This window comes from Symphalangus syndactylus, chromosome 5 (assembly GCF_028878055.3).
Source record: "Symphalangus syndactylus isolate Jambi chromosome 5, NHGRI_mSymSyn1-v2.1_pri, whole genome shotgun sequence".
Lineage (NCBI taxonomy): Eukaryota > Metazoa > Chordata > Mammalia > Primates > Hylobatidae > Symphalangus > Symphalangus syndactylus.
Window position 1 is genome coordinate 26912233 of NC_072427.2, and position 142318 is coordinate 27054550.

A 142318-nucleotide genomic window follows, 5' to 3' on the forward strand; every position below is an offset into this window, starting at 1 on the left:
TGTGTGGAGGAAAGAGGGGCCAAGGAACACAGAGGTACGAGATACATCAGTGAAGAAGCCATCTTGGAAGCAGATCCTCCAGTTTCAGCCACGGCAGCTGACACCAAATGGATCAAAGATGAACTGCCCAACCAAGCCTATCCTGAATTCATGATCCAGAAAGGTATGAGCAAAACAAGGTTGTTTTAAGCTATGAAGTTCTGGGACAGTTTGTTAGCGCAGCAAAAGACAGCCAGAAATCAAACCTCATATAAAGCTTTTCAAAAAAATCAAAACAATATAACCACAATTGTGTTTTAAAATAAAATGGTAATCCCATCACTTTGGGAGGCCAAGTCAGGCAGATCACTTGAGGTCAGGTGTTCAAGACTAGCCTGGCCAACATGGTGAAACCCCGTCTCTACTAAAAATACAAAAAAATCAGCTGGGTTATGGTGGCACACACCTGTAATCCCAGCTACTCGGGAGGCTGAGGCAAGAGAATTGCTTGAACCTGAGAGGTGGAGGTTGTGGTGAGCCAAGACTGCACTGCACTCCAGCCTGGGCAAAAAAGCGAGACACTGTCTCAAAAAAAAATTTTTTTTTAATTAAAACAAATAAATAAAATGGTGCTTCTGCCTGGTCCTTTGGAAAAGCCTGCCCCAGTAAAACAAGGTTTGGCCATTTGCCTTTTTGTAATCCTTCCTCTATCTGGAAGAAATATAGAAACGTGATAACTGTAACAAGGAGATATTGCTACCTCTCAGCTTGGGCAATTCCCAAACCCCCAAGAGGTGATTTATATGTGTTACAAGGAGCAAAGGAAGAGAATGAAGGCAAAACTGTTCTGGGTGCTGAAACCTCTGAGGCCACTTCTGAGCATCCCCCCTCTACCCTCAAAGTAGAGACTGGACCCAACAGCTGCTGTCAGGCAGCTAACAGAACAGCAAGCCACCAGGAAGGAGGAAGATCCTTCCCTCCCACCGCCCCCCACACCCCCGGCCCCCAACCCTTGCCTTCCAGTTTCCCTCTAATGCCCTCTACTGGCAGAACTTAACAAGAAACCAGCTGACAAATAATTTAGAGTCCCAGCCACAGGATCACAGAGCAGGATTTAGAGCTGAGACCCAGTAACTTCATAACCAACTCAGTCCTCCCCTTAGGATGCTAGGCATCCATATACACCCTTCCACACATATTTTAATCACCATATACCACCACCACTTCATGCTGTAGCCTAGTAAGATACAATACCCTTTACACAAAGGTAGACACTCTCATCCTCTTCACCAGTGTCAAGTCTGTATTCCTCACTGTGCAATGTTAATTATTCTTCTAATTCAAATGTAATCCCATCTGAATATTCTATAACATGAAAAAAGGCACAAAGCTGTTATAGTCCTTGTCTTCGTCTTGTCTCCATAATTGGTCGTAAGACCCTATGTAGTTGTTATTTCTTCTTCTGCCTGCCTGTTCCACATTTCCTTTGCTCTCAGCCAGCACCTCAGCTGTTTTTGGTTTTGGTCTTGTTTTGTCACCAGATAGGGTGACTTCAAAACTCATTCCTAAAAGAATCTGAAACTTCAGTGGTCTTGTGTTTTTTAATTTATGTACTTTTCTATTAAACTTACCTAGGAACACAGAAGTACTAAGACATATCCCAGAGAATCCTCTGGGTTCCAGACACGGTCCTTTCTCCCCTCATTGTAGAGCAGCACCCAAATTTCTTCTTGGTAATCAGAGCCGATCATCTCAGCCAGTACAGTACTTCTCTTCTTTGCCTGTTGGCTCGGTGGTATGAGACAACCAAAATAGCTATCTAACTTCCAATCCAATTGACCCATCATGTTGCCTGGATGACAGAATTTCTCCTTGGGAACCAAAACCTCTATACCAACTGAACCCAAAGTTACAGGAATGGGAAGCACACATTCTGTAATTGGTTTGTGATAGTGAGAAGCCACTCCTATTAATTTCCAAACCTGTGCATTCCATGAGAGATCACTATATATGGGCCATATTCATAGCATATACTGCATCCTTTAATTAAGAACCTCAACTTTTCAGGTCTCCCAACTGGCACCAAAACTGACTCAATAGCTCATTCCACCATTTTCTCAGGCTGATAGGGTATGCCAGAAGCAATGTTACATGGAATACCATGAATAAAGGTTTCTGGGTCCACAGATGATGGTGTTAGCAAAAGCATTAGACAGGGAAAGTATTAATATTATATTAATAAATCCAGATATCCAGAATGCATGTCTATTCCAGGGAGGAAAAACTGGCATCCCTTTGATGACGGAAGGGGTCCAACGTAATTAACCTGTCACCAGGTGGCTGGCTTGTAACCTCAGGAAATGTACCATATCAGGGGATGGCAGATTTGGCAATCGCAATGGCAAGTAGCCAAGTGTTCAGGTCACCCACTACTACATAACAAACCACTCCAAAACTTAGTAGCTTGGAACATTATTTATCTGACTCACAAGTCTGCCATTTGGGTAGGAGCTGGAGGGGACAGCTCATCTCTGTCCCATTCTGCATCAGCTGGGAGAGCTCAAGGACTGGGAGCTATAATCATCAGAAGGCTCACTCACGTCTGGCAACGATGAGACCCTAGCTGGGGACGTAGTTAAAACACCTATAATTCTTCTTATACAAGATGACACACGGAAGCCTTGTCTATCATGAATGCCCTCTGGTGAACTTTCATACAAGACACTAGTATCTTCACTCTGGATCTAAAGAGGTCCATCTACATAAACTCCTCCTCAGAAATCCTTGCGTCAATCTTCCATATTGTATAAGACAGGTCAATATTTGAAAAATTTGCATAACTCAGTAAGTATTTTCCAAATGACCAATGCAAAATCTTACAAAACCATGTATGAGCAAAATATCCATGCAAACACTAAATGATTCTAATGTAACAATTCTAATGTAACAATTTTTTTTAATTGTGGTTTGCTTTCACAGTCCACCTTGCAATGAACATTTAAGAAACTGTAATCCCAGCACTTTGGGAGGCCGAGGCGGGCGGATCACGAGGTCAGGAGATCGAGACCATCCTGGCTAACTAAAAATTAAAAACACAAAAAAATTAACTGGGCGTGATGGCACGTGCCTGTAGTCTCTGCTACTTGGGAGGCTGAGGCAGGAGCATTGCTTAAACCCGGCAGGTGGAGGTTGCAGTGAACCGAGATTGCACCACTGTATTCCAGATTGGGTGACAGCGAGACTCCATCTCAAACAACAAAAAAACAAAGTAACTTTTTCTCCAGTTTGGGTTTGCTGGTAAGTTTTCTAACACATTTTTTGAGTTTTGTCTGAAAATGTTTTCTTGAAGGGTTTTTACTGAGTTTAGAATTTTAAATTGCAGTTTTGTTTCAGTTTTCTAAACATACTCCATTGCCTCCTGGCTTCCATTATTTGCACTGTCAAGTCTTTTTAATTGGGATGCCTTTAAAATTGTCTTTAGGTTTTAATTATATACGCTTTTTTTTTTTTTTTTTTTTTTTTTTAAGACGTCTTGGCTCTGTTACCCAGGCTGAAGTGCAGCCTTGAACTCCTGGGCTCAAGCAGTCCTCCCACCTCTGCCTCCCAAAGTGCTAGGATTACACTAATTAAGCTGCAGTGCCTAGTCTTAATATCTTTAACTGGTTTTTATTTTTGTCATGCTTAAAGTTAACACTTTATTAACAGTTCTGCAAAGTCATCAATCTCGATTATTGCCCCATTCGCTCCTGCAATAATTATATTTTCAGTTAGGTTTACCACTGCGTTGTCTATCCTTAATGTCTCTATCCCTCAATATGCGTATTTGTTTCCTGACCTATATTCCCACTGTTAAACCTATTGAGTTCCTATTTTAGCTACTGTGTTTTGCACGTGGAATTCTGATATGCTTTTTAAAGTTTGCTGTTTAAGTTTTTATCTCATCTCTCTAAATATAGTAAGCATAGTTTTTTAAATGTCTTACAATGTCAATATCTGACTTTCCTTACTTAAGGAATGACGTAGGGCACTTTGTTTTTGAGACAGGGTCTTACTCTGTTGCCCAGGTTGGAGTGCAGTGGTGCAATATCAGCTCACGGCAACCTCGACCTCCTGAGCTCAAGTGATTCTCCCACCTCAGCCTCCAGAGTAGCTGGGGCCACAGGTGTGCGTCACCATGCCCAGTTCATTTTTGTGTTTTTTTGTAAATGAGGTTTTGCCATGTTGCCCAGGCTGATCATCAACTCCTAGGCTCAAGTGATCTTCCTGCCTCAGCCTCCCAAAGTGCTAAGATCATAGGCGTGAGACATTATACCCCACCAGCACTTATTTCTGAAAGTAAATTGGATCTATAACAGCCTATATCCTGTCTGTTTCTCAAATGAGTTTCTTGATGTTTTCTCCAAGTACTTCTATTTCTTTTTTGAGACAAGGTCTCTCCGTTGCTCGGGCTGGAGTGCAGTGAGGCAATCAGCTCACTGCAGCCTTCCTGGGCTCAAGCAATCCCCCCACATCAGCCTCCCACGTAGTTGGGACTACAGGCACACACCACCACACCTGACTTCATGTAGTTTTGTCTCACGCAAAACTAGCTATTCGCTGCATATATTTGTAAAATTGTTTGAAGAAATAATTAAATTTGGTTCATCTTTATTCCTGGGGTATATCCTTTTGGGGTCCTAATTTCTTGGCAGATATCAGACTCCAAATCATGTCCTTTAGCCCAAGTGAGACTATCAAAAGAACCAGACCATAAGCCTCTCTGACCTTTGCAAACAACTGCAAAATAAAAGCCACACTGAATATGGACTTACAGCCCTGAAACTCAATTCTCTACCAAATGCTGGCCCATTAAGTCTTCGCCATCTTCTTAGGTCTCCAATGCCCTCAAGCAGATGTTTTATATCTCTGCTTATTTTCTAGTCTTCAGTGGAAGATTGCTCTGAATTATTTACAAAGTATGCCATTACTTTATGCTGGTCTTGGTTAAGTCTATCTTGTTCCCTTTCCTCACATTTTCAATTCTTTTTATATATTTTAAAGATACTTTGTATGCAGTATCTCTGTATTACCTAGATTGAAGGCAGGCAAAATTTTGGGGTTTTCAGTTTTAGTCTCTTCCCTTTTTTTGCTCATTTATGCATTTAAAAGGAAATTGTATTTGGCCAGGTGCAGTGGCTCACACCTGTAATCTCAGCACTTTGCGAGGCCGAGGTGGGCGGATTATCTGATGTCAGGAGTTTGAGACCAGCCTGCCCAACATGACAAAACCCCACCTCTACTAAAAAACACAAAAAATTAGCCAGGCGTGGTAGTGGGTGCCTGTAATACCAGCTACTCGGGAGGCTGAGGCAGGAGAATCGCTTGAACCTGGGAGACGGAGGTTGCAGTGAGCCGAGATTGCGCCACTGCACTCCAGCCTGGGACACAAGAACGAAGCTCCGTCTCAGAAAAAAAAAATAATAAAGAAATTACCCAGGTGTGGTGGCACACGCCTGAGAGGCTGAGGCACGAGAATCACTTCATCTCGGGAGGTGAAGGCTGCAGTGAACCAAGATAACCGAGATTGTGGCACTGCACTCCAGCCCGGGTGACAGAGTGTGACTTCATCTCAAAAAAAAAAGTTATATTTTATCTTATATTTCCAGGTATTCTGTAGTCTAGCTCCCCAGAACAAATCTCCAGACCTTAAAAAAACAAACCCAGCTGGGCGCGGTGGCTCACCCCTGTAATCCCAGCACTTTGGGAAGCCGAGGCAGGCAGATTACAAGGTCAGAAGTTGGAGACCAGCTTAGCCAAATATGGTGAAACCTCATCTCTACGAAAAATACAAAAATTAGCCAGGCATGGTGGCGGGTGCCTGTAGTCCCAGCTACTCAGGAGGCTGAGGCAGGAGAATCCCTTCAACCCAGGAGGTGGAGGTTGCAGTGAGCCGAGATCGTGCCACTGCACAGCCTGGGCGACAGAGACACACCCCGTCTCAAAAAAAAAAAAAAAACCAACCCACGTATGTATACACCCTAGGAAATATGGTATTTTTTCATATACTGTATTATTGTTCTCCAACTTGCTTTTTCCATTCAACAGCATGTGAAAGCAAGCTTAGAAGCAAAAAGCAAAGGAGAACTGACTGAAACACAGCATGGTGATGTGAAGACTGGGGAAGCTTGTGGGCAAAGGATTACTCAGGTGCCGAGGCAAGAGACTGAAGGCACAAACTGTTTCAGTATAATAAAGAAAATAGTTAGAATAAGAATAGTTAAAATACAAATTCGATATAGAGATTATCATGGACATTATCAGTCCTTAGTATAAACATTATTAATCACTGGCTTTTAATATTACTCTTTATTGTACTACTAATATAACCAAGGAATAACCAGCAGGTATTGGGTCAGGTGCTGAAGGGACATTGTGAGAAGCGACAAAGGCGGCAAGGGGTGAGCCTTCTGTCACACCTGCATAAAGGCCAGTTGAGGGCTCCTTGGTCAAGCGGTAACGCCAGTGCCTGGAAGGCACCCATTACTTAGCAGACCGTGAAAGGGAGTCTCCCTTTCCTTGGAGGAGTCAGGGAACACTCTGCTCCACCAGCTTCCTGTGGGAAGCTGGATATTATCCAGGCCTGTCCAGTCATCCGGAGGCCTAAACCTCTCCCTGTGGTGCTGTGCTTCAATGGTCACACTCCTTGTCCACTTTCATGTTCCTCCCGTAATCCTGGTTCGTCTTGGAAGTTCTTAGAAGACAGCGGTAGAATAGTGGAAGTCTTACTCTTTAATCTTTCTGATAAGTGCATAGAAGAAAATGCTGACATATGCTGCCTTCCCTCTCTGCTTCGGCTACCTAAAAGGGAAGAGCCCCCTGTCTCGTGATCACATGACTTGCTTGACTTTATCAATCACTTGGAGGACTCACCTTCCTTATCCTGCCTCCTTGTCTTGCATGCAATTAATATCAGCACGCCCAGTGGTCCCCCGGGCCCACTTGTTTTCTCTTTATCTCTTTGTCTTGTGTCTTTATTTCTTACAATCTCTCGTCTCTGCACACGGGGAGAACACCCGCTAAGCCCCATAGGGCTGGACCCTACAGAAGCTGTGTTTAGCTTCGGAGTTTGTACCTTAACCTAACTTGGCCTTTACTCCCATGATTCAAAACACTATCATATAGGAAACCATTTGTTTTAAAGGAGAAAGGAGTATGATTATTTTAATCCAGAAAACTATTACAATACATTCTCCACTGTAGACATTTAAGAGGCAGATGGGACAGACAAAAGTATTTGGTAATTCGTAAGACTCAGGAATTTAATGGATATGTGTGTGGCTGGGAAACAGGGTGGTGTTTAACTCAGCTCTGTCACTTCTTAGCTACATGACCAGACCATAGGCAAGGTTACTAAACCTCTGTAACTAACTTTGTTTGAAATATGCACTGCAAAAATGACAGCAGATATTACTACGACAAATACCCATAAGACATGGCAGTTATAAGGATGCCCAAGAAAGGAGAATCAAGGGCCAGTTACCTCGATTTTGAGGAAATAATTTCAAAACTTAGAAAATACCACAACTGATTAATGGGAGAAACTATAAATCAGAAAGAAGTACCTGGCTTGTGCTCATTGGAAATTAACAAATTTTTTAAAAAAGAAATAAAAAATCGGGGTTTGTGACCAGCCTGGCCAACATGGTGAAATCCCGTCTCTACTAAAAATACAAAAATTAACCAGTGGGGTAGCACGCACCTGTAATCCCAGCTACTCAGGAGGCTGAGGCAGGAGAATCGCTTGAACCTGGGAAGAGGAGGTTGCAGCGAGCAGAAATCACACCATTGCACTTCCAGCCTGGGCAACAGAGCAAGACTCCATCTCAAAAAAGAAAAAAAAGAAAGAGTAAACTTTAAAAAACTATGTATTGAGGCCGGGTATCGTGGCTCACGCCTATAATCACAGCACTTTGGGAGGCCGAGGCAGGCAGATCACCTGAGGTCGGGAGTTCGAGACCAGCCTGACCAACATGGAGAAACCCTGTTTCCACTAAAAATACAAAATTGGACAGGCATGGTGGCGCATGCCTGTAATGCCAGCTACTCGGGAGGCTGAGGCAGGAGAATAACTTAAACCTAGGAGGCGGAGGTTGCAGTGAGCCAAGATTGCGCCATTGCACTCAGGCCTGGGCAAAAAGAGCAAAACTCCTTCTCAAAAAAACAAAAACTACGTATCGGCCGGGCGCAGTGGCTCACGCCTATAATCCCGGCACTTTGGGAGGCCAAGGCGGCAGATCACTTGAGGTCAGGAGTTCAAGACCAGCCTGGCCAACATGGTGAAAACCCCGTCTCTACTAAAAATACAAAAATATTAGCAGGGCGTGGCAACGGGTGCCTGTAATCCCAGCTAATCAGGAGGCTGAGGCAGGAGAATCACTTGAACCAGGGAGGTGGAGGTTACAGTGACCTGAGATCAAGCCACTACACTCTAGAGCAAGACTCGGTCTCAAAAAAAAAAAAAAAAAAGAAAAAAAAAACACAAAACCTATGTATTACTTAGATATAGACCAGAACCTTTAATTAGAAGCAGTAACAGGAAAAGGAGAGGATGGCAAAGAGCCAGAAGAATACTTGTCAAAATGCACCCTTCATCATAAGCCATGCTTCTTCCTACCCTTCCAGTAACTCTTCCTTCAATCTACTTGAATGATTAGTTCAAGAAATAAATTGAACACTAAAAATTCTAGATTGTACTACAAGGCAGCTAATCCAGGAAAATCTCTAACATGGCTGAGACTCAACCTGCCTGGGTTAAGTTTAATAAACACTAGAGAGTAAAAATACCTGGAAACATGCCGGGCATGGTGGTTCACGCTTGTAATCCCAGCACTTTGGGAGGCTGAGATGAGTGGATCAGTTGAGGTCAGGAGTTCGAGGCCAGCCTGGCGACCACGGAGAAACCCCATCTCTACTAAAAATACAAAAATTAGCTGGGCGCGGTGGCTCATACCTGTAGCCCCAGCTACTTGGGAGGCTGAGGCAGGAGAATCGCTTGAACCCAGGAGGCGGAGGCTGCAGTGAGCCGGAATCACACCACTGCACTCCAGCCTGGGCAACACACACACACATGCGCGCGCACGCACGCACACCTGGCCAACACAGTGAAACCCCGTCTCTACTAAAAACACAAAAATTAGCTGGGCATGGTGGCATATGCCTGTAATCTCAGCTACCTGGAAGGCTGAGGCAGGAGAATTGTTTCAACTTGGGAGGCAGAGGTTGCAGTGAGCTGAGATCGCACCACTGTACTCCAGAGCTTGGGCAACAGTGCAAGACTCTGTCTCAAAAAATAAAAAATAAAGAAAAAACCGTATTAAAACCTAATGGTACTAATATTAATATTCATCTAATTTCATGTTTTGGTAAGTAATTATTAATCAGTATGATTTTTATTACATAATTCCAGCTACTTACTACTACTATGTAAGATATTCTGGAGCGACATTAAAATTACTAGTAAATGAAAACATATTCAAAATACTCTGTAGATTTAATATCCAAAGATTACTGCCTCTTTTACTGTCATCAGGTAAACCTATCAATGCTCTTTTCTAATGCTATATTTAAATGGAGGGAGGAGGCTTAATGAATAATGAAGAAAATCCTGACTTTCAGGTTTTGTGAAGGAGCGTTTAAATTTCTGAATACAGAACCCTAAGACTGTTATAATCCTCAGGACACAAATATCTATAGCAGCAGTTCTCAACGAGAGGTCCAGATATCTCTGCAGTACCTGAGATATTTTCATGCAGCCTATGAGGTTAAAGCTATTTTAAATCATTGCCTTTTTCTTAAGTGTACGTGAAATTTTCCTGAGGTTACATGATGTGACGGTATCATTCTGATGACTAATGAACACACGTATTTTTATATTTTAAGTTTTAAAGTTTTAATTTCTAGCATAGTAAATATTGATAATATAAACGAAAAGATCGAGTCCTCAACTTTTTTTTAGGAGACAGGGTCTCGCTCTGTCACCCAGGCTGGAACACAATGGTACAACCACAGCTCACTGCAACCTTGGTATCTTGGGGTCAGGTGATTCTCCTGCCTCAGCCTCTCAGGTAGCTGAGACCATGGGCACACGCCACCATGCCAGGCTACTTTTAAAATTATTTGTAGAGGCCGGGTGCAGTGGCTCACGCCTGTAATCCCAGCACTTTGGGAGGCCAAAGCAGGCAGATCACGAGGTCAGGAGATCGAGACCATTCTGGCTAACATGGCGAAACCCCATCTCTACTAAAAATACAAAAAATTAGCCAGGCGTGGTGGCGGGTGCCTGTAGTCCCAGCTACTAGGGAGGCTAAGTCTGGAGAATGGCGTGAGCCGAGACCGCACCACTGCACTCCAGCCTGGGCAACAGAGAGAGACTCTGCCTCAAAAAAAAAAAAAAAAAAAAAAAAATTTGTAGAGACAAGGTCTCCTCCCTATGTTGCCCATGCTACTTTCAAACTCCTGGGCTCAAGTAATCCTCCCACTTCAGCCTCCCAAAGTGCTGAGATTACAGGTGTGAGCCACCACACTCGGTAAGCAAATCTTTAAATACCTAACCAGTAACACTAATGTTCAAGGGACCATGAGTACACATTAAAAAAAAAAAAAAAAAAACACATCTAGGGCTCATTTTGTTAGCAAAAATATTAAAAATTCAAACAATCAAGATTAGCATGGCCCCTGTGCCAAGAATGACACGTAAATTCTTGAAGTGTTTCATTTTTTTAAGTCACATCTAGATAAACAAGAACATTCAACAGCTGAAAAGACCCCAGGCAACAACAATCCCTATTTGTTAGAAGTCCAACTAAATCAGTATAGTTGTGACAAAAAGGAAAGGGTAAAGAAAAAGAAAACAAGTAAGCCGAATGAAGGAGGCGGCAGGAAGACAACTATGGGTAGAAGCAGTTCCCTTCAAACAACTCAAGCAAATTCTGCTTCTTTGGAACTTACTCCTATTTCCCTCCTGCACTCATTATCCCTCTTGAACTGCTGCTGTAACTCTTGCCATCTGAACTTATCTGCTGCTTTGCATTTTAATTCTGTTTTTTGAGGTTTTTTTTTTTTTTTTTTGAGACAGTTTCACTCTTGTTGCCCAGGCTGGAGTGCAATGGCGCAATCTCGGCTCACTGCAACCTCCGCCTCCTGAGTTCAAGCAATTCTCCTGCCTCAGCCTCCTGAGTCGCTGGGATTACAGGCACGCGCCACAACGCCCGGCTAATATTTGTATTTTTAGTAGAGATGGGGTTTCTCCATGTTCGTCAGGCTGGTGTCAAACTCCTGACCTCAGGTGATCCGCCCACCTCAGCCTCCCAAAGTGCTGGGATTACAAGCGTGAGCCACTGCACCCAGCCGCATTTTAATTCTTAACGTCTGCCATCCTCCACCCAAGTACAGAACACTTTAGTGTCTCTATCAAAGGGGAGAAACGTTGCCCTTTACAACTTTTGTGTTATTTTAATACTGTGTTGTCTATTGACATTTTTGGCTGTTTCTAGAGTAAACCCACAAAAATAAACAATTATAGACAGAAAAAAGCTGACCATAATTTTACACAGGTGAAAATGCCCTTAATTAATGCTCAGAGTAAGTAACAATTTGGGGAAAGTAAAAAAAACAGTCATGTAAACTTCTAACTTTTTAGCTAAGACTCAAGACAGCAAACTGCCAAAGCTGCTATGGATTAGCGCTACGTACCAAAGCTAAAGTGTCTCATTCCATAAAGGCCATACCAGAAACAAAGCACGCACCTGAAAAACCACTGTCTAAATACAAGAAGGAATACACAAATATACAATGGTTTTTGTAAGGCATCAACACAAGCACATTGTTCTTTGAAATTTAAAGAAAAAATTTATTGAAGATCTGAAAAACAATTCCTAAAAGATTGACTTTTCCAGAAAACTAGCTACACAATGCATTGCGTCTATCATGTTAAAACGTGCATTAGACACAAATACAAAAACCATGAAATAAGCCACCATTCTTCAACAATTTGAGCCAAGATAAAATGCCTAAGTAACAACATGGATGACTTGCAAAGGATGGGCTCTTTACTTTAAGCACCATAAAAAAAAAAAAAAAAGGAGCACAAATGGATGAGTGTGTTCAGTTATATACACTGAATTGAACCTTTGGCACTAGGAATCAGAGCATTTTGTCATATAGCATTAACACGTATTATAAAAGTGCGTAGTGTCAAAGGAATAGAACCACCAGCATTCAAAAGCAGCTTTGTCAACTAGGCAATAAAACACTCTACAGCATATCCCTCTGTTGTCCATCATTGAAAACACTGGCAGCAACTTTGAAATGAAAAAAAAAAAAAAAAAGAAAGAAAACAAAAAAGGAGCTATTACCCCTTTTATTTTCTCTGTTTAAAATCAAACAGAAAACAAACATCAACTGTTATACACTAACATCTTCAAAGCACATCGTTTGTACAAGAGATAGACTAAGAACAAAAATGTGTTTACGGAGATCCAAACATAAGTGAGTGAGAGTGCCTCTCACACAGCTTTCCGATGGTACTCAGGAGGAGCCACTTCATAATCGCTGGCACTAAACAAAGTTGCAGAATTCTTTGCCAGGTACCTAAAAATAAAATATTCATTACAAAAATTTTTAAAGGTCATTATCTTGATCCAAATCTCTTCCTATATATTATATACCTAAGCCACAGAAAACACTTTCCTAAAATACGTTAACCAAGACATTCTCTCACAGTAAAACCATACATAATGACAATTCACGTAAATAAGTAAGGTTATACAATGAACAACACTATGCATATACAAAGGAATGAACTCTGGAGTTACTCCCCTATTTATAAACAGCAAAGAACAGTTATGTCTTCAGAATACCAACTTGGGAGCTTGAACTATCTTTAAGAGACAGTTATTATCCTATTACATGACAGCATTACCCTAAAAGAACATCTAGACATTTTCTTTAGAAAAAAATCATATCAGACGGGAGTGGTGGCTCACGCCTGTAATCCCAGCACTTTGGGACGCCAAGGCAGGCCGATCACCTGAGGTTGGGGTTCAAGACCAGCCTGACCAATGTGGAGAAACCCGTCTCTACTAAAGACACAAAATTAGCTGGACGTGGTAGCGCATGCCCGTAATCCCAGATACTCGGGAGGCTGAGGCAGGAGAATTGCTTGAACCTGGAGGCAGAGGTTGTGGTGAGCTGAGATCACACCACTGTACTCCAGCATGGACAAGCACGAAACTCCATCTCAAAAAAAAAAAAAGAAAGAAAGAAAGAAAAGAAAAAAAAATCCTATCAGGCCTAGCACTGTAATCACAGCACTTTGGGGGGCAGCAGCAGAAAAATTTGAGGCCAGGAGTTCAAGACCAGCCTGGCCAACATGGCAAAACCCCATCTCTACTAAAAATACAAACATCAGTCAGGCATGGTGGTGTACACCTGTAATCCCAGCTACTTGGGAGGCTGAGGCACAAGAATCGCTTGAAACCAGGAGGAGGAGGTTGTAGTGAGCCGTGATCGCATCACTGCACTCCAGCCTGGGCAACAGAGCAAGACTCCATGTCTAAATGAATAAACTTTTTTTTTTTTTTAAATCATTATATAAAAGGGAACATGAAATGTCAAGTAGTAGAGCACATTCCATAAAGAAACTGTGGTCCAAAGAAGGTATTTATCATTAGTAAAGCAAAGAAGATAAATTTTGCCTAGATTCTCAAGTCCACGTTGCAGTTTTAAGTTTACTGTAAAATGATTGTAATGAGAAAATTCATATACAGAAATATACAAAGTAGAAACTGAAAACTCCCACCCTTCCCCCCAACACCACGCCCAAGAAATAACCCAGTATTAACTAAGATCCACATTGGAAAGCCAGATCTTATGCAAAGATTAAAATAATGCTTCCCTACAAGTAACAATTACACCATACTCCTCTACTACAACTTGGCTGTTTTTCAATTGAAAACATGGACATCTTTATCAGTATGTTTAGAGTGACCTCATCCTTTTAATAAGTGCTTGTTTCAAATTCTTCACTATTATAAAAATGCCCTCCAAAAACTTGTAGAAACCAGGATTGCCCTTTTCTCCATTTCTTCAAACATTTAAACCTTAGCCAATCTGACAAGTGCTACTTTACTGACAGTTTATACTTTTATCATTATTTTTGACATATTTTTAATGGTCCTTTGTGCTGACATTGCTGTAAATTTCCTGTCCTACTTTTCACTGGTTTGTTCATTTCTTACTGAAGAACTCTGTATTAAAGGTACCAGCCATTTATCATAAATGGAACACTACAGAACTATGAAAATATTACATTGGTCCTTTCGTTATCTTAACAATTTAATTTTAAACCAGACTCATCTAGAATTTTGGTACATGACAAGTGTGGCTTTGTTTTCTTCCAAACTGTCAGCTGTCTTATCACCAATCTACCAGACTCCACTGCTTTCCCCTACTGCACCAATATACCATCTATATACCATCTATCATTTCTGAGACTCTCATGTATTTGCACTTATTTGTATTGCTCCATTACCATCTATCTATGCCTGTACCAATACAATGTTTAATGTTTTAGCATCTATACTGCCAATCATTACACACTGAATTTTCAAATTCATGTTTCTAATTTCAAGCACAGACTTACTTTAGGAAATCGTGAAGATAATTGAGTAATAAAGCAAGGCTCTTCTCATCCAGAGGTGTATAGGCCAACATTGCTCCAATTCGTACTGTTTAAACAAGAGAATTTATCCAAAGTTACATCGAAAGCAGGGGCACTACAACCATGTATTTTAATTATGCGAGCAAACACCACCAATTTCTTTAAAATACATGATTTTAGGCCGGGCGTGGTGGCTCACGCCTGTAATCCCAGCACTTTGGGAGGCCAAGGTAGGCGATCACTTGAGGTCAGGAATTCAAGACCACGCTGGCCAAAGTGGTGAAACCCCATCTCTACTGAAAATACAAAAATTGCCACAGGTATGGTGGCACACACCTGTAATCCCAGCTACTTGGGAGGCTGAGGCAGAACTGCTTGAACCCAGAAAGCGGAGGTTGCAGTGAGCCAAGATCGCACCACTGCACTACAGCCTGGGCAACACAGTGAGACTCTGTCTCAAAAAAAAATTATAAAATAAAATACACGATTTTTAAAACTCTTGCTCCTAAAGAGATTTTGCTATTTATTAACATTCTAGATAAAAGTTCAAATTAAAATGGAGTCATGTTTTGGAAAGTTAATTACTTTACTTCATTTAGAGAAGACCTCCCAAAAAGTAAAATCCATTATTTTCTACATGACATATTACCAAATAATCTCAGGAGATGTGGCGCTCCATACACTTGGGACATGGGTGCATCGGGATGATCTGCAAGAATTTCGGCATACTGTGGTCTCTCAAATTTGTAGAGTAGCTGGGTGCCCAACATTACGTTGAAGTATTCTTTTATCCCTGCCACAACTTCATTAACCGCATACTCCCTGATAAATGAACAAAAACATTCCAAAACTGGTCAATGAAAATAACTGAGATAGAGAATAATTCAACCAATTTAAAGAATTAAAAGCTGAGCTAGTAATAATGAACCATAGCTGAGATTTTTTTAAAGGGCATATGAAAGCAGAGTTTGACAAACTAAAGCAATTAAGATGATTCTTACATTTTCAGATGGTTAAATTTTAAATGGTTATGCAAATACCTACATGATAGCTTAAATTTTACCTAAAATATTTACTATCTGGCCCTTTAAGAAAAAGTCAGCCAGCCAACTCCTGTGCCAAAGCAGTGAAATTCTATTTTGCTAGTTTCTGGTGGTATTAATGTTTCGGAGTCAGTACAAGTTTCAGATGACTTATTCAGAAACTTTTTTAAATGTCTTTGAGTCTATCTGAAAAATGTATATTCTTACTTATTATCTGTGTTTCCACGAGATTTCTTGTAATTTGCATAATCCTCAAGAATGGAATCCACATTCTTCTTGGCAGGAAGATAAAAGAGCTATGAAGACAAAAACATGCTTAAATACAAGCACTCTCTTTTTTAAAGAAAAATCATACCAGGCAAGTTTTTATACAAAGATCAGGTAACAGTATTTCAAATTAGGAAAGATACTATTCAGCACTTAAAACATGGATAATGTGGCTGAGAAACTAAAAATGTAGTTAGACAGTTCCCAACTTACAATGGTTTAACTTAATTTTCCAACTCTGCTGGGTGTTATGGAGCATCTATACATTTAAACAGCCAAATGAGACTCTACTAGACAGAACAGCACAGCTTTTAAAAATGTCAATCTGCTAGACACACATAACAGACATGAATGTGCCTTTGTGGTACTACCAAGTCATCATTTACTGTTATGCATGTTATTTGCTAGATCTAGTCTAAAGCATTAAAATAATTATCTTTTCATCCTCTCATCAGCATTGTCAAACACAAACTATTATTCCATTAAATGCAGAAACGGAAGCACAAAAAGGCTATGAAACTTGTCCAAACTCACAAATAGTAAGTGATACAGCCATGCTTGAATCTTCGCAGTTTAGCTGTAATTGCATAATCCTCCAAAGGATTCAAATCAGAATTCAAACTATATCCACATACTGTATATGACTGATAGGTCTCTTAAGTCTCATATTCCTCAAACAGTCCCTAATCATCTCCCCCAACTATCCCTAACCCTACTTATGCCATTTGTTTAAATAGCTTCATTTGTCCTATAAAATTCTCCATTATAGAGTTCAATGATTGACAAACATGTCACTCCATTAAACATCCTATTTCCTGCAAACTAATGATAGATCCAGGCGCTTAGTAAGATTCAGGTTCTTTTCAGGGTCATGAATACCTTGCAGGTGGTGGTGTGTGCTTTCTATGGCCTACCATTAGCAATGACAATAAGACACATGCTTCTTCGCCTTTATGAATTTTCAGAACGAGTTCCTGCCCTAGCAATCTCCAAAAATGAGTTATTTCCACCTTTATCATTACAACCTCATAAAATTTATATGTCAACTTTTATTCTTCTAAGTTACTCTTTCTGGTAGTAGTTCTAAAGTGTTCAGCCTCTAAATTAAAATATTTTATCAGTCATACCTTAATAATTCAAGTCAATATACCACTTTCCTTTAAAAACTTTTTTTGCTAGCAAGAATGTATCATATAGCTTAACAATCTGGGTAGCTTTTCAAGTTACCTGTTTTTGCCTGGTAATTAAGTCCCAGTCATCAACAAGCCATGGTTTTAGCTCTTCAGGAATCTTTACTTTAACTTCAACTCTGTTCATGAATGTTTCCTCCTAAATAGAAACAGGAAGAGTATTAAAAACCTAACCTTTCTTGCTAAATACCAAACATGGAGGGGAGCTGACCTTTAGAGGCACTAGGGATAAATCTTAAAGTAGCCAAGCATACAGCTGTACTGTCACTTTTTAAAATCATTAATGAAAAAGACCATACGAAGTAGCTGTTGGGAGGAAAGAATCTGACCTAACCTATAGTCTATTTAGTGCATTTTCTTGTAAAGGTAAAAATTCTTCAGTAAGGTTCCTCTTGTTCAGGAAATGAAACACCCTGACTTGATACATTTTAACTTAATATTTTCTTATTTACCACTGATATCAAAACTATTTCAAACACAACCATCTTAAAGGTACATCTTTAACTCATAAAAATAAATATCTAACACCAAAGAAATAGTCTTGTAGGTGAACATGAAGCTTAAACAACAAATGATCAATTGGGTAGGTAAATCTGGAGCTACAGGTGAAATAAAGATGTACAGAAATTTATCCTTTACCCCTAAAAGAGAAAATTTTTAATTTCAGGAATTAACCATGTAAGCAAATCTTGTAGAGAATCAAAGCTCCCATGGTTATGTCATGTAACCGAGACTAAAAATCCTAACATGCTATTCATAAACTCAAGAAAAACTCACATTTTCAACAGTAGGATCTACCCGGGCCCTTTTCTTCCGAGGAGGCTGAGGGGTCTCACTGGTACTGCCACCATCTCCATTTCCAGGTGCTGTAAATGTTGGCGGGGAGGGGTCTCATTTAGCTAATTTAACAAACTCTATAAGGAAAACAGTCTCGACACATTATCCCTTTTCATTATTTCTCCATTACACAGCTGTTACCTCAATCTAAGTTAAAGAATCATATTGCTACCAAAAATACAACTTTCCCTGAAGAGCTCTACCAAACATTTAGTATAAACATTTAGTATCACCATCTTCCACTTATTTATAAATGTTATCTTCTCAGTGGGAGACATTAAGACTAAAGCAGATGAAAATAAATGCTCACAAGTTTCTCCTTGGTAAAAAGAGGTCTCTACCACCATGTACCTATCTTATAACACTGCTGTGAGACTCCTATTTGAGATAATCAATAAACATAAGCTTACTCCAAAATTTCATAGCTTTCAAAATAAAAATGTCAGTGTCATAGACGTAACATAAATTAACGTTAGGAAAGTTAGTATTCTTACTTTTCTGTTTGTTCTTTTTTGTTTTCCTAAAAGGAGAAAAAAAAAGAAAAATAATTATTTCCAGTAAAACTGCCTTTGTTTCAACTCCCTTTATCAGGGTTAAGTTCACAGGGAAATACTAACTTGGATAAAAGATCAGGTGGTAAATATGTGTCCTACTCAGACACAAGGATTTTTATTGATAGTTGGTTAAATTCCCATCTCTCTCCACATAATAGAAAAAAATAAACCAAGCCAGGCGCAGTGGCATATGCCTGTAATCCCAGCATTTTGGGAGGTAAAGGGGGGTGGGATCTCTAGAGCTCAAAATTCGAGACCAGCCTGGGCAACATGGCAAATCCTGTTCTCTATAAAAAATACAAAAATTAACTGGGCATACTGACAAACGCCTATAGTCCTAGCTACTTGGGAGAAGCTGAGGTGAGAGGATTGCTTGAGCCCAGGAGGCCAAGGCTGCAGTGAGCCTCGATTGCACCACTGCACTCCAGTCTTGGTGACAGAGTGAGACCCTGTCTCAAAGACAAAAAAAAAAACAGAAAAGCAAACCAAGAACACAGTAGTAAACAACTTCGTTCTTCCAGGGTTATATTAATATATGTTATAGTATATACCACATTATTAGGCCCACCAAAAAAAAAAAGTGTCAAAGGTTAAAATTTTTTTTCCAATTATTTTTGTTCCCCAAAATATTTTTAGATTTGTGTATTTTTTGTTGTTGTTTTAAGTCTCCTCATCTTGATTGTCATCTCTAACAGCAACTTACCTCATGTCTACTTATATACTGCCAAATGGTAAATTGCTAATTTTGCTTTATTTATTTATTTATTTATTTATTTATTTTGAGACGGAGTCTTGCTCTGTCTGTTGGGTGATCTCGGCTCACTGCAACCTCCTCCTCCCGGGTTCAAGCAATTCTCCTGCCTCAGCCTTCCAAGTAGCTGGGACTACAGGCACCCACCACCACTCCCAGCTAATTTTTGTATTTTAATAGAGACGGGATTTCACCATGTTGGCCAGACTGGTCTCGAACTCCTCACCTCAAGTGATTCACATACCTCGGCCTTCCAAAATGCTGCTATTACAGGCGTGTGCCACCATGCCTGGCCTAATTTTGCTTTTTTACATTATTATTTCTAGACCACAAGGGAAACAGTTTATAAAGCCCATGATTATGGATTACTTTCGACGGAAAGATACTATAACACCTGGATTTTTTACTTTTCTGTAGCTTTAAATAATCCTTATAAATGTTATTAATTAAATATATTCATTTAATTTAGGTCTTAAGGTTTGACGATTCAAATTAACTTATGTTTGGATATAAACACAAAAATCTGGCCAATCTGAAGTATAGGTTTTCTCTTGTCTGTTAGTTTTGTAAAAATCTGTTGGACTGTATTTCTTGGTCAAAGTCAACCATGAACTTTACTTGCACGTGTCAATATGTGGAGACCAAGAGAAACCAAGAGTCCTCACAGTCAATCCTTTACCCACTCAACTCTGTAATATAAAACTAAAATACTGACAGGTGATCTCAACTCTAAAGTAAAAGATCTATAAAATATAGATGGGTTCAGCATCCCAAAGCCAAAATGCTCCAAAAATCCCAATTTTTTGAGCCAACATGACATTCAAACGAAATGCTCATTAAAAGAATTTTGGATTTGGGATTTGGGATGTTCAACAGGTAAGTATAACGCAAACATTTCAAAATCCAAAAAATGTCTGGAATCTGAAACGCTTCTGGTCCCAAACACTTCAGATAAGGGATATTCAACCCATACACTTTAGTAAGTCCCAGTAGTAAGAGCCTGACATTCATGCTTCAAACGTCTAGACTCAGGATCCTTCAAAAGACTCAGAAGCCAGTTTGAAGAGGCTTCTACTGTCCAAGAATGGGAAATTTAAATTTTAAAGCTTTACTTCATATATTTACTCAGCCATTATTTTTGTAGTTGAGACTGCACAATGCTGTATTCAAATACAAATAACTTATGGGCATACTACCACTTGGATTTCTATATAATAACTTAGCAGTGACACAGAATTAGTTATAAACTATTACTTTTGATAAAAATCTCTTTTCTATATAAAGAGAAAATTACTGCCTTTTAAGATGTAATTACTATTAAATCCTAATGAAATACTACACTACAGTTTTCCAAAGAACCAGATCATGAAAACATGTTACCACTTATTAAAACTATGAACAATCCTCAAATAGTAACACACTTAATCCTTGCCAAACCATTTATCTCCTCACCAAAAAGAGTTTAAAAAAAAAAAGCTTCAAACATCTCCAATGCATTAAATACTAAATACCTTCATTAGTAACACCTTACTTTTTTTAAGAGGCTAGAGTGCAGTGGTGTAATCACAGATCACTGCAGCCTAGAACTCCTGGCCTCAAGCAATCTCTCCCGCCTCAGCCTCCCAAAGCACTGGGTATAACACCTTACTTTTAAGTAGAAAAGTCAGATCAGTAAGTCTGGTGGGAAATAAAATGACCTCTTAATAAAAGTTATAATCTTTGTTTTTATTATTACAAATACTTAAGAATACTTATTAAGTTACCACTCTTGTCATCCACTTGCAGGTACATCAACTTTTTTTTTTTTTTTCTTTTTAAAAGACAGGATCTCAGTCGCCAAGACTAAAGTGCAGCCTTGACCTCCTGGGCTCAAGTGATCCTCCCACATCGGCCTCCTGAATAGGTGGGACTACAATCATGTGCCACCACCCCCCGAGCTAATTTTTTTATTTTTCTGTAGAACCAGAGGCTCCCGATGTTGCCCAAGTTGGTCTCAAACTCCTGGGCTCAAACCATCCTCCTGCCTCAGCCTCCCAAAGTAGGGGGATTACAGGTTGAGCCACCGCACCATCCTACATCCTACATAAACTTTAAACATACAAAATGTATGCATGCACATGACTTTCTCACTCTAGGTTTCTTATCAGATGTTCTAACATCTAGAGTTAACAAGAAGTAATGGTTTTGTGCCGGGAGCAGTGGCTCACGCCTGTAATCCCAGCACTCTGGGAGGCCAAGGCAGGTGGATCACCTGAGGTCAAGAGGTCAGCCTGACCAACATGGTGAAACCCTATCTCTACTAAAAATACAAAAATCACCCAGGTGTGGTGGCGTATGCCTGTAATCCCAGCTACTTGGGAGGCTGAGGCAGGAGAATCACTTGAACCCGGGAGGCAGAGGTTGCAGTGAGCACAGATCACACCACTGCACTCCAGTCTGGGCAACAAGAGGGAAACTCTGTCTCAAAAAAAAGCAATAGTTTTCTTGGGGGTGGGGACGGGGAGGGCAGTTATTTGAAACCTTAACTTCTGACATATTCTTACCATGAGTTTCACCAAAGTGGGGGTTAATTCGTATGTATTTTTAGCACTTGCTTTTTAGGTTTGAAAAGGCTTGCCAAAAGTTATCTCAAAACTTATAACCACTAATACTATCTTTGTGAGATAAAACATCACACACACATATATTTATACACACAAGTTAAAGGGAGGGGGAACGTGCTGAGGAAAATTAAGGAATATGTATTTTAAACTACTTTAACGACCTGATACCTGAGGAATGGGATTCTTACTGGTTCCAACAATGTTCCAAAGTTTCCATTTCAACACAGTCTAACACACAATGAATATAAAATATTATCTTCACATATAGTATGCAAAATCAAAACAAAGAGCTTCTTACACTTCAACGTTTTTCTGTTGCAGACCAGATGTCTTCTTTCCTGGGGCAGCCCCTCTCATCTTCCCCTCTGCATACTGCTCCCTTCAAAAATAATTTCAGTAATGTCAACATAAAATGAGCATTTATGTGAAAAAAAAAAATTATGTCATCCTGATTCCATTAGGAATTTATATTCAAATTCTGGCACCAAGTTTTTAACAAGTTGGACCGAGATATTTCCAAAAAAAAAAAAAAAAAAAAAAAACACTCAAGAAACAGCAAAAGGCTCAATAAAAATCAATGTAATAAAAAGTGACTGTAATAGACTGTTCTCATAGCATTGAAAATTCCATTTGTTTTGGAATTCACTAATCCCAGTGTTTTATTTGTTCCCATTACCATTTTAATTTTTTTTTTTTTTTTTTTTTTGAGACAGAGTTTCTCTGTGTTGCCCAGGCTACAGTGCAGTGGCGCGATCTCCGCTCACTGCAAGCTCTGCCTCCAGGGTTCACGCCATTCTCCTGTCTCAGCCTCCGGATTAGCTGGGACTACAGGCACCCGCCACCACACCCGGCTAATTTTTTGAATTTTTAGTAGAGACAGGGTTTCACCGTGTTAGCCAAGATGGTCTCGATCTCCTGACCTCGTGATCCACCCGCCTTGGCCTCCCAAAATGCTGGGATTACAGGCGTGAGCCACTGCGCCCAGCCATCATTTTAATTTTTTTAAATATACATTCAACTTTGAAATTACCCTATAGATCATATAGTCTTTCAGGGTCCCTTTTCCTGTGCTTTCAGAGATGAAAAACAGAACAGGAAATGCCTCGTTTGCTTTCTTGTCTCCCCCACCAAATTTGTCTTCCAGAGCCCCAAAAATAAGGAAGATTTTTATCAGTGAGTTCATACCTATAGCAATTTCCAACAACATTCTGCTGTTTTCTACCTGGGTCTAAGATAAGCTCAAGTAATGGCGGGTATGCTACTTCCTTTACCTAGATATGGCTTGATCACTTGAAGTCAAAGCTGTAACAGCAGCTGAGAGAGGTACCAGGAATCATTTTATACGCAGGGCAGCCAACATGATCTCCATTGTTCATTCCATGTCCAAAATTAATCTACAGGCATTTCTCCTTAATATTCAGTTCACAAAACAAACTTACTGATTGGCTTTTTGAAGTTCTCGCTGTTTCTGCAAATTGGTGTCCACATATTTGAGTACTCTGCTCTCCGGAACCCACTCATCCCAACTGAAAAAGAGGAAAGTTAAAATTTAACTCAAAAATACTCTGTTCTCCAGCTAATTTTCTGAGATCCAAGAGGCAAGACTGGATTTCTCTTAAGTAAAATTTGATGAACTGGCCCTACAAACATATTCTCAACTAAAATGAAAATCTAATGGAAGTCTGTTCTGTAAAAAGGAAAACTTTTTATTTTCAAAAAGCAGCATTCCAAATCTAAGCTGCCAGAGTCCAAAAGCAGATAATTCAAATCATTTTTAGAAATGGCTTAAGAGTTTAGCACTTAATGTAAGATTCACTAAGTGATTAGTCTTACATTATCTTAAAGTCTTTTATTGTCAAAAATAAAGCATAGGAGTCAAAAACTGTTATTTTTAAAAATTAAAACCAGCTGTGTGTAATGACAAAGTTCCATATGGCTCTTTGTGTTTTCATTTCATTATCTATGAAATGAGGACAACAACAGTACTTATCTCAAATAACTGTTATGAGAATACACGTAAAACACCTGAGAATCCCTGACACAAAACAACACTAAAGGTGTGTCAGAAACATATAAGGAAGTCTACAATACTCAAACACCAACTAGATTGACTTAGTTAAGTTTGTAAAGTATTAAAATGATTTGACACCATTCTTCACCTTCATTCAGTCACAAATGAACACACACTAACTTTCAAGGCTGATCAGAAAGCTGGCTTTCTAAATATCAGAAGGCAGAACCAACTCTCTTAAAAATGTTAAGGCATTCTGGCACTTCAAAGAGCTTGTTCAAAACACAATTTCTGATTATGTGTTTTTTCCCCAAAAATGGCAAACAAAAACAATGTTATTTCTTAGGGAATGCTAACTTTTTTTGAGCAGCAAATCTTTTCTCCTGCTGATGGAGCTCCTTTAGTGACACAATTAGGTGTACTCTCAAGGCACCCAATTACAAAAAAAAATTAAGACTTTCTTTTGTTTAATGATTTCCCACCTCTGACCTCTTATATAATACAGCCAAAAGGAAATTAATAAAAAGCAATCCTGAACATGATTTCCTAGAGAAAATTTCAAAACATGCATTTACCTAGAGGTCAGGAGGGGGTGGTGTACTGAGGGAGCTCCTTCAGGAACAGGAAAAAGGGCTACAATATCCTCATGTGTCTTCAAAGATTTTTCAGAGCGCCTGGGCCTCACAGCACTTCTGATACAGACAGCATAGTACAAAGTAATCTCAGTGACCAGGTGCAGAATTTAGCTTCAGCTTTATTAAGATTCATTTACAAATGGAGTATTTAAGTGTCTGTGTCAACAAATTCCAATGAAGTTTGAAAATTTAGAAATCTCAATCATTTATTATGTTTTTGAAAAAAGATTAACTGAAGTTTAAGAAAATTCCAATTAGGGATTAAGGTTTTGTTGTGCGAATTTTAAAAAGTACCCTGCACAAGCCATTTTCAAAATGAGATTATTTTTGAGATATTTATGTGTGTGTGTGTGTGTAGATATATATAATTTTTTTTTGAGACAGAGTTGCGCTCTTGTTGCCCAGGCTGGAGTGCAATGGCGTGATCTTGGCTCACCACAACCTCTGCCTCCTGGGTTCTAGCGATTCTCCTGCCCCAGCCTCCTGAGTAACTGGGATTACAGGCATGCGCCACCACGCCCAGCTAATTTTGTATTTTTAGTACAGATGGGGTTTCTCCATGTTGGTCAGGCTTGTCTCGAACTCCTAGCCTCAGGTGATCCGCCCACCTCGGCTTCCCAAAGTGCTGGGACTACAGGTGCGTGCCACTACACCCAGCTAATTTTTAGTAGAGATGGAGTTTCACCACGTTGGCCAGGCTGGTTTTGAACTCCTGACCTTGTGATCCACCTGCCTAGGCCTCCCAAAGTGCTGGGATTACAGGCATGAGCCATCGCGCCTGGCAAGAATTTCAGGTTTTTTTTTTTTTTTTTTTTTTGAGACGGAGTCTTGCTCTGTCGCCCAGGCTGGAGTGCAGTGGCGCGATCTCAGCTTACTGCAACCTCTGCCACCCAGGTTCATGCGGTTCTCCTGCCTCAGCCTACCAAGTAGCTGGGATTACAGGCATGAGCCACCACACCTGGCTAATTTTTGTATTTTTACTAGAGACGGGATTTCATCATGTTGGCCCGGCTGGTCTAGAACTCCTGACCTTGTGATCCGCCCACCTCAGCCTCCCAAAGTGCTGGGATTACAGGTGTGAGCCACCGCGCCTGGCCCAGAATTTTGTAGTTTTCTAACGGTAATGTGACTAATTCCCAGAGTCACAACGATCCATGGGCATTACTTACATAGACTAAATACACAACACACTAGGTATCTGAGTAACTCCTCCCCCTTTCAAAATGAATTTAAAGGTTTCTTTAAAGACTTTCCAAAGCTAAGATCATTCTTTCAATATTGCATACATTTATCTACATGCCAAGTCAACCAAAGACATTTCTGATGTATTAATATTCCTCAATACATCTACGAAGATAGTAACAGATCTCTAATATTTGATGCTATTTTTTCTTAACTTTCCCCAGCAGTAATTAATATGTGTCAAATTAGTTGAGAACAAAAAAATCTACACAAACCTATCATTTCTTTGAGTTACTGGACTACAATACACCAAAGAGGAAAATGTCCATTATTTTTAGAAGCAATAAAATCAGAAAATACAAGCATTTGGTATTTTCACATTTGTGACAAGCTACAAATGCCACTTAAAATCCAGTTTTTGCACTGTACACATCTATGTGCGCAATTTTATACAGGGTTATCTATTGTATGTGAAAAAGAACTAAGCACAAAAGCTGTATTCACAGTTACTAAGGAGAAATTCTAAATTAATTTTTTAAGGTTTTTAAAAATATCTTCTTTATTCTATTCCCTTTTCGTAGTTTCCCTTAGTTTTTTATGTGTTCAATCACTTTTTTTTTTTTTTTCCCTGAGTCTCGCTCTGTCGCCTAGGCTAGAATACAGTGGTGCAATCTCAGCTCACTGCAACCTTCGCCTCCCGGGTTCAAGCGATTCTCCTGCCTCAGCCTCCCGAGCAGCTGGGACTACAGGCGTGTGCCACCACACCTGGCTAATTTTTTTATTTTTAGTAGACATGGGGTTTCCCCATGTTGGCCAGGCTGGACTCGAACTCCTGACCTCAAATGATCCAACCGTTTTGGCCTCCCAAAGTGCTGAGATTACAGGGGTGAGCCACCACACCCAGCCTCAAACACTTTTTTAAAATTTTTATTTGCTTAATTATAAGAGGGGTGTCTAGCTATGTTGCCTAGGCTGGCCTCAAACTCCTGGGCTCAACCTCAGCCTCCCAAGAAGCTAAAACTATAGGCACCACCATACTGGCTCTAAAACAATTCCTTTAAAATGCAGGAGGTGGAGAAGAGTAAGCCTAAACCATAAATTTGCTTTGTGTTTTTCTTTGATATCCTACATGGTCTTTCCCACTCATAGTATGCATAAAATTAAGATGCTATCTTTCCTGTAGAGAAATGAAATTCTCCTAACACTCTCAACTTTATCTGGATATTGTCAGAATATCAACACATAAGTCTAATAAAGATTGAAATGCAGTTTTAGCAAGGCATTGTTTAGTAATAAAAAGTTATGAGATACACTAGGAGTCACTATTTTCCTGTTTCCTAGATATTAGAATCCATTTAGTACTAAAAGCACAGTTTACTTTTACCAAGACAGTTTTCTCCATTATTTTCCCAATTTCTCAATATTTAAAATACAAGTCCATGAGGTTAGAGTTATCTATCATTATTAGAAATACATGTTGTTGTTTGTTTTTAAAGGAGTCCAGGTCTTGTTCTGTCACTCAGGCTAGAGTGCAGTGGCACATCATAGCTCACTGTAGCCCCAAACTCCTGGGCTCAAGTAATCCTCCTGCCTCAGCCTTCCAAGTAGCTGAGGCTACAGGTGCACACCACCACACCTCACTGATTAGAAATACTTTAATTATCATTAACTGGGGAAAAAAACCCGCAAGTTGTCAGGATGCTCTTCTATGCATTTCAGATTTCTACCTTTCCACATTTATATTAACGGAAGTGAAAAGTCTGATAAATTCTCAGCTGAAAACATCTGATATGTGAAAACAACTTCCTAACAAATAAATAAAATTAACTGGATTGGTCACCTGGATAGAGTACTAGATGAAACAAGACCAAAGTCACAGGGCCAGTGAACTTCATAGGAAAAATAAACTCCTTCCACAGTAACAGAATACTCATCAAATCAGATGGCACTGCTCCCATGGTAAACCAGGTAAAAGAGCCTGAGTCAGGTGACACAAAGCCTTAAGTTACTAGAGGACAATTCTGCAAGAACAATACTAAATAGCAATGGCAGTGCTATCTTTGAAAGACAAAGCACCATTAATAAAATGTAAAACCTCCCATAGTAAAAATTACAAATCTTTTAATTACAATCACCAAATAGGAGACTTGGGTAAATTTTTAGACAGGGTTATTTGTGAGGCCCAAGGAGAAAAGTCCCATCACTGAAAAACAGCTCCACTGGATGGACATTCTAGAATGTGTTCAATCTATACCCACTGTCCATTCCTGGAACAAGATCGATAACATCGGTGCTTTACATCCACACACACACACAAAAAGGCCGGACAGTGGCTCACACCTGTAATCCCAGCACTTTGGGAGGCTGAGGCGGGCGGATCACCTGAGGTCAAGAGTTCAAGACAGCCTGGGCAATGTGGTGAAACTCCGTCTCTACTAAAAATACAAAAAATTAGCTGGGCATGGTGGTGGGTGCCTGTAATCCCAGCTACTCAGGAGGCTGAGGCAGGAGAATCACTTGAACCCCCGAGGAGGAGGTTGCAGTGAGCCGAGCTCACACCATTGCACTCCAGCCTGGGCAACAAAAGCGAAACTCCATTTCTCAAAAGAAAAAAAAAAAAAAGTCTTAACTCTTAGGGGTGAGAAATTAAGACTTTAAGACTCTATAATTGAATTTGTTTTTGTGTTAAATCATACTAAAAAGTGAGTCACATGAAGTCATTTTCTGTCAACACTAAATAATGTTTCCAAAGTTCAGAAAATGGATTGGTAAATTCTGTCTTTATTTCCCAATCAAGCAACCTTTATCCTTTCCCCTTTTCTAGACAGAAAACCCAACTAGTTTTTAGCACAGCTGCTTGAAATAACATATACAGTCAACATGTTTGTGGTAAGGCCAAAAAATTCAGGCCATCCTAAAAATGTACCAAACCAGGGGAAAAAAAAAAAAAAACAGAAAAATGTGATTGCCACATTCAACCAGAATAATTGACTGACTATACGACCATTAGATATTACACTAGAACATAATAAATACTCCCAAGAACCAAGTATATTTAAATTAAAATGGCTCAGTACCCTAATTTCTAATAGTTTTGTCATACTACAAATAATTCACCTTTGCTTCAATATGTACTATATTACATTAAAACTGTAGAAGAATTGAAAAGCATGCTTGTTAAGCCAGTCAGTGACACAAGCTATCTTATTATAAATAAAATTGTAAGATCTAATACTCACTTTTTATTCCAACCACTGTAATGTATAAAGTATTTCACTTGTTTGTCCTTTATGGCAACCTTTACACACTGAAATTCAAAAAAAAATAATAATAATTCACTTAGAAATTTTCTAAAGAGACACTACCTTTTCAAATCATCCTTCAAAGGCACTCTACAAAAGCTTTATGGTGGCCTAAACAAAATGACTAAGAACACTAAGCTTGTAGAATACTCAAGTTACAAAACTGCAGATTAGTCACAAAAGGTCCAACAAAGCTGAGAACCACAAGCATAACAGGTCACCTTAAATCTTTAATCAATGGATTACAAAAGCTATCCAAGGACAGCTAATGAAAGCTATGCTTGTTTTCTCAGTCTAATTAGCCAGGAGCCATATTTATTTCAAAAGCAAATTCCTCTTTATAAAGCAAAGTCTTTATATTATAAAAGAACCTAATTAGCTTATGAAAGGCAGTAAACGGACCTGTTTCCGAAAAATTAGTTTAAACAACTTGTAAAGCAATGAATTAAAAATATTTCACTTTTCTTAAAAGCAGCCAGACAAAAGGAATTACTAGAGGCAAGTCATTAACTATGACAAGTGATGACTATCTGGTTTTGGATTTAAAAGTCTTTAAAAGAAAACCAAAATAACCACAACAGTTTAATTTGTTTCAATAGCTTCAATTCAAAAATTGTTCACCAGAGCGTCAGCTGCCAGGAGAAAAATCATCCAGTTTAGTAGAGTTTGCCAAAAGTTGATACAACAATAACAACATTCAGGGATAAAAATGATTAACAGGACATAATTTTTTTTTTTTTTTTTTGGTAGAGACAGTCTTGCTATCTTGCCCAGACTGATCTCAAACTCCTGACCTCAAGCGATCCTCCTGCCTTGGCTCCCCAAAGCCCTGGGATTACAGGCACCCGGCCATGAGTCGTAATTTAGCACTTATAAACATTATATCATTAAGATGTATGTACATATACATATACTTAGAAATTCCTGACCATCTCCATACATCCAAATTCAGCCATTTTCGGATTTCTTTTTTAAGAGACAGTCTCCCAAGGTGCGATGGCTCACACCTCTAAGCCCAACACTTTGGGAGGCAAAGGCAGGTGGATCACAAGGTCAGGAGTTCAAGACCAGCCTGGTCAACATGGTGAAACCTGTCTCTACTAAAACTACAAAAATTAGCTGGGCCTGGTGGCTGGCGCCTGTAATCCCAGCTACTTGGGAGGCTGAGGCAGGAGAATTGCTTCAACCCGGGAAGGGGAGGTCACAGTGAGCTGAGATTGCACCACTGCACTCCAGCCTGGGCGACAGAGCAATACTGTCTCGGGCGGCGGGATAAAAATAGAGAGACAGTCTCGCTTGGTGCTTGGTTGCCCAGACTGGCCTTGAACTCCTGGGCTCAAGCAATCCTCTAGCCTCAGCCTTCTGAGTAGCTGAAACTACATGCATGTGCCACCGCGTTTGGCTCTTTAGAACTTTAAAAATACACTTCTGTGTATTTAGAACACAGAAAAAAAAAGTAGTGAAAATGGCTAATATTTAGTCAGAATTGTCTGACACTTTAAGGCTTTTTTCAGACACATATAGCATAAAATTATTCCCCAAGAATTTATGCAGAAATTGCATAAATTAAACATACTGTTTTGTATTTTACGGGTTCATTTTTAGAGCTACAACTGTTTAAGGTATAGTCAAGTCTTAAATATTTGTACTAAAGAAGTTATCAGAAACAAAATACTAAAACTTTTTTTGACTTTGGAATGCATTCTCCTGCTTACCTTCAGCTAAACGTATAATCAGTTTTTATAACTTGAGCACACCCTGATACAAAGGGAGCTTCCCAGAATACAAACTTTGCCAAACAACCAAAAGTTAAATGTACTTATTTTTAATATTAGCTTTTACCTTTAACCTAATATAATTAGCTCAATGCTTACTCAGCACATATTTACTTTTAAAAGTAACTTTGGCAATGTCTTCTCACCAAGTCATTAACTACAAAATGCTCTTTGTTCCCACAACCCATCTTCCCCTTCTAAGATTCCCCTCAAATGCTACTTCCAGATCAGTAAGAAAAGCGGGAGTAGCAATGTTTTAATTCATTTGAGCCACTAAGCAAAACAGTAAGAATCTCAGAAAGATTAAGAAATTTATTAACTATGAACCTAAAAAAGGCAACTCTCTTACTGAGGCAACGACAAAATACTGTACTTGTATATTATATGGTCAGATCTAACCAGTAGTTTTGGCCAACTTCTCAAAAGAAAACAAGTTTCATACCTTTGCTTCATAAAGAAGAGGCCCATGAAAGCACAGCACTCGCTCACCTGTAAAGGGAGAAAAAGTACTGGATTAATTGTAATTTCTTCTCATACATAAGAGTCGTCACATCTTAGAGAGTCATCACGCTTTTATTAGGGTATTCCTAGCCAAATTAGGAAAAATTAGGACGGCTATACAGAGCACCACTTTGGCTCAAACTTCAACCATACCCTACAACAAAAACACGTTGGTATCCGATGGTAAAAACAAAAACAATTTATTAGCAGGTCAATCTACTTAAATAATCAAATCATCTATCACCTGTTAAGCACATAAGCGGACTCTCCTGCAAAGCTGTCAAGGTTGGTTGGTTGGTTTTAACTATATATCTGAAAATACAGTTTTTTAAATGCTTTCCTCATCTGTTTTTCTAAGTTGAGGACCTTTACTCTCCACTTGTATCTCTGCTTCCAACCCTTTTACTCACTGAAATATCCTACAAATTAAAATACCAACATGCATCAGAGATTGGCTGGATTAAGGGGTCTCACTATGTTCATTCCTCAAATGTGGAATGATGTTCTAGATGCTAAGCTGCTTCAATGAACAAAGAAATGAGACAATAAAGCCTAACCTTTGGAACTTAACAGTCTATGTTGAGCCTACTTCAAGACTAAACAAAATGTCAGGACCTGGAAGTCTTGGAAGCAATTCTAGGCAGTACCTCAGATTACATTTGACTGTAGCTTGAAAGATTTTGCACACATTATTTTCAGTCCACTTGATTTCAACAGACCCATGGACAACTGAAATATCCAAGAATGTCAGCTCTTTTTTAGCTCTAAAATTAAAAGAGCAGGAGGGGCGAGGTGGCTCACGCCTGTAATCCCACCACTTAGGGAGGCCGAGGTGGCTGGATCACCTGAGGTCAGGAGTTTGAGACCAGCCTGGCCAACAGGCGAAACCCTGTCTCTTCTAAAAATACAAAAATCAGCCAGGCATGGTGGTGTGTGCCTGTAATCCCAGCTATTTGGGAGGCTGAGGCACGAGAATCGCTTGAACCCGGGAGGTGGAGGTTGCACTGAACTAAGATCGCGCCACCGCACTCCAGCCTGGGTGAGGAGACGCCCTCTCAAAAAAAAAAAAAAAAAAAAAAAAAAATCAGCCGGGCATGGTGGTGCGCACCTGTAGTCCCAGCTACTCAGGAGGCTGAGACATGAGAATCGCTTGAACCCAGGAGCTGGAGGTCGCAGTGAGCAGCGATCACACCACTGCACTCCAGCCCGGATAGGAGAGCAACACTCCGCCTCAAAAAAAAAATTAAAATTTAAAACATTTTTTAAAACTATGTATTTTCAAGCCTCACCAGAGACCCATATTATGAGATTCTCCCAGAGCACGACCTATTAACTTTATTTTTAAATCAGTTCTATAATTCTTGTAAGTGGTTCACTCTATAAAGAATCACTGCTAGAGACTGCTGGACCTATGCATAGCATTTCTGAATTAAAGACGGAGATTGGAAAACAGGGAGATCAAAGACTTCTCCAAAGGCCCAGGAACAAGAACTAAAATGGGTAAACTATACTGCTAATAAACAGCGCCAAAGATCAGATCAGATCTGTGTTTCCTAATTTCACTCTCCTGGTACATTTTAAAGGCACTCTGAAAATGGTCTACCATTTTTTTCCCCTTGGCTGCTGCTGCCGGAAAAAAGTGCACTGAAACCGAGGCCCTGTGACCTCCATTCTAGCTACGAGGCCCTAGTATTCTGTTGAAAAAATATACAGCTAGCTGAGGAGTATGACCCAGGACAGCAAATGCTCCGCCTCAAAATCAAAACAAAACAAAAAAGAATTTCCAATGGAAAACCAAGTCCAGTGCAAAGCAATCACTATGCCTTAAGAATTGCTCATACAACATATATTGCACGCCATTATCAAATAAAAAAAAAACTTTTTTACAAGTTCACGAGTTTTTTTTTTAAACAAGTTTACAAGGATCATTAAAAACCCTATTTCTCGGCCGGGCGCGGTGGCTCGCACCTGTAATCCCAGAACTTTGCGACACCGAACTAGGCGGATCACGAGGTCAGCAGATCGAGACCATCCTGGCCAACATGGTGAAACCCCGTCTCTACTAAAAATACAAAAATCAGCTGGACGTGGTGGCGCCTGCCTATAATCCCAGCTACTCAGGAGGCTGAGGCACGAGAATCGCTTGAACCCAGGAGGCGGAGGCTGCAGTGACCCGAGATCGCACCACTGGACTCCAGCCTGGGAGACAGCGCAAGACTGTCTCAAAAAGAAAAAAACAAAACAAACAAAAAAAACACTATTTCTCGCCACTCTTTTTTCTACCATTACATAAACTCTGCAGTGTTTCAAGACGATTCTGTTAGCACTCATCAAATAGTCCTTTTCCCTTGCAAGATATTCTCCGATCATCTTATAATAAACTTTTTTTTTTTTTTTTTGAAATGGAGTCTCACTGTGTGGCCCAGGCTGGAGTGCGATGGCACGATCTCGGCCTACTGCAACTCCCGACTCCCGGGTTCAAGCGATTTCCTGTCTCAGCTGCCCCAGTAGCTGGGATTACAGGAGCCTAACACCACCCCCTGCTAATTTTTGTATTTTTAGTAGAGACTGGGTTTCACCAGGCTGGCCAGGCTGGTCTCGAACTCCTGACCTCAGGTGATCCACCGCCCCCACCCACCTCGGCCTCCCAAAGTGCTGGGATTAGAGGCGTGAGCCACCGCGCCCCGCCCACTAAAATCATTTTTAGAAGGTGGTTATACAATTCCATTTTAAACACAAATAGAAAACACACCTGGAAAGTAATGTTAAGTACAGACTGTCTCACACAGCTTTCAAAACCTTACCTGGGGATACCTTGGTTCCTACTCTTCTCCAATTACACCACTTAAAACAGCACAAGGAATTCTCCTCTGCTGCTATTCATCTCTTAACTAGCAACCCTCTAGAACTAAAGCGCTTCCTCCAGAACAGCCATCCTTAGGTTGTTCCCACAGCAGCGATTAACTTTTTGTGTCTGGACAGTCTGATAAAGCCTACGAGCCGAATTTCATAAATACATAAAACACGCACTAGTACGAAGGAAACCAACTGTACTGAAACAAAACACTTTAAATGTCACGTTCTATGACCTTACAGGACAAACAAGACTTGGCTGCTAATCCAATAACTACCCTAATTTTGAAGAAATGAGAATGATTGCGATAACTGAAAACATCTTCCATAACTCTAATGTTGAGATATGAAAATATACTGAAAATGCTAATGTGGTGGTTTTTTTCGGGGTTTAGGGGGAGCAATTACACTGTTAATTGAAATACTAAACTTGGGTAGATAGAAAAAAAAATCTTCCTCATTCAATTTCACGCACCCTCTGAATTAATGCACTGACTCTAGATTAAGAATATCTGCTCTAAAATGTCTAGTAAAATAATGAATCCATAGGAGGTAGAGTCAACATCTTCTCAAGGTGGGAGACGGGTATTAAAAGTCACACGGCCGAGAGCGACGCCTCACGCCCGTAACCCGCGCCCCCCCACTTTGAGAGGCCGAGGCGGGTGGATCGCTTAAGCCCAGGAGTTCGAGACCAGTCTGGGCAACATGAAACCCCGTCTCTACCAAAAATAAAAAAAGAAAAAAAAAAAACCCTAAAAAACAAAACAGAACAAAACAAAACTTAGCCGGGCATGATGGCGCGCGTCTGTGATCCCAGCTACTTGGGAGGCTCGCTTTAGCCCGGGGGGCAGAGGTGAGCCGAGATAGCGTCACTGCACTACAGCCTGGGTGACAGAGACATCGTCTCAAAAATAGAAACAAAAAAAGTCACTCATTAACAAAATACCCCTAAAACCTCCTTAAATATCCCATAAACTTAAAATACGCAGTACTACGGTTTGAGGTTTACGGCTCTAAAAGGAATTCTAATGCAAGTCTAAAATTCCCTAGAACAAAAATCGTACGCATGTAGACATCGTATTTACGGTAACTAGCCTAAATTTCCATAGCAATGAAAAGGAATGTTAAAGTGTTCCTCCTTTTCAACAGGATTTTACTTCTTTTTCAGCTATTAGACCTCCACCTTATTATACGTTAATTGAAGGGTTGTGAAAATTTAAAGAGCTGCCTTCCACTGGGAGTCAGTCTAACCTTACCCAAAACTCACGTCAATAGAAAACAATTAATAAAAATAAACTCAACTTTCAAGTCATTCTTAAACACTGCAACTAATCAAACAATTGCTGCATTTAAAAAATGACGTCGAGGCAATGGGACTTACCAACGCAAACGGCTTTAACACTACATTCAGATCATTTTTATTTACTTTTAACGAGCAACTGCAAAGCGAGAGCGCACTCACATTACCATAGGATCTTGGCACTGCGCCTAAGAATAGCAGAGTGATGCCTCCAGGCAACACAAAGCGGAGGAAAACGCTCATCCCACTGATCCTTTTTTTTTTTTTTTTCTGTCCCCACCCACCACTGAGGTAAGCGGAGGGCCCCGGCAACCTTGCGGTCGTCGTGGAAGGGGGCGCTGCATCTGCCCGTAAGCTGTGCCTGCATATGGGACCCAGACGCCGGCGGCCATGATGGCGCCGCCATCTTGCAACGGCCATTTTACAACGCACTTCTCCCGCCCCGTGGCGCCAAACCCACCCCCATCCGCAGCTCAGAGTTTCCACCGAACGCAACCTCCTCGGGGCTCCAGGAAGCACCGAACTGCCCGTCGTGGCTGCCCAAGCGGCCGGGCGCGCCACAGGACCGCCCGGAACAGCCGCCGCCCCTCCCCCCACCGCCGCCGCCACATCACTTCCCCTAACCGCCGCCATGGCGCTCCCGTCGCCTCCCTACAATAGGCTGCTCTCTCCGCGCCCTCTTCCTCAGAACAATAACAAACACTTGACGAGGGTGTGCCACGCGCCAAACGCTCTCTCTCCCACTCTAACGCCTGCGTGGCACTCTCGCTTCACAAAGCGCTTTCTCACAATGACGCATCGGAATTGCCATCCGCAATGCGCTTTCTCCCCACAAAGCACTGTCCGCCGCCTTCTCAGGGCGCAGCCCGCGCCGCCCCCGGCCCTCAAGCCTCAACCACCTCGAGCCCGCCTCCATCTCCTGCGCTGTTAGGTGCCTTTTTCCCAAAGGCGCACACTCACCCTCCTGGAATTTAGGCTTCGGGTCCTGCTTCGGCGCCATTTATAAGTGATTCGCCGCCTCCTCCTTCTCCCACCACCCCCGACTACCGCCCCCTACTCTCTACCCCACCCAACTCCGCGTCAGACGCGCCGTCAGGCACTGCCAGCTCTACATCCTGGGCCGGATTTGCCAGCGCCCGCAGACCTCACAGCACCGCGACCCGCGCAGCCGCTGCTCCAGCCAACGACAGCCCGCCGCGCACGCGCCCCTGCGCCCGCGCCGCCCCAGGGCACCCCGGGACTGGTAGTTCGGAGTCGGTGGAGGCGCCCCCGGGTGGGGGAGGGGCCGGCTACCCCACCCCACCCCACCCTACCCTACCCGGCTTCTCTCCCCATCCCCCCCAGCTGCTGCGGGTTGCTAAAGCGGGGATTTGATTTCGTGGGAGGTTAAGGCAGAGCTGGCGATGGAGGACAGTGGGGATGGTGAGCCACCAGTGATAATAGAATGGGAAAGGCCCAGTTGCGACCTCCCTTGGGCAAATAAGCCCCTGTTGATGTTGAAGTAGCCGGAGAGAATAGGGCTGACTCGGAAACCTACATTCAATAGCATTCCGCTAGTTTTTGCGTAGAAAGGCTTTAGGATCAGCAATCTGGCCACAAGAGGGTGGGAAGTGGGGTCCGCTTCTGGAAGCTTCGTTGTTTAGCAAGCCCACTGCGGAGCCTATTTGGTGGGATTGATAGCCATTTGTTTTCTCATAAGACACCCAGGTCTACCTCCTCTTCTCCAGCCCAGGCTTGCGGAAGTGAGGAAGATGACGTGGGAACACTAGTCAGGCTTTAGCTTTTTGAGATAACGGAGCTCTGCTTTCTGAAAAAGGCTAGTGTGAATATGTCAACGTCTGTATTCCGTACCTGCCCTGTTTGTGCTTTTTGTCACTCTAAACAAACGGATTTCAATATTATACCTTTTTTTTTTTTCTGAGATAAGAGTCTCGCTCCACTGCCCAGACTGGAGTGCAGTGGCGCGATCTCGGCTCACTGCAACCTTCGCCTCCCAGGTTCAAGCGATTCTCCTGCCTCAGCCTCCGGAGTAGCTGGGATTACAGGCACGTGCCACCCGCCCTGCTAATTTTTGTATTTTTAGTAGATACTGGGTTTCACCATGTTGGCCAGGCTGGTCTGGAACTCCTGACCTCGTGATCCGCCCGGCTTGGCCTCCCAAAGTTCTGGGATTACAGGCGTGAGCCACCGTGCCTGGCCTAAACAAATGATTTCTTTATGTCGTTCCCTATTCAAAAACAACTTCGTTGGCTAAGCTGCAAAATAGCACCATTTACGTCAGTTTATTGTGAGAATTACATATACGGGCTTAGCGCGGTGCCCAACAATGAATAAGTGCTCAATGAACTTTAGACGATAAATCTCAAAGTCCTTAGCCTGGTATTTAAATCCTTCCACAAACAGCCCTTAGCCTGCCTGCATCCCCTATGCAAACCTTTGTCCTCCTCTGCAAACCTTTGTCTCCATGGCTTTTCTATTTTTTTTTTTTCTTTCTGAGACGGAGTTTCCCTCTTATTAACCAGGCTGTAGTGCAATGGCGCGATCTCAGCTCACTGCAACCTCTGCCTCCCAGGTTCAAGCGATTCTCCTGCCTCAGCCTCCCGAGTAGCTGGGATTACAGGCATGTGACACCACACCGGGGTAATTTTTGTATTTTTGTAGAGATGGGGTTTCTCCATGTTGGTCAGACTGGTCTTGAACTCTCGACCTTAGGTGACCCGCCCGCCTCGGCCTGCCAGAGTGCTGAGATTACAGGCGTGAGCCACTGCACCCAGCCTGTCTCCATGGCTTTTCTAAGCCCTCCCCTGCCCGGGTTCCACACCCCACCAATTCCGGGCCCCTCTCCATTTATCTGACTTCCATTTCTCCTTCGGTCTTTTTAACACAACGCCTTCTCTGACAACAGAAACCCACAAAAACCTTCCTTATTTCAGTTGAATATACACCATCTTGTCACGACTACTTCTTGCAAGCTTGTCCAACCTGCCTTATTTTGTTGTTGTTTTGTTTTGTTTAGGCTTTTAGCACCCTGAAGCCATGGTTTTTAGTTTCAGTCTCTAGTGATAAGTGGAAAAGAGGGATGAGGAAGGGGCTTTACTGGCCCAACCAGAAACAGAAACTAAGAACGCACGACTGTATTCACTCCCTTGGACACCACTGCTAAATTGTAAAAAGGGACAAGGGCTTCTTTGGACCCCACCCCACCAAAACTGTCCTTTCCCCTTTAAATTTTTTATTGAATATAAAATGCATACTTTTTTAAAAATTTTTTTGAGACAGTCTCGCTCCGTAGCCAGGCTGGAGTGCAGTGGCACAATCTCAGCTCACTGCAACCTCTGCCTCCTGGGTTCAAGCGATTCCCCTGCCTCAGCCTCCTGAGTAGCTGGGACTACGGGCGCGCACCACCACGCCTGGCTAATTTTTTGTATCTTAGTGGAGATGGGGTTTCACCATGTTGGCCAGGATGGTCTCGATCTCCTGACCTTTTGATCCTCCTGCCTCGGCCTCCCAAAGTGCTGGGATTACAGGCGTGAGCCACTGCGCCCGGCCAATTTCTTGTTGTTGTTGTTGTTGTTGTTAGGAGACCAAGTCTCATTCTGTCGCCCAGGCTAGAGTGCATTGGTGCAGTCTCAGCTCACTGCAGCCTCACCTCCTAGATGGAAGCGATTCTTCTGCCTCAGCCTCCCAAGTAGCTGAGATTACAGGCGCATACCACTATGGCCAGCTAATTTTTGTATATTTAGTAGGGATGGGGTTTCACCATGTTGGTCAGGTTGTTCTCGAACTCCTGACCTCAGGTGATCCACCCGCCTCGGCCTCTCAAAGTTGTGGGATTACAGACGTGAGCCACTGCGCCCAGCCTGCACATACTTTTTTAATCCAAACGTTTAAAAATACAAAAATGAAAATAGTGGGCCGGGCGCGGTGGCTCACGCCTGTAATCCCAGTACTTTGGGCAGCCAAGGCGGGCAGATCACGAGGTCAGGAGATCGAGACCATCCTGGCTAACACGGTGAAACCCCGTCTCTACTAAAAATACAAAAAATTAGCTGGGCATGGTGGTGGGCGCCTGTAGTCCTAGTTACTCAGGAGGCTGAGGCAGGAGCATGGCGTGAACCCAAGAGGCGGAGCTTGCAGTGAGCCGAGATTGCGCCACTGCACTCCAGACTGGGCGACAGAGTGAGGCTCCATCTCAAAGAAAGAAAATAGTGAAAGTCTCTTTCCCACCTCCACCCCTCATCTGCCCAGTTCCCCCACTGTTATGAGTTGTTTGGGAATCCATGAGGAGTTTTTTTATCCTAGAACCCTCCGTGTTATTTCTGCTTTTGTATTGAAGTTAACTTATTTGCCTTTATGTGTTAATTACACAGGTAATATTCAAATATTTGGGCTCATGATGCAACAATTGAGAAATATAAAATACAGGGCAAAACTTAAGGAACATGTTTATTTCCCCCCCATTTACCTTCCCACCATTTGGCGTGTGCATTTTTCTCCATTTTTTTTTTTTTTTTTTTTTTTACCATAAATGGTCTGTACATATTGTTCAGTTGCATTGTTTTTTTTTGGGGGGGGACAGAGTCTCGCTCTGTCGCCAGGCTGGTGTGATCTCGGCTGACTGCAACCTCTGCCTCCCAGATTCCAGCGATTCTCCTGCCTCAGCCTCCTGAGTAGCTGGGATTACAGGCGCCTGCCACCACTCCCGGCTAATTTTTGTATTTTTAGTAGAGACGGGGGTTTCACCAAGTTGGCCAGGATGGTCTCGATCTATTGACCTTGTGATCCGCCCGCCTCGACCTCCCAAAGTGCTGGGATTACAGGCCTGAGCCACCACACCTGGCCCAGTTGTATTCTTTTTTAACATAATAATATATCCTGGAGATTGTTCAAATTACATACAGGTCTATCTCACCTTTTTTTTTTTTTTTTTTTGAAACAAGGTCTTGCTCTGTCTCCCAGGCTGGAGCACAGTGGCATGATCATGGCTCACTGCAGCTTGCAGCTCCTGGGTTCAAGTGATCCTCCTGCCTCAGCCTCCCCAGTAGCTGGGAGTACAGGTGGATGCCACCACACCCAACTAATACTTTTATTTTTGCAGAGGTGTGCTCTCGCTGTGTTGACCGGGCTGGTTTCCAACTCCTAGCCTCAAGTAATCCTTCCACCTCTGCCTCCCAAAGTGCTGGGATTACAAACATGAGTACCTCAGATTTTCAATAGCTTTTGACATACCATAGTATAAATATTTCAAGATTTATCTAATCTTTGTGCACATTGCTTTTTCTTTTCTTTTTTTTTTAAGAGACAGGGTCTCACTATGTTGTCCAGAATAGGGCGTCAACATAGCCAGGCTATGTTGTCCTGGCTAGAGTGTCCAGCCTGGAATCCTAGGCTCAAGCAGTCCTCACGCCTCAGCTTCCAGAGTAGCTGGGAATACAGATCATGCCACCATGCCTGCCTTCTGCACTTTGCTTTTATTTTTTTAGGACCCAAGAAGTAGAATTACTAGGTCAAAGAATGTGGGCATTTTAAATTGCCTTGTGAAAGGTTTCATCATTTTACATTTCAACTAGCAATTTAAGAAAAGGCTTGTTTTTCCACATTCTTGACAAACACGGCATCATGGAGTCTCTGAAAACTGGTGTTTCTTTTTTTTGAGATGGAGTCTCACTCTGTCGCCCAGGCTGGAGTGCAGTGGCACAATCTTGGCTCACCGCAGCCTCCGCCACCTGGGTTCAAGCGATTCTCCTGCCTCAGCCTCCCTAGTAGCTAGGATTACAGGCACCTGCTACCGCGCCCAGCTAGTATTTGTAGTTTTAGTAGAGACAGGGTTTCACCACCTTGGCCAGGCTGGTCTTGAACTCATGACCTCATGATCCACCGGCCTCGGCCTCCCAAAGTGCTGGGATTACAGGCGTGAGCCACTGCGCCCAGCCTGTTTTTGTTTTGACATGGAGCCTCACTGTGTCACCCAGGCTGGAGTGTAATGGCATGATCTCAGCTCACTGCAAACTCCACCTCCCGGGTTAAAGCGATTCTCCTATCTCAGCCTCCTGAGTAGCTAGGATTACAGGTGCATGCTGCCATGCCCAGCTAACATTTTGCATTTTAGTAGAGACGGGGTTTCACTGTGTTGCCAAGGCTGGTCTTGAACTCCGGAGCTCAGGCCATCCACCCACCTCGGCCTCCAAAAGTGCCAGGATTACAGGTGTAAGCCACTGCGCCCTGCATGAAAACTGGCTTTAATATAACAGGAACTCGTGTTGTACAAAAGAAACCAGACATGAAAGAGTATATACTTTATCAATAGTGTTAGAAATTAGGGGCACTAGGAAACTACAGAACAGTGACAGAAATGTTCTGTATCTTAATCTGGTGTGGTTAGATGGTGTTACATGTTTCACACATGTAAAAATTCATCAAGCTGTACACTTCCTAGTAATGCACCTTAACAAACCTACATTATACCTCAATAAAAATATTTTTAAAGTCACTTTTTAAAGATTTTATTATGAGAAGTTCAAACACACAGAAAAGTAGAAAGAATAATACATTTTAGCCAGGTGCAGTGGCTCACGCCTGTAATCCCAACACTTTGGGAGGCCGAGGCAGGTGGGTCACAAGGTCAAGAGTTTGAGACCAGCCTGGCCAACATGGTGAAATCCCGTCGCTACGCCGGGCGCGGTGGCTCACGCTTGTAATCCCAGCACTTTGGGAGGCCGAGGCGGGCGGATCACGAGGTCAGGAGATCGAGACCACGGTGAAACCCCGTCTCTACTAAAAATACAAAAAATTAGCCGGGCGTGGTGGCGGGCGCCTGTAGTCCCAGCTACTCGGAGAGGCTGAGGCAGGAGAATGGCGTGAACCCGGGAGGCGGAGCTTGCAGTGAGCCGAGATTGTGCCACTGCACTCCAGCCTGGGCGACAGAGCGAGACTCCGTCTCAAAAAAAAAAAAAAAGAAATCCCGTCGCTACTAAAAATATAAAAATTAGCCGGTCACTGTGGCACATGCCTGTAGTCCCAGCTACTCAGGAGGCTGAGGCAGGAGAATCGTTTGAACCCGGGAGGCAGAGGTTGCAGTGAGCCGAGATTGTGCCACTGCACTCCAGCCTGGGCGACAGAGCAAGATTCCATCTCAGAAAAAAAGAAAAAAAAGAAGAAGAAGAAGAAAAAGACGTTTTATATCACCTCCATTAAACAACTGTGAACATTTCCCCGTGTGTGCCTTATATTGACGTATATTTATGTGGGGTGTGTATGTGTGTAAACACATAATCATTCACACCTGGTTTCCTTAGTATGTACTTCCAAAATAAGCATTTTCTACATGCCACAATACCATATCACATCCAGCACAATAACATGCAGTCTGCTTTCAACTTGTTGCTATTAGAAACCTATGTCAATAGGGAATAACAGTAGTTTCCTAAAATTATGCGGTACTCACTCCAGATTTCCTCACTTGTTTGTGTCCTCCTTTTTTCAAAACAAGACCTATTAAATAACAATGTATTACATTTGATTGTTTAATCTTTTTTTTTTTTTTTTTTTTGAGACGGAGCTTCACTCTTGTTACTCAGGCTGGAGTGCAATGGCATGATCTCGGCTCACCGCAAACTTGGCCTCCCGGGTTCAAGCGATTCTCCTGCCTCAGCCTCCTGAGTAGCTGAGATTACAGGCATGCACCACTATGCCTGGCTAATTTTTGTATTTTTAGTAGAGATGGGATTTCTCCATGTTGGTCAGGCTGGTCTCGAACTCCCAACCTCAGATGATCTGCCCACCTCAGCCTCCCAAAGTGCTGGGGTCACGGGTGTGAGCCACCACTCCCGGATAAAATATCTTTTTTTTTTTTTTTTTAATTATGCCCCAGAACTGAGCAATCTCTTGTTTTTGTTTGTTTGTTTTGTTTTTTTTGAGACAGAGTCTCAAATCTCGGCTCACTGTAACCTCCGCCTCCTGGGTTCAAGCCATTCTCCTGCCTCAGAGTAGCTGGGATTACAGACACACACCACCATGCCCAGCTAATTTTTGTTTTAGCAGAGGCGAGATTTCCCCATGTTGGCCAGGCTGGTCTTAAACTCCTGACCTCAAGTGATCCACCTCCCCCAGCCTCCCAAAGTGCTGGAATTACAGGCATGAGCCACCGTGCCTGGCCAAATCTCTTGTCTTTTTAAACCTAGAGCAGAAGTTCTTAAGCTAGGAGTCTGTGGATACAATTCAAAGGGTCCATGAAGTTGGATGAGGCAAAAATTACATTTTTATTTTCACCAAATTCTAATTAAAATTTAGCACATCCTGGGCCGGGTGCAGTGGCTCACGCCTGTAATCCCAGCACTTTGGGAGGCCGAGGCGGGCGGATCACAAGGTCAGGAGATCGACACCATCACCATCATGGCGAACACAGTGAAACCCCATCTCTACTAAAAACACAAAAAATTAGCCAGGCGTGGTGGCGGGCGCCTGTAGTCCCAGCTAGTCTGGAGGCTGAGGCAGGAGAATGCTGTGAACCTGGGAGGCAGAGCTTCCAGTGAGCTGAGATTGTGCCACTGCACTCCAGCCTGGGCGACAGAGCAAGACTCCGTCTCAAAAAAAAAAAAATTTAGCATTTCCTTCCATTACAAATGAAGATAACAAACTACAATACTATGAGCTGTGGCTTTGTCATCAATATAAATTACAGATGTTTTCATATCACATTATGGCTATTGAAAATATCTCAGAAATATAATTTATATTCATCACTACTTTAAAACTATTATAGTTGGCTGGGCGCAGTGGCTCACGCTTGTAATCCCAGCACTTTGGGAAGCTGAGGCAGGCAGATCACGAGGTCAGGAGTTCAAGACCAGCCTGGCCAACATGGTGAAATCCTGTCTCTACCAAAAATACAAAAATTAGCTGGGTGTAGTGGTGCATGCCTGTAATCCCATCTACTCGGGATGCTGAGGCAGGAGAATAGCTTGAACTCAGGAGGTGGAGGTTGCAGTGAGCTGAGATTGCACCACTGCACTCCAGCCTGGGTGACAGAGCAAGACCCTGTTTCTAAATAAATAAATAAAATAAAACTATTGTAGTTAGATCTTGTTATTTAATGCATTAATAATGGAACATGTGTATTCCATATTGTACTTTAAAATATTTTGATAACTATATTTCTCTGGGCATGGTGGCTCATGCCTGTAATCCCAGCACTTTGGGAGGCCGAGGTGGGAGGATCACCTGAGGTCAGGAGTTCGAGACCAGCCTGACCAACATGGAGAAACCCCGTCTCCACTAAAAATACAAAATTAGCCAGGCATGGTGACACATGCCTGTAATCCCAGCTACTTGGGAGGCTGAGACAGGAGAATCGCTTGAACCTGGGAGGCGGAGGTTGCGGTGAGCCAAGATCGCACCATTGCACTGCAGCCTGGGCAACAACAGCAAAACTCCGTCTCAAAAAAAAAAAACAAAAAAAAACCCTATTTTTTAATAATCCTGTTTTTTATTTTATGCATTTAAGACATTTTGAGAAAAGAATTCATTGGCTTCACCAGACTGTCAATGGGGCTGGAGGGGAAGCCTTTGGCTCAAATACAGTCTGCCCCCACACACATAGCCTTTATTAGTAGTGGTATTAGTCTTTGTTTAGTATTAGTATTTGCTTTCTGAAGAGCCCAGGCGTTTGTTGAATGTCTGACATTCTGGATTCACCTGATTATTTACTCACGGTGTTACTTGTTACTTACATTTCCTATAAATGTAAAGTTAGGTCTAAAGACTTGATTAGATCTAAGTTGAGTGTTTTGACAAGATTATTTTAAAGGTGATGCTGTGCAGTTCTCATTGCATTACGTAAGCAGGCACATGATATCTGGTTGTCCCACTGTTAGTGATGCTAAGTGTGATCACTGAGCTACAGAGGTTAAGACACTTTTGTTTTTGCATAATCTAATGATGTTTAAATTTATGGAAAAATGTAAACATCTACAATAGCAGAGGTGATAGTGTAATGAACTGTGCTGTATGGGTCACTCAGCTTCTACAATTATTAACATGCGGCCAATCTTATTTCATTGATATGTCTTCATTCCTCTCCCCCAAAAAATGCATATACACAGATTCCAGAGATCATGTCTATTTTATTCATAAACAATTTAGTATGTATCTCTAAATGACGTTATTGCATTTAATTGCAAATAACTCTTTATCTTCAAGTACCCAGCCTGTGTTCAGATTCCCTGATTGTCTCATACATGTTTCTTTATGACTGGTTCAAATCAAGATGGAAACAAAGTCCACACATTTCATTCCATTAAGATACCTCTGTCTCTCTCTTTTTTTGCCATTTACTTGGTGAAGAAACTGGACTGCATTAAATTAGCACACTGTGTTAAAGTGTTCATTTATAGACTAATTGAACATAAAATCTTCAAATGTGAGTTCCATGGGAGAATAAAATGTATTCGACGTGGTATATCTTTGTATTTTTTAGTACAAATAGTAATAAGTCACTACTCAACATTATGAGTCATCAGCCAACAATAAGAAAAAATATCCATTAAGATTAAGCTTGTTCCTTTCGGCCGGAACTGCCATCTTCCAGTAATTCGCCAAAATGACGAACACAAAGGGAAAGAGGAGAGGCACCCAATATATTTTCTCTAGGCCTTTTAGAAAACATGGAGTTGTTGCTTTCGCCACATATATGCGAATCTATAAGAAAGGTGATATTGTAGACATCAAGGGAATGGGTACTGTTCAAAAAGGAATGCCCCACAAGTGTTAGCATGGCAAAACTGGAAGAGTCTATAATGTTCCCCAGCATGCTGTTGGCATTGTTGTAAACAAGTTAAGGGCAAGATTCTTGCCAAGATAATTAATGTGCATATTGAGCACATTAAGCACTCTAAGAGCCGAGATAGCTTCCTGAAACGCATGAAGGAAAATGATCAGAAAAAGAAAGAAGCCAAAGAGAAAGCTACCTGGGTTCAACGGAAGCGCCAGCCTGCTCCACCCAGAGAAGCATACTTTGTGAGAGCCAGTGGGAAGGAGCCTGAGCTGCTGGAACCTATTCCCTATGAATTCATGGCATAATAGGTGTTAAAAAATAAATAAATAAAAGAACTCTGGGCTGTTAAAAAAAAAAAAAAAGATTAAGCTTGTTAAAATGCTACTTCTGAAGGCTCGGTGATCCTAACTTCCCCCCTTGACCTTAGTTTAGGACTGCATCAAAAAAAACTATTGCTTCTCATAGACTTTTTGAGAATGAAGGTGATGACAATTACTTAATATAAGGTATAATAAAATAATAAATAATAAAATTTAAAATCAAAATTACCTCCCAACTGGAATACTGATTGTATTAGTTTCTCGGGACTGCCAAACATAAATTATTTTACAGTTCTAGAGGCTAGACATCCCATATAAAGGTGCTGGTAGGTTTGGTTCCTTCTGAGGACTGTGAGGAAGAATCTGTGCCATTCCTCTCCCCTAGCTTCTGGTGGTTTGCTGGCAATCTTTGGCGTTCCTTAGCTTGCGGGAGCATTTGGTGTTCCTTAGCTTGTAGAAGCATTACCCCAGTTTCTGCCTTCGTCTGCACATGGCTTTCTCCCAGGTTTCCAAATATATGTTGGTGTCTGGGTTTGTGTGTCTTTTTCCAAATTTCCCCTTTTTTAATAAAGATACCAGTTATAATGGATTAGGAGGCCACCTTACTCTGGTATTACCTCATCTTATCTTAACTAATTACATCTGCAGCAGAGCTTTTTCCAAATAAGATCTCATTCTGAGGCTCTGAGGGTTAGGACTTTAACATACGAATTTTTGGAGAACACAAGTAAGCTCGCTCTTCTATTTTAAATTAATGTATGACATTTTCATTGACCTTTCATCAATTTACCAATTTGCTTTTTTTCCCACCTGGTTTATTTCTCTGGAAAAAATCCGGGCCAGGCACAGTGGCTTATGCCTGTAATTCCAGCACTTTGGAAGGCCAAGGCAGGCAGATCACAAGGTCAGGAGTTCGAGGTCATCCTGGCCAACATGGTGAAACTCCATCTACACTAAAATACAAAAAGCTCGCCGGGTGTGGTGTTGCGGGCCTGTAGTCCCAGCTACTCAGGAGGCTGAGGCAGGGGAATCGCTTGAACCCGGGAGGCAGAGGTTGCAGTGAGCCAAGATCGCGCCACTGCACTCCAGCCTGGCAACAGAACGAGACTCTGTCTCAGAAAAATAAATAAATTAGTTAATTAATTAATTAATTCACCTCACCTCCCATCACCTAGAGATTAATTATGCATCTGTAATAATGAGGGTGTTTGGGTATCTTCATTTCTGATGCTGAAATTTTTTAATATCTTTCTAACAAGGTCTGAAATTGTATTTCGAATTGATGAGCTAACATAGTAATTGTGGAGAACATTTGAGAATTGCTGGGAATGACTAAAAATATTTAGGACGAGGAAAAAACTTGCAGCTGTCAACATATAATAGTTTTGCTCAAAGAAAGTGAGCTTCTGGCCGGGCGCAGTGGCTCACGCCTGTAATCCCAGCACTTTGAGAAGCCAAGACAGGTGGACCACAAGGTTAGGAGTTCGAGACCAGCCTGACAAACATGGTGAAACCCCATCTCTACTAAAATACAAAAATTAGCCAGGTGTGGTGGCGTGCACCTGTAGTCCCAGCTGCTCAGGAGGTTGAGGGAGGAGAATCGCTTGAACCCGGGAGGTGGAGGTTGCAGTGAGCCAAGATTGAGCCACTGCACTCCAACCTGGGTGACAAAGCGAGACTCCATCTCAAAAAAAGAAAAAAAAAAAAAGAAAAGAAGAAACGGTATCTACATAAAAGCACTCAGAAAAAAAAAAGGATAAAAAATGTTTTAAGGCTCTGTTCACAATAACCACCATATTCGTTCATCACTAGAACAATCTTAACAGTGGTTTAAAAATACACAGAATTGTTCTCCAAACTAATCTTCAATATCACATAATATTAAGTAAAAAATAAACATTTCAAACATTTTAACAGATTACTTGGGCAATATTATGAACTCTACAATTTCATGAGTTTTAATGTCTTCTTATCTCCTAACATTTGGCGTTTGGCTGCCCTTCAAACAGGCCACTCAGCAACAAATACTTTTTTAGGGCAGATAGCCTTTAAGTATGTAATTTACAAGATGAAATTTACTGGTTTCATTGTTCCTTTTTTTTTTTTTTGAGAGGGAGTCTTGCCCTGTCGCCCAGGCTGGAGTGCAATGGCCAGGTCTCAGCTCACTGCAACCTCCACCTCCTGGGTTCAAGCGATTCTCCTGCCACAGCCTCCGATTCTCCTGCCACAGCCTCCCGAGCAGCTGAGACTACAGGCACGCGCCACCACGCCCAACTAATTTTTGTATTTTTAGTAGAGACGGGGTCAGGGACAGGGGGTGGGGTGGTCTCACCATATTGGCCAGGCTGGTCTCGAACTCCCGACCTCGTGATTCACCCTCCTGGCCTCCCAAAGCGTTGGGATTACAGGTGTAAGCCGCCGCACCAGGCCCATTGCTCCTTTTTTAGTCTTAGTAGTTTTGTATGTATTGGATTATTTTAAAATAAGACCATCCAGGCTGAAGTCTGTTATTACTGTTGATGAGAGCTGAAACTGGTGAAATTAGTACTGTTGATGAGACCTGAAGTTGGTCAAATGAAAGCAAAACGAACATCGCCCAACGTGGGGCTCGAACCCACGACCCTGGGATTAAGAGTCCCATGCTCTACCGACTGAGCTAGCCGGGCAGTTGGAGAAAAGAGTTGTGTCTAGATCTTTTCAAAGGAATAAGATTGTTTTGATTTGCTCCAAGAATTATATTTTGTATTAAATGATCTTTCCATTATATATATATATATTTTTTTTTGGTAAAGTTTTTCATGACTTTTAAAACTTGTGTTTCATGTCTGATTCTGTGCGCACAAACTTCTGTTGTTTAACAAAAATGTATAAACAGCCCTCTAGTGGTCAGCACCTTTCCGTTTCCTTAAAGGTAAGGCGGGCCAAGGAGGGCGATGCCGACTCCAGCCCGGAGAATACGAGTGAGTATGGGGGTGCTTCCAGTTCATCCTAAAGATTCCCGCCGGCAGAACGCCCACCCCTTGAAGCGCGGGGACCACAGATGTTCTCAGCACCCGCGTGGCCCACTGCAAAAGACGGCTCAGGAGAAATGTCCTGCACACTCTCTAGAAACAATTGGAACTGAAAGCCCAGCTGCAGAGCTGGCTTGCCTCTCGGGATCGTGTGACTTAGAGATTTTCGGAATTCTTTTCTTTGGCACGACAGTGGTTCAACTAAGACATACCATGGTGTTTACACGAGAGATTAGAAAGCTAAAGCAGTCTCAGCGAGTAATTGAAAATACTGTAGAGAGTTTGCTCACACTCAAAACTAAAAAGTGAAAACATTTATTCCATAGACTGATAGAACCTCAGTGTGGGAAGGGACCATTATTCCAAGCCTCTCCCTACTAAAACAAAAACAAAAAAAAAAGATTTATTCTGTTTTCCAGAATAAACGATTTCACAGTAGCCAAACAGTCCCAGTTAATGAGGGAAACTACTTTGTAAGAAAAAAACAAAGGCTGGGCGCGGTGGCTCACGCCTGTAATCCCTGCACTTTGGGAGACAGAGACTGGCGGATCACGAGGTCAAGAGATCGAGACCATCCTGGCCAACATGGTGAAACCACGTCTCTACTAAAAATACAATCAGGTGTGGTGGCGCGCACCTGTAATCCCAGCTACTTGGGAGGCCTGAGGCAGGAGAATCGCTTGAACCCAGGAGGCGGAGGTTGCAGTGAGCAGAGATCATGCCGCTGCACTCCAGCCTGGTCACCGAGTAATACTCTGTCTCAAAAAAAAAAAAAAAAAAAAAGCAGGATTAGAAGAGCATACTTTGGCAAATTCATTTATTAGTATTATTATTGACACAGAGTCTTGCTCTGTTGCCCAGGCTGAAGTGCAATGGGGCGATCTCAGCTCACTGCAACCTCCATCTCCAGGTTCAAGTGATCACTCCTGTCTCAGCCTCCCGAGTAGCTGAGATTACAGGCGTGCACCACCACGCCTGGCTAATTGTTGTATTTTTAGTAGAGATGTAGTTTCACCATGTTGGCCAGACTGGCCTCAAATTCCTGACCTCAAGTGATCCACTCGCCTCGGCCTCCCAAAGTGCTGGGATTACAGGAGTGAGCCACCACACCCAGCAGTGGCAAATCCTTTTAAACAAGGGTTATCAATTGTGGTTAAACCATTATGTTAATTTTATATGTTAATAGTTGGTGGAGAACTGGATATTTACAGGGTCGAAGTAACACCACACAGGTTACTAGATGCAAGGAGGACAATCTCAATGAATGATGGTGGGTTCAGGTTGTTATTACCTTAATCCAGAAATTAATCTGAGTTTTGCTAGTGCTTTACTAATCTTCAACAAGATAGTGTATCTTTAGCAGTGATACAACACAAAATCAATGGTAACTATTTATTCTAGCCAAAAATTTTTTTGATTAATTAGTATCTAAAGGTCCATAGGCCTTTTGATATTAATTCCAGTTTACAAGGAATATAAAGGATAGAGGAACAAGATGAATGACACCATAAGGAGCCAATAACACAAAGTCAGACGGTGGGAAATTCTCCAGGACAACTAACCTTCAATAAGTATTATATATTTTTTAAGGACTTTTGCTTTTTTTTTGTTTTTGTTTTTGAGACCGAGTTTTGCTCTTGTGGCCCAGGCTAGAGTGCAGTGGTGCACTCTCGGCTCACTGCAATCTCTGCCTCCTGGGTTCAAGTGATTCTCTTGCCTCAGCCTCAGCCTCCCGAGTAGCTGGGATTACAGGTGCGTGCCACCACACCCAACTAATTTTTGTATTTTTAGTGGAGACAGGATTTCACCATGTTGGACAGGGTTTCACCATGTTGGCCATGGTCTCGAACTCCTGACCTCAGATGATCCACCCGCCTCGGCCTCCAAAAGTACTGGGATTACATGTGTGAGCCACCGCGCCTGGTCGACTTTTGCTAAATTAAAAGAGACAAAAGGGCCATAATAGTCAGATGCAATAGGTAATCCTAGATTGGATACTGTTCTGGAAAAACTAGTTATAAAGAGATTTTGGAGTCAACTGGAGAAACTTGCATATAATTTGAATATTGGATGAAATGAAAATTTGCTGTAATGGAAAGTGGAGATGCTTGGTTGAAAAAAGCAAGCTACAGAATAAATGTAATCATTCATTTTGGTAAAAAGAAGGCCATTTACTAAGATATTAATATTATTATTTGGGTAGTGGGAATCTGAACGTTTTACTTTTTTAATTTTTTGCTTGTCTTTATTTTCAAATTTTCTAAAATGCATATGTATACTTTTGTAATATTAAAAGGGTTATTTTTTAAAAGTACATGAGAAAGAAGAAAGAAAGGAAAGCAAAGATAAAACTTTAAAATGTGGCCAACAATTAGACTTACAGAAATGAGACCCAGGCCAGGCGAGGTGGCTCACCTGGGATCCTACTACTTTGGGAGGCCAAGGTAAGAGGATCACTTGAGCCCAGTAGTTCTAGACCAGCCCTAACAACATAGCAAAACCCCCAACACCCAGCATGGTGACACACACCTGTAGTCCCAGCTACTTGAGAGGCTGAGGTGGGAGGATAGCTTGAGCCTCCCATCTCAGCCTCTCTTGGGAGGTCAAGACTGCAGTGAGCCTTGGTCACGTCATTGTACTCCAGTGTACTTCAGTGGGTGACAGTAAGAAACCTTGTCTCAAAAAAAAAAAAAAAAAAAAGAGACTCAGAGGTTCTGGATACTTCTTTTGTATAAGTAGACTACAAATCTCATCGAAAGCTTTCTAGCAGTCATGGTGGAAAAGGAAAGCTGATCAGTTACACAATTCACAGGGTCCTCACAACGAAGCCATTTAAACCAAATCAACTCCTTGGTTACTTAGATCAAAAAGAGAGAGGAGTATATAGATCCTGTTATTCAGAAATAAATGCTGCTAAACCTAAGATATCTGGATCTTGTTCCTTTTGTATGTGTGTGTCTGCGTTTCTTTCTTTTTCTTTTTCTTTTTTTTCTTAGACAGAGTCTTACGCTGTCGCCCAGGCTGGAGAGCAGTGGTGTTACCTTGGCTCACTGCAGTCTCTGGCTCACTGCAATCTCTGCCTCTTGGGTTCAAGCAATTCTCCTGTCTCAGCCTCCCAAGTAGCTGGGAGTACAGGCACCCGCCACCATGCCCAGCTAATTTTTGTATGTTTTTAGTAGAGACAGGGTTTCACCATATTGGCCAGGCTGATCTCGAACTCCTGACCTTGTAATCCACCCGCCTTGGCCTCCCAAAGTGCTGGGATTACAGGCATGAGCCACCACGCCCAGCCTTTTTTTTTTTTTAATTGTGGCAAAATATACATAACATAAAATTTACCATCTTAACCATTTTTAAGTGCACAGTTCAATGGCATTAGGTACATTCACATTATTATGTGACTATCACCACCATCCATCACTAGAACTTTCATCACCCCAAACTGAAATTCCATGCTTAGCAAACTGTAACTTCACATTGCCCTCTCCCCACCTCAGCTCCTGCAACTGCCATTTTTTTATTGTTTCTTTCTTTCTTTTTTTTTTTTTTTGAGACGGAGTCTCACTCTGTGTCCAGGCTGGAGTGCAGTGGTGTGATCTCCGCTCACTGCAACCTCCGCCTCCTGGGTTCAAGTGATTCTCCTGCCTCAGCCTCCTAAGTAGCTGGGATTACAGGTGCGCCCTACCACACCTGGCTATTTTTTTTTTTTTTTTTTTTGAGATGGAGTCTCGCTCTGTCGCCCAGGCTGGAGTCCAGTAGCGTGATCTCGACTCACTGCAAACTCCGCCTCCCAAGTTCACGCCATTCTCCTCCCTCAGCCTCCCGAGTAGCTGGGACTACAGGCGCCTGCCACCACGCCCAGCTAATTTTTGTATTTTTAGTAGACACAGGGTTTCACTGTGTTAGCCAGGATGGTCTCGATCTCCTGACCTCATTATCCGCCCACCTCGGCCTCCCAAAGTGCTGGGATTACAGGCTTGAGCCAAGGCACCAGGCCGACACCCGGCTAATTTTTGCATGTAACCCCCATTCTACTGTCTCTATGAATCTGACTACTCTAGGTACTCATATAGGTGGACTCATACAATTTTTGTCTTTTTGTGTCAGGCTTATTTTATTTCACATAATGTCTTCAAGGTCCATCCATATGGTAGCATGTATCAGAATTTCATCTCTTTTGAATGCTGAATAACATTCCCTTATATGTATATATCAGGGAATTTTTGTTTACCCATTCATCGGTTGATGAACGTTTGGGTTGCTTCCACCTTTTGGCTATTGTGACTAATGTTGTTATGAACATTGGTATGGAAATATCCGTTTGAGCTCGTGCTTTCAATTCTTTTGGGTATATACTCAGAAGTGGAATTGTTGAATCATGTAATTCTATTTTTAATTTTTTGAGAGTTCCTCTGGAATTTTTTTTTTTTTTCTGAGATGGAGTCTTGCTCTGCCATCCAGGCTGGAGTACAGTGGTGCAATCTTGGCTCACTGCAACCTCCGCCTCCCGGGCTCAAGCAATTCTCCTGCCTCAGCCTCATGAGTAGCTGGGACTACAGACACGCACCACCATGCCCGTTTTCTTTTTCTTCTTTTTTTTTTTTTTTTTTTTTAGTAGAGTTGGGGTTTCACCATGTTGGCCGGGCTGGTCTCAAACTCCTGACCTCAAGTGATCCGCCCGCCTCAGCCTTCCAAAGTGCTGGGATTACAGGCGTGAGCCACCGCGCCCGGCCCCTTTGGAATTTTAACCTTTATGAAAGTCACTTCCATAATGCAGGCCTCTGTTTCTTCATCTACAAATAAAAAGGCAGAGTGAGAGGCAGAGGGAGGGCTAAGTCAAGGGAGGGCTTTAGCAGATCTCTAAAGAGCCTCCCAGCCTTACAGCTCATGAATTGATGATCACTCAGAACCCTGGACAAAAGTGCTGGTCCCCCTCTTTAGAGTCTCTGTGAGTAAGTACAAGAAGAAAGGCTCTTCTTCCCAAGAGGCACAACTTGATTTTTACTTGGTGCTGGTTCTGGAGGGGCCTGGGGCTGGAGAACGGAGGATGGGTGGCCAAGGTTACACAGGCTGGTGGCACCACAGGGCCCCTCCACTTCTCCCCATCTCATCCCAGTATTTCTTTCACCACCCCCTCACTTACTCAGTTCGACTCTGTGTGTCGGAGAGAAGGGGGTGAAGCCAAGGTCTAGACCAGCATGAAACAAAGCACTTGAAATTTCAGCAAGGAAATTTCATTAGAAGGAACTGTACCATCTTCCAGTGTCACCATGGAGACGGCTGAGATGAGACTCATGAAAACCCTTGGACTCCAGTCTCCTTCCCTTCTCCCCCTGTATATCAGCTGCAGCTAAACCAGACTCCTCAGTGATTTGTGGAGACCTCTGCAGCCAGCACAATCATTCTGATACTTCCCTAAAACTCTGAAAAATTATCCACTGCTTCAGGATGAAGTAGAAAGTCCAAACTCCTTAACAAGGCCTACCACATCTTGCATGGTCTAGCTTCAGCTAACCCATACGAGATGTTCCAGCCATGTGGAGCTGCTGGAAAGGGCAAAGCCAGGCACTTTCTTTTCTTTTCTTTCTTTTTTTTTTTTTTTTTAGACGGAGTCATGCTGTGTCGTCCAGCCTGGAGTGCAATGCCTCAATCTTGGCTCACTGCAACAACCTCTGCCTCCCAACTTCACACAATTCTCCTGTCTCAGCCTCCCAAGTAGCTGGGATTACCGGCCTGAGGCACCATGCCCGACTAATTTTTTTGTATTTTTAGTAGAGATGGGGTTTCACCATATTGACCAGGCTGGTCTGGAACTCCTGACTTTGTGATCCTCCCGCCTCGGCCTCCCAGAGTGCTGGGATTACAGGCATGAGCCACTGCGCCCGGCCAATTTATGCGGTGGCTCATGCCTGTAATCCCAGCACTCTGGGAGGCCGAGGCGGGCGGATCACAAGACCAAGAGATCAAGACCATCGTGGCCAACATGGTGAAACCTGGTCTCTACTAAAAATACAAAATTAGCTGGGCATGTTGGCGCATGTCTGTAGTCCCAGCTACTCAGGAGGCAGAGGCAGGAGAATTGCTTGAACCCAGGAGGCGGAGGTTGCAGTGAGCGGAGATCACACCACTGCACTCCAGCCTGGCCACAGAGCAAGACTCCATCTAAAAAAAAAAAAAAAAAATTTGGCCGGGCACGGTTGCTCACGTCTGTAATTCCAGCACTTTGGGAGGCCAACCAAGGCGGACGGATCACTTGAGGTCAGGAGTTTGAGACGAGCCTGGTCAAAATGGAGAAACCCTGTCTCTACTAAAAATACAAAAATTAGCCGTGCATGGTGGTGCACACCTGTAGTCCCAGCTACTTGGGAGGCGGAGGCACAAGAATTGCTTGAACCAGAGGTGGAGGCTGCAGTGAGCCAAGATTGCACCACTGCACTACAGCCTCAGTGAGAGAACAAGACTCTGTCTCCTCCCAACAACAACAAAAAAAATTATACAGATGGGGTCTTGCTATGCTGCCCAGGCTGATCTCAAACTCCTGGCCTCAAGCCATCCTCCCACCTCAGGCTCCCAAAGTGCTAGAATTACAGGCATGAGCCACTGTGCCTGGCCAAGTCACACACTTTAAGTTTCCAGGATGCCAAGCGCTCTCCTCCCTTACCTTGGAATACTTGCTCCCCACTCTGCTTTCTCAACTCTATCCTGGAAGACCTCTATCAGGAAGCACCTCCTCCAGGAAGGCCTTACAGCTTACCAGGAAGGCAAATGTGCTCTCTCGTGCACCCACACTTGACTATACTCGCTTTTGACTCAACACAGTCCCTCTGCCATGGCTAGTGCAGAGAGGAAGCACCCAGTGATACCACCTAGGTTCAAATCCTGACCAGGCCACTCATAAAACCACAGGACATTGAAAATTGCCGACCTACCTCATAGGAGCACTGTGAGGACTGGATGAACGAATATGTGTGGTACGTGGTGCCTGACATGTAGAGCACTAGGCTTCCTCCCATCAATCTGTGAACTCAGCCGGAGCTTGTGCTCTATCCTTAATGGGTGCCCTTTTTTTCTTTCTTTCATTCATTTATTTATTTTTATTTTAGTGTCAGGGTCTCACTCTATCACCCAGGTTGGAGTGCGGTAGCACGATAATAGCTCACTGAAGCCTTGCACTCCTGGGCTCAAGAGATCTTTCCTCATCAGCCTCCCTAGTAGCTGGAACTACAGAGTGACTAGGGCTACAGGCCCCCACCACTCTACCTGGCTAATTTTTATTTATTTGTTTATTTCAGTAGAGATGGGGTCTCCCTACGTTGTCCAGGCTGGTCTGGAACCCTTGGTCTCAAGGGATCCATCTGCCTTGGCCTCCCAAAGTGCTGGGATCACAGGCATGAGCCACCATGCCTGGGATGCCCATTAAATTAGGGACTTGGTGTCATGTGCTCTCCAGTTATCTCATTCACATTGAGGAGATGGTATTGTAGTTCACATAAGGTTGGATTGTAAGGGAGGGGGCAACCAAGGCGGATTCAGGGGCATTGTGGGGATGGGGACAAGGGAGCAGCCTGAAAGGCAAGGAGAGGCCACACTGCTGCCAAGCTGCTGGCATGAAAAAGACAGATCCTAAGGAGTGTTGGAGAGATTGGGAGAAATTGGAACCTTCATACATTGTTGGTAGGAATGTCAAATGGTGTAGTTGGAAAATTGTATGGCAGTTCTTTAAAAGGTTATGCATAGAGTTACCATATGACCCAGCACCTCCACTCCTAGGTAGAGACCCAAGAGAAATGAAAATGTGTCCACACTAAAACTTGTACACAAATGTTCATAGGAGCATTATTCAAAATTGCCAAAAAGTGAAAACAAACCATATGTCCATCAATTCGTGAATAGAGACATACAATCTTCTGTAATATTATATTCTATATAATGGAATATTATTCAACCACAGAGTAAATGAAGTACTAATACGTGCTACAGCATTCTACTCTGAAAACATTCTACTCTGTGAAGAAAAGCCAGTCACGAAAGACTACATATTGTATGATTCCATGTAGGAGTCAGATCCACAGAGACAGAAACTAGATTAATGGCCAGGCGCGGTGGTTCATGTCTGTAATCCCAGCACTTTGGGAGGTCGAGGTGGGTGGATCACCTGAGGTCAGGAGTTCAAGACCAGCCTGGCCACATGGTGAAACCCTATCTCTACTAAAAATACAAAAAATTAGCCGGGCATGGTGGTGGGTGCCTATAATGCCAGCTACTTGGGAGGCTAAGGCAGGAGGATCACTTGAACCCAGGAGGTGGAGGTTGCAGTGAGCCAGATCACACCATTGCACTCCAGCCTGGGCAACAGAGCAAGACTCTGTTTAAAAAAAAAAAAAAAAAGGAAAGTAGATTAATGGTTGCCAGGGTTTGGGAGGAAGGATGAAGAAAATGGTATAAAATTAGATAATGATGATGATTGCACATATATATACATTAAAAACCATTGAATTGTACAATTTAACAGGGCAAACTTTGTGGTATGTAAATTATATCTTAATAAGCTGTTATTTTAAAAGGAAGGGAAAACATGACAAAACAAGATTATCAGGGTTTAGATATTTTCTAAATATTTATTTAAGTTGCAAGATAAATGTCTGCTTTGCTGCATCTTGTCAGTGTGTTTAATGATAGAATAGACAACTCTGTAAGGAGAAAAGGTCAAATGTCTAGAGTCAAAATGTCTCAAATGTCCTTTGGGAATGTACGGCCTGGAGCAGCGGGGCTCCCTGCTGCCCCCCATGTGAGGCTCTGGTTCCAGCCCCAAGTGTGCTGCTGATTTGCCCTGTGGTGCCAGGCAAGTCTCCTTTCCACTAGAGTTCCAGGCTCTCCATTTACATAACAAGGAGACTGCTACACAGGATCCTGCAGGCTGTCCCTTCTCTGGCATCCTGCACAACTTTGACCTTCCCTGAAGTTGGCTGGTGGAATTCTGCATGGACCCCCACGCGTTCCTACCCAGGCCCCAAATGGCATCCCTTCAGGTTGAAAGGACAGAAAGGAAAATGTGAGCCCTGTGAGCTCACAATGGTGCCATTGTGCCCGGCAGAGCCTCTTTGTTCTTTTCAGCCCTCTTTCAGATCAATATCCATTCCCCAGCTCTGGAAGGGGTGGGCAGCAGGGCTAGTGAACGCTACAGAATTAAGCCAAGAGGATTTAGCAGGCACTTAATGAACATAGTAGCCATTTGTGGAGTCTCCCTTTGTGGAGGCCCTTCAAGTACTAAAAGGACCTCAGCAAGGCTAAATGACTTGTCCAATACCTCACAGCTATCTAGCGGCAGTGCTGGGCTTCACACACAGTCCTGGACACCTTCAAAGCCTCCAGGTACCAATGCCACAGTCATTTCCTTCTGTACCTCTTCTCATTTTGCATGTCCCAGAGACTTTCCTTAGACTTCATGTATGTTAACTCATGTAAGCCTCATAACAATCCTGGAAGGAGGGAGTGTTGTCATCATCACAAGGATAAAGAGACTGAGGCACAGAGTGGTTAGGTAACTTGCTCAAGGTCACACAGCTAATAAATGGCAGAGCTGGAACTTGGATAAAGCAGTCAGGCTCCAAAGTCCACGCTCTTACCATTATGTACCAGACAGCTGAAGAGTTCTTGAATGTGACCTTTCACTTTGAGAGACTTATGAAGAATTTCTTGATTGGCTGAATAGAGATTTACATACAGTTGTAAGAGCTCTGGTGCCCAGGTCTAGCATTGACTGGATGAGTGAAGGGCCAGAGGTGCCTGTGAGACTGGTTTTTTTAAATGTCTGATCTAAAGGGGCAGCCACTGCTGGATGTGCTGGCCCAAGATCACTGGTTCTGCTGACTTGATTTAGAAAGGAACCGGAAATCTGGATTTTAAGTTAAAACTTCTGATTTTTTGTGTTTTTTTTTTTGAGATGGAGTTTCACTCTTGTTCCCCAGGCTGGAGTGCAATGGCGCGATCTCTGCTCACTGCAACCTCCGCCTCCTGGGTTCAAGCAATTCTCCTGCCTCAGCCTCCCAAATAGCTGGGAATACTAGCATGCACCGCCACGCCCGGGGAATTTTGTATTTTTAGTAGAGACGGGGTTTCTCTATGTTGGTCAGGCTGGTCTTGAACTCCCGACCTTAGGTGATCTGCCCGCCTCGGCCTCCCAAAGTGCTGGGATTATAAGCATGAGCCACCACGCCCGGACAACTCCTGATTTTTAAATGTTGGCAACTAACATTTTTTTGGGTGGTTGGGGGACAGGGTCTCACTCTCTCACCCAGGCTGGAGTACAGTGGTGTGATCTCAGCTTACTGCAATCTCTGCCTCCCAGGTTCAAGCGATCCTCCCAATGTCACCTGCTGAGTAGTTGGAACTACAGGTGCACATCACCATACCCAGCTAATTTTTTGTATTTTTTGCAGAGACAGGGTTTCCCCATGTTGTCAAGGCTGATCTCGAACTCCTGGACTCAAGTGATCCACCTGCCGAGATCACACCACTGCACTCCAGCTTGGGTGACAAAGCAAGACCCTGTCTTAAAAAAAAAAAAAAAAAAGGCCAGGCACGGTGGCTTATGCCTGTAATTCCAGCACTTTGGGAGGCCGAGACAGTTTCAAGGATTAGATTGAATAAATTGTTTAATTAAATTGTACAATTCAATGGTTTTTAGTATATATGTGTGTGTGTGTATGTGTGTGTGTGTAATCATCACCACTATCTAATTTTTTTTTAATTAATTTTTGCATACAAAAACAATAAACATTTTCTAAAAATACATACAAACAAAAAGATGCATATCAAACATGTTAGGAAGGTTGCACATGGGAAGTCGGGGAATAGAAATGGGGGGTGGGAGTTAAAATAAATGAGAGAGGGACTTTATATGGATCAGTGATAATAACTCAATCCTCTATTTGACAAAGAAGAGGGAGAAGGAAGAGGAAGAAAAAGAAAGTGGGATAAAGGATCAGAAAGGGAAGAAAATAGAAAAAATTAGAGTATGACTCCAGGGTAGACCTGTTTTGTTGTCACTGAGTTGGTTGGTTGGTTTGTCTGTTGTATTCTTCATGTTTCGCCAAGTTGGCCAGACTGGTCTCGAACTCCTAGCCCGAAGTGATCAACCCGCCTCGCCCCCCAGAGTGCCGGGACCACAGGCGTGAGCCACCACGTCCAGCCCCCACATTGCTTCTGGCCTCCGTGGTAGACCTCCCAGACGGAGCGGCCAGGCAGAGGAGCTCCTCACTTCTACCCAGACACGGGGAGGCCGGGCAGAGGAGCTCCTCACTTCCCAGACGGGGCGGCCAGGCAGAGACGCTCCTCACTTCTTCCCAGACGATAGGTGGCCGGGCAGAGGCGCTCCTCACTTCCCAGAGGATGGGTGGCCGGGCAGAGGCGCTCCTCACTTCCCAGACGATGGGTGGCCGGGCAGAGGCGCTCCTCACCTCCCATACGATGGGTGGCCGGGCAGAGGCACTCCTCACTTCCCAGATGGGGCAGCCGGGCAGAGGCGCTCCTCACTTCCCAGACGATGGGTGGCCGGGCAGAGGCGCTCCTCACCTCCCAGACGATGGGTGGCCGGGCAGAGGCGCTCCTCACCTCCCAGACGATGGGTGGCCGGGCAGAGGCGCTCCTCACTTCTTCCCAGACGGGGCGGCCGGGCAGAGGCGCTCCTCACTTCTTCCCGGACGGGGCGGCCGGGCAGAGGCGCTCCTCACTTCTTCCCGGACGGGGCGGCCGGGCAGAGGCGCTCCTCACTTCTTCCCGGACGGGGCGGCCGGGCAGAGGCGCTCCTCACTTCTTCCCGGACGGGGCGGCCGGGCAGAGGCGCTCCTCACTTCTTTCCGGACGGGGTGCCCGGGCAGAGGCGCTCCTCACTTCTTCCAGGACGGGGCGGCCGGGCAGACGCTCCTCACTTCTTCCCAGACGGGGCGCCCGGGCAGAGGCGCTCCTCACTTCTTCCCGGACAGGGCGGCCGGGCAGGGGCGCTCCTCACTTCTTCCCAGACGGGGCGGCCAGGCAGAGGCGCTCCTCACCTCCCAGACGATGGGTGGCCGGGCAGAGGCGCTGCTCACTTCCCAGACGATGGGTGGCCGGGCAGAGGCGTTCCTCACCTCCCAGATGGGGCAGCTGGGCAGAGGCGCTCCTCATTTCTTCCCGGACGGGGCGGCCGGGCAGAGGCGCTCCTCACTTCCCAGATGGGGCAGCCGGGCAGAGGCGCTCCTCACTTCTTCCCGGACGGGGCGGCCAGGCAGAGGCGCTCCTCACTTCTTCCCGGACGGGGCGGCCGGGCAGAGGCGCTCCTCACCTCCCAGACGATGGGAGGCTGGGCAGAGGCGCTCCTCACCTCCCAGACGGGGCGGCCGGGCAGAGGCGCTCCTCACTTCCCAGACGGGGTGGCCGGGCAGAGGCGCTCCTCACTTCCCAGACGGTGGGTGGCCGGGCAGAGGCGCTCCTCATTTCCCAGACAGGGCGGCCGGGCAGAGGCGCTCCTCACTTCTTCCCGGATGAGGCGCCCGGGCAGAGGCGCTCCTCATTTCTTCCCGGACGGGGCGGCCGGGCAGAGGCGCTCCTCACTTCCCAGACGGGGCGGCCGGGCAGAGGCGCTCCTCACTTCTTCCCGGACGGGGCGGCCGGGCAGAGGCGCTCCTCACTTCTTCCCGGACGGGGCGGCCGGGCAGAGGCGCTCCTCACTTCTTCCCGGACGGGGCGGCCGGGCAGAGGCGCTCCTCACTTCCTCCCGGACGGGGCGGCCGGGCAGAGGCGCTCCTCACCTCCCAGACGATGGGAGGCCGGGCAGAGGCGCTCCTCACTTCCCAGACGATGGGTGGCCGGGCAGAGGCGCTCCTCACCTCCCAGACGGGGCGGCCGGGCAGAGGCGCTCCTCACCTCCCAGACGGGGCGGCCGGGCAGAGGCGCTCCTCACTTCCCAGACGGGGCGGCCGGGCAGAGGCGCTCCCCACCTCCCAGATGGGGCGGCGGCCGGGCAGGGGCTGCAATCCCAGCACCCTGGTAGGCCAAGGCAGGTGGCTGGGGGGCGGAGGCTGCCGCGAGGCCAGACCATGCCGCCGCACTCCAGCCTGGGCAACACCGAGCACTGGGTGAGCGAGACTCCGTCTGTAGTCCCAGTACCTTGGGAGGCTGAGGCGGGCAGAGCACTCGGCGTCAGGAGCTGGCGACCAGCGTGGCCAAGATGGCGAACGCGTGCCTGCAGCGAAAGGAGAAAAGGCAGGCAGCGGTGGCGCGCGCCGGCAGTCCCAGGCAGTCCGCCGGCGCGGGCAGCAGCAAGCCGAGTAGATTGCAGCCTGGGCCAGAGAGGGAAAAGAAAGGAAGGAAGGAAGGAAGGGAGGGAGGGAGGGAGGAAGGAAGGAAGGAAGGAAGGAAGGAAGGAAGGAAGGGAGGGAGGGAGGGAGGGAGGGAGCAAGCACCACTATCTAATTTTATACCATTTTCTTCATCCCTCCTCTCAGCCCCTGGCAACCAGGGCAAAAAAGTCTCCTGCTGAGAATTCATAACTATAGTGTGGCTTTGGTTTATGGTTTTAGGGCCTAAAGCATATACTTTATGTACTAAGAGGTGGTCCAAAACAATACAAGCTGTTCTGTTTTTGTTTTTGAGACCGAGTCTTGCTCTGTCACGCAGGCTGGAGTGCAATGGCATGATCTTGGCTCACTGCAACATCTGCCTCCCAGGTTCAAGCAATTCTCCTGCCTCAGCCTCCTGAGTAGCTGGGACTACAGGTGCACACCACCACGCCTGGCTAATTTTTGTGTTTTTAGTAGAGACAGGGTTTCATTCACCATGTTGGGCAGGCTGGTCTTGAACTCCTGACCTCAAGTGATCTGCCCACCTCTGCCTTCCAGAGTGCTAGGATTACAGGCATGAGTCACTGTGCCCTGCCCAAGCTGTATCTTAATTAAAAGTAGCAGAAGTAAATGAAAATCTCTCTGGTGAAGACTACCTTCAATCCAGATGGCAAAGAATTCCTAGATGTGAAGTGTGTATAAACATGACCTCACAATCAGAAGTGACATCAACAGACACGACTGACAACAGAATTATGCCCATAAAAACTTAAACTACTATGATTAGACTATAATAATATTTAGTTTAAAGAAATAAAAGATCTACTTGAAAACATGAATAAGAAACAAAAGACTAACAAAAATGGGAAGGAGCCAGGTGTTGTGGCTCACACGTGCAATCCCAGTGCTTTGGGAGGTCAAGGCAAGAGGGGCACTTGAGCCCAGAAGTTCAAGGCCAACATAAGCAACAAAGCAAGACCTCGTTTCTATAAAATAAAATAAATAGCTGGGCGCAGTGGCTCACGCCTGTAATCCCAGCACTTTGGGAGGCCGAGGCAGGCGGATCACGAGGTCAGGAGATCGGGACCATCCTGGCTAACACGGTGAAACCTTGTCTCTACTAAAAATACAAAAAAATTACCCGGGCGTGGTGGCAGGTGCCTGTAGTCCCAGCTACTCAGGAGGCTGAGGCAGGAGAATGGCGTGAACCTGGGAGGTGGAGGTTGCAGTGAGCAGAGATTGCTCCACTGCACTCCAGCCTGGATGACAGAGCAAGACTCTGTCTAAAAAAAATAAAATAAAATAAAATAAATTAGCCAGATGAGGTGGTGTGCACTCATAGTCCCAGCTCTTCGAGAAGCTGAATTGAAAGGATCACTTCAGCTCAGGAGTTCGAGGCTGCAGTGAGCTATGATCTATGACTGGGCCACTGTACTCCAGCTTGGATGACAGAGCAAGACCATGTCTCTTAAAAAACAAACAAACAAAAACTTAAAGCAGCGAGAGGGAAAAGACAGATTACCTAAAATAAATCAATTAAATCAGCTGGGCGCAGTGGCTCACACCTGTAATCCCAGCACTTTGGGAGGCCGAGGTGGGTGGATCGATCACCTGAGGTCAGGAGTTTAAGACCAGCCTGACCAACCTGGTGAAACCCTGTCTCTACTAAAACAAAAATTAGCCAGGCATGGTGGCACATGCCTGTAATCCCAGCTACCCGGGAGGCTGAGACAGGAGAATTGCTTGAACCCGGCAGGTGGAGAGTGCAATGAGTGGAGACCATACCATTGCACTCCAGCCTGAGCAACGAGAGTGAAACGCTGTCTCGAAACAAAACAAAACAAAAAAACAATTACATCGATAGCAGACTTCTCAAAAGCAAGGATGGAAAACCAGAAGACAGTAGAATAATGTCTTCAAAGAGCTGGAATAAAAAGAACAATCAAGTTACAATTAAACTAATGAAGCTATATTTCAAGAATGATAAGAAAATCAGATCATTTTCAGACAAAGAAAAATTAAGTTTATCAACAAACCTTCACTAAAGACATGTTTAAAGGAAATAGTTCAGAAAAAGAGAAAATAAGCCTCATAAGTTTGAGATACAAGAAGAAATGTTGAACATTATGGGATAGTTATTAAAAGACTAAAGGTAGAGTGCACTACTCTCAAACTACTAGAGGGAAAAAATGAAATGAGAAAAATAATTAAATCCAAATGAAAAGAGAGGAAATTAAAACATAGAAAAACAAAGATAACGATAAAGCATCAAATATTATAGAAACATATCTAGCCATTACAGTGAAAACCATAATAAATGTGAATGAACTAAATTAGGAAGGTAAAAGACAAAAATTGTCAAGCTGGATTAAAAGCAAAACAAAACCAAGTTTATAAGAGAAACACCTAAAATAGTAACAGATAAAAATATGCCTAACAACGTCTAACTAAAAGAAAGCTGGCTGGTTACCTTGGGCAACATAGTAAGACCCCATATCTACAAAAAAAAAAATTAAAATAAGAAAATTAAATACAAAATTAGCCAGGTGTGGTGGTGTACACCTGTAATCCCAGTTACTCAGGAGGCTGAGGCAGGAGAATCGCTTGAACCCGGGAGGTGAGTGGTTGCAGTGAGCCAAGATTGTGCCACTGCACTCCCACCAGGGCAACAGAGCAAGACTCCATCTCAAAAAAAAAAAAAAAACAAAAAAAACAGCAGGGCCAGGGGCAGTGGCTCACTCCTGTAATCCCAGGACTTTGGAAGGCCAAGGAGGGCGGATCACAAGGTCAGGAGTTCGAGAACAGCCTGAACAACGTGGTGAAACCCCGTCTGTACTAAAAATACGAAAATTAGCCAGGCGTGGTGGCAGGTGCCTGTAATCCCAGCTACTCGGGAGGCTGAGGCAGGAGAATCGCTTGAACCCAGGAGGCGGAGCTTGCAGTGAGTTGAGATCTCCCTACTGCACTCCAGCCTGGGTGACAGAGTGAGACTCCATCTCCAAAAAAAAAAAAGAAAGAAAAGAAAATTAGCTGGGCTTGGTGGCATGCACCTGTAGTCCCAGCTACTGGGGAGGCTGAGGTGGGAGGATTGTTTTGAGCCCAGGAGTTTGAGGCACCTATGATCAAACCACTGCAGCCTGAGCAACAGAGTGAGACCTGGTCTCAAAAAAAATAAAATAAGAAAAGGAAAGAAAAAGACAAAAAAGCTGGTGAGATTATATTAATACAAAACAAGGGAACAAAAGAGTTTGTAAGAAATGAAAAGATGACCAGATATTAGGGATGTAGTGATGAAGAAGACAAGGTATTGCCCCATAAGCATTGACTATAGTAGGGGAAACTTGGAATAGACACACACAAACAAAAAAAGAAATACCAACGCCAGTGAGTATTATTTTGGAAAAGCACAGAGAACTCAAAGGAAAACTGTGGTAGAGACACCTATTTTAGACTAGAGGTCAGGGAAGATCTTTCTGAAGAAGTGCCATTTCAGCTGAGACCCGAAGGCTGTCACCTGAGGCAAGAGATGAGGGGCAGAATGCCCTGGAGAGACAGAACCAACTTCAAGAGTGAAAGCCCCAAATGCGGGAAGAGCTGATCATAGAAGGAGAAACAGAAAGAAGACTGGCTGTGGCCAGTGAATGAGGATGGATAATCCCATTTCTTCCCAATGGAAACACTGACTGTCATCATCTAACTTTTGCTGTATGAATTGAGAACCTCACCTTTTGATTTGGAACAGTTGCAAAGAGTTTAAGTGCAGTGAGTTTATGTGAGAGCTCCCACAGGGAAGCCTGAGCTGGAAGGCGAGCCCACTCCATCTGTTCTAAGAACAGCAGAGCTTCTGAGCTGCTCTTTTGTCCAGGTGATTCTTGCCATCAGGGCCCTGAGCATCCTGGGCTAACCAGAGTCACTCTTGCGGCCCACCTCACTGCCAGCTGGACCATTGGTCCTGCTGGGTCCAAGTGACAGACTGGGCCTCAGATACCTCTGCCTTTTCACTCTTCTAGAACTCGTCTGGAAGGCTTTATAGCCAGAGAGATAAACCATGACCCACCATTGGGGTTTGCCTGAGGCTGTCTCAGTGTTAGCAATGAAAGTTCCAGGTGCCAGGAATTCCCTCAGTCCCAAGCAAGCTGGATGCTTGGTCACCCTGTCCTGGGTGGCCTGGCTTCCTCCTGGGACTCTGTCAGACTGAGAGAGGCAGGCTGTGACATCTCTTCCTGGTGTATCCTCGGACAACAGCCTCCCTCCCTGGACCTCAATTTCCCTATCTCTAAAATAGGGGCATTCAGGCCGGGCGTGGTGGCTCATGCCTGTAATCCCAGCACTGTGGGAGGCCGAGGCGGGCGGATTGCCTGAGGTCAGGAGTTCGAGATCAGCCTGGCCAACATGGTGAAACCCTGTCTCTACTAAAAATACAAAAATTAGCCAGGCATGGTGGCGCACACCTGTAGTTCCAGCTACTCAGGAGGTTGAGGCGGGAGAATCATTGAACTGGGAGGCAGAAGTTGCAGTGAGCCGAGATCACACCACTGCACTATAGCCTGGGCAACAGAGCAAGACTCCATCTCAACAACAACAACAAAAAAGAGTTGGCGGGAGGCATTCGAAAGCACCTCGGAGGATGCTTCTAGCTTACACATTCCACAGTTTCTGAACCAATGTTTTGTTGATTAATAGCATTTTTTGGTCCCTTGCCTATATTGCCAACTCCCTGGGGCAGTGCTGAAAAACCACAATGACCACTAGATCCCTGCAGGAGTGGCCTCCCCCACTCCCCGCACAGAGTCTTACTTTTTCCATTCTCAAAGGGTGTCATTTAGGAGATGATTATTCATGCCAGCCACAGCAGAAGGGCATTTAAAATGGAGCCCTGTTCCACTCCCCATGGAATTAAAAATGGGTTTACAGATCCCTGCTTACTTGACATTTTAATCAAGGAGTTAAGAGCAGAGAAACTTAAAGGGGAAAGCTCAAGAGCCAGGGCCACACACATTTCCATTTCAGCAAGGAATATTCCACCGCCCACTCCAGGCCAGAGGCTGTTGTGGGGGAGACACACACAGACAGCAGAAGCACGGTCCCAGCTTCCAGAAGCTCCTGCTCAGCCCAGGAAGTGGGGCCATGCCCACAAGGGATGGAACCAGAAGTACCCTGTGGCAGGTGCTCTTTAGGGCCCCCAGGAACCAGAGGAAGCCTGAACAAGTGCATGACTTAGTACAAACCTGCAGTATCTGGGGGTCTAAAACATTAACTCCATCAGGCCCAAATCACTGTCTGTGCAACCTGAGTGCTTTAAAAAAGGTGATAAAAAATGCTTTGAGAGGCAAGAAGGCCAAAAAAGGAAGCTGGTTCTGACTCAGGGCGCTGAGTCTAGGGATCAGCAGCCACGACAACGGAGCACCACAGTACCAGATACACAAGGGACTGTGGGAGCCTGAGAACACCTCCCACCCAGCAGGGCAGGGTAGGACTGGCACTCCAGGCAGAAGGAACAGCGGGAAGTGGATTTGCTCAGGGCACAGGCATGAGGGGCGTAGCCAGAGAAGACTGGAGAGGGAGCCTGGGCCACGCCAAGGCCATGGGGGAGACAAAGGATTCTGGGCTTTACCTTGCTTCTCAAAGTTCATGCTTCTCAGACTGGGGCTCTCCACAGTGCTACTCAGGATATAGTTGGAGTATCTTCCAAGAGCGCCAGTCACTTGAGGATGGGGGAAGGGGATCATTTTTTTGGCTGTAAAATAAACTTGTATACAGTAGGCAGCAGACAACCAACTAGACTACTTTTGAAGACAAAACTCAAGATTTTGGCCGGGCATGATGGCTCATGCCTATAATCCCAGCATGTTGGGAGGCCAAGGTGGGCGGATCACTTGAGGTCAGGAGTTCGAGACCAGTCTGGCCAACATGGTGAAATCCCATATCTACTAAAACTAAAAAAATTAGCTGGGCATGGTGGTGCTCACCCATAATCCCAGCTACTCGGGAGGCTGAGGCAAGAGAATCGCTTGAGACCGGGAGGCGGAGGTTGCAGTGAGCTGAGATTGTGCCACTGCACTCCAGTGTGGGCGACAGACCAAGACTCCGCCTCAAAATAAAAAGGAAAAAAAAAATTTTTTTAAAGGCATGCTTCACTCACAACCGAATGCACAGCCCAGAAGTGACTGTGCTCATGCTTTCTCCTCCGTGCCACACTACGTGTACTGCAACCAGAGCCACCTTCACTTTCACGCTGTCTGTCCTTCCCACTCGACTAGCCTCCTTGAGCCCAAAACCTCTGCTGTGGCTCCCTGTTAGACCATGTGGGGCCACTCCCATACTTCTAATCTTGGGCTGGACTTCAACATATTTTTTTGGAGGTGGGGGGGACACAATTCAATGCACAATAGCATCTTCTTTCAAATATGTTTGTGAATCTTGGGGTTCATGTTATCTACAATTACCTCCTCCAGCCCCCTTAATAACTCTAGGTGTCCTCATCCCCCGCAAGTGCTCACTCTTCCTTGGTCTCCTCTCTCTTCTGTTTTCAGCCTCTTCTGTTCTACTGGCTCCTTCCCACTAGTACCTAAAGAGCCACCTGCTTCTCTCACAAACCTACAGCAACTTCCCATTCTCTTTCTCCATCCCAGGTCATGTTGAAAGGGCTGTCTGCATTTGCAGTCTCAGCTCCTCGCCTCCCATGTGCTAACATCACAGACTCTTCTCCTCACCTCCCACCTATTCCTCCAGCTGCTGTGATCTGGTTTTCCCTGCCCTGCTTCTCTCCCATCCTGTCCTGGGAGGTGGGAATTTAGCCAGGAGTGGCCTTATATCAGTCAGTGGTCAAGACTCCGTTTCTCAGACAGTATCTCGAAGCCTCTGCTGCAAACCCAAGTCCACTCTCCTCAAGCAACCCCCACAAATCCAAAGCCTCTAGGACAGCCTCTATTAAGATAAAACAACTGTTGGCCAGACGTGGTGGCTCACACCTGTAATCTTAGCACTTTGGGAGGCCGAGGCGGGCGGATCTCCTGAAGTCAGGAGTTTAAGACCAGCCTGGCCAGCATGGTGAAACCCCACCTATACTAAAAATACAAAAATTAGCCAGGTGTGCCTGTAGTCTCAGCTACTTACGAGGCAGGAGAATTGCTTGAGCCCAGGAGGTGGAGGTTGCAGTGAGCCAAGATAGCACCACTGCTCTCCAGCCTGGGCAACAGAGTGAGACTCTGTCTCAAAAATAAATGAATATATAAATATATAAATAAATAAATAATAAAATAAAACAACTATAGAAAGTAGCAAGCCATCAGTCACCTCCACATTTACTCGGATCATTTCTGTCTTGAGTAACTCCTGTCTGACAACTCTTATTAAAGGCAGTGCGGAGTGGGGGACCTGGGATTGTCTCTCAGCTCTGTTGTTACAGCTCTGTGGCATACAGGAGCAGCTGTATGCCACTCCTCTGCTTGAAGCCTCAATTTGCTCCTCCAGGAGATGGGAACAATAATGAGGTCCATCTCCCACAGATGCTATGAGGATTAACTGAGATAATGACATAAGGGGGAATGTGGCAGGCTGAACAAATGTGAGTGCCAGAGAAGACTCAGGCCAGCTGGCCCATTCCTCAAGAGCTTGGATTTTAGAAGCAGCCTTCTGGAATCTGTGTGAGGTTTGGCAGACTCTGCTCAGGCTAAGGGAATGAGGAAAGAGACCGAAGACAGCATGATACACGGGCGAACTGGAGAGTGAGGATGTACCATGCAGAGTGCACTCATATATTGGTTATTCATTGAGAACCTACTGTATAAGCAATTCAAGCAAAAGTCAGACACAGACATTGACAGTTCGTAATTGAAGAGAAGACAGGAAAACATACTCAGCATTCAGGTTTCTATACTTCACAGGCAAAGCACTGTGCTGGGGGAGCCAGGTAGGCCAGAGGAAGTGCAGGGTGCCCGGGATTGGAGAGTGAGAGCCACAATACAGACAGAGAAAGGGCACAGGGCACATGGGAGTGGAGCAGAGGGCATGAAGTGGGAATACAAGGGCCCCCAAGAGAACAGGCTGGGGCTGAGGAAAAGACTAGAATAGTTTTTACTTTTCTTTTTTTTTTTTGAGACAGAGTTTCCCTCCATCGCCCAGGCTGGAGTGCAGATCTCAGCTCACTGCAGCCTCCGCCTCCTGGGTTCAAGTGATTCTCGTGTCTTAGCCTCTGGTGTAGCTGGGGTTACAGGCGCCTGCCACCACGCCCAGCTAATTTTTGTATTTTTAGTAGAGACGGGGTTTCACCATGTTGGCCAGCTGGTCTCGAATTCCTGACCTCAGGTGATCCACCCACCTTGGCCTCCCAAAGTGCTGGGATTACAGGCGTGAGCCACCGCGCCTGGCCAGGAATAGAACATTTCTGCCTGAGGTTCCAACACCTGGAAGATTCCATGGAGGGGGAGGAGTGAGGTGGAATAGAAGAGAAAGAAAGGCTCAGCCGCTGTCCTGTCTGAAGGGGAAAAGACAAAGGTGGCCAGAGTCAGGAGGGGCTCCACACCAGCGGGACTGTGTGACTTAGGGTGTGGAGCTCAGAGAAGCAGCCTGCCCTCTTCAGGAGAGAATTCAGCACGGAAAGCTTGACAGGGCCTCGCCTGCAGAAGCCAGGCTGCTGTGAGAGGCGGGGGACACCTCTGTGAGCTGAAGATGCTCTTTCAGCTACCCACCCACTTTGCCCTCTTGGAGGGAGTGCAAGAGTTGGAGGGCTGCCCCTCACACCCCTCCCCTATTTGCTGCTGAGGGGACTGGGATGTGCTGGGATGAATGGCAATATCAGACATGCTTATGATTTACTCAGGACATCACTTCTCACCCTCCTCCCCTCCTCTGCAGCATCTGACACCAACACCAACCCAGCCACTATTCATTGACTCACCCAGAGCACCTACCCTTTTCCCAGGTGCCTGGCTCCTTTGTTGCCTCTGTGCACAGGATATAAGTTCTTATTTGGCCTTTTAGAGCACTTTGCTCCCCTTCTTGGCACCTGGCAGATGAGCCATTAGTGATTATGAGTTTGAAGCCAGGCACAATGGCTCATACCTGCAATCTCAGCACTTTTTGAGGCCAAGGTGGGAGGGTTGCTTGAGCCCAGAAGTTCAAGACCAGTCTGGGAAACATAGTGAGACTCTGTCTCAGTACAAAATAAAATAAAATAAAATAAGGTAAAATAAGGCCAGTGCAGTGGCTCACCCCTGTAATCTCAGCACTTTGGGAGGCCGAGGCGGATGGATCGCCTGAGGTCAGGAATTCAAGACCAGCCTGACTAACTTGGTGAAACCTCGTCTCTACTGAAAATACAAAATTAGCCCAACGTTGTGGTGTATTCCTGTACTCCCAGCTACTAGGGAGGCTAAAGCAGGAGAATCACTTGAACCTGGGAGACGGAGGTTGCAGTGAGCCAATATCACGCTGTTGCACTCCAGCCTGGGCAACAAGAGCAAAATTCTGTCTCAAAAATAAATAAATAAATGAGATAAAAATAAATAAAATAAAAGCTGGGCATGGTGTCATATGCCTGTGGTCCCAGCTACTAGGGAAGCTGAGGTGGAAGGATCACTTGAGCCCAGAAGGTCTAGGTTGCAGTTAGCCATGATTGTACCACTGTACTCCAATCTGGGCAATAGATGCCCTGCCTCAAGGACAAAAACAAAAACAAAACAAAACAAAACAGATGAAAAACCCCAAGAGTTTGGACTTCAGAATCACGGAGCTGTGAACTGAAACACTTGCTATGCCACCTTATAAGCTGTGTGACCATGGGCAATTTCATAACCTCTCTGAGCCTCAGTTTCTTCCATACAGCATAAATAATATGATGCACTCAAAACATTTGTGAAGGTTAAACATATACAAAGTGCTGCACCTGCCTCATTGTCAAGTGCTCAATAAATGCCAGCTCATGGCTCTTTTACAAGGTCTGGGGTTTGTTCTTTCCTTCAGAAATCTCACATACTCTGCATTTCTCTGCATGCATTTCCTTTGTGCCTCTCTTCTCTGCATTCATTAACTACTCATTCTTCCAGCCACCCTATCCAGACCATCTTCTCCATGTAACCCCATGCCTTCCCTTGGAGGCACACCAGAGACCCATGTCCACACTGTAGCACAGTTCCCAGAGGACTCAAGAGCACAGCTCAGAGCTGGGCGCACAGTCAGTACTAGCAATATGTGTATTTATTTGATCTTCCCCTCTTAAGAGCCAGTCCTCTTCTGGGTGAGCAACTGATGCTTTTATAACAAAAGGCAATAAAATTTCACCCTGACCTTGATAAAAGAAAACATTCAGAAACTAAAAGTTCACTATTTTCTAGGCTCTCAACTTTGTGGCAAGAAATGACTCAAAAACAATTTGTGCATAAAGAGTAATTAGAAAAGAATACAGAGTGGGTGAAAATTAACCACTGATCTGAAAAATGCACAAGGAATTCTCAACTTTTCTCATTTTATAGATGAGGAAACTGGGGTCAGAGAGGTAAAGTTACTTGCTTAAGGTCACAGGGCAAGGTGGAGTAGGGGCTTCTGACCAGGCTGACTCCAAGTTGAATGCCTTTGCCTCCACACCCTGCTGTCCACTATATGGTGTTTATGGAGAAACTAGTGTAGCTTTCTGCAATGTTCTTTAAAGAGAATGGTTTTAGAAGTGACTGTTGGCCAGGATCAGTGGCTCACACCTGTAATCCTAGCACTTTGGGAGGCTAAGGTGGGCGGATTACTTGAGGTCAGGAGTTTGAGACCAGCCTGGGCAACATGGTGAAACCCCATCCTACTAAAAATACAAAAATTAGCTGGGCGTAGGCCAGGAGCAGTGGCTTACGCCTGTAATCCCAGGACTTTGGGAGGCCAAAGCGGGCAGATCATGAGGTCAGGAGATCGAGACCATCCTGGCTAACATGGTGAAACCTCGTTTCTACTAAAAATTAGCCAGTCGTGGTAGTAGGCGCCTGTAGTCCCAGCTACTTGGGAGGCTGAGGCAGGAGAATCACTTGAACCCGGGAGGTGGAGGTTGCAGTGAGCCAAGATTGCACCACTGCACTCCAACCTGGTGACAGAGCAAGACTCTGTCAAAAAAAAAAAAAAAAAAAAAAATTAGCTGGGTGTGGTGGGCACTTGCAATCCCAGCTACTTAGGAGGCTGAGGCAGGAGAATCGCTTGAACCCGGGAGGTGGAGGTTCCAGATCACGCCATTGCACTCCTGCTTGGGCAACAAGAGTGAAACTCCATCTCAAAAAAAAAAAAAAAAAGAAAAAGAAAAAGAAAAGAAAGTGACTGTTGCCCTGGGGTTCTATTTAATAAGGTATTCTTTCTTTCTTTTTTGGAGAGTGGGGGACAGGGTCTCACTTTGTCACCCAGGCTGGAATGCAGTGGCATGATCTTGGCTCACTGAAACCTCTACTCCCAGGTTCAAGTGATTCTCCTGCCTCAGCCTCCCTAGTAGCTGGCATTACAGGCAGGTGCCACCATGCCTGGCTAAGTTTTGTATATATGTATTTGTTTTTAGTAGAGACGGAGTTTCACCCTGTTGGCCAAGCTGGTCTTGAACTCCTGACCTCAGGTAATCTGCCGGCCTCAGCCTCCCAAAGGGCTGGAATTATAGGTGTGAGCCACCACGCCCAGCCATGACCCACTTTAAAAAGAACACCAAGAAAGGCTGGGTGCGGTGGCTCAGACACCTGGAATCCCAGCACTTTGGGAGGCCGAGGCAGGTGGATCACGAGATCAAGAGATCGAGACTATCCCAGCCAACATGGAGAAACCCCGTCCCTACTAAAAATACAAAAATTAGCTGGGCATGGTGGCACATGCCAGTAGTGTAGTCCCAGCTACTCGGGAGGCTGAGGCAGGAGAATTGCTTGAATCCAGGAGGTAGAGGTTGTAGTGAGCCGAGATCGCGCCACTGCACTCCAGCCTGGCAACCGAGTGAGACTCTGTCTCAAAAAAAAGAACACCAAGAAAAATAATCAAGGTTTAGAGCTACCTGTGAACCCCTGCATTCTCTTCTTTCTTTATTTTTTAAATGTTTCCTGACTCCTAGAACTGACACTGTGTTTTCTTCTTTCCAAAAATGTAACTTTCCTTTTAAGACAACCACTACAATAGGAGCTAAGATTCTTCCATCTGGAGTACTTTGAAGGAAAAACAGTATCACCCACACCAATCGGTTCAGGCACTCTTATTCCATCAGGCACTAGCTACAGGCATTGCCCCCAATTCGGGCTGCTCTGGGATGATACATCTGTAGACATTTGGGTTGACACAAGGTCTTGTGTAGGCTCCTTGCTTGGACAGCAGGCATTGTGGAGTGTGTTTTTCCCTCTATGTTCAAGCATCAAGTCTTTGTCCATTCAACACATCAGGCATGAAATTTATGAGCAGGTCTTTTTGCAAGTATGCAAATATAAATTCTGACCTGGCCATCTAATCTCAAGTGATGTGTATTGAGAATGCTGCTTTATGGTGGCTCTGCATCAATAAGAGACTTAAGTGCTGCCTACCAGAGAAAGGATTTAACTTGGCTGTCTTTAGATTAACCTTTAGGTGCTTTTGGGGAGCAGGGGAAGACAGGATGCTGACTGCTAAGGCTTACATCATGCAAACACTGAAGTTATACTCCTGCCTGGTCCTGTATCAGGTACAGGGTCTCCAGGCTAAAAGGAATTGCAGAAATCATCTAGTCACTCCACAGCCCCACTAGATGCACAAATTCTGTCTCCAACATTCTTGGTAAGTGATCAGCTAGTCTCTGCTGGAATACCTCCAAAGACAGGGAGCTCATGAGGCTCAGTTGCTCAAAAATGGAAAAAGTCTGTCATAATTAGGATTGAAATCTGCTTCCTATGACTTTTCTACCACTGGTCCCAGTTCTGCCCTCTGTGGCCACCTGGGCCACTGCTGCTTCACCCAGCCTGGAGGTGGGAGAGGGTGACTACCCTGTCCCCTTCTCCAAACTGCACAGCTCCAGCCCTCTGGCTGCTTCTTGCAGCCCCTTTTCATGCAACATCTAGCACTCTCAGAGTCAGCATACTGATGAATCAGTGCTGCTTGGGGTCAGCCAAGTCCCCAGGATCTTAAGAGGACATGTAACAGGAAGGTCTTAAAGATGAAAGCTCAGAAATCTTCAGCCATTGAGGGCTGTCTTTGAGCCTGATGTTCCTCCATTGTAGGTTTCCAAAAATGGCCCAGACCTCTCCCTGGGAGCTCCCTCCTAAAAATAAAAAGGAAACAAAACAGAAGCCAGGACAGTTAAGTCCCTTAAAATGCAATGAATGGAGCTCATACTGTTTGCCGAGGCTGTGCTAGGAGGATCAAAGTGCCAGACCTGGCAGAGTCCCCAGGTTTCATCTCATCCCCAAACTTTTCGAATGGGGAAACTGAAGCCAGGGAAGATGGGACTCACCTTAGGACACACAGGTTAATGGTGAACTCTCAATCTTAAGTAATCTCCACCAATGGACCAACCCTGACCTTCTGAGAGACCCCAGAATACCGGCCTTGACGTCAGACCCTGCTTCTTGACGTCATCGCCCCAACCCGAAATGAGCCAGTTTACCCCATGCGCTTGGTACTGACGCAGCGACAAGCGGCCCTCACTGGGAGAGTGCAGCCGCTGGGGCGCTGCCGTGGGAGTTTGCTCGGAGGGGCACCGGCCGCTGGGCTCAGCTACACAGCTCTCGAAGGCCCTGTCGGAAGTGGTGCCGCAGCAGGCAGTAAAGCAGAGAGTTGAGGCTGTTGTTGCAGTGCCCCAGGCAGATGGAGACCGGAAAGAGGTAGGCCTGAGCCAGGAAGTAAGCGCGGTCCGAGGGCATGGCTTTCAGTTTGATCGGCGCCCCTCAGAGTGTGAACGCTTGGTTGGGCAGCCAGCAGAGCACGAAGGCCAGTAGCACGCAGGCCAGCACACAGGTGACTCGGGAACGCAGTCGGCGCCTGACCCTCGACGGCCAGCTTGCGCATCACAGTCGCAGGAAGCTCAGCAGCAGCAGCAGCGAGCAGGTGCCCAGCGTGGCCAGCGGCAGCACGAAGGCCACCGCGATCTTCTGCAGGTGGTAGAGCACCTGCCAGTTGGGGCTTCCGGCAGGGAAGCGCAGCAGGCACGAGTGCTTCCCCCCACCCTAGCTGCCGTGGCGAACAGGGCGGTGGGCGCCGTAGCCAGGACGGCCATAGCCCAGAGCAGGCAGCACACACAGCTGGCCCGTGATGCGCCCCGATGGCTCGGAGGCAGCGCGCCCGTCATAATGCAATAGCGTGCCACGCTCATGGCACTGAGGAGGAAGATGCTGGCATACATGTTGAGCACGGTGAGCGTCAGCATCACCTTGCAGATGGCACCCCCGAAGGGCCAGCTAAAGTCGCGCACCGTGTCCACGGCCCAAAAGGGCAGCGTTAGCACAAACTGCAGGTCAGTGGCTGGCAGGTTGAGGAGGAAGCAATTGAGCAGCCAGTGGCGGCGCCGCTGCTGGGACCGCACCGGGACTAGCACCAGCACGTTGCCCACCAGGCCTACAGCGCACAGGGCCCAGTAGGCGCCCGCAATCAGCGCCCGCAGCGCCGGCGGCGTGTGGCCCCCGCCACCCCGTCCAGGCCATGCAGGCTGCGGGGACTCCGGGCCAGGCTAGTGTTCTCCGATCCGTTGCCCAGGGAGCTGTTAGGGAGCAGCCGCGACGACGCGTCTTCCAGCCAGCTGAAGGGAAGCACGGCCCAGACAGCTCGGGCGATTCGACCCTGCCTCTGGCGGACACCATCGCGGTAGATGGCGATGCAGGGATCCGCTCAGATCCACTCCAACACCGGCAGCCGCTGGGAGAAAACTAGGGGGTCTGCAGTGCCCCGCGGCAGCACCTTTAAAAAACTGGGGAACCGCCTGCTAGCCTGCGATTGGCCAGCTGCACCCGTGGCCCACCCCAAAGGCCTCCGAGCTGTATCTCCATTAGCTGCTTCTTCACCCTTGAATTAGCGTTGAACTGGGGACCCTTTGCGGGTGAACTGAGACGCGGGGTACGGAAGCCCGAACCGGAGGAAACAGCGTCTGCAATTCACCCAAAGTGTGGGTCCGCAGCTGCCGGTTCCCGCCCAAGGACGCAGCTCCAGCTTCCCAGTGCCTCCCAGAGGGACTGTGATACTCGGGGGGCGGAGAAGGGAGGTCACATAAATTCTTCCTGTGGAGGCAGTGCACCCCTCCACCTCCCGTGTGGGCCCCGAGATAGCCAACTGAAGACCAAGAAGGATTGCCCAAGTCCGACCAGTGGGGCCTGGCAGCTCCCTGCCCGCCAACCCTGCTTCCTTGAACCCCTGCTCCTGATAAGGCATTTCTACTCCCCTGCTTTAGCCATGGGTAGCCTTCATCCCCACCTTCACTGTGGTCTGCTCTGCAAGTATCCGTGACCTTCTTCCCAAGGTCAGCCGTGCTGCTTACAACTGGGCTGAAGACGGAGAAGCAACCAATCTAGGAGCAGTCAGAGGAAGAGACATGCAAACAGGTTTAAAAGACCAGTGCTGGGCCAGGCACAAAGGCTCACGCCTGTAATCCCAGCACTTTGGGTGGCCAAGGCGGCAGATCTCCTGAGGTCAGGAGTTTGAGACCAGCCTGGCCAACATGGTAAAACCCCGTCTCTACCTAAAATACAAAAATTAGCTGGGCATGGTGGCATGCGCCTGTAATCCCAGCTACTTGGGAGGCTGAGGCAGGACAATCGCTTGAATCTAGGAGGTGGAGTTTGCAGTGAGCCGAGATGGCAGGCCTTTGCACTCCAGCCTGGGCGACAGAGCAAGACTCCAACTCAAAAAAAAAAAAAAAAAAAAAAAAAAAATCCAGTGTTGGGAGACCAAAACTGGGTCAGCACTCATGCTCAGCGTGCACACAGGAGGGACCTAAAGCCTGGGGAATCCGGAAAGGCTTCTTGGAGGAGGTGATTTTTGAGCTGATCCCAATACTGCCTTGGCTTCCAATTCCAGTGACTTCCTCCTATAGTTAGAATAAAATCCAGATTTCCTGCTTTGGACTACAAGGCCTCATGACAGAGGCACTCAACTACAGCTTTTTTTTTTTTTTTTTTTTTGAGTCAGAGTCTCATTCTGTTGCCCAGGCTGGAGTGCAGTGGCATGATCTTGGCTCACTGCAACCTCCGCCTCCTGGGTTCAAGTGATCCTTCTGCCTCAGCCTCCCGAGTAGCTGGGACTACGGGCATTCGTCGCCACACCCAGCTAATTTTTATGTTTTTAGTAGAGATGGGGTTTCATTTTGTTGGCCAGACTGGTCTTAAATTCCTGACCTCAGGTGATCCACCCACTTCGGCCTTCCAAAGTGCTGGGTTTACAGGTGTGAGGCACCGTGCCCAGCCAGCCCTGGTATTTTTTTTTTAATTTTTAATTTTAGATTTTCAATACTTATGGGTACAAAACTGTATATTTTTAATGGGGTACATAAGATATTTTGATACAGGCATGCAATGTGAAATATGCATATCATGGTGAATGGGGTATCAGCCCTGGTATTTTTAAAAGTGCCTAGGCAATCCCACTGTATGCCAGGGTTGACAAGTCCTCTGTCTGTGGTCTCTCTGCCCACCTCCTAGACCTTGTCACCTACTACTCTGAGCCTTGCTCACTTCACTGCAGACACACAGGCCCTTCCCCAAACACACCACTCTGGCCTGCCTCAGGCCTTTGCCTTTGCTTTTCCCTTTGCCAAGAATGCCCTTCACGCAGATTACCGTGTGGCTGCTCCTTCTCAGCACTCAGGCCTCAGCCCAAATATCACTTCCTCAGAAAAGACTTTCCTCTGCCACCACTCTGTTTACTTCCAAAAACATTCATTGCATGCCCACTATGCACCAAGCACCTTGCTAAGCACCCAGGATGCAGCCTGGAGTGTGTCTTCTACTGGGGGATAAAGACAAACAAGTAAATGAGATGAACTTATGGGGGAAAGAGTGACAATGAAACAAAGCAGGGTAACAAGACAGAGACTGAGGGGCAGGGCAGGAGGCTCAAGGAAGGGGTATGATTTTAGGGATGTGAGGGCTCCCAGGGGAGGAGGAGACCATGGTCCCCTTTATGCCACTTGCCAGGTGTGTGTCTTGGGGATAACCAGTTTTTATTTTTCATTTTATTTTATTTTATTTTTGAGATGGAGTCTTGCTCTGTCACCCAGGATGGAGTGCAGTGGTGGAATCTTGGCTCATTGTAATCTCTGCCTCCCAGGTTCAAGCAATTCTCATGCCTCAGCCTCCCAAGTAGCTGGGATTACACGTGCCTGCTACCACACCTGGCTAATTTTTGTATTTTTTTAGTAGAGTCAGGGTTTCGCCATGTTGGCCAGGCTAGTCTTGAACTCCTGACCTCAGGTGATCCACCCATCTCGGCCTCCCAAAGTGCTGGGATTACAGGCGTGAGCCATCACCTCTGGCCGGGGGTTAACCAATTAATCTTGCCTATCTGTAAAGGAAGATGCTGATAACCCCTTGTCAGGGTCATAGGAGAATTAACCAACCTCATGAGAGAAAGGAAAGCCTTCAGCTCTGTGCCTGGTATGGAACTCTTCTTTTCGTGATTATTATTGAGAGGCTAGAGTGACCTCCCGTTTTGCTGAAGGCCCTCTCTGGACCTTCTCTGCCAGCTTTAGTCTGGAGCTCCCACTGTATGTCAACCCTGGCATACCGTGCACTTGCCTTTTCCTTCTTTCCTACCTCCATCAAGAACACAGGCACAGGCTGGGCGCACACCTGTAATCCCAGCACTTTGGGAGGCTGTGGCAGGTGGATCACGAGGTCAGGAGATCAAGACCATCCTGGCTAACACGGTGAAACCCCGTCTCTACTAAAAAATACAAAAAATTAGCTGGGCATGGTGGCGGGCGCCTGTAGTCCCAGCTACTCAGGAGGCTGAGGGAGGAGAATGGCGTGAACCCGGGAGGCGGAGCTTGCAGTAAGCCAAGATCACGCCGTTGCACTCCAGCCTGGGCAACAGAGCGAGACTCTGTCTCAAAAAAAAAAAAAAAAAAAAGAACACAGGCACAACATGCCACCAGGAGCTGGGAGGTGGTCCCTAGAGGGCAGATCTCCCTCATGTCTCCTGCCCTCAATCAATCACCACCACCAGAGCCTCCCCATCACTCCCAGGCCTCTGCCTTGCTTGCCCAGGAGACAGGGAATCTGCAGTCAGTGACATTCTCTCCCCAGCGGTTAGGAAAGGGGAGATTAACCTACTTCCCAAGACATAGACTAGGCCAGAGCCTGGATGAACTGGGAATCTGATCGAAAGTTTGCAAAATTAGATCATGCTTTCCCAGGGTTTCCTTTCAGCAGGGCCTGATGCCTGGGGCTTTTTCTTCCTTCAGTGGAAGTTGTCACTGAATGTCAAGTGGCCTGGGTTCTAGTCTCTGTGCCCTAACGCTCTGTGTAAAATGAAGTGACTGTCTCATTCGGGTCTGTTTTCTCATTTGTAAAATGAGACACCTACTAATTCTAAGAGTGTTTTTAGAGACAAGGTCTCGCTGTGTCACCCAGGCTGGAGTGCAATGGCCTGATCATAGCTCACTGCAGCTTCTTTGCATTGGCTGAGCATTTACTATGTGCCAGGCCCAGTGCCAGGCGTTTTACAAGGATCATCTCCTCTGGTCCCCATGACTGCTCTGTGAGACAGGGAATGTGATCCTGACTTACACAGGAGGAAGCAGGCTCAGAGAGGGGACTTGCCAAAGGCCCACCCAGCAGGTGAACAGAAGCCTCCCTCTGAAGAGCCTGTCCAGTTTTCCCTGAGGTGCTCTGCTGATAACACTCCTAAAATCTGCACACCAGGGGAGTCTCCCAAGAGAAACAGTTATTGGTGAGAGAGGGTCACAAGTTGGGGATATATGTCTTTTTCTTATTTATTTATTTATTTATTTATTTGATACGGAGTCTTGCTCAATTTCCCAGGCTGGAGTGTAGTGGCGCAATCTTGGCTCACTGCAAGCTCTGCCTCCCGGGTTCATGCCATTCTCCTGCCTTAGCCTCCTAAGTAGCTGGGACTACAGGCACCCACCACCTCGCTGGGCTAATTTTTTGTATTTTTAGTAGAGACGGGATTTCACCGTGGTCTCGATCTCCTGACCTCGTGATCCGCCTGCCTCGGCCTCCCAAAGTGCTGGTATTACAGGCTTGAGCCACCGTGCCCGGCCTCTTACTTATTTATTTATGAGACAGAGCCTTGCTCTGTTGCCCAGGCTGTAGTGCAGTGGCTCCAACTTGGCTCACTACAACCTCCACCTCCCAGGTTCAAGCGATTCTCCTGCCTCAGCCTCCCGATTAGCTGGGACTACAGGTGTGTGCCACCACACCTGGTTAATTTTTGTATTTTTAGTAGAGATAGGGTTTCACCATATTGGCCAGGCTGATCTCGAACTCCTGACCTCAAGTGATCTGCCCACCTCGGCCTCCCAAAGTGCTGGAATTACAGGTGTGAGCCACTGTGCCTGGCCGGATGCATTTATTTTTCTTTTAAAAAAGTATCTTTATGGTTGGGCACAGTGGCTTACAACTGTAATTTTAGCACCTTGGGAGGCTAAGGCAAGAGGAATACTTGAGCTCAGGAGTTCAAGACCAGCCTGGGCAACATAGTGAGACCCTTTCTCTACCACCAAAAAAAAAAAAAATTAGCTGGGTGTGGTGGTATGTGCCTGTGGTCCTAGCTACTCAAGAGGCTGAGGTAGGAGGATCGCTTGAGTCCAAGAGTTGGAGGCTGCAGTGAGCCATGCTTGTGCTACTGCACTCCAGCTGGGGCAACAGAGGGAGACCCTGTTTCAAAAAAAAGAATCCCTTTATGGCCAGGTGCAGTGGCTCACCCCTGTAATCCCAACACTTTGGGAGGCCGAGGTGGGAGGATCACTTGAGCAGAGGAGGTTGAGGATGCAGTGGGCCATGTTCATGCCACTGCATTCCAGCCTGGGTGACAGGGCAAGACCCTGTCTCGAAAAAAAAAAAAAAACCCTAAAACACAAAACTCTTTATATTATTACTGCAATGAAAATATAGCATTTCCACATGTAGTTTTGTACAAATTATGTGGCCAGTGTTGATTTTTCCCTTGAGAAAATTTCCTACCATGAGATTATCGGTGACTGTCAAGTTTTGGTGTCTTGCTGCATAACCCCTCTGATTCCCCATTCCCATCTCCACAATAGGCCACTAGGCCCCTTGCTTTGCTGCACTGGGAAGATCACAGAAACATCAGGGCAGTATTCCCGGAATCCCTGGAGAGCCCAGAGGAAATGGGGAGGTCCGGAAGCAACAGACAGTAGGTCAAGGCCATGGCAGGGAGACAGGCCAGGCTCAGGAGCCTTCCCCTCCTCCCACTGCATGAGTGTGTGTGTGTGTGTGAGTGTGTGTGTGTGTGTGTGTGTGTGTGTGTCTGTGTTTGATGGGCTAGGGCAGAGTGGGCTGGTTTTCATCTTGTATTTCTGTAATACGACTTGACTCTTTTAAACCATGATCATATATTACTTGGATGTAAAGCAAATTAAATAGCAGAAGCACAAAAACCTTTGCAAATTTGATAGGTGGTAAATGCTCCATGGTTCCTTGGATTTGCATTCCTTTAATTTCTGGCAAGGCTGTACATTTCTCAAATGTTTCTGCACCATCTGTATTTTCTCTACACTTTTGGCATTTCCCGCCAGGGAATAGAGTAATGGCTGTGGGGCCTGGCACCTGGAGGCAGACAGATCTACCTACAAGTCCTGGCTCTACCAGTTACTGGCAAGGGACTTAATCTCCATTTTTTCTTGTCTGTACTTTGGAGATAAAGGTTGGGTTTCCCTTATTCAAAATGCTTGGGATCAGAAGTGTTTTAGATTTTGGATTTTTTTGGATTTTGGAATATTTGCATATGTATAATGCAAATATTGGGGATGGAGTCTACGTGTAAACATGGAATGCATTTATGTTTCATATACGCCTTATACACATAGCATGAAGGTAATTTTATACATTGTTTTATTTTATTTATTTATTTTTTTTCTTTTGAGATGGAGTCTCCCTCTGTCACCCAGGCTGGAGTACAGTGGTATGATCTCGGCACATTGCAGCCTCCACCTCCTGGGTTCAAGCAATTCTCCTGCCTCAGCCTCCTGAGTAGCTGGGACTATAGATGGGCACCATGCCTGGCTAATTTTTGTATTTTTAGTAGAGACAGCATTTCACCATGTTGGGCAGGCTGGTCTCGAACTCCTGACCTCAGGTGATCCGCCCGCCTCGGCCTCCCAAAGTGCTGGGATTATAGGCGTGAGCCACCATGCCCGGCCTATACATTATTTTAAATAATTTTGTGCCTGCACACATCCATTCCTAGACCTCTTGAAATCTGTCCTGGGCTCCCTCATCCCACCTCCATCCAGAGTTGCCTAAGTTGCAGGTCCAGCAGAGGCAGGATTGCTTGGTGGTGAGAAGCTTAGGTCTGGCTCAGACCGAATAAGAAGAGATAAAATTTGCCTTAAAACTTGCCTGGCAATGGCTTTGCTGCACAGTCTGAAAACACCCGTTCCCACCCTCTCGACTGAAATTTCCTTGTGACACAGAGAAGGACAAAGGTCTGCGCCCAGAGTTGATGGAGGGAGTATTTCAGGGTTCAATTCTGAGACTCCTAAAACAACAAGGATGTTAGGAAGAGAGGCCCAGGGTGGGGACTGGGAATTTAAGGAGAGCTGGGAACAGATCCCTTAGGTTCAAGAAGCTTCTGTGCAAGCAGTGAGGATGGCTGGGGCTAGGGGGCTACTCCGCCTGCCACACTAGCTGTGATTTGAGCAAAGCCCTGGGCTCATGGTGCCCCAAAAGCCTGCGGCCTCAATCCTAGGCCTGCACGACACATTCAAAAGGATCGTTTTGTTTTGTTTTTAAAGAAAGATGAGATCGCCTTGGTTTTTCATGGGCACATTTTATATAGCTCTTTTTCTTTTCCTTGCTCATTTTGTTTTGGGGAAGAAATTTGTACTGTACTGAGATTGTGAAGAACATCTCTGCACTCAAACAGTTTACAGAAATAAATTTTAAAAAAATAATTTTGTGCATGAAACTAAGTCTAGGTACATTGAGCCATTAGAAAGCAAAGGTGTCGGGTATGGAATTTCCACCTGTGGCATGATGTCAGTGCTCAAAAGGAGCATTTCAGATTTTGGATTTTTGGATTAGTGATGCTCAACCTGTAGTAAGTTTACCTCATAGGGTTGCTCAACTTTTAACTAGAAAATTAACATAATGCAACATGGTGAAACCCTGTCTCTACCAAAAATTAACAATTTTAGCCAGTCTCATAACTTGGTATAAAAAAAATAAGTAAATAAAAATGAAAAATAAAACAATGTTTTTAAATGCTGTATTTTGTTTTATTTTATTTTGAGACAGGATCTTGCTTTGTCACCCAGGCTGGAGTGTAGTGGCCCGATCTTGGCTCACTGCAACCTCTGTCTCTCAGGCTCAAGCTATCTCCACTTGCCTCTCCCTGACACCCTGGCTCATTTTTGTATTTTTTGAAGTGATGGAATTTTGCCATGTTGCCAAGGTTGGTCTCAAACTCCTGAGCTCAAGCGATCTGCCCCCTTTGGCCTTCCAAAGTGCTGGGACTACAGGCGTGAGCTACCGCGCCTGGCCTGTATTCTATTAATTTTCCTTCTTCCCTTCAGAAGGACATAGTATATCTGTTGTTTGTTTGTTTGTATGTTTGTTTTTTGAGACACTATCACACTCTGTCACGTAGGCTGGAGTGCAGTGGCACAATCACAGCTCACTGTAACCTCCAGCTCCCAGGTTCAAGTGATCCTCCTGCCTCAGCCTCTCAAGTAGTTGGGACTACAGGCATGCACCACCACACCTGGCTAATTTTTGATTTTGTGTAGAGACAGGGTCTTGCTCTGTTGCCCAGGCTGGTCTTGAACTCCTGGTCTCAAGCAATCCTCTGGCCTCAGCCTCCCAAAGTGCTGAGATTACAGGAATGAGCCACCATACCCAGCCAGATGCTGTATATCTTTTCTTTTCTTTTCTTTTTCTTTCTTTTTTTTTTTTTTTTTTTTTGAGACGGAGGCTCACTTTGTCACCTAGGCTGGAGTGCAGTGGCATGATCTCAGCTCACTGCATCCTCTGCCTCCCGAGTTCAAGCAATTCTTCTGCCTCAGCCTCCCAAGTAGCTGGGACTACAGGTGTGTGCCACCACACCTGGCTAATTTTTGTATTTTTAGTAGAGATGGGGTTTCACCATATTGGCCAGGCTGGTCTCAAACTCCTGACCTCATGATCCGCCTGCCTCAGCCTCCCAAAGTGCCGGGATTACAGGTGTGAGCCACCGTGCCTGGCCCAGATGCTTTATTTCTAACAAACTCCTAGGTGATGCTCTGCTGTTGGTCCAAAGGGCCACATTTAATGTAGGGAAGGAAACTATATTCTACTAGTAGCAATGGGCTAGCATGGCTGGGCATTAGTCTCTATGTTTTACTGGGAGATTGGTGGTGTTGTGGTGAGCTAGGTTGGCAGAGGTTGCTAAGGAACTTCCACTGTGACTCACACTAGTTTACAAAGTACTTTCACATATATCATCTCATTTGGGGCATTATTTTAATGCCATAGGGTGTTACTGTAATCATTATTATATCATGGGTCGTTATTTTAATCCCCTGTCCTTTTTTTTTGAGTTGGAGTCTAGCTCTTATGCCCAGGCTGTAGTGAAGTGGTGTGATCATAGCTCACTGCAGCCTCGAACTCCTGGGCTCAAGTGATCCTCCTGCCTTGGCCTCTCAAAGTGCTGGGATTACAGGCATGAGCCACTGGACCCAGCCACCAGCTCTTTTTTTATACTAAGGATTTAAGACTCAGAAGGATTGGTCAGGTGCAGTGGCTCACACCTGTAATCCCAGCACTTTGGGAGGCTGAGGCGGGTGGATTACTTGAGGCCAGGAGTTTGAGACCAACCTGGCCAACATGGTGAAACCGTATCTCTACCAAAAATACAAAAATTAGCCGGGTATGGTGGTGCAAGCTTGTAATCCCAGCTACTAGGGGGTCTGAGGCAGGAGAATTGCTTGAACCTGGGAGGTGGAGGTTGCAGTGAGCCGAGATCACGCCACTGCACTCCAGCCTGGTCAACAGAGCAAGACCCTGTCTGAAAAACAAAAACAAAAAAAAGGCTGGGCACAGTGCTCATGCCTGTAATCCTAGCACCTTGGGAGGCCGAGGCAGGCGGATCACGAGGTCAGGAGATCGAGACCATCTTGGCCAACATGGTGAAACCCCATCTCTACTAAAAATACAAAAATTAGCTGGGCATTGTGGCAAGCGCCTGTAGTCCCAGCTACTCAGGAGGCTGAGGCAAGAGAATTGCTTGAATCCAGGAGGCGGAGGTTGCAGTGAGCTGAGATTGTGCCACTGCACTCCAGCCTGGTGACAGAGTGAGACTCCATCTCAAAAACAAACAAACAAAAAACACATAGCAGAGCTGGGACTTGAACCCAACTATATTTAACTCCAGAGCCTGCCATCCATTCCATCATTATGTGCAGCTCACCTTAAGAACATCCAGATCCTGAATCTAGCCTGGAGGGAGGCAGCTGAGCTGAGCCAGGCCTGTGGGTCTTATCTCTACCATGAGCTGTCACAATTGGTCTTTCAGATGGTTTGCAATTAAGCCTTTGTGGGTTCCTGTACATAGAGCCTGTAATCTCTATTTCTTTGGGTTTTGTTCCTTTCTTGTGAAGCCTCCTTCTGGGTCTCTGTCTTCCTGTTTCTGTCTGGACTGGTGTCTCTTCTGGCCTACTAACCATCTGTGATCCTGGAATCTACCTTTACTATTATTCTGGAGGCTCCCATCACCTTATGTTTGTGTTGGATCTGTTCCTTAGGGCCTCAGCCTTTCTCTTTCTTGGCTTACTTCTTCATTTTGGTGGAGCACAACCTCTAGTAACTTTTGGAAAAAGGGTGCATAGAAGGCAAATATTTTGAACCCGGTGCGGTGGCTCACGCCTATAATTCCAGCAGTTTGGGAGGCTGAGGCAGGCAGATCACCTGAGGTCAGGAGTTTGAGACCAGCCTGGCCAACATTGCAAAAACCTGCCTCTGCTAAAAATGCAAAAATTAGCCGGGCATGGTGGCGGGCACCTGTAATCCCAGCTACTTGGGAGGCTGAGGCAGGAGAATTGCTTGAACCTGGGAGGTGGAGGTTGCAGTGAACTGAGATCACACCACTGCACTCCAGCCTGGGTGACAGAGCAAGACTCTGACTCAAAAACAAAAACAAAACAAAACAAAAAAAGTTTGACCTTGTATGTCTTAAAATGTTCTTATTCCACTTTCTTACACTTGATCAAGTCTGGGAGTTGAATCCTATGTTGGAAACCATTCTCCCTAGAATTTTGAAGGCATTGCTCTGTTGACCTCTAATCCGTAGCATTGCTGGAGGAGAATTCTGTTGCCACTCCAATTACAGAGTCTTTGGGTCTATTTTTCTTCCTTCTCTGGAAAATCTGGAAACAATTTTCTCTAATATCCAAGAGTTATGGTACTCCAAGATGTCATGTCTTGGTGTGGGTCTTTTTGTGTGTGTGCTGGAAGCCAGTAAACCCATCTAGAAATTCATGTGCTTCAGTTCTGAGAAAATTCTGGTATTATTTATTTGATAGTCTTCCCTCTGTTTCCTCTGATCTTGCTAGGTTTCCTATTTTATGGATGTTGGATTTATGGAGTTTTAAGATATGGACAAGTTTTTACTTTTCATACAGGCATATCTATAAACTGTTTTCCTACAGATTTTGCTGTTGATTTCATCTTTAAAATATCCTTCCCAACCCCAAAATTATATAACCAACTTCACTTTTCATGTTGGCAATAGCAGTTTCAAAATAAGGTTCATGCTGTTTTTCTTGTCTAAGCTCTACTGCAGGCAGCAGATGTGAGTATTTGTTGGATAAAGGAGTGAAATGATTTATTGATTTAAAAAAAGAAAAAGAAAGATATTCCATGTAATTCATTTTATCTAGCATCTTATTGTCAGCAGGGATTCTGATTTTTATTTTGTATTAAAAAAATTTTTTTTATTATTTATTTTTGAGACGGAGTCTCACTTGTCACCCAGGCTGGAATGCAGTAGTGAGATCTCAACTCACTGCAAGCTCCACCTCCTGGGTTCAAGCGATTCTCCTGCCTCAGCCTCCTGAGTAGCTGGGATTACAGGCGCCTGCCACCACACCTGGCTAATTTTTGTATTTTTAGTAGAGACGGAATTTCACCATGTTGGCCAGGCTGGTCTCAAACTACTGACCTCTGGTGATCCACCTGCCTCGGCCTCCCAAAGTGCTGGGATTACAGGTGTAAGCCACCCTGCCCAGGTGGGATTCTAATTTTTTTTTTTTTTTTTTGAGACGGAGTCTCGCTCTGTCGCCCAGCCTGGAGTGCAGTGGCGCGATCTCGGCTCACTGCAAGCTCCACCTCCCAGGTTCACACCACTCTCCTGCCTCAGCTTCCTGAGTAGCTGGGACTACAGGGGCCAGCCACCATGCCCTGCTAAATTTTTTGTATTTTTAGTAGAGACGGGGTTTCACCATGTTAGCCAGGATGGTCTCGATCTCCTGACCTTGTGATCCACGTGCCTCAGCCTCCCAAAGTGCTGGGATTACAGGTGTGAGCCACCGCGCCTGACTCTAATTTTTAAATGTGAAAACAAATATTTTCTTTACAAAAGTTAGTAAAATGCATGAAAAAATAAAAGATAATGAGCAGAAAGAGCTCCTAAATATTCAGTAAACACAATAGAAAAACATTAAAGTTTTCAAATTATTTCCAGACACAAAAATATGGAACATCCATTGCTGAAACAATGGTGTGAAAAAAGAAGAAAAACACAATTTTAAAAAGAAGAAGAGGCTGGGCACAGTGGCTCACACCTGTAATCCTAGCACTTTGGGAGGCTGAGGTGGGTGGATCACTTGAGGTCAGGAGTTCGAGACCAACCTGGCCAACATGGTGAAACCCCATCTCTACTAAAAATACCAAAATTAACCGGGCATGGTGGCGGGCGCCTGTAATCCCAGCTACTCAAGAGGCTGAGGCAGGAGAATTGCTTGAACCTGGGAGGCAGAGTTGCAGTGAGCCGAGATCACGCCACTGCACTCCAGCCTGGGCGATAGAGCAAGAGACTCAGTCAAAAAAAAAAAAAAAAAAAAAAAAAGAAGAAGAAGAAGAAGAAAGAAGAAGAAGAAGAAGAAGAAGACAGCCAAGGCAATAAGTAAGATAGCATCAAGGCGGTAAAGAAACCCAAAGATGCTTGGGTTTGTGCCAGGACAAGGCTGGGTCAGGTAGGGTGCACTGGCTCACACTTCCAGTGCTGGTTAGACTTTCAGACAACAGTCTTCTAAGATCCAGATTTGACTGCAGGAAAGAACGTGATAGCTATCATTAAGGGTCCCTTTGGAAATCAGCATGGCTCTTGGCAATTAGCACTTAGTAAGTGTTCATCAATGAGTCTCTGGTGAAGGGGATGTGGCAGCCTCCCACATATCGAGCTGTCTGACAGACTTAGAAACAACTCTAAAAGGAGGAGTCCCGAAGAAACAGATCCTTTAATGACAGAAGCCGAAATTCGTAATTTGGAGAGGCAGTGATATGGAGTGATTAGAAATCCAGGCACTGGAATTAGGCCAGTCCTGGCCCCAACACTTCCAAATGTGGGACATTGGGCAAGTTACTTAACCTTTCCATGCCCCAGTTTCTTCATCCCTAAAATGTGCAAAATAATATCTGCTTCATGTTGGAAAGATTACATGAGACATTGTGTGTAAGGCACAGTGCCAGAAGATAGGATACAGCACTCCTTCACTATCTCAATTTGCCTCCATCAAATCATCATTCTCACTGCCCAAGTGGCAGCTCAAAGGCAGTAGAAGCCAATCATGAGCCTTTTTCCCATCAGCTAACTGATGGCTCCGAAATCTCAATGTGGATAATTTTCATGACTCTTCATGTGGCATTTCTCCCCCACGGTGTGGAGGCAGGACACACTCCGAAGCTGCAGAGGCAGCTGTGGTCATGGCGTTGGCAGGTGAAGGCCGCAGTGCTCTAGAGAATGGGGATAGATTGAAAACATCTATGTCTCCAGGGCTTCCAGAACAATGACTAATCAGGCCCACAGTGGCAGCTCAGCATCCCTTTCCAAGTCAATCATCCCATACATTTTCAAGGCCAGCTCATACTCCGCCCAGTTCTGTCTTATGAGGGAGCTTTTTCGAGCATCCTTGTTTAGAAATCTGCAACCTAAACAGGGATTTTCGATTATTTTGCAATCCTTGCAACTTACTGGGGTGGAAGGGACCCACCAAAAATAATGTCTTTAATTTGGCAATACCTGTCTATCAAAGTTACAAATGCACACGTTTCTGACAGCAATCTCAGTTCAAGGACTTTATCCTACAGATGTACTCACAGGGGTGCATCGTGGACATGGCCAGAAAGAGATTGGAAACAATCTAAACATCCTTCAGTAGGAGATGAGGATAATGGCATATGCACATAATGGAATATCAATCATGTAACATTTATTTAAATGTTGAAAATAGCTATTGAACACATACTATATGCCAGCCACTGTTCAAAGTACTTAGGACACATTAGAGAGCAAAATAAAGATTCCCTGTTCTCATAGATCTCATATTGTGGCTTATATGCCACAAGCTCCACAACCAAGGATGTGAAGCCATCTCCAAGTTTATATACCTACGTATGTATATATGTGTGTGTGTGTGTGTGTGTGTGTATTTTTTTTTTTTTTTTTTTTTTTGAGACGGAGTCTCGCTCTGTCACCCAGGCTGGAGTGCAGTGGCATGATCTCAGCTCACTGCAAGCTCTGCCTCCTGGGTTCACACCATTCTCCTGCCTCAGCCTCCCCAGTAGCTGGGACTGCGGGCACCCGCCACCATGCCCAGCTACTTTTTGTATTTTTAGTAGAGACGGGGTTTCACCATGTTAGTCAGGATGGTCTTGATCTCTTGACCTCGTAATCCGCCTGCCTCAGCCTCCTAAAGTGCTGGGATTACAGGCATGAGCCACCGCGCCTGGCCTATGTATATATATTTTTTAGACAGGGTCTTGCTCTATTGCCCAGGCTGGAGTACAGTGGCATGATTATAGCTCACCACAGCCTCTCTGGATAATTTTTTATTTTTTGTAGTCTTACTGTGTGGCCCAGGCTTGTCTTGAAGTCCTGGGCGTGAGCAATCCTCCCACCTTACCCTCTCAAAGTGCTGGGATTACAAGTATGAACCAGGGCACCCAGCCTCCAAGTTATAGTGTTACATTTTTTTTAAAAGCCAGGTAAACATAGAGAGGATATATGCTAGCATGTGTGTAAAATATATCTTTGTGTTTGCAATGCATTTTTCTGGAAGGATTCATGAGAAACTGAAACAAGTAATGGCCCCTGGGAAGGAGCACTGAGGGACCAGGGGTCAGGTTTGGAAGGGAATAATTACTTTTCAATGTTTGTAAAGTTTACTTTTTTTTTTTTTTTTTTTTTTTTGAGACGGAGTCTTGCTCTGTCTCCTGGACTGGAGTGCAGTGGCGCGATCTCGGCTCACTGCAAGCTCCGCCTCCCAGGTTCACGCCATTCTCCTGCCTCAGCCTCCCGAGTAGCTGGGACTACAGGCGCCTGCCACCACGCCCGGCTAATTTTTTGTATTTTTTTTAGTAGAGACGGGGTTTCACCGTGGTCTCGATCTCCTGACCTCGTGATCCGCCCGCCTAGGCCTCCCAAAGTGCTGGGATTACAAGCGTGAGATACTGCGCCTGGCCAAAGTTTAAATTTTTAATTCTATGCTGTCTTACCACAAAATACAAAATAAAACATAAAGGCTTTTACTTTTGCCAAATGCCTCAAACTCTTTCTTTACTCCTCTAGAGAAGGGTTTCTCAACCTTGGTACTATTGACACTTGGGGCTGAAGAATTCTTTGTTGCAGGGGGTTGTCATTTAGCCACATCCCTGGCCTCTACCCATTAGACGCCAGTAGCACCCTCTCTCTGGTTGTGACAACCAAAAATGTCTCCAAACATTGCAAATTCCATGGAGGCAGAATCACCCCTGCTTGAGAACCACTGCTCTAGATAACACATGAAATAGGGGTGTAGGGTCACTGTCTCCACTAGATAGATAAGAAAGTTGAGGCCCAAAGAGGTTTTATTTTGTTTTTAAGAATTGTGTGCCTTGGCCAGGTGCCATGGCTTATGCCTGTAATCCTAGCACTTTGGGAAACTGAGGAGGGCAGATCGCTTAAGCCCAGGAGTTTGAGACCAGCCTGGACAACAGAACGAAACCTCATCTCTACAAAAAATACAAAAATTAGTTGGGCATGAGGCACACGCCTGTAGCCCCAGCTACTCGAGAGGCTGAGGTGGGAGGATCACCTGAGCCTGTGGAGTTCATGACTGCAGTCAGGCAGTCAGCCCTGAGCATGCCACTGCACTCCAGCCTTGGTGACAGAGCAAGACCCTGTCTCAAAAAGAAAAAAAAAATTGTGTGCCTCATTTTCTTTGTTATTTATTCATATATAATTTTAAATGGACAGTGTTTTGCTATACTTTCCTACTTTTTATTTATTATTATTTATTTATTATTTTGAGACAGGGTCTCACTCTGTTCCCCAGGCTGGAGTGCAGTGGCAAAATCACAGCTTACTACAGCCTCGACCTCCTGGGCTCAAGCATTCCTCTCACCTCAGCCTCCCGATTAGTTGGGACTACAGGTGTGTGCCACAACACCCAGCTAATTTTTTGTAGACAAGGTTTTGCCATGTTGCTCAGGCTGGTCTCCAACTCCTGAGCTCAAGCAATCCTCCTGCCTCAACCTCCCAAAAGCCACCACACACAGCCCTTTCCTACTTTTTAAGCAATCTATCAATATATAAATGGATATATGGAAGCAGAATAAATATAGTTTCTTTTAAAATTTTGATCAGTTTCTGGTAATGTTTTAGCTATGTTAAAGCTTACTGGAGATGGTGGGTCATATAGCATGATAATCATTTAAACAATAAATGAAATAATTTATATCAAGATATGGGGGTAAGCTCACTAACTGAATACTTGACACTCTGAACAATGACATAAAATATGTGTTGAAATATCAAATCTCTTGCTTTGTTCAAAATGTACACTTTGGGGTAGGCATGGTGGCTCATGCCTATAATCCCAGCATTTTGAGAGGCCAAGGTGGGCGGATCACTCAAGGTCAGGAGTTTGAGGCCAGCCTCGCCAATATGGTGAAACCCTGTCTCTACTAAAAATACAAAAATTAGCTGGGCGAGGTGGCGAATGCCTGTAGTCCCAACTACTCGGGAGACCGAGGCAGGAGAATTGCTTGAACCCAGCAGGCAGAGGCTGTAGTGAGCCAAGATGGTGCCACTACACTCCAGCCTGGGCAACAGAGCGAGACTATCTCAAACAACAACAACAACAACAACAACAAAACCCAAAAATCAAAAACAAAATGTACACTTTACTCCTCAAAATTTGGAGTTGGCTGTTCCTGTTTTTCCAGTTGAATTATTTTTGCATCATGAGGGCATGACTAAGGCTTATCATTTTTTGTATCCTTTTTTTGTATCCTATGGTTTCCGAGAAGCTTTAAAATGAAGGCACCCAGCAGGGTGTGGATGGAGTAAAGACCAGGACCTGGGACAGAGGAGGAAGCAGGCAGGGACTGTCATCAGCCGTGGGATTTGAAAACACAAACTCCAAGGCTGCATTTCAGAAAAGCCTCCAATCTACTGTTGGGCCTTGGCAGCATGGAGAAAGTTTGTGGCGTTGGCCAGGGAGGGCTGTGTGTCCCCCCCGCCCAGATCCTCCTGATCTCTAGGGTTTGCTGTGCTTGTGTCAGGGATCACAAAGACCAAGACATGACCTTAGCATCTCACGGTGTGTCGGGGTTGACAGACCCATAACCAGACAATAGCAGTCTAGTGAGCTGTCAACGGTGATGGCAAAGGGTGCTCCGGGGAACCTTAGAGGTCAGGGGGGACGTTCTGGAAGGGGTGATGTACAGCCTAGGTCTGAAAGGACAAGTCTCAGGGACATCAAGTTTATGCCCATCTTTTATTTATTTTTTATTTTTTGAGACTGAGTCTCGCTCTGTCACTGGCTGGAGTGCAGTGGCAGGATCTCAGCTCAGAGTAACCTCTGCTTTCCTGGTTCAAGCAATTCTCCTGCCTCAGCCTCCTGAGTAGCTGGGATTACAGGCATCTGTCCGCCACCACGCCCAGCTAATTTTTTTTGCATTTTTATTAGAGAAGGGGTTTCACCATGTTGGCCAGGTTGGTCTCGAACTCCTGACCTCAAGTGATCCGCCCTCCTTGGCCTCCCAAAGTGCTGGGATTACAGGTGTGAGCCACTGCACCTGGCCAGTATCCAGCTTTTTAAGATTTATTTTTATTTCTAGAGACAGGGTCTCTCATTCTCTCGCCTAGGCTGGAGTGCAGTGGTGCGATCAGAGCTCACTGCAGCCTCTATCTCCTGGGTTCAAGGGATCCTCCCTCCACATTCTCCTGAGCAGGTAGGACAACAGGCATGCATCCCATGCCTGGCTCACATCTTCTCCCTTTCACCTTCACATGACTGGCTCCTTTTTGTCATTCTGGTATCACAGCTTAAATGTCACCTTTTTAGGAAGGCCTTCCCTGACCACCCCATGGAAAGTAGACTTTCTAGTCACTTCCAGTTTTATTTTCTTCAAAGCACCTCTCTGTAGCTGGTCTTGTTTATATGGTGGTCTGAATTGTTTATCCATCTGTCTATTTGCTTGCTATCCATGGCCTCCTCCAGAGTGGGAGCTCCAGGGAACAGAGACCTTGTCCATCTGTTCACAGCTGTGTCCCCAGTGCCCTGGATCTGCAGTGCATACTTGATCTTATGGAGTGAAGAAGAGATGTGCCAAGTGATGAGGGCAGAGTGGAGGCATGTGAACGGGGAGGGTGTCTCTACAATGCACTGCGCAGGTCAAGGTGGAGAAGGAATTTGGCTTTGACACCAAGATGGGGATGGACAAGAGGCTTAGCCTGAGGTACAAATGGGAAAAGGGGGAATCTAGACAACCTTGAGGGAGAAGTTTGACTAAGACAGGGAGCACATATGTGGGGTGGGAACTAGAGGGGACACCCAGTCCATGGAGGGGTATTATCAGTACTTTTTTTTTGAGACAGGGCCTCACTTTGTTGCACAGGCTGGAATGCAGTGGTGTGATCTTGGCTACTGCTCACGGGTGGGGCCGGGCCTGGCCCAGCCTCAACCTCCTGGACTCAAGTGATCCTCCCACCTCAGACTCCCAAGTAGCTGGGATCACAGGCATACGCCACCATGCTGGGCTAATTTTTAATTTTTTTATAGAGACGGTGTTTCACTATGTTGCCTAGGCTGGTCCCAAACTCGGGGCTCAAGTGACCCTCCCACCTCGGCCTCCCAAAGTGTTGGGATTATAGGTGTGAGGCACCTTGCCTGTTTTTTGTTTGTTTGCTTGTTTTTCCCTGGAGACAGTGTCTCAGTATGTCTCCCAGACTGGCCTGGAACTTCTGGGTTCAAGTAATCCTCGCTCCTCAGCCTCCTGAGTATCACTGGGACTATAGGCCTGTGCCACTGTGCCCAGTGATTATCAGTATCTTTAATAGGAGGAAGACAAGAATGTTTTTAGACTCACAGTCACCAGCCCAAGGAGACCGAGGAAAGCGGGGGACATCTGGAGCAGGACCTTTGAAGAGACAGGAGGGGAGGGAGCCACAGAGCCCTGGTGGAAGCATTGTCTCTGACTGCTGGAGGGCACCTGTTTCACTGTGTCCAGATGGAGGGAGAAGTGAGTGGGTGCCAGCTACAAAGGCTCATTGTATGCAGTGTGCATGGTAGGATGTGGTGGTCTGAACTGTCCCTGTCACTGAGCAGCAAGATCAGCTGGTGTAAGCAGTGGGGAAGAAATGGAAGGTGGTTGGGTAGAGGCCAGGAGTCAAGCAGTGGATGTAGCTAGGGAGGGAAGTAGGTGAAGCCAGGAGGGGCTGGTAGGTGGGGCGAAGAGGAAGGTATCAACGCACTGGAGGAAGAGTAATACATAGTGGGATTGTGAAGGTGGAAAGGACTGCAGGGTCGGGTCTGAGAAGGGGGCACCTGAGCTTCGGATTTCCAAGACGGAGCAGTTCTGAGGGATGACACAGCCCAGGCTGTGGCCCTGAGACCTGATGGCTGAGGTGGAGTGAAGGTCATTGGAGATGAGGTAGAGGAAGTAAGTGACCCTGTGCTACACGAATTCCCTAGAGGACAGACGGGTTGAGGGTGGAGAGGAAGACAGACGTGAGCTTCCAGGAATTGAAGGAAAGGACCCAGGAGATTGGACAATGAGGAGGTGTGCAGGCCTCAGAGGGCAGGGGGCACACAAAGACTAACCAAGGGGAGGAAGCTGACCGCAAGCGCCCTGAGGACAAGACGGGCGTCCTCGGGACAGGGCCATGTTTAGTGACGGCAGAAGGGAGAGAGGAAGCTCCTGGGAGCACAGGGGGAAGGGGAGCCGGAAGCCAGAGCCAGGGCTGGGGCCACGAAGGACAGACAGCCGGTGTTAGGGGCGGAGGCTGGCCTAGGATGTGAGGCTGGGGTTGGCCGGCCTCCAGGCTCCTCGGGGGCCCCTGCTGAAAGTCTGTGGGCGCCGGCCTGGGCGAAGCCGCGGTCCCCCGCCTGTGGGCTCAACTCTGCGCTCTGTTTCAAGCAAACGCACTAGGAGAGGAGTCAGGAGAGAGGAACTGCGGGGCCCCACCTCGCGCGGGCAACCGCTGTCCGTCCAGGGAGGGCCCAGGCCTGTCTCCGCAGATAGCTTTGAAGCAGGGCCCCCGCTGCCCCTGTGTGACCCTGGACCCTCGCGAGGCCTCCCGTGTCTCCTTTTGAGGGGCTACCCTGCTTGGCCTGGGGAACACAGCGAAGGGCACCTCGTGGAGCCCAGTTTAGGGACAACACATTAATTCTGGAAATTCCAGATTCTTTGGAGGGGGCCTCAACCGGCAGGGGTCGGGAAGGCCTGGCCGGGCTCCGCCGGCAGGGGGCGCTCGGGACAGGGGGGCCAGGGGGGCGAGGGGGGCGGACATCCGTTGCGGGGCGCTGTCTGCGCGGGGCCCGGCCAGCCCTTGAGGAGAGCGCGGCCTGCGGGGCGGATGAGGCCGGGGCCGGCGGGGGCGGGGCGGGGCCGGGGGCGGGGGAAGGAGTCCGAGGGGGCGGGGCGGGGGCCGGCAGTCGCCCTCCCTCACCCTCCCTCCCTTTCTTTCTTTCTTTCTTTCTCTCCTTCTCGCTCTCTTGTCTTTTCTTTGCCTCTGCAGCCGGCCAAGGGGGCGGGCCCTGCAGCCTTTGTTGCCCGCGGACCGAGCGCAGCCGAACGGAGTCGGGGCCGGGTCGCCGGGAGCTGCACGCGGGCCGGGCATGTCCTGAGCCGGACCTGGGACCAGGCAGCGACCGGACGGGACGGACGAGAGCGTGCGCACGCGGTCACCCGGCGGCCGCCCGGTCCCTGCCATGCCCGGCGGCCCGAGTCCCCGCAGCCCCGCGCCGTTGCTGCGCGCCCTTCTCTTGCTCCTCTGCGCTCTGGCTCCCGGCGCCCCCGGACCCGCACCAGGTGGGTGTCCGCCCCTCCCCGGCCAGCCGGCCCTGCCACCCCTTCCCACTCCCCCAGTCTCGGTTTAGTCCCTCCTCACCTTTGTGGACCCCGCGCCGGCCCCGCTGTGCCTGGAGTTGGTCGCGTCTTCCGCTCCCCTGGTATTAGGGGACAGTGGTCGGGGTCGGGCCGGCCGGGGAGCGAAGCCGCGCCTCTGGGGAAACTTCCTCAGCCCCTGATTCAGTTACTGACACTGCCTGTCGCCTGGAATAAACCCCTTCTGCTCCTCGGGCTCCGGTTTCCCCACCTCGGGTGCAGCAACGTGCCTCGCTCCCGGGAGAGCTCTCGTCCGAGTGGGCTGGACGGAGCGCGGTTTACCCACTGAGGATTTGGTTTCTCACACTCCTTAGCGGGGCTCGCCCGGAAAGCGGGCTGGCCGGGACACCGCCGGCGAGGGCGCCAGGTCGCAGGTCTCCGCGGGACCCCGCCGCCCCCCCAGCTCCCGCCCACTGCATCTGGGCTGCTGGCGCGGCCCCTGGCGGCTCGGGGGGCCGGGTCTTGCGCGGTCCTTGCACTTCCTGCCTCTCCCTTCCCCAAGTGTGAAGACGCCGGGAGTGGAGCGGGGAGCAGGAGCTTCTTTTCCCGGCCATGGGTTAACTCTCCCCGCCCCGCCGGGCCGGCCTCCGACGAGCCTCTGGCCTGCGTCCAGACTCTTGTTTGGCGGCGACCTGCCGGGCGGCCGCGCTGCTGGCGCGTCCGACGCAGCCGGCCTGGGAACTCAGTAACCGAGGATGTAGGAGACCCCAGGCCCGGTGCTCAGGGAGCTCCCAGTCAGGGGAGCCAGTGGATAGTGGGGAGAGTCCTGCAATAGAGCCGATCGGCAGGCTTTGTAGGAGAGGAGGGGCATGAGGTTGGAGAGACTGGAAGGGTGGATGGATTCTGGATGGGCTGGAAGGGCGTGGAGGGAGTGGGGCCCTCCCCTGGGGAGCATCAGTCGGGGGACTGGATTAGGGTTGCTTGCTGGGATGGGGTCGACCTGCCTCCCCACTGGAGGGATTGTGACTAGAAAGTAGTCTGGGCGGGAAGGATGGGGACATTTACTTTTGATCTCAGAGGTTTGAGAAGCCGTTGAGGGGAGCAGCTGATGAAAGCAGTGTTTTGGGAAGATTTGGTCTAGCAGCCATGTGCAGAGGGCAGAGGGAGCGAACATTAAATGAGCACCTACTGTGTGCCAGCCTCGCGGGTTCTTATTTCTCATCATCTCCACAACAACCCTGCAAAGCAAGTGATGGAAAGTCCTTTTATGGACCAGCAAACAGGCTCAGAGTAGATCGACCTGTGGGGTTGGACTCCTGAGCTTCCTGAATGAGGCTTGTGTTTTCCACTGTCCAGAGCTGGGGGCTGAGGAGGATGAACCGGACGATGGGAATGAGAGAGCAGGAAAATGCTTCCCTCAGGACTTGGGTCCTGGCCCCCTGGCAGCTGTGGGAAGAGTTGGGTGCGGTCAACCTCGTGGGATTCTTTTGAGAATTAAATGAGATACTGAATATGTCAGTTGCTCAGACAGGACACAGTGACTACAATGTACTGGTCATTATTTTTATTAATCTGCCGGGCCGACCCAGGACTCCCCAGATGACCTGGACTTGCTGTTTGCGGGTGGAGGCAGGCCAGGCACTCTCCCCTACCTAACCTGGGCACAAATACTCCAAGGGTGGAGTCTGTCTCTAGTGTTCCCATAGATACAGAGCATGGGGTCCTCCCCATTCTGCACTCCCTCAGGATTGGTGACTCTGAGGCTGCTGGCCTGTTTGTCATTTTCTTTGGAGCCCAGGACCTAAGCCTGGGGCTCCTCCTACTGCTGAATGTTACCTTAAGACCAAAGGGCTCATCCTGGGCTCACTTTTAGGAAAATATATCCCTTTTCCCCACTTGTGACTAACCCAGGCACCTGCTAGGGTTTCTGAGGCTGGAGCCCAGTCATGTCTCCTCATGCTGTATGGCACATGTGAACCCTGTGTGCATGTGTTTCTGTGCATACCAGGACTCACAGAGGGGGGCATTCACATACCATCCCCCACCCTGCCGGTTATTTTTCCTCCTTGGCATGAGCTGTGGGTCATTTGAAGGGCTGGATTGTAACTCAGGTTCTTGATAGGGAGGTGAGGGTAAACACCATCTTGGCATTTCTTTGGTAGAAGCTCCAAAGTGACAGTTCTGTCACCCAGGGGAGATATTAAAAATATTTAACACCCAGTGTGGCAGGAGCTTGGTCCAATTAGAACATACCTCCTGACTTGGCAGAATAGATTTGGCCATGAATCTCTGGCAATCCTCCTGAATGGTGCCTGTTGCCATCCTACTGTCACTTGAGCTCTGCAGGCTCAGCTTTGATGCAAGCACATAACCGTTCGAGACTGGAACCTGCAATTACTCCTTGCTGGCACTGGGTGGTGCTAGTTTCAGCCACCAACATCTCTACTGGGGTCAACGAGGCTACAGTGAAAGTTACTTATTTTTAAACTTACCCCTGCACTCTTTAAAAATATTTTAATGGCAAAACAATACAAGTTCACTATAAAAAAAAAAAATAAATGCTGGCGGGGTGCAGTGGCTCATGCCTGTAATCCCAGCACTTTGGGAGGCTGAGGCTGGCAGATCACTTGAGGCCAGGAGTTCGAAACCAGCCTGGCCAACATGGTGAAACTCCGTCTCTATTAAAATACAAAAATTAGCTGGGCGTGGTGGTGCATGCCTGTAATCCCAGCTCCTCAGAAGGCTGAGGCATGATAATTTCTTGAACCCAGGAGGCAGAGGTTGTGGTGGGCCGAGATCGTACCACTGCATTCCAGCCTGGGTGACACAGGGAGACTCTTGTCTCAAAAAAAAAAAAAATCTGAACAAAACAAGAAAAAAATTATTGCAATAAAAGTGGCAACATCCTGTAAGTCTATTCTTTTCTTATTGATTGAAAAACATGTTTTAGACCGGACACAGTGATTCACACCTGTAATTCCAGCACTTTGGGAGGCCAAGGTAGGCAGATCGTTTGAGCCCAGGAATTCAAGACCAGCCTGGGCAGCATAATGAGACCCTATCTCTACAAAAAAATTAAAAAATTATCCAGGCCTGGTAGTCCACGCCTGTAGTCCCAGCTACTTGGGAGGCTGAGGTGGGAGGATCGCATGAGCCCAGGAGGTCAAGGCCGCAGTAAACCACGATTGCATCACTGCACTCCAGCCTGGGAGACAGGGCGAGATCCTGTCTCAAAAAAAAAAAAAAAAAGAAAAGAAATAAATAAAAACATGTTTTTTGTTTTGTTTTGTTTGTTTTTAAGCCATTAGGCAAACAGATAAAATAACAAGTGTTTAAAAGAAAATGCTAAGTATACTTTAGAAGTTCTCTTGCTAATTTTCAATCATAACTTAGCTCACATTTGCTATGTGCCAGCTATTGTTGTAAGCACTTACATACTAACTCATTTAATTCTTACACAACCAAAGAGAGCAGCTGTAATTATTATCATCCCCATTTTACAGATGGAGAAACTGAGATTCTGAGCAGTTGAGTAATTTACCCATGGTCTCACAGATATGGGTAGCAGAGCTGGGATTCAAACACAGCCTGTCTGGCTCTAGAGCTCACTAATCCGAATGCTTTTTACCTGCAGCATAGCTCTACTTAGCCCTGTCCACATTTTTGAACTTAATAGGATGCTTCTTTGTAACTCATCTGGAATTTCTGTCTTGCAATATTTGCCCAGGATCTACAGCAGATATTCTCAACAGGACTGTACATCCCCTGGGGCATGGATCCTTCCCCAGAGACACTTTATTTTTTTTAAGCTTTTGGGGCCTTTTCTCCCCAGTGGTTGATTCCTCAGTTACATACCTGCTTCCGTTTCCCAACCACATGCATTTGAGGACAAAACTTGCCTAAAAGAGTGTCATGTACTTCCTCTAGTTGAGAACTTTAGAGCTGGTTGGCATCAGTGCCCCCCGACCCTCAACTTATCTTTAGCTGCCTTGGCTGGGATTGTCCTTGCTCTGGGAACCAACGTTAATACTCACTTAAAACAAGTCTTGGAGGGTGGGCACGGTGGCTTATGCCTGAAATCCCAGTACTTTGGGAGGCCGAGGCGGGTGGATCACCTGAGGTCAGGAGTTTGAAACGAGCCTGGCCAACATGGCAAAACCCCATCTCTACTAAAAATACAAAAATTATCTGGGCGTGGTGGCTCGCACCTGTAATTACAGCTACTTGGGAGGCTGAGGCAGGAGAATTGCTTGAAACCAGCAGCCAGAGGTTGCAGTGAGCCAAGATCGTGCAATTGTACTCCAGCCTCGGGGACAAGAACGAAACTCTCTCTCAAAAAAACAAAAACAAAAACAAGCCTTGGAGTTGTAGCCTCCACGAACTGTGATCCTTGGGAAAGTTAGGAAATCCCCCACTGGGAGTGAACCTGGGAAGCAGTTCTTCCCTATCTCTGTCATTGTCGTCTCCTTGACCTGGGCTCCCCTCCTTGTGTTTTCTGGCCTGGATTCTCCAAGCAGATGAGGAAACAAACCCCGGGATATGCAGTGACTCAGATCATACAATTATTAAGTGTCCCACTTGGGCCTGCCCTGGGTCTTGTTACTTTCAAAGCCCATGCTCTATAGTGCATTATTTTGTCCCTCCATTGCCTCCCATTTTACAAAACACGTGCCTGGACCAGGATTAAACTTGTTGCCCATTCTTACTTCTGGCTTTTCCCCACTTCTCGGAGAGTTTACCACACAGTGCCCCTACCACCAAGAGGCCCTCCTTGTCTTCACTGTTGAATTAACATATATTAAGGGACATCTCAAATGCATCCTCCTTGATGAATCTTTTCTTCATTCTAATGCATCCATAAGGTGTCATCCTCTCCCCTTGCTTGGACTTTGTCAGCACTGTGCCAGAGTGGGGGTCTTGGGTCTACTACACCCATTTTTCTGTTTTGTTTTTTTGTTTTGTTTTTTGTTTTTTTGGGGGGGGAGTCATTCTTGCTCTGTCATCCAGGCTGGAGTACAGTGGTACAATTTCTGCTCACTGCAACCTCTGCCTCCCAAGCTCAAGTGATCCTCCCACCTCAGCCTCTGGAGTAGCTGAGACTAAAGGCATACACCACCACGCCTGGCTAATTTTTGTATTTTTTGTAGAGATGGGATTTCACCATGTTGCCTAGGCTGGTCTCGAACTCAACTCAAGCAATCTGCCCTCCTCAGTCTTCCAAAATGCTGCGATTACAGGTGTGAGCCACTGGGTCCGGCCATTTCTCCATTTGAAGGCAAGGATGGTGTCTTACCCACTTCCCTGGACTTTGGAGCACCTAGTGCCCCCTCACAGTTAGTAGCCAAGGGTCACATACTGAATGCCATGGAGTAGGCAGGTAACGTAAATGAGCAAACAAGGTGGGTAGGCAGACAGATTTTTCCTGAAACATGGGGCTTCTTGGCCCATCTCTTGTTTTCCCACTTTTGTTAGAGACTCAGTTCTTTACTGAGTGAAAGGAAACACAAGCATGATGGGAAAGGGAGCCTACTTGCAGCCACAGTACTGGGAATGAATAGGGAGTGGTGGGGACTGAGGACCGGGGAGCATAGGCCCTTCCTAAAGGGAACTCACTGCTCCACCCCAGCCACTTCTGCCAGGGAGCAATTTAAGCCTCACATGGATGGATGATAAGACTTTTCAAGAAAAGCTGAAAATTGAGATTTTTGTACAAGATCATGTGATTCTTAAACATTGGCAGTTGACTAAAACATTTTTCAATATTTGTGTCAGCCAAAACAAACCAAAAAATCAATAACTGATCGACACAAGCAAATCTACATGCTGTGGTTGAGGAGTTGTAGTCCCATATGCCCTTATTAGGATGTCAGAGCAAGAAGTCGCCTTAAATCATCCAGTCCGGTGGCTTCTGAATGCCAGCCTCTGAACTGGCTAGATCAGAATCCCTGGGAAGGTCTAGAAAAATACAGAAAATACACATTCTAGGGCCCCCAGAGCCCTGGATCTGTGGAACCAGAATCTCTGGGCTGGGTCCTGGGCATCTGCAGTTTTTCAGAGCTCTCCAGGTACTGCTGATGACCAGCCAGGTTCACTCCCAGTGGGGGATTATCCTAACTTTCCTGAGGATCACAGTTCCCGGAGGCTCTTGGTAAAAACATAGCTTCCTAGTCCCTAGTCCTAGTTTCCTGGAAATGCTGATTTAGTGAGTCTGGGATGGGGCCTGGGAATTTTTTTTAAGAAACTTCTCTGTGAGGTCTGGAAAATCCTTGCACTAGTGGCCCGCTGAAGCTCAATGACGGGGAAGATTAGCTCAGAGCCACACAGCACGTTGCCCCAGCCTACCCAGTCTCTTGACTCTCAGAGAAAGCTCTTTGAGGCCGGCATTGCTGGGGCGGTTGTGAGCAGAGGGAGATGCTCTCAGCAGGGGCACAGCACTGGCATGTGCAGGGCACTCTACGTGCAGTTTGGCAGAGGACAGACTGGAGGGCAAGTTTGGTTTCCGCAGCCTGCTGGGATGGAGCTTCGGGCTGGGCAGCAGCAGAAGGAACCCTGGTGGGATGTCAGCAGGGCACTCAGGCATTCATGCGAGCCTGAAGAGTCTATTGTTGTGAACAGCCAGGATCCTGGGAGCTGGGTATAAACTCAATCCAGAAACTCCAGATTGCCAAGTTCCCTAACTGTGCTCTTTAGAGCCTGGGAACTGTAAAGAGGGAAAAGGCGGGGGGAAGCATGGATGCCGAGGCTCCCCCAACCCCCGGCACATGAGATTTCTTTTGAGACTAGACCTGGTGGCCAAAGAGATTTGAGAAACGTGATCTAATTCAACTCTTTCACATTAATGATGGGGAAACTGAGGCCCAGCAAGGGATGGACTGTTGAGAATATAGAGCAATGTTACTGAAGAGACTGAAACCATTTGGGGGACTGGAGTCCCAGTCTCAGCACTGCCACTCTCACTGTCACTGTGTGGCTCTAGGCCAGTCTCTCCACCTCTCTGAGCCTCCCTTTGCTCTCTCACCTAGAAAGCAGTCTGGACATCCTACTGCAGGTGTCCTAACCTGGGGTCCACAGCCTAAGGGACTATGAACTGAGGGGATCCATGAACTTGAATGGGAAAATATTACATATTTACTTTTTGTAACCTCTCAACGAAATTTAGCATTTCCCTCAATTATGAATATTAGCAAATCCCAACAGCACCTGTGGTTTTGTTACCAATACAGCAAACCAAATATTTTTCTATCTCATTACAGTTGTTGCACGTATCTTGAAATAAGGTTTACATTCATCACTACTTCAAAATTTCCGTAGTTGCTGGGCACAGTGGCTCATACCTGTAGTCCCAGCACTTTTGGAGGCTGAGGTAAGTGGATCACTAGAGGCCAGGAGTTCAAGACCAGCCTTGCCAACATGGCAAAACCCAGTCTCTACTAAAAATACAAAAACTCGCTGAGTGTGGTGGCATGCACCTGTAGTCCCAGCTACTTGAAAGGCTAAGAGACAAGAATTGCTTGAACCTGGGAGGCAGAGGTTGCAGTGAGCCAAGATTGAGCTACTGCACTGCACCCTGGGTGACAGAGAGAGACTCTGTCTCAAAAAAAAAAAAAAAAAAAAAAAAGACCATAGTCGTTAAATTTGCCACAAAATCTTGTTTAAAGTATAATTCCACACCCTACTTTTTAAATTATTTTTTGTTTTGTTACATTTTGTTTTTGAGATAATGTCTCACTCTGTCACCCAGGCTGGAGTGCAATGGTGCCATCATGGCTCACTGCAGCCTCGACCTCCTGGGCTCAAGAGAGCCTCCCACCTCAGCATTCCAAGCAGCTGGGACTGCAGGTGTGCACCATCATGCCTGGCTAATTTTTTTTTTTTTGTAGCGACAAGTTCCCATTATGTTGCCCAGTTGGTCTTGAACTCCTAGGCTCAAGAGATCCTCCCACCTCATTCTTCCAAAGTTCTGGGACTACAGGTATGAACGACTATGCCTGGCTTTAAATTATTTTGATAACTGTATTTCAATCAGTTTCCTTGGTACTCCTGCATATTTTATTTTATTTATTTTTTTTTTTGTGGCAGGGTCTCACTCTGTCGCCCAGGCTGGAGTGCAGTGATGTGATCTCGGCTCACTACAACCTCCACCTCCCGGGTTCAAGCGATTCTCCTGCCTCAGTCTCCTGAGTAGCTGGGATTACAGGCATGCGCCACCAAGCCTGGCTAATTTTTGCATGTTTAGTAGAGGTGGGGTTTCACTATGTTGGCCAGGCTGGTCTCAAACTCCTGAGCTCAAGTGATTCGCTGCCTCGGCCTCCCAAAGTGCTAGTATTACAGGCGTGAGCCACTGTGCCCAACCACTCCTGTGTATTTTATTTTACGCATTTCAAAACATTGTTCTGAGGAGAAGGAGTTTGTGGCAAAAAAGAGTAAGAATCCAGGCCTTACTAGGAAATCCAGGAGGACAGAGCAACAGAGAGGGGTTTTTACACCGCAAGGGCCTGAGCAGAGGTCTGCCAATTTTTTCCATCCCTGGAACCTTTCTTTAAATGAATTCTTCCATGTGAAAGAAAGAAACCAGAGCTACCCTGTTGAAGTGGCGGTTAGGGGCCAGGGAGCCCCAATGGGGTGGTCTTTCTCTGTCTCCCCAATCCAGGAGGCCTGGAGACACTTGCAGAATGCTCACCACCTGAGAGCACATTTTTAAATCCATCAGGCTAATAATAGTCATAACAATCATAATTGCCATCATATTCAACCAGTGGCTCAGGCACTGCTAAAGGGAGTAGCTCACCAGGTTTAATCCTCACGACAGCATCGAGAGTGTAAGTTCTGTGGTTATCCGCATTCTACAGAGTCATTCAACAAATACCAAAAAAGGACTAAGTTCTGGACACTTCCTCTGACACTTAAATCTTCAACAAAGAATATAAAGGGCCAAGTGTGGTGGCTCACACCTGTAATCCCAACAATTTAGGAGGCTGAGGTGGGAGGATTGCTTGAGGCCAGGGGTTCGAGACCAGCCTGGGCAACATAGCAAAAACTCCCATCTCTACAAAAAAAAAAAAAAAAAAAAAATTATCCAGGGCCAGCCTCGGTGCCTCACACCTGTAATCCCAGCACTATGGGAGGCTGAGGTAGAAGGATCACTTGAGCCTAGGAGTTTGTTTGAGACCAGCCTGGGTAACATAGTGAGATCCCATCTCTATTAAAAAAATTAAAAATAAAAAAAAAATTAGCCAAGTGTGGTGGCACCCACCTGTAGTCCCAGCTACTTGGGAGGCTGAGATGGGAGGATGGCTCGAGCTCAGGAGTTGGAGGCTGCAGTGAGCTATGATTGCCCACCTGCACTCCTGTCTGCGTGACAGAGCAAGACCCCATTTCAAAAAAAAAGGGGGAGGGGCAAAAAATATAGACTCTTGCCTTCCTAGACTACACTGGGAGGGAAGGGAGAAAACAAATAAATAGAAAAAATAATGAAAATGCTAAGTGATATGGTATGTCAGAAGTGCTATGGGGAAAAATAAAGCAAGGAAGGGGGATAGAGAGAGCCAGGGAATTGCAATTTTAAAATAAAGTCATTAGAGGAGGCCTCATTGAGAAGGAGACATTTGAGCAAGAACCCAAAAGTGAATGGTTTAGCCACGTGGAAAACAGAGAGAAGAGTGTTCCAGGTGTAGGGAACAACAATGCAAAATCCTGAAGCAGGACATGTCTGGCCTGTGGAGGAACTGCAAGGAGGCCAGTGGGTGGAGTGGAGGGAACTAAGGCGGTGTAGCTGGAAATGAGATTGGAGAGGTTACCTTGCCTAGGGCCTCACGCAGGCCAGAACTTTATCTTTTGCTCTGAGATGGGCGCCATTGCAGGATTTTCAGCAGAGTAAGACGATGATCGCGCTGGTTTTGAATGAATCTTTCTGGCTGCTTTCCCTTCGTGAAAACACGAGGGGAGGGGCACCTGGGGTAGGCAATAGTGAAAACAGAGAGACCTGTTAAGAAGTTACCGCAGCAATCCAGGCCGGGCGCAGTGGCTGACGCCTGTAATTGCTACACTTTAGGAGGCTGAGGCGAGCATATCACCTGAGTTCAGGAGTTTGAGACCAGCCTGGCCAACATGGTGAAATCCTGTGTCTGCTAAAAATACAAAAAATAGCTGGGCGTGGTCGCGTGTGCGTGTAGTCCCAGCTACTCCTGAGGCAGGAGAATCGCTTGAACCCAGGAGGCGGAGGTTGCAGTGAGCTGAGATCGCGCCACGCACTCCAGCCCGGGCGACAGAGCGAGACTATCTCAAAACAAACAAACAAAAAACCCAAAACACAAACAACAACAACAACACAAAAGAAGTTACTGCAACGATCCAGATGGAGAAACTGAGGCACGGAAAGATGAAATAGCAGAGTTAGTAGATAGCCCAGCGAGGATTTGAATCCATATACTCTGACTCAAGCAGCCCCCTCTTGGCCGCTCCCTTCTGGTCCCCGGCCACCAGCAAAGATCCGGGTCTGCCCTGGGCCTAGGGGTTGTGGTTCTTTCCCTGCAGGACGTGCAACCGAGGGCCGGGCGGCACTGGACATCGTGCACCCGGTTCGCGTCGACGCAGGGGGCTCCTTCCTGTCCTATGAGCTGTGGCCCCGCGCACTGCGCAAGCGGGATGTGTCTGTGCGCCGAGACGCGCCCGCTTTCTACGAGCTACAATACCGCGGGCGCGAGCTGCGCTTCAACCTGACCGCCAATCAGCACCTGCTGGCGCCCGGCTTTGTGAGCGAGACGCGGCGGCACGGCGGCCTGGGTCGCGCGCACATCCGGGCCCACAGCCCGGCCTGCCACCTGCTTGGCGAGGTGCAGGACCCTGAGCTCGAGGGTGGCCTGGCGGCCATCAGCGCCTGCGACGGCCTGGTGAGTGCGCTGGGACATGTATACTTGGGGCAGTCTCGGGTGGTGGGATGTGGATATTGGCTCTAGCCTTGCCACGCACTTGTCTGGTGGCTTTGCCCAGTACACTTTTTCTCTGCCAGCCTCAGTATTCACGCCTGTAAACTGGGAGTGACAACGCAGGCCTCGTTGATCTCTAAGACAACGGTTCTCAAAGTTTAATGTGAAAGCCGGGTGGTGGTGCACCTGTAGTCCCAGCTATTTGGGAGGCTGAGGAGAAAGGATCACTTGAGCCCAGGAGTTCAAGGATGTAGGGTGTGATGATTGCGCTTAGCTGGAGACACAGCCAGATCCTAGGCACTCTCAAAAAAAGAAAAAAAAAAAAAAAAAGAAAAAGAAAAAAAAGTTTAATATGAGCGCAAATCACCTACAGGCCCTGTTTAAACAGAATTTTTGCAGGATAGGTCTGGGATAGCGCCCAAACACTTGGATTTCTGAAAACGTCTCAGGTAATATTGAAGATGCAGGTCCAGAGATCCCATTTTGAGAACCTCCGTTTGACTGGACTAAGTAACTGAAAAAGCAGTTGACTTCTCTTCCTTGGGGCATCAGTTATGACTGTTCCTTCATAGGTCCCTTTAGGCTGCTCTTCTCTAGGAAAGCCACCCCTCACCCTGTAGCCATTCTGCAGGGTGTGGTGAGGAACCCCTTTCAGCCCCTCTGCTCGGATCAGAACTCCGGGAAAAGCAGGCCTCAGCTTCCTGGCTTCCTCTGGCTGAAGGGTGGTGCTGGCTACTGCCTGCAGCCCTACTTGCTCCCTGATTGGGTGCTGATTAGAGCAGCTTCCACTCCAGGCAGAGTAGGGCCCCTTTCTTTTCGTGTTCAGGTGACTAGCCCCACTCTCCCAGCTCTGGAGGGTGGGGGTTTGAGAGGAGTAGGGGATGTGTGCACACTCTCAGCGTCCACTGTTCCCAGAACGCCCTCAGCTTAGATTGCTCAGGCAAAAACCATGGGCTGTGGCCGCACAGGGCCTAATGACAGGGCAGCCCACAACACAAGCTGCACAACGTCTGGACCTTTGAAGGCCCATCTGCCCTGCACAGTATTCTCATTTATGGAGCCTGTGCCTGTCCCTTGATGTACAATTGATCTTGTTGAGCCTGTGCAGCAGCTGTGCACATGGGGCATCATTCCCATTTCACAGATGAGGAAACAGGCTCAGAGGGGAACTTGCCCAGGGTCACCTAGTCATTTAGTGAGTGGTGGGCGGGAGGGGGGGACTCCGCATTCATACCCAGGTCTCCAGACCCAAGAGCTGATGCACTCTCCAGCCCTCCCTCCAGGCGCCCTGGTCCTGTGTGACCCAAGGGGCAGAATTGGTGCCTATGAGGGGAAGTCCGAGGGACATAAAACCTTCTTCCCTGTTGGAGCCCTGAGCTTCCTCAGGAGGTAGTGGGCATCAAAGATGCTTCCCAGGGCCCCTCCCCTCCCTGGACTCTAAATGCTGGCGGACATGTCCAAGACACTCCTGCCAGCTTCCCTTCTCTGGGCAGTCCTGGGCCCAGAGAACAGGGTGTCCTGGTGGCCGTGGGCATCTCCTCCGCTCGGGTGTGGGTGTGGATGCTTTGGGAGTGATTCATTGCCTTAGGGAGATAGAGGGAAGGTCAGAAGCACTGGCCAGCTGGGAGGGAGCACAGTGCTGGAAATGGCTGGCATGCAGAAGAGATGGAGAATAGCCTAGAGGGCTGGGCAGAAGCTGCCCCGCTCAGGATGGCTGCCTGGGACTAAGACACCGTTTTGTCAGATTTGGATGTAGACACATTTCCCTCTCCTAATGGGGTGGGTGTGTGGGGCAGCATCCCCAGGGATGGATGCTTCTGAGCTCTGCTTTGAAGGTTTGGCTTTGTGTGAAATGGCAGAGAAGGGCTTTCCAGATGGAGGCTACAGAGTGAGCAAAGGCCCAGCAGGAGGAAAGTGCAGTGTGTCCGTGGGCAGTCACAGGTGGTGTGGACAGTGGGGGCTCAGCTGAGCAGGATGGGCCTCTGGGACATCCAAGAAGAGCAGCTGAGGGCCAGCCCTCCCTGTGTGACCCTGGTGCTTCTTCCCCAGAAAGGTGTGTTCCAGCTCTCCAACGAGGACTACTTCATTGAGCCCCTGGATGGTGCCCCAGCCCGGCCTGGCCACGCCCAGCCCCATGTGGTGTACAAGCGTCAGGCCCCAGAGAGGCTGGCACAGCGGGGTGATTCCAGTGCTCCAAGCACCTGTGGAGTGCAAGGTATGCTCTTCTGCCACCAGTTCTTGGGTGGGTGCTGGGCCTGGGGACATGAAGGGGCCTTTCTAGAAGCCCTCCTTTAACATCCCCATGCCCAGTGCCCCTTAGACCAGAGGACACAGACAGACAGATGGATACATCACCATAGCCTGTGCCCTTAATTGTGCCACAAGACTGTGTCCTCTGCCTTTCGGGCCTGCCCCAGTCAATCCCCTAGACTGACCTCCCTCGCTCCATCTCACCTACTTCTCCCACGTTGGGGCTCAGCCTCCCTCTGCTCCCTCCCCCCCACAGCCTATGGTACCTGGCTCTGCCAGCCGTTCTTCCTCCAGTGCCCAGGCCGGGTGAGCTGTGCCCAGCTCCAACAGGGCCACTAGCCAGGAACTTCCCTCCCCCCACCACCCTGCTCCCACCCTAGAATAACTAACCTCTATTACTGGGACCTGGAGTGTGGCACCCAGTGCCTCCTCTGCAGAGCAGCAGTAGTGCCGGCCAGTCCAGGTGAGGAGCTGCCTGCTAAGGGTTGCTGGGGTTTGGGAAATGCTTGGCTGGCAAGCCAATCTCAGGCTGCCCACAGCTGTGTTACTCCATTTGCTGGAGCACATATCCACAGAGGCATGCTTCTTGGCCTCAGTTTCGCCAGCTTCATAGATGTGCTTTCTCTTCTGATCTGGAGCAGCCTGGGTCAGAGGAGCAGGCCCAGTAGGGCAAGCTGGGCTGGGTCTTGGCCAGCCTCCCCAGGCTGGGGTTTAGAGGGTGGGGTCAGCCTGTGTTGGGATGCACTAACCCCCCAGGGTGGGAGGAAGTGACACAGGGAGATAGGGGCCCAGTTGCCAGTTTTGTCAGGCCCAGGAGTTCCCCTCCCATGGACACAGTACTTTACCGTGTTTATATCCGCCATTTCATTTGCCCTTTGAGGTCCCCCTGTGAGGCAACTTATTCCTATTTCTAGTCAGGGAATCTCAAGATCAGAGAAGGAAAGCGACCAGGCAGAGCCACACAGCACAGATCTGGGGCAGAGCCAGGAGGGGAATTCAGGCCCCTCGCCTCTGATCCCTGTGTGGTTCCCAGTGCCCCAGAGAGCTCACTGAGGAGAGGCCCTGGAGACGTGTGCCCTGGGCCTGTCCACTGGCAGCTAACCCCACCCCATCTGGGCCTCCAGTGTACCTGGAGCTGGAGCCTCGACGGGAGCGTTGGGAGCAGCGGCAGCAGTGGCGGCGGCCACGGCTGAGGCGTCTACACCAGCGGTCGGTCAGCAAAGAGAAGTGGGTGGAGACCCTGGTGGTAGCGGATGCCAAAATGGTGGAGTACCATGGACAGCCGCAGGTTGAGAGCTATGTGCTGACCATCATGAACATGGTGAGTCTGTGTGGGCCAGGAGCGGGTGGCGGGGATGGTGTTGGGGGGTGGGGTGCAAAGAGTGGGTGCAGGGCAGGAAGGCTGTCAGGCTGGACCCCAGACACAGGTCCAGGCCCCGAGTAGGAAGAAGGGTATCCAAGCTCCTGAGGCCAGGAAGGGGTGAGGGTTTTGGCAGCTAGTCACTATGAGAGAGCCTGGGCAGAGGGCTGCTGTGGGGACACCATAGGGTGTCATGCCACTAGGTGGGGGAGCAGGAGTGGGAAACTGAGGCAGCCACAACCTTGTGCTTGCCTGGGGGGCTTGTAGACTAGTTGGTTTATTCATGCTTCCCTGCACAGATACTTCCCTCCTTTGTGTCAGACCTGTGCTAGATGCTGGAAACACAGAAATGCCTGATCAGACCACACTCTGCCTGAGACTCTGCCTGAGACATCAGCACACATTACAGTTAGAAGAATCTGTGCATTTCTGTGGTCACTAGCTGGCAGCCTTGGGCAAGTCACTTGCCCTATCTGAGTCTCAGCCTGCTCATCTGTGAACTGGGCATGACGACAGTATCTTGTGGAGTGGGCAAACTGCTCTTGACCCCACATGATGGATGAGATATCAGAGGCCTTGAGAGGGCGAGTGACTTGCCCAGGTCACACAACCAGGCAGGGCAGAGCCAGATGGGAGCTCAGGTGTCCTAAGTCCCACTGGGGGCACTGTGGCTGATTGCAGCTGGTGATTCCTGGAGCCGACTACAGCAGAGCTGCCACTCCCTGCTCCTGCCCTGTGGGTGCCGGTGGAGGCCTCAGGCTCCAAGCTGCTTCCTGCAGCCCCTGGGAGGAAAGATCTCTGCCCCTGGCATTCTTAGCAGCCACCTGGTGGGCAGGCCACCATATAACCCTGTTTTTCTCCTGGGCTGGGTGGTTGGGGGCAAGGTAAGTGTGTGTGCTGTGAACAGGATGATATCTAAAGGAGCCCTGGGGCCAGGATCCTATGCTGCTGCTTCCCCCTGCCAGCCCCTCACCTTCTGCAACCCTAAAGGAAGTACCCTCTGAGATCATCCAGTGTCTGGCCCCCTAGTTTATCGCTGTGAAACCTGAGGCTCAGAGAGAGGAAGGGGCTGCATCCAGGGCTGTTATCTCTACCTGCTGGCCACCACATCCCCACTACTTGAGTCCTCATCAGCGAGTGCAGCTCTGGGCCAATTCTTCCCTCACTGGGACACCCTCATTGGCTCCCTCTTCCATATGGAATAAAAGTCACAGCCTTCTGCCTGGCATTTGAGGCCTTGAAGGCCCAGATCAAGCCTCATCTGCCCAGGGAGGGGAGCCACTAACAGCCAGGGTTCAGCAGGGCTATTGGTGGACAGCAGGGCCCAGCCCCTGGGCTATAGGGGTGGAGCAAGGGGCAAGGCCAAGTTCTCAGGCCCTGAGGTTCCCTCCTTCTCATTCTCAGCACTTTGGGGGCTCAGCTTGAAAGACCCAGGAGGCTGGCTGGAGCCACCGATGGTTGACTGGGTTCATTTCACCCCCACTTTTCTGAGTGTCCCCTATGCTTCAGATTCTGGGCAGAGTAAGATGCACCCGACTGGGTGTTGTGGTTCGTGATTATAATCCCAGCACTTTGAGAGGCCGAGGTGGGCAGATCACTTGAGGTCAGGAGTTGGAGACCAGCCTGGCCAACATGGTGAAACCCCATTTCTACCAAAATACAAAAAATAGTTGGGTGTGGTTGTGCATACCTGTAGTCCTAGGACTTGGGAGGCTGAGGTGGGAGGACTGCTTGAGCCTGGGAGGCAAAGGTTGCAGTGAGCTGAGATCATGCCACTGCACTCCCGCCTGGGTGACAGAGCGAGACTCTGTCTCAAAAAAAACAAAAACAAAAACAAAAAAAGACCTGCCCAGCCCAACAGGTCCCCCATAACTTAACCTGGGTGACAGGATTCAGGTGTTTTTGCCCCAGGGCCTGGCCCCTTCCTGGCTGCCTTGCCCTGGCTCATAAGACCCACGCATTCACTTGGTGAGCCCCATCCTTGGGGAGAGGGTGGGACTGGTTCTCACACTCACCTGCTCTGACAATATCAAGCTTTTCTGAGCTGGTGAGCCCAGCATTGGTCAGGGCAGGATGGGGGCACCTGTGAGCCTGACAGTGCTGGACCTCCTAGGAGGCTGCAGGGATGGCAGGGACATGGGAACCCATATGGCCAGCCTCTGAGGAAGGCTGGACTGTGGAGCCGTGGCCTGAGGCCCTAGTGGGTTAGGGCTGGAGCCTTGTGAATATCTGTCTACCTTTTGTCCAGTGTTCAACACCCACCACCTCATCTAAGCCTCACCCCCATTTTATTATTTATTTACTTATTTAGAGATGGAGTTTCACTCTTGTCACCCAGGCTGGAGTGCAACGGCACGATCTCGGCTCACTGCCACCTCCGCCTCCTGGGTTTAAGTGATTCTCCTGCCTCAGTCTCCCGAGTAGTTGGGATTACAGGCGTGCCCCAGCATGCCTTGCTAGTTTTTGTATTTTTAGTAGAGAGGGGGTTTCACCACGTTGGCCAGGCTATTCTGCCCACCTCGTCCTCCCAAAGTGCTGGGATTACAGGCGGGAGCCACCACTCCCGGCCCTCATCCCCATTTTCAGGTTGAGGGAACAAAGATTCAGAGAGGTCAAGGGGCTCGCTCAAGGTCACGCAGCTAGTAAGTGGTACAGCTGGGACTGGAGCTCAGGTCTGTCTGTCTCCAAAGCCCCATTCTGCCCCCTGTGCCCCTTAACCTGCCCTGGAGAGGGGCAGCTGGGAAGCCATGGTGGCCAGGGTGGGCCAGAAGGATGGGGAACAAATGTTCCCTCGGGATCAGATGTTTATTTAAGACTGATTTGTTGAGAGCCATCACTCTACCTGGGATAAGGTGATGGATGTGGAAGAGCACGATCCTACACTTGGGGACTCTGTCTCATTGTAGCATTTCCCAAGGAATATTTCAGGGAGTGTGTTCCAAAGAATGCCAGTAGTGCACTGTGGAAAAAAGATGCTGCTGTTGAATAAGTTTGGCCACACAGGGTTAAAAAAAAGTAAAACGGGCCAGGCATGGTGGTGCACACCTGTAGTCCCAGCTACTTGAGGGGCTGAGGTGGGAGGATTGCGTGAGCCCAGGAGGTCGAGGCTGCAGCGGCTGTAGTGAGCCGAGATCATGCAACTGCACTCCATCTTGGGTGACAAAGTGAGACTCTGTCTCAAAAGAAAAAAAAAAACGGTAAAACAGACTTCGTTACTACAGGACTTCTCAGAACCTTCAAAGTAAATATGCATTGAGAATCCCCAACAGAATAGGCAGGCAGCATTCCCCAAATTTAGGAAATAAGCAGGGGCTTTGAAGCAGCAAAACCTGGGTTCCGAGCCCAGCTTTACCCTCTCTTTGAGCTTCAGTTACTGCATTTGTAAAACAAGGATAATTGTGCCTACCTTAGAAGTAAGAAGATTAAATGAGATAATGCCTGCTAAGCCCCCAGCACAGGGACTGTACATGTTCAGCTCGATCAAGGTTGGCTGTGGCTATTTTTTTGGCTGCTGCAGTATCTGACCCACAGCCACCTTCAGGACAGCCTCATCTTTCTTTACCAATGCTACCTACAGACCCCAATTTATCAGTGTTCTCCCCATGCTAGACTCAGACCTGAGTCCTAGAGCTTGGGTGGGTCTGTCCCAAGGATAGTAAGACAGGTCCCTTTTCACCCCATTTTCTTTCTTCTTTCTCTCTCTCTCTTTCTCTCTTTCTTTCTTTCTTTTGGAGATGGAGTCTTGCTCTGTCACCCAGGTCGGAGTGCAGTGGCACAATCTCAGCTCACTGCAGCCTCTGCCTCCCTGGGTTCCAGAGATTCTCCTGCCTCAGCCTCCCTGGGGCCTGGGATTACAGGCATGCGCCACTATGCCGAGCTAATTTTTGTATTTTTAGTAGAGACGGGTTTCACCATTTGGCCAGGCTGGTCTCGAACTCCTGACCTCAGGTGATCCACCCGCCTTGGCCTCCCAAAGTGTTGGGACTACAGGCGTGAGCCACCACACCCAGCCTCCACTGTTTATTTTTAATGAGATAATACATTGGAAATACTGAGCAAGTACCCAAGGCACATTCATTCATTCAACAAATACGTCTTGAGTGCCCATGATGTGCCAGGTACAAGATGTGTCACTGGGGCTGTAAGAGGAAGTTCACATAGACCTGGACCCTGTCCTCATGGAGCTTGTGGTCCTGTGAGGGAGACAGACATTAGTTAATGAAACCATTACCTTGTTGCCTATGAAGGAGCAATGGAGGGAGGTGCTAGGAAGGACAAGTTCATAGTGCTTTGGGAATGTTAGATCAAATAAAAGCTCCCCAAAGGACATGACGAGGGGTTGAGGGCAGGAGAGACGATAGGAGGTAACTTGGGGAATACAGGTGGGAAGATGTTCCAGGCTGAGGCCACAGCATCTGCAAAGGCCCTGTGTTAGGAAGAATCATGGGATTCTAAGAGAAAGACAGAGTGGTTGGAGTCAGAGAGTGAGAGGGAGGCAAAGGGAGGTCAGAGAGGAAGGCAGGGACCAGATCCAAGAGGCCTGTTGGCTAGGCTGGGGACTTCTGTCCTTTTCCTGGACAGTGAAGAGCCACTTACTGCTTTAGGCAAGGGCATGTCATGATGGGGTTTGCATTTCAAAGATCAATGGTGGAGCCACTAGGCTGCAGGTGGTCTGGAGGGGCCACAGAATATGGGGACACTCGTAGGAGACCTCAACAACTGAGCAGACAAAATGATGATGGCAACCTGGACGAGGCAGTGGTGTTGGAGACGGAGAGAAGAGACAGAGTCAGGCAAAACTTGGGAGGCAAAATTGGTTGGTTGTATTGGAGAAAGGTGGTTCAGGGCTCCCGGGCTCCCAGCCTGTGTGTGGAGGTGATGGTGGCACATGATATTGCTGTTTATCTTCCCCATTTCTGACCTTGGGTTCTGAGAGTGTCATTCATCCCCATAATCAGGGGCTTTGGTGCCCTCTTAACAGTGTTTGTTTGGCCCCTTCCTATTTGAATATTCTTTTTCTTGATGCATTGCTAGAAGCCAACTCACAACTGGCCTGTTCTGCCATCCCTGCCCTCTGGGAACCTGCCAGCTGTCCCCAGTCATGGGCTGGCCTCTTTTTTGTTCTGAGGGAGTTTTAAAAGAGCAGATGGCTTTCCCCACCCATTTCCCCTCACCTTGGCTTATCTTCCATCTTTGGGGATAGCCCTGTATCCTGGGGCTCAGTAGGGAGCCCCATGTAGCCATGGGGACTCTGATAGATGTGCACACCTGCCTCCTTGGCCCCATGGCTGTCAGCCCTGGGAGATGGAATAGCAGAGCAGTGGGGAGGCTCTATAGGCCCGTGCCTACCCTCACTCTACCCTCTGGGGCCTGCCCAGGTCTATGCCTGTTTGGAGGGTGCACTCCTGGATGCTGATCCTGGCATCCCCAGGTCAGGAGGGCATTGCTGTCATAGCCCGGTGGCAGCTGGAGGACTAGGGCCCTGAGACAGGCCAAGAAACCAGCATTTGGAGGTCTAAGCTGCCGTCGCTTGTGCTGGGTGGGCATGGAGTTGGTACTTGGAAGCAGATCCCAAACTGATGCTCAGGAGAGGCTGCAACTCTGGGAAGGGGCCTTGGAGGCCTGTTGTCCTCTCTAGGTTCTGCTGCTGCCGCATTGGGGCAGTGTGTGTGAGGTGTGGGGACACTCATGCATTGGTGTACATGCATCGCCTGTCCGCTGTGCAGCCTGTGTGCACCAGTGTGAGTGTCCCTGTGTGTGAGCATGGGTGTGCATTGCCCTGGGTGGGCGGGTGGGTTGGGGTGGGCATTGGCTGCTTGTATCCTTCATCCTGGTGACAGCCTGACCCCCCCATCTCTTGGGCAGGTGGCTGGCCTGTTTCATGACCCCAGCATTGGGAACCCCATCCACATCACCATTGTGCGCCTGGTCCTGCTGGAAGATGAGGAGGTGAGCGGTCATGTGGTCCCACGCTGCCCGGCAATGGCTTCGGCTGCCAGAGCCCTCCTGCCCCATGACCTGTGCTGCTCTGTATGGAAGGCCACAGTGAAGGCCTCCTTGGCCTGGACCGTGTCCCCTGCCACCCCCTGGTTCCTGACTGACCCTCTCTCAGGTCCCAGGTCCCCTGCAGGAGGTTCCTACAGGAGGGGTGGTCAGGCTGGAAGCTGGACTGGTGCCTGCGGGCCTCCCACTGCCCTGCTGGGCCTCTGTCTCCTGCCTTTGTATGAGGGAGAATTGGGCCTGACCTTCTTGGAACTCAGGGGAGGCATGAGCAGTCACTCTCTCTGCCCCCAGGAGGACCTAAAGATCACGCACCATGCAGACAACACCCTGAAGAGCTTCTGCAAGTGGCAGAAAAGCATCAACATGAAGGGAGACGCCCACCCCCTGCACCACGACACCGCCATCCTGCTCACCAGGTACCGCCAGCTGCAGGAGGGTGGGAGCCTGCATCTCAGGGAAGTGCTTCCCCGCCCTGCGGAAGAAGCCCTGGTGGAGGAGGGGGCCATGCTGTCAGGGAGCCCCATTGAGGAGAGTTTGCTCACCTTTGGCCCAAGGCTGGATTCTGTCCTCACTTGGGGAGGTCTTTTTATTTTGAAATAATTATAGATTTTCATGCTATTGTCAGAAATAACAGAGAGAGGGCCTGTATGGCTTTCATCCTTTTCCCCCAGTGGTAACATCTTGCATGACTGGAGCACAGTATCCCAACCAGGAAACTGACACTGATACCATCCACAGACTTACTCAGATCTCATCAGTTCCACACGTACTTCCCTTTGTGTGTGTGTGTGTGTGTGTGTGTGTGTGTGTGTGTATTCAGTTCTTTGCAGTTTCATCACTGTGGGTTCACCTACCCACCACCACAGTCTAGATACAGATCTGTCCCATCAGAAGAATGTCTCGTGCTACCCATTTATAGTCACAGCCACCTTCCTGCCTCCTCACCTAACCTCCGGCAACTGCTGATCTGTCCAGAGGCAGTTATTTTCCCTCTGCTGGACTCTGGCAGCGTCTGTCAGCACTCCTGCTGGATAGTAACCAAAATTATTCTGTGCAGGTCTGTGCTCCCCAGGGCCAAAGAGATGCCCAGCGGGTTGTGTGTGAATGAGAGCATCTGCTTCCCAAGCGGCCACTGTGCTGGCCTCATGTCATAGAATGGTGGGAGGGACATACTTTTCGCTTGGGATCAATTCGGGGGGTCCCTTCCCTGGCCTTAGCTCAGGTGGGCCTGGCACTGGGCCAGGTTAGCCTGAAGGCCGCTTCTTTGCCTGTGCAGGAAGGACCTGTGTGCAGCCATGAACCGGCCCTGTGAGACCCTGGGCCTGTCCCACGTGGCGGGCATGTGCCAGCCGCACCGCAGCTGCAGCATCAACGAGGACACGGGCCTGCCGCTGGCCTTCACTGTAGCCCACGAGCTCGGGCACAGGTACTGTGCCTGCCCCCATTGCTACACTGAGAGCTGAGCTTCACCCTCGCGGCCTGGGGGTACTGGGTATCCAGCCTGTGGGTCACAAAGTCCAGGGGAAAGGAAGCTCTCTGGAAAAGGAGCCCCGACTGTCTGGCCATGTGCTGCCCCTGCACTGTCCCCTCCCCACAACCAGGCTGCTTCCCTGTAAAGCAGGAGAGAGGCCTGCCTGGGCATCTCTAGGACTGGCCTGGAGGGAGTCTTATTTAAAGGGGAGTTGTGATGGGCCAGAAAGTCATTGTAGGTCTTTGGCTGTCCCTCCCCATTGCCCTCAGTGCTGTATTTTTTACTCTCGATCCCCGTCCCTGTTCCTGTTTGCTCTGTGGTCTGAGCCAGTGCCTGCCCTCTCTGGGCCTCTGTGTGCTTCCCATAGATTGAGGGGTTTGGATTCAGTGATGTCCAAGTCTCCCTCCATCTGACACTGCTGCCTGAGGCTCCTGTCTTCACAGGCCTCCAGCCACCTGTGCCTGGGCTGTTGAGCTGGCGAATATGGCAGCATCTTAGATTGTCCAGCAAGCCATCAAAGGCAGGCTCCCAGAGGGTTCTGTGGGTCAGAGCTATTGGGGTCATCCATTCAGACGTCCGGGTTTCGTGGGTGATGGCCGTGCCTGCAGGACCTTGAAGCTGCTTATGGCTGCAGAAAGAACAGCCTGCCACAGTACTGCAATTTCCTGGCTGTGTTACCCTGGCTAGTTCCTTAGACTCTCTGAGCCTCCCTGTGGGTAATAATGAGAACTGAGTGAGATCGTGTTTCTGAAAAGTGCTTAGCATGGCCCCTGGCACATAGTAGATGCTCAGGAAATAATTTTTCTCGTGTCCTTCCCAAGGATGGTCTCTGGAGACCTTTTCTGTGATACAGCAGCTCAGATCCCTTAACTCAAGTGCACAGCCTTGGGACAAGGACCTGTGAGTGGGAACCGCTGTCAAACTGTTCTTGAGGCCAGTGAGCTTGCAGGGGCCATCATGGGCCCACATCTGTGCCACCTGATTTGCCATTGCTGGCCGGCCCCCAGGCAGGGGCAGGGCTGCTCTGGTTCCCTGGCTCTCATTTCAGGCTGGAGCAGGAGCCCTTGGCATACTAGCTGTCATACCCTCATTTTACATTCAGGAAACTGAGGCTCAGAGAGGGGAATGTGACTTTCTGTGGCCATTGGGTGTGGCCATTGGGTGGCAGAACCAGCCCTGGGAACTAGGACTGTGCACCTCGTGGGTGTCCAGGGGAGGGCAGGCTGGCAGCCTCCCGCCGGCTCACCCGCCCCTGGGGCCTGTGCTCTCACACAGTTTTGGCATTCAGCATGACGGAAGCGGCAATGACTGTGAGCCCGTTGGGAAACGACCTTTCATCATGTCTCCACAGCTCCTGTACGACGCCGCTCCCCTCACCTGGTCCCGCTGCAGCCGCCAGTACATCACCAGGTTCCTTGAGTAAGTCCCCCAGCCCTGGGCCCCTATGCCTTGATCCATGAGGTCAGGGTCTACTGGGAGAGATGCAGACAGTCATACTGCAGGGCAGGGGTAGAGGGAAGCAGAGGGGCACCTGGCAAAGATGTGGTGCTGGCGTCCCAAATGTCCTCCTGTAATGAGGCTTGAACTTGGAGAAGGAGCGAGAATTCACACATGTGCAGAAGGGAGAAGAATGGTGTTCTCGGTAGAGGAAGCCTGAGAAAGGCCTGCAGCCGTAAAGGAGCGGGAGAGCTTTCAGGGAAGAGCAGAACCCTGAGCAAGGCTATGGGAGCCAAGGCTGAGTAGGAGATGAGGCTGGAGAAGGCGAGGGCCGGCCACAGTGTCCAGTGAGAGGCAGGAAGAAGGGGCCATTAAAGGAACTGAAACACGAAGTTTTCTCCTTTTTTTTCATGTTCTCTTCATTTGTTCTGGTGTTTTTGTTGTTTTTGTTTGTTTGTTTTTTGAGACAGAGTCTCGTTCTGTTGCCCAGGCTGGAGTGCAATGGCATGATCTTGGCTCACTGCAACCTCCACCTCCCGGGTTCAAGCGATTCTCCTGCCTCAGCCTCCTGAGTAGCTGGGACTACAGGCGTGTGCCACAATGGCTGGCTACTTTTTGTGTTTTTAGTAGAAACGAGGTTTTGCCATGTTGGCCAGACTGGTCTTGAACTCGTGACCTCAGGTGATCCACCCACCTTGGCCTCCCAAAGTGCTGGAATTACAGGCATGAGCCACCATGCCCGGCCTGTTCTGGTGTCTTTTTTTTTTTTTTTTTTTCAAATTTGCTATTTAATATTCTAAGTAAGAAAAAGTTTTAAATTTAAATTATTGGCATAAATTGTACCATTCATCTTTATTTTGTGCAGTGCCAGTTTTAAATGCAAATAGAAGAGTATAGCTGACCCCAGAACAACTCAGGGGTCAGGGGTGCTGATTCCTGTGCAATTGAAAATCCACATATAACTTTCAACTTGCCCAAAACTACTAATAGCCTACTGTTGACTGGAAGCCTTACTGATAACATAAACAGTTAATACATATTTTGTATGTTATATATAATATATACTGTATTCTTACAATAAAGTAAGCTAGAGAGAAGCAAATGTTATTGAAATCATAAGGAAGAGAAAATATGTTCACTGTTCATTAAGTGGAAGAGGATCCTCATCCTCTTCATGTTGAGTAGGCTGAGGAGGGAGGAGAAAGGCAGGGGATGATCTCAGGGGTGGCAGAGGTGAAAAAAAATCCACATATAAGTGGACCTGTGCAGTTCAAATCCACGTTGTTCAAAGGTCAGCTGTATTAACTTGTATGCAGAGTCACTGAAATTATGCAATTCGTCTTTTGTAGCTCATATTTACCAGAGGATGAGATAGAATAAAATTATCTCAACTGGTTTCATCTCACTCCTTGGTATGTGCACATTCTACCCAGGCTGCCTACCTTTTCTTACCAGTGAGGAAGGAAAGACTGACAGGAGAAGGAACTATGGGGTTCTCTTTCTTCCCATGTCTTCATTTTCTGCATAGCGATTGGCTAATACAGGGGTGTTAACATGGGTAAGAAAGGATGATGGGGCTCCTTGGTCATTTGTCTTCTTTCTGCATTTGAAGTAAGTCTGGTTCAAATGGAAAATGCAGCCTCTGGGCCTGTCAGTGTCCCCCCGTCCCTTACTCAGTTGTTGACATAACATGTTTATCATCTGATTGCTTTGAGTCTCACCGAACTCCTACACATTATAGATTCTGAGCTCATGGACCAAAGTAAATGTGAGATGCAAGTAGGGCAGCAAGGAATGGTGGACACAGACATTGCCTGTGTCTCCTCTGCTCAGATACAGGCTCCTTTGTCCCATCAGACCGTGCTTACTGGCCAGGCATGGTGGCTTATGCCTGTAATCCCAGCACTTTGGGAGGCTGAGGCGGGTGGATCACTTGAGGTCAGGAGTTCGAGACCAGCCTGGCCAACATGGTGAAACCCCTTCTCTACTGAAAATACAAAAATTAGCCGGGTGTGGTGGTGGGTGCCTGTAATCCCAGCTACTCGGGAGGCTAAGGCAGGAGAATCACTTGAACCCAGGAGGCAGAGGTTGCAGTGAGCCGAAATTGCACCACTGCACTCCAGCCTGTGCCAGAGTGAGACTCCATCTCAAAAAATAATAATAATCATAAAATAAATAGACCTCGCTTACAAGGCACAAGGTCAAAGATATGAAGAATTCAAGATGGCGAGCCGGACACAGTGGCTCATGCCTGTGATCCCATTTCTTTGGGAGGCCGAAGTGGGTGGATCACCTGAGGTCAGGAGTTCAAGACCAGCCTGGCCAACATGATGAAACCCCCTCTTTACTAAAAATACAAAAAATTAGCTGGGCATGGTGGCAGACGCCTGTAATCCCAGCTATTCAAGAGCCTGAGGCAGGAGAATTGCTTGAACCCGGGAGGTGGAGGCTGCAGTGAGCCCAGATCGCGCCACTGCACTCCAGCCTGGGCGACAAGAGCAAAAAAAGCTCCCTCTCAAAAAAAAAAAAAAAAACAGAAGATGGCAACAGCAGAGCATTGTACACCTGCCCCACTTCTCCCCACCCTCCATTGCTTTTTTCTAGGCAACCACCTTCAAACTTAACACTGTTAGCTTTTTCTTGTATTTACTTTCCTATTTCCAAAAAGTATTGCTAGACACTCATTTATTGATTTTCCAGTTTAGATATTATCTGGAAGGTTGGGATTTAGCACCCTTGCATCACTTCCTGTACATACATCTGTCCCCTCACCTTTCATCCCAATTTAGTGTTAACATATTTGGATTAAGTCCATATTCCTCATTTTCATTATTATGGCTATAAATCTTGATGGCTGAACTAAGTGTTATCATAAGATGGCATTTCTTTCTTTCTTTTTTTTTTTTTGAGAGGGAGTCTCACTATGTTGCCCCAGCTGGAGTACAGTGGCGCAATCTCGGCTCACTGCAGCCTCTGCCTCCTGGGTTCAAGTGATTCTCATGCCTCAGCCTCCCAAGTAGCTGGGGTTACAGGCACCTGCCACCCCTGCCCAGCTAGTGTTTGTATTTTTAGTAGAGACGGGGTTTGCATGTTGGCCAGGCTGGTCTCGAACTCATGACCTCAAGTGATTCACCACCTTGGCCTCCCAAAGTGCTGGGATTACAGGTGAGAGCCACCGCACCCCATCTAGATGGCATTTCTTTTTAAGAACAAGTTTTTTATTTGCTTGGTTTTCATTGCTTCTCCAGGCCTTCCAGATCCTTTAATAGTTTTAAAAGATGTCTCTTAATCCAGTTTTCCCAAAGGTAATCCCTACCAGATAATCCAGCAGTTCCCTTCTTTCTTGGACCCTCCTCCAAACTTCCCTCTGTCCTCCAGTTTAGACTGGATGCTTTCTAGGCCTGCCCCAAAGTATTCATGGAGGGTCTTCCTGTTTCTTGGATCCCATGCTACTTTTTTTATGGGGAGGTACCTTTTTTTTTTTTTAATTTGTTTTGGTGGAGCACATCCTCAAGCAGCTTTCTGAGAAAGAGTGCATGGAGGTAAATGGTTTGCCCGTCTCAAAGTGTCTTTATTCTTCCCTCACATCTGATTGATATTTTGATTTGGTATCAACTTCTGGGTTGGAAGTGACTCTTCTTCAGAATGTTGAAGGCATTTTTCTGTTGTCTTCTAGTTTCCAACATTGCTCTGAAGAGGTCCCATACCATTGTGATTTGAATGTGACCTTTTAAAAAATCTGGAAGCTTTTAGGACTCTCTGTCTTTCTCTTTTTGGTGATTTTAAATTTTACAATATATGCCTTGGTCTATTTTAATTTGAGGGAGCACTCATTGGACTGTTTTAATCTAGAAACTTGTGCCCTTCAGTTCTTGAACTGTTGTTGTATTATTTATTTGATAACTTTCTCACATTTTCTCTTTCTGGAACCCTTAATATTCAGCTATTCTCTCACTTTCTTATTTTTAAACATTTTACACTTTTTCATCTCTATTTTCTTTTCTTTTCTATCCTCCCTTCCTCCCTACCTCCTCTCTCTCTCCCTCCCTCCCTCCCTTTCTCTCTCTCTCTCATCTTTCTTTCTTTCTTTGAGTCTCGCTTTGTTGCCCAGGCTGGAGTGCAGTGCCACAATCATGGCTCACTGCAGCCTTGAGCTCCCAGGCGCAAATGATCCTCTTGCCTCAGCATCCCGAGTAGCTGGGACAACAGGTGTGTGCCACCACACCCAGCTAATTTTTTAATTTTTAATTTTTTCTAGAGATGGGGTTTTGCCATGTTGCTCAGGCTGGGCTTGAACTTCTGGACTCCTCCCTCAGCCTCCTAAAGTTCTGGGATTACCGTCGTGAGCCAGCGTGCCCAGCCACCTCTTTCTATTTTCTAGGAGGCATCTGATTTATCTTTACTTTATAATCTTTCTATTAACATTTTCATTTTTTTATTGTACTTTTAATTTCTTAAACTTTCTCATTCACTAAATACACATTGCGTGTCTCATATCTGAAATACTTAGGGCCAGAAGTGTTTTAGATTTTGGATTTTTTTTGTTTGAGTATTTGCATTATACTTAGCAGTTCAGAATCCCCAGTCTGAAAGTCCAAAATCTGAAGTGCTCCAAAGATCATTTCCTCTGAGCATCACGTTAGTGCTCAAAAGTTTTGGATTTTGGAGCATTTGGATTTTGGGATTGGAGATGCTCAACCTGTGCACCTTTTGATCCTATTCTTGTTTCATGGGTACAATATGTTCTCTTATCTCTGTGAGGTTATTACTTACATAGATTTGACTTTTTTCTTCTGTTCCCTGAAATGTTTTTCTTTCCTTTGGGTTATTTTAAAAAAATATATTTGTTTCATGTTAACAGTTTCCTTGGCCAGGCACAGTGGCTCACACCTGTAATCCCCGCACTTTGGGAGGCCGAGGCAGGCAGATATCTTGAGGTCAGTAGTTCGAGACCAGCCTGGCCAACATGGTGAAACCCTGTCTCTACTAAAAAAAAGATACAAAAAGTTAGCCAGGCATGGTGGCTGGTGCCTGTAATCGCAGTTACTCAGGAGGCTGAGGCAGGAGAATCGCTTGAACCCGGGAGGCCGAGGCTGCAGTGAACCGAGATTGTGACACTGTACTCCAGCCTGGGCAACAGAGAGAGACTCTGTCTCAAAAAAAAGTTTTCTTAAAATGCATTGGCTGTATTTCATGTATAGCAAGGAGATGCAGAGATACTCATTGTGCAGTTTGTGGACTTGGGCAGGACTTTTCCAAGTCACTGCTGAAGGACTGGTTTGGACGGGGCTATTTCGGGAAGATCCTCTAATGTCAGTATCTGAGGTCATTTTTCTGAGTGATTCAGTTTCCCGAAAGGGATCTTCTTGACTTTTCCTGGGAGAGTATATGTCTGGCTGCAGCATTCCAGCATCCAAGTGGGGAAGGGGCGTGGCGTGTTTCTTACCCTTCAATGTGTAGACTTTTGCTTGTCCCCTTTCCTCTGTAGGTCCTTCTGCCTTGGGCCTTCATGTATGTCCAGCATTCCTGGGCCAGAGCCTCCTGGTTCACCCTCTCCAGGGAGTGATCCCCAGCCCTCTGCTGGGTGGCAGGTGGCCGTCACTTGGCTACTCAGGGTTGGGGAGGGGATCTAGGGTCTGATCAGTTCTTACAGACTTTCAGCCCCACTGTCTTCAGCCCTCCTGGCCCTAAGGCCCGGAGGGGTCCCTGGAAACACAATTCCTGAACCTTTCCAGGCTTCTCCTTCTGAGTGGTTCCTCCCTGCAGGCATCTGACTCTCAGCTTTCATCACTCTACCAAGTCAGCTACTGCCTGGCCATCTGCTTCCCAGCTTCCAGAATCTTGTTGACATCCTTCATTACCCATCATCAGCCGTTATGGATTTATGCCTTGTTTATTTCCTCTACTGTCATCATAGTGGAGTCTTGGAAGGGAGCAGCGATAAATCTGTCTGCTCAATGTGCCATGTTTTTCTAGAAGTCCACTCACTGTGGGGTTTAAGCAGGGATGTGACCAGGTCCATTAGGGATGTAAGAGCAAGGATGCTGGCCTCCAGTGGAAGAGGGATTACTGGGGTGGGGAGTGGGATTGGAAGCGGAGAGGAGTTTTCTTTGGTGGTTAGACTGGCCGTGCATGGTGGCTCATGCCTGTAATCCCAGCACTTTGGGAGACTGAAGCAGGCGGATCCCTTGAGGTCAGGAGTTCGAGACCAGCCTGGCCAACATGGTGAAACCCCGTCTCTACTAAAAATACAAAAATTAGCTGGGCATGGTGGTGCATGCCTATAATCCCAGCTACTCGGGAGGCTAGGCAGGAGAATTGCTTGAACCTGGGAGGCAGAGGTTGCAGTGAGCCAAGATCACGCCATTGCAGTTCAGCTTCTGCAACAGAGCAAGACCATCCTGGGGGGAGAAAAAAGAACCTAGACTGTGGCCCAGGCTTCCACCTGTGTTGGCAGACAAGTTATATTATCCCTTAAGCCTCAAAAAATGGACATGATGATGGGCCTGCCTTGTGCATGTAATATGAAGAATAAGTGAGAAAACATGTGCAGTGGTTAGCGCAGTGCCTGCCACACAGTAAGCATTTCACACACGCTCATTACTATTCCTTCCACTGTTACCAAGTGATAGATGGGATGGACCTGAACCAGGGAAGTGGCCTGAAGGTGGGGAGGAGGGTGTGTCTCCTTCCAGAGAGAGGCAGAGAATGAGAGAATGGCTTCAGAAAATCAGAATAGTAGCTGCCCGTACAGCACCCCCAGGGCTTTTTCCCAGCTGCCCTGACCCAGGGTGCCGCCCAACACCCTGGCTCTAGGACAGACGGACAGACAGACAAGTCTCTGTCCTCATTCAGCTGCTGGAATGCTTGAGGGACTTGGCTCAGGGCCTGGGGTGAGGGTGGGAGGACAGGGTGAGAGTCAGAGCCAGCTGGGGCCTCCCAGAGCCTTGGCACTGGGGAGAGCCAGACAGAAGCAGAGCAATACGTGCCTTCCCAATGGAGGGGTGTTTGGGGGGAAGAAGAACCCCTTCTTCCCAAGGTCCTTTCACACTTTCACCTTTGCATCCTGGGAGTCAGGCAACAGGGCACTCCCAAAGCCCAGGAGGTGGAAGGAAGAGGGTGTGCAGAGGTGGGGAGGGTGGCAGCAGCCTGTCTCCCAGCCTGCAGCATTTGGCCTCCTTGCTGGGGGTGGGACAGGAGAGAGAGGATGGGCCCCACCCATGCAGGCTGGGGGACAGAATGAGATTCACCAAAGTGCCAAACGGTCAGGCAGTGTTTCTAGGACTTGAGGGCGTCTCAGAGGCACTCACAGACCACCCTCTCATCCTGGCTGGTCCTGAATTCCCTTGGCTTCCTGCATGTAGATGCTTATCCAGCCAGGCAGACCCACAGGGCTGAATCCAAACTCGTTCTTGCTGTGTCCACAGACTCCATGTCCATCGGGCCCTGTGTGTGGGGACCGTGGTAAAGGAGACAGACCTCCAGGTGCCTGTCCTCCAGGCCCTCACACTGGGGGGAGATGGACAGATGACAGTTGGGGATGATTGGGACTGAGGCACGCAGTCCTCGTGGGTCTGTAGGAATGGGGAGAGGGGCACCAAGCCCTCCTGGGGTCAGGAACAGTGATTCGGAGAAGGAGCCTGCCTTCTACAGGCCGACTTCCACCCCGAGGAAGAAGGGTGCTGCTGTAAGTGGAGGGCAGGCTGGGCAGAGGCCGGGGCCATGCGAGTGTAGGGTGGGGCAGAAGGACCCTCAGGAGGTGGTGGGGGGGGTGCTGGAGGGTAGCTTCTGGAGCTTGTCCAAGAGGGTTGACCTGAAGAACTCTAAGAACCTTTCCGGGCTGACAGGTGCTTTAAGGGACTCTGGGGAGAGGTCACAGCATTTCACCAGTGTCAACTTGAACCCGGGTGGGGAGGAGGGGAGGCCCTGGTCCCTGCTTTCCTCAAAGCCAGCTTTTCTACGGGGAGAGAGGCAGGCTGGGTCACATGTGGGGTCCTTCACCCCACCCCCATTCAGTGACTCCATGACCAGATCCCGGGGTGGCCAGGGGAGCGGGCCCACAGGTCTCTCCTGTCAGTGGTGGGCAGTTCTTTGCAGTCTCAAGGTGAGAGTGAGGCTTCTGACCGGAGTCACCTACTGTCTGCTTTGACCTCTTGTGGGACTGCCCAGCCCCGCTATAATTAGCTTAAGGAGGGGCGTGGAGGGGAAGGGCTGACGGGTTTGGGGATCCGGGTGTGTCAGCAGCGCAGAGGACCTGGCAGTGAGCCTGCCAGAGGAAGGAAGGGCTGGCTGCCGGCCACCTGCATGATTTTTCCCAAGAAGACACTGCTATTTATACCCCTGTAGCTTGGGATCAGCCTCTTGTAGATGAGGACGTGAAGGCCCAAGGCCACACAGCATCTACAGCCAGGCAAAGAGTAGAACTTGGGTTTCTGACTCCCAAGACAGCACCTCGGCCTGTTTCTGGCAGTGGATTCTGTGAGGGTCGCCTCATGCTCCCGACTTCTCCCACACACCCAGGGTGGGCTGAGAGGTTGTTGTGGCTTCAGCCGCCCAACAGCAGGCCCTCAGGAGCCACATGAGCAGCGAGTCAGCACTGGGGCAGCCAGGAAGCAGAAGGGCTGGGCTGCAGCCCAGGGACTGTTGGTGCTGGGATGAGGCGCATTGGACCCCTCAGCCCCTGGGTCAGAGGACCCCCTGGCTGGGATGTGTGAGCCCCCAGTCTACCTCCTCGGGCCACGGAATGCTAGTGGGAAGGAGGGAGCCCAGGGCCAGCTGAACCCACCACCCCCTGCTGACACTCAGCCTGGGGTAGAGGCTCAGGGAGGCTCAGGGAGCCCCAAGCCACAGGAGCACTTGGGACACTCCTTTCTCCCCTCCAGGCCTCGGCTGCCATGGTTTTGAACTTGTATTTGGGGTGAAGTATTTGAGGCCAGGCTCGTGGTTGAGTGGGAGGAGCCCTGCACTGGGGGCAGCCCAGTGAGTAGACACAGCCTGGTGCAGGCAACCTGGGCCTGGCTTCAGATCCTGGCCATCACATCTCTCTTATGCGACCCGGGGCCAGTGACCTATGGGCCCTGCGTGCATGAGGGGAGATGATGGTAGAGTCTGCCCAGGATGTTGTGAGGAGCAAAGGAGAGGGTATGCCCCCAGCACCCTGGACCAGCCTGGCACGTGGTCATCTTGGGCACTAGGACTGCATCCAGCAGCTGCTCATCTGCCAACGCCCATGTTAGAGGATCTGTTTCCAGCCAGCATGGGCAGTCTGGGTGATTCCAGGAGGATTCCAGGGTTCGCAGTAGAAGTCTGGTCACCTTGGCTTTCTTCTCCGCAGCTCTGGGCAGGGCCAGGGGCCTGTCACTGGTCAGGGGACTTAGGAGACCATGCAGACACCCACTCCACCCTGGGTCTCCCAGCTGCCAGGCCCCCTCCTCTGAAATCTGGGCTTCAGGATTCTATGGTCTGATCCAGCCTCCCAGCCTCTCTCCACACCTGCCTTCAGCAGTCTTGGCCCTGTTTCCTGACCCTTTCGTGTTTTCCCAGCCTCTCCACATCTCGGAGTGTCTCTTTCTCTCCCTGCTGGACTCCAGAATCCATCACCTTTGCCCTTTTTCCTTGTGCGACCCCCCGCCTGTCCCAATCAGGACTGTATGCTCATCCTGGCCCTCTGTCCTGGCGCCACCTGCCCTCAGGCCACCCAGACTGGAGAACTGGAGGGTTTGTGCGTCCCCATCTCCTCTGCCTGGCTAGAGGCCCCAGTTCCCACAGGTCCTGCCTCCCTCCATTGCTTCTGCCCAAGTCGTGGCTGCCTGGGTCATCCCCAGCCCTGCATGTCTGCGTGGCTCAATTCTCCCCAGCCACTGCTGCCCCCAGAAGGCCCCAAACCTTCCTCCACTTCCTCCAGGACAGCAATGAGCCGTGGGCAGGGTGGTCAGCATGCCAGGGCACTCCTGTTGCTAAGCTATAGTGGTGCCTGCCTACGGTCCAGCAGGGGCAGCAGGCTGGTCACTGGTCCCAGAAGCAATGGCATGCCTGAGGGTTGTACAGAGTGAGGCAGGGGCAGAGCCGGGTGCCAGAAGGGCCTGGGCCGCCCTCCCCAGGGTCCCTGCTTCCGTGCTCCCTGCCTCATGGTGTTGTGTCTGGGCAGCCTTGTCTTTGCCACACCACAGCAGCAGGAGTATGTGGTGGATACAGATGGCACCTGCTTGTGTCTGCCAGTTTCCCTGCCACCGCTGCCAGGGAATGCCAGCTGGAGGAAAGCAGGAGTAGATAGGGTATGACAGAGGCCGGAGGCCAGCCCTGTCAGGGGGTAGGGGAAATGGGACAGGCACGACTGCCCTGGGTTCTCTCCCAGGGGAGAGGCTACTTTCCAGACCTCGCCCTTCCACAGATGACCCGAGGTCTCTGCCTGGGTGGGGCCGTTGGAGGCTCTGTTGTGTCAACTGTGATGTGATGTTCTCCGGATCCTCGTCGGACCTGGCTCCAGGGTCTGGGCTCAGACACGGAGGCTGCAGGGTCGGAGAGCAGGGCCACATGACGGCTTGGCGGTCCAGGAGGCCTTCTGAGGGAGGGGCCCTGGCAGCGTGTGCAGAGGCCTGGGATTGGGGTTGGGGTTGTTTAGCCAGCTGGAGTGCCTAGGAGGTGAGATGAGAGAGGCCGGGAGGGCCTGTGCTGCCGGCTGCAGGTGGAGGATCGGCTGAGCCGAGCAGGGAGGCTGGAGTTTCCTACAGTTGCAGGGCTCTGTGCCCCCTCCCACCTCTCCTCCTCTCCCGGCCCCACCGAGGCTTCTCCGATGGGTCTCACAGGCTGCACCCCACTCCATCCTCCCGTCCCATCTCTAGCCGTGGGTGGGGCCTGTGCCTGGACGACCCTCCTGCCAAGGACATCATCGACTTCCCCTCGGTTCCCCCTGGTGTCCTCTATGATGTGAGCCACCAGTGCCGCCTCCAGTACGGGGCCTACTCTGCCTTCTGCGAGGACATGGATGTGAGTGGGGCCGCTGTGGGTGTGGGGGTGTGGGGACCCGGCAGGAGGGCTCAGGGGACAGCTCTCACCAGCCCGTGGATGCCAGCCTGGGAGGAACCTCGCCTGGCCTGGGCTGCGCCCCCGAGTGACACTGTGAGACATCAAGTGGCCTGTGGGAGAGGCCAGGAATGGGCGGCTACAGACCCAGCTCTGAATTCTGGGTCAACCATGGACCAACTGTGACCCTTCAGACAAGTCCCTTCGCCTCTCTGGAGCTGGCTTATAAGAGGGAAAAGGAAGCCCTGTGGGGAGGGTCTGTTTATCCTGGCGGAGATCACCTGAAGTGATCTTCTAACGGGAGTGATTCCGGAGGAGGGGCTGGGCCAGGAGAGGTGTGGACAGCTGGGGACCGCTCTGAGCAGCGCAGCCCCGGGCTCCCCACACCACCACATGGTCAGGGGAGGAAGGTGGGAGCAGACACACAAGAAGGGACCTCTGGGGGTCTGTGGGCCCCTGCCATGTGGAGGGGTGCCCAGGGGACCCTTGGGGACAGGGAGGGGGGCAGGGTGGGTGGCAGCACTGGGTAGGGTGTGAGGGTATGGCCCATGCCCTCCTCCTTGCAGAATGTCTGCCACACACTCTGGTGCTCTGTGGGGACCACCTGTCACTCCAAGCTGGATGCAGCCGTGGACGGCACCCGGTGTGGGGAGAACAAGGTAGGGGATGTCCCTAGTCCCGGCGGTGGGTGTGTGAATGCCAGACCTCCTACTGTGACCGGGCCCTGGGGTCAGCCCCGGCTCACAGTCTTGCTTGTGCTTGTAGTAGAGCCCCGCACTCTCTGCAGCCCAAGCCCCCGCCTGCAAAGTGGAGGCACTGGGGCCAGGACTTGATTCCGTGATTCCCCAGGGTGTCTTCAGCTGAGTCAGCACGTGGGCTGTTTTACTCCCCGCTCAGCTCCTCCCTGTGGCCTGGGTCACAGATGATTGTGATGATTGCGAGGGGGCCTGTCTCACCTTCCATCCTTCCCCTCTGTGCCTTTCGCAGCCTTCCCACCCACCTTGTTCTCACTAGGGTGAGGATGACTGGATAGGCTTGGGGGGGGGTTGGCTCTACCTCCATCTGTCTCGGTAGTGGTGTCTCAATGGGGAGTGTGTACCTGTGGGCTTCCGGCCCGAGGCCGTGGATGGTGGCTGGTCTGGCTGGAGCGCCTGGTCCGTCTGCTCGCGGAGCTGTGGCGTGGGCGTACAGAGCGCTGAGCGGCAGTGCACGCAGCCTACGTGAGTGTGGGGCCCAGAGTGCCCTGGGCAATGGGACAGAGGGACCCAGACAGTCAGCCGATTGCAGGAGCTTGGTTCTGTCCCAGCCCCTGGCTCTTGGAAGTGTCCTGATAATGGTCAGTCCGAGTGTCCAGGCCACCTTGAGTCACTTTCAAGGAGTGTTCTGGGGGCTGACAGGATCCCCACTGCTGACCCCTTTGCAGAGAGGGGACACTGAGGTCCAGAGACTGGAGAGACGCATCAGAGGCCACATGGCAAAGCAGTTGCTGGCTGGAAGGAGGCAGGAGAGGGCAGTGGGGAAGAGCATGGGCCCCGGACCTTAGATGGCTCAGGGTTCGAATCCCCTCTTCACCCCTTCTCTGGGCCTCCGTTTCCCCATCTGTATAATAGCGACGCCCATCCAGTAAAGCTGTAGTCAGGGGCAAATGCAGTTTACGCAGGCCAGGCCCTCAGCCCTGCAGCTCATCTGTAGTGGGCACTCAGCAGGAGTGGCTTGGTGGCCTCAGAGGCACAACAAGGGTCTGAGATGAGACAGAGCAGCTGGGAGGATGGGACAGTACTGAAGGGGTGGCCTGAGGTGAGTGACTTCACCTTTCTGGGCCTCTGTTTCCCCATCTAAACGGGGAGGTGTGAAGATCTGGTGAGACGCACAGGCCAGTGGTACTGTAGACCGAGGCACTACCTGGCTGATCTTCACTTCAGGAGGCCACCCGGGGCAGGCATGGGGTTCACAGCCAGCCCCACCCAGGGCCCTGCACTTACCTACCCAAGACTGGCCTGTGCCCCTCCCTGCCTCCTGGCCTTCAGGTCTGAGCTGGGTGGGGGCCAGCCACCCTGGCCTAGATGCGGAGGATTTCAGGAGCTGTGCTCAGTCAGACCTTTCAGCTGGCTGGGGCCCTGGGCGCTTCCTTTAGACCTGGGCTGGGGGTACTGCCACCAGGAGGAAGGCTGAGGACTCAAGGGCTTGTTAGGATGCTGGTGTCGTAGGCTGGAGACTCGGAGCAGTCCCTCCAGCCAGTGCCAGTCATGCCTGCAGCTTGTCCCAGCTTCTCAACAGCCCTCTGCAGAGGCAGCCCCAACCCCACTTTATACATGAGGAAACTGAGGCCCAGAGGGTGGCCGAAGACTTGCCCACGGTCACACAGCAGGTTGGGGGCAGAGCTCAGGCCTCCTGCTGCCACCTCCCTGCAGGTCGTTACAAACAGGGAGGGTGTGTCTGGGCCAGAGGGTGGGCAGCCCAAGGGAGGGGAGCAGCGTGCACAAAGCTGGGTGGCAGGGATCTCGGGGTGTGGGTGCAGGAGGAAGCTGCTTGCTCTGGGCTGTGGCCATGCAGCAGCACTCACTGGGCCCTCACTGGGGCCCACCCCGGTTCTCCCCACAGGCCCAAATACAAAGGCAGATACTGTGTGGGTGAGCGGAAGCGCTTCCGCCTCTGCAACCTGCAGGCCTGCCCCGCTGGCCGCCCCTCCTTCCGCCACGTCCAGTGCAGTCACTTTGACGCTATGCTCTACAAGGGCCAGCTGCACACATGGGTGCCCGTGGTCAATGACGGTGAGTGCTGCCTCCCATGGAGACACTGAGGCTCAGAGGGCAGGGGGGATGTGGGTCCAAGGTTACCCTGTGATGCAAGCAGGAGGCCCAGTCTCCACCCTAAGCCTGGGCCGCTCCCACTGTCCCCTGGGGCTGCTGCTCACCCCTAGCTCCCCAGTCCGCAGCCTTGCAGATAGCTACCAGCCCAGCCGGAGTCTCCAGCATGTTGGTGCTGCTTGGGAGCCTCCAGCCTGCTATGGATGTGTGTCATGGAGGGGTCTTCCTGGTGGCCTCCATACTCCTGCCCCAGCTGTTGCTGATGGCTCTTCTACTTGGGCCCCCAGTGAACCCCTGCGAGCTGCACTGCCGGCCCTCGAATGAGTACTTTGCCGAGAAGCTGCGGGACGCCGTGGTTGATGGCACCCCCTGCTACCAGGTCCGGGCCAGCCGGGACCTCTGCATCAACGGCATCTGTAAGGTGTGCCTGGTTAGGAAGAAGCTCTCCCATCACTGCCTGCCCCCAGCCCCACTGGCGGGCCCCAGGTTCTCTCCTAGGTCCCTCCTGGTCCTCCTCGGGCCACCCTCCCCATGCTCTACCATCAGGCTTCCCAGCCTCTACCCTCTATGACCTCTAAGGCAAAGCCCCTACCACGCCTCCTGGCACTGGGGACCCTCCCAGTCAGGCCTCGCCCCCCTGTGTCTCCTTGGATGCCTGCACCAGCACCGCCCCAGCCAGGAAACCGGAGCCCAGGCAGTGGCTTGACCTCTTGCTGGCTGGCTGACCCCAGGCAGTGGTTTGCTCCCTGATAGAAGGGATTAAATGAGGTGGCACAGGTGACACGAAGGGCTCTGAGCCGCGAAGAGCAGCCCTCAGTGTTTGGTAACAATTTCTATTATTTTTAATAACAACAATGGCCTCTCCTCTTTGCCCATGTCCCCAGCCACCTACTTGTCCCTGCTTCTTGCCCTCTAAGCCTCTGGGGTATCAAGGCCTGGGCTCCGAGGAGGACCAGCAGGGAGGTGCCAACCCCCAGTGCCTTTGACGTTGAAATTCCCTGCACGCGCTGGTCAGGAGCCCGTGGCATGTCAGATCCCCTGCCTGCCCCCGGGCTTTGCAGAACTCTTCCCTTCTCTTGTCTCTTGTGATGCTCACGACATGCCTTTAAGGGAGGGGTGGGTCTCCCCGTCTCACATCTGAGGAAACTGAGGCTTAGGGAGGTAGAGAAGTTCACCTGGGTCAGAGGCACAGCTGGGGTGGGGCAGGGCCAGAGAGAGGCCTCCCGATCCCCACTCCCAGTTTCTCCTCCTGACCCTGGCTGGCCCCCGGGGCTGTGGCCACAGAGGGCTGGCCACCAGCACCAGGGGCCTCCCCTCCTCGTGTGTTGCAGAACGTGGGCTGTGACTTCGAGATTGACTCTGGCGCTATGGAGGACCGCTGTGGCGTGTGCCACGGCAACGGCTCCACCTGCCACACCGTGAGCGGGACCTTCGAGGAGGCCGAGGGCCTGGGTATGGGGTGGGACCGCTGTGGGGAGGGGTGTGCTCTTCACCTGGTGGCCCCTTCCCCATCTCCCCCCGGGCCCCTGTCCTTGGCCTGGTGGCCCCCACCCAGCCTAGAGATGGCTAAGCAGGGAAGCCTTGCTGGGGTGGATTCTTGCAGGAGTCAGGGGACCCCTGGCCCCCGTGCAGAGACCTGTCCCCATGGGGAGTCCTCCTGTCCCAGAGACCCGGCTTGTGTGTGGCCCCTGGGCCTTTCAAAGAATGGTAGTCTCCTCGTGAAGCTTCTCAGACCCCAGCTCCGTGCCCTCACCTCCGGTCTGTTTTGCACACATTGCTCAAGTACTGACTGTGTGCTAGGTGATGGGGACATGCAGGTGAAGCGCTCAGTCCCGCAGGGGAACAGAACCTTCTGGTGTGACTAGTGCAGTGGAGGGAGGCCCAGAGGGCTGTGGGAGCACTGAGGAAGAAGGTCCTGGCCTGGGGAAGTCAGGGAAGGTTTCCTGTAGGAGGCGGAAGTTGAGCTGAATCATAAAACTCAGAAGAGATGGAAAGGGCATTCCAAATGGAGGAAAGAGCTTGTGCCAGAACCTGGAGGCAAGAAGGGAAGGCAGGGCCAGCTATGGGGCCTTGAGTGCCAGGCTGAGAAGCTTAGATTTCATCCCAGAGATGCAGTGCAGTGTGGTGGATAAAGCACTGGCCCTGGAGGCTGCTCATATCCCAGCAGGAAGCTCATGCACATTACTATCCCTGTGTGCCTCACTTTGCTCATCTGTAAAATGGGGATGACAACAGTACCTATGCTATAGGGCCGTTACCCATGAGCTTACACACGTGAAGTGATGAGAGTAGTGCCCGGCACATGATGGGTGTGACGGAAGTGAATGAATAAAAGCAGGCCGCGTGGGGATGAGGAGGGTGTCCCAGGAGAAAGGCCTGGGCACTTTGGTTTTTTTAGAAAGAAGATGCCAGCTGGCCCTTAGAGTAGGAGATGGATCCAGCCTTATGATGAGACCAGTTTAGGTCCCCAAGAGAGGAGTGACGGGGCATGGCCACAGGGTCAGGATTTGTGGCACCTCTGCGAGGTTTTGGTGACCCAAGACAGATCCGAGCAATTTGGGGAGCTCAGACTTTAAAGCTAATGGCGAAATCTTTGGCATCAGCAGGCGGAGGCAAGTGGGGAGAGACATGAGGGGAGCAGGCTGGGATAAGCAACCTTCTCACCCCGGGCACAACCTATGCGCAACCCTTGGCTGACAGGGTATGTGGACGTGGGGCTGATCCCAGCCGGCGCACGCGAGATCCGCATCCAGGAGGTGGCCGAGGCTGCCAACTTCCTGGCACTGCGGAGCGAGGACCCAGAGAAGTACTTCCTCAATGGTGGCTGGACCATCCAGTGGAACGGGGACTACCAGGTGGCAGGGACCACCTTCACATACGCACGCAGGGGCAACTGGGAGAACCTCACGTCCCCAGGTCCCACCAAGGAGCCTGTCTGGATCCAGGTGCCTGCCTCCTGAGGCCCAGGCGGGGGGAGCAGAGGCAGAGTCCCCAGGCCCAGCACCCCCCATGGCAGGCCTGGTCCTGGAGTAGTGAGCCCTGGGTCAGTCACAGAGCCTGGCTCTGAGCCAGGCCCTCCTGCTGCGGCCTCTACCTCGGTTTCCCCATCTTTAAAATGTCCGAATCGTGTAGCTGCAGTTCACAGAGGTGGCTGCGGTCAGCTCCTTTAGGACTGGGTGGACGGAGAAGGCACCTCGTGCTCATGGGCCCCCGCCTGCCCACCCAGCTGCTGTTCCAGGAGAGCAACCCCGGGGTGCACTACGAGTACACCATCCACAGGGAGGCAGGTGGCCACGGCGAGGTCCCGCCGCCCGAGTTCTCCTGGCACTATGGGCCCTGGACCAAGTGCACAGTCACCTGCGGCAGAGGTGAGAAGTGGGGAGGCACAGCCCCGCCAGCAGGGGCTTCATCTCTGGTCAGGGACACTGGCTTCAGCTCCCAGCTCACTGCTGGGCCACCATGGGTTTAGAAGTTTGCTTCTCTGAGCCTCAGTTCCCCATCTGCGAGATAAGGCTAGCAACTGCCCCGTGTCCCAGGCCCGCTGGGAGGGTAAATGGATGACGCAGGTGGGTGCTGGCTCGCGGCGCGTGCTCAGTGTGCTCCAGCTCTTGGCATTCTCCCTCCAGGGGACACAGCTCCCCCTTGATTTTGTCCTTCCTCAGCTCTGGCAGGTCTTGTGCCTGCATTTCTGCTGCATCCTGGAGACCAGTCCAGTGGCCCCTCACCACACTGACTTATTTCCCTGAACTATTTATAAAAAGTAGGGCAATTTCATTAACTCTGACTCTTCCTCACTGTATTTCCCTGTCTCCCCCTGTGCTCCTCAGTCCCCTTTCTCTGTGTTTTTGTCTCCTCCCATACTCCTCAGTCTCCGCTCTGCCTCTCAGTCTCTTCCCATACCCCTCAGTCTCTTCCCATACCCCTCAGTCTCCCTCCCATTTCCCTCGGTCTCCCCCCAGCCCCCCAGTCCCCCCCATGCCCCTCGGTCTTCCTCCCCCCGCTCGATCTCCCCCGCCGCTCCTTGGTCTCCCCACACCTTAGTCTCCCCCTTTGTCTCTTAGTCCTCCCCTTTTCCCCTTAGTCTTCGCATCGTTGACACTCAGTATCCTCAGGGTCTCAGAATCAAGAATCTGACATACAGACATTTGAGCATTCCTTCAATTGTTATTATGATGACAAAATTAAAATGGAGAACTGGGCAGTACCTTCCAAAGCTAGGAAACCCACTTTATGTAATACAGCTGTCTTTATTTTGTTTTATTTTATTTTAAATTTATTTTATTTTATTTTATTTGAGAGGGAGTCTCACTCTGTCGCCCAGGCTAGAGTGCAATGGCGCGATCTCGGCTCACTGTAGCCTCCGCCTCCCAGGTTCCAGTGATTCTCCTTCCTCAGCCTCCCGAGTAGCTGGGATTTACAGGCACATGCCACCATGCCCAGCTAATTTTTTATTATTAGTAGAGATGGGGTTTCACCATGTTGGCCAGGCTGGTCTTGAACTCCTGTCCTCAGGTGATTCGCCTGCCGTGGCCTCCCATAGTGCTGGGATTACAGGCGTGAGCCACTGCGCCTGGCCTGATACAGGTGTCTTTAATTGGACAAACATGAAAGCCAACAAATACATTTGCAGCACTAGACATTTGGGGAATTGTCCTTCAGCAAATTGGCTGCTTCGCAGGTGGACCTCTTGGGATCATCTGCAGAGGCAAGTGCCCCATGGTGGCTGGAACAGGCAGGGGTTCTTTGTCTCAGGCAGGAAGTCCCAGGTGCACAGTCCAAGCTGGCAGCACCTGGAGCTGACTGGCCCTCAGCCACACCGTCCTTGCCATAGCAGCCTCCCCTCCACTCCTGCTAGCCACAGATGGTGTCCTCCCTTCCAGGGCTCTTGCAGTGTTCTGGACAGGAAGAAGGAGAGGGGAAAGGGCTGACTCCCAGTGAGGGGCTTGTGTCTTTTTCTCCCGAGCCAGGACTATGTCCCAGACCCCCTAGTTGCAAGGGAGCGGCAGTGGGGTGTGTTTTCAGCAGGTCTCATTGCTGCCTTGAACAAAATCAGAATCTGTTGGTGAGGAAAGAGGGGGATGGATGTGGGACTGGCAGCTCAGGGGAGGGACAACTTGCTCGGGACCACGGGGCAGGGGGTGGAGCAGAGAAGGGAGAGCCACCAACAGAGGGGGTCCTGCAGCTGGGCCTTAACAGGCAGTATGGAAGTGAGTGTCCAAGGTGAGGACCGTGGCTGTGCAAAGTCCCCAGGGTGGGCAGTGGCAGAGGATGTAAAGGACAGGAGCAGTGCCAAGGCTGGTGTGGGGATGGAGAGCAGGGGCTGCCCCTTGATGCCCCATTTCTTGTCCAGACGTTCTCTGAGCCATTGGGAATGGTGTGGATGGTGGGATGGTGTTTCGGTGGCCCCTGGACACACTGGGCCCTGAAGGCTCAGGCAGCGGCTCCTCCAGCCACGAGCTCTTCAATGAGGCTGACTTCATCCCACGCCACCTGGCCCCATGCCCTTCACCCGCCTCATCACCCAAGCCAGCCCCAGGAAGGAGCAGAGGGAGCCGGGCTTTCATTCTCCTCCCAAGGCTGAAGCCCCAGCCCCCGGTCACCCCTCACCCCAGCCTGGGCCAGCCTGGACACTTGTGGTCCTCCTCTTTGGGTCCCTGGATGTGGAAATAGGCCTCAGGTGACGCTCAGTTTCCCTGAGGGGAGGGTGGCAGGAGCCACGGCTGGGTTTGCATGCTAGCAGCAGCTGGCATGGATTGAGCTCTTAGGATGTGCCGGGCACGGGCCGAGCCTGCACATGCAAGAATATACGCAGTCCCCCCTCCAGGGCTTGGAGGAGACAGGATTGTTGCTCCCACTTTACAGAGGAGGACTCTGAGGTTCAGAGAGGCCAAATGAGCTGCCCAGGCATCTCAGCTAGGAAGTAGAGGGTCTGGGCACCCAACCCACTAAACCTCCACACTCTGTGCCACCCCTCCAGGGGCAGTCAGAGGGGAGGCTACATAGGAGAGGGGGTGGGTGAGAACCAGGAGGACAGCGAGGAGGCGATGGTGGAGGTCTGCCTTCATCCTGACATGGGCAGTAAGGCGCTGTTCTGGGAGGGTTCTGGCAGAGACGGTGTCTTTGGGTCTTGGGCGGTGGGCACCTGGGTGCCAGTCCCAGGCTGAGCCCCATGGCCCCTAGGTGTGCAGAGGCAGAGTGTGTACTGCTCGGAGCAGCAGGCAGGGCCCGTGGACGAGGAGCACTGTGACCCCCTGGGCCGGCCCGATGACCGCCAGAGGAAGTGCAGCGAGCAGCCGTGCCCTGCCAGGTGAGCCCGCCCCCATCCCCCGCCAACTCTCCACCCCTAGGCATCCTGGGTCTGCCACAGGCCCCTGCATCTGGGTCCCTGGAGGCTCCGGGGAGGAGCAGAGGGAACCGGGCTCTCATTCTCTTCCCAAAGCTGAAGCCCCAACCCCGGGTCACCCCTCACCCCAGCCTAGGC

The 142318-nt window shown here is 48.1% G+C and overlaps 2 protein-coding genes, 1 non-coding gene and 1 pseudogene across 6 annotated transcripts in view; 2 read left to right on the forward strand and 2 right to left on the reverse strand.

Moving 5' to 3' along the window:
• Positions 1-10641: 10641 nt before the first annotated feature.
• Positions 10642-10738, forward strand: LOC129483625 (uncharacterized; annotated as a pseudogene).
• A 1107-nt stretch (positions 10739-11845) lies between these two features.
• On the reverse strand, positions 11846-68631 carry MORF4L1 (mortality factor 4 like 1). Of its 3 annotated transcripts, XM_055277537.2 has the most exons (13): positions 36442-36628; positions 31270-31316; positions 28990-29057; positions 24509-24625; positions 23362-23448; positions 22221-22301; positions 18509-18534; positions 17955-18043; positions 17215-17316; positions 15928-16016; positions 15327-15499; positions 14660-14744; positions 11846-12606 (listed from the first exon to the last, which is right to left on the reverse strand). In XM_055277537.2, the coding sequence occupies exons 1-13, from the start codon at positions 36479-36481 to the stop codon at positions 12522-12524; spliced, it is 1089 nt and encodes a 362-aa protein (XP_055133512.1). In that variant the 5' UTR covers positions 36482-36628; the 3' UTR covers positions 11846-12521. The 3 variants fall into 3 exon arrangements, with proteins under 3 accessions (XP_055133512.1, XP_055133513.1, XP_055133514.1); XM_055277538.2 differs by lacking the exons at positions 24509-24625; positions 36442-36628 and adding an exon at positions 68517-68631; XM_055277539.2 differs by lacking the exon at positions 24509-24625 and having other exon boundaries at positions 36442-36709.
• TRNAK-CUU (transfer RNA lysine (anticodon CUU)) lies at positions 49166-49238 on the reverse strand. Its single transcript has one exon. It is a non-coding gene; the product is annotated as a tRNA-Lys (tRNA).
• A 29571-nt stretch (positions 68632-98202) lies between the features above and the next one.
• ADAMTS7 (ADAM metallopeptidase with thrombospondin type 1 motif 7) overlaps positions 98203-142318 on the forward strand; it is a 52637-nt gene continuing 8521 nt past the window's right edge. The window contains exons 1-17 of one of the 2 annotated variants that reach the window (XM_055277542.2): positions 98203-98547; positions 109096-109451; positions 111537-111702; positions 112862-113058; positions 118963-119046; positions 119392-119516; positions 120377-120526; positions 121847-121990; positions 132850-132994; positions 133597-133689; positions 134105-134250; positions 135632-135801; positions 136125-136258; positions 137169-137289; positions 138538-138782; positions 139064-139205; positions 142018-142144. In XM_055277542.2, the coding sequence (XP_055133517.1) occupies positions 98448-98547; positions 109096-109451; positions 111537-111702; positions 112862-113058; positions 118963-119046; positions 119392-119516; positions 120377-120526; positions 121847-121990; positions 132850-132994; positions 133597-133689; positions 134105-134250; positions 135632-135801; positions 136125-136258; positions 137169-137289; positions 138538-138782; positions 139064-139205; positions 142018-142144 (2645 nt within the window). In that variant the 5' untranslated portion in view covers positions 98203-98447. The remainder of the gene's footprint in view (positions 98548-109095; positions 109452-111536; positions 111703-112861; positions 113059-118962; positions 119047-119391; positions 119517-120376; positions 120527-121846; positions 121991-132849; positions 132995-133596; positions 133690-134104; positions 134251-135631; positions 135802-136124; positions 136259-137168; positions 137290-138537; positions 138783-139063; positions 139206-142017; positions 142145-142318) is intronic. The other variant, XM_063638651.1, reaches the window with a different exon arrangement.

Bases quoted from the DNA above. Each gene is read 5' to 3' on its own strand.
- MORF4L1 (XM_055277537.2), bottom strand. From the start codon at position 36,481: ATGGCGCCGAAGCAGGACCCGAAGCCTAAATTCCAGGAGG. The intron at 23,449-24,508 runs GTAAATGCATGT...CCTCTTTTTCAG, and splicing joins CACCCCCTCCTGACCTCTAG to TTGGGATGAGTGGGTTCCGG. The intron at 16,017-17,214 runs GTAACTTGAAAA...TTGTCTTCATAG, and splicing joins TAATTACCAGGCAAAAACAG to CTCTTTTATCTTCCTGCCAA.